Source organism: Lissotriton vulgaris, chromosome 4_1, assembly GCF_964263255.1.
Source record: "Lissotriton vulgaris chromosome 4_1, aLisVul1.2, whole genome shotgun sequence".
In the NCBI taxonomy this organism is placed as follows: Eukaryota; Metazoa; Chordata; class Amphibia; order Caudata; family Salamandridae; genus Lissotriton; species Lissotriton vulgaris.
Window position 1 is genome coordinate 16,139,598 of NC_141691.1, and position 144,179 is coordinate 16,283,776.

At 44.9% G+C, this 144,179-nt stretch overlaps 1 protein-coding gene across 1 annotated transcript; it reads left to right on the forward strand.

Annotated features, from left to right (window-relative positions):
• The first annotated feature begins 5,673 nt into the window (after positions 1–5,673).
• LOC147718229 (nicotinamide N-methyltransferase-like) lies at positions 5,674–83,525 on the forward strand. Its single transcript, XM_086966649.1, has 3 exons — positions 5,674–5,829; positions 34,115–34,322; positions 82,830–83,525. Exons 1-3 carry the CDS (start codon positions 5,682–5,684, stop codon positions 83,254–83,256), a joined length of 783 nt encoding a protein of 260 aa, XP_086822775.1. The 5' UTR covers positions 5,674–5,681; the 3' UTR covers positions 83,257–83,525.
• Positions 83,526–144,179: the final 60,654 nt, after the last annotated feature.

The window sequence follows — 144,179 nt, forward strand, 5'->3', positions numbered from 1 at the left end:
CTACAATTGGGGCCTCATCAATGGTCAGAGTACCAGTCAGGATGTCTCCACCACTTTAGATCCCACTGTGAATTCAAAATGCAAAAGACATTGATGGATAATCAGACTCTAATGTCCTGTTACAACAGCTCTTGGAGCTAAAAAAATATGGAAATATATCAAGAAGATGCATACAAGAAAACCGTGTCACAGCCATGCACAATCCAATCCTGTATTCAACAGCTCATGTCCCGCATCGTTGACGCAGAGCAGCAGATTTTATATCTTGAAGACCGCTTACCATATCAAATAGTCCAGGTGACTAAATTACAAAGTAAGCTGGCCAAGCTCCAAATTAAAGTTGACGATGAGGAAAATCGGTCCCAAAGATCACATTTCTTCTCTCTCTCTTCTCTTCTCTTCTTATCTCTTCTCTTTTCTTCTCTTCTTTTCTCTTCTCTTCTCTTCTCTTCTCTTCTCTTCTCCTCTCTTCTCTTCTCTCTTCTCTTCTCTTCTCTCTTCTCTTCTCTTCTCTTCTCTTCTCTTCTCTTCTCTTCTCTTCTCTTCTCTTCTCTTCTCTTCTCTTCTCTTCTCTCCTCTCCTCTCCTCTCCTCTCCTCTCCTCTCTTCTCTTCTCTTCTCTTCTCTTCTCTTCTCTTCTCTTCTCTTCTCTTCTCTTCTCTTCTCTTCTCTTCTCTTCTCTTCTCTTCTCTTCTCTTCTCTTCTCTTCTCTTCTTCTCTTCTCTTCTCTTCTCTTCTCTTCTCTTCTCTTCTTTTCCTTTTCTGTTCTCCTATTCTTTTCTTTTTTTGTTTTTTACCATGTGATGTGCAATGCTGAACATGTGAAGGTTGTTCTGTCGGATTTGCCTTTTGGTCGCCCTCTACCCACTTAGCTGCCTTGGGTGCCAAGTCACAGCACCCCTATTCCGGGTCCGGGTTAGAATTGGGGTGGGTTCTGAGTAGGAATAGAAGGGTGGGTACCTCACCAGGAACACCAGGCAGTAAGCATTACCTCCCTGGAGGAAGAGGGAGGGGGTTAGGGTGTTGTGTGGGCATGGGTAGGTGGTGAGTCATGGTGGGGGTATGAAAATGGGGTACTAAGAATCAGGATTTTTTAAATGTAAGCGGGATGATTAAAATCTTGGCAATTGATGGTATTTCCTATTTAGTTAATGTCAAGGAGCGCTGTGGAGCTCAGACCATCCATTTTAATATTTTGTAATGAATGAGATCAGGATAGTCTAAGGCAACACTAATGTCGGCTTAGCGCCAATGTCACTCCTTGTGAGTATCTGCAAGCTTTATAAACAAGTAATTTCATTTAATTCATTTCATCAATAATCACAATAAATTTAGATCTATCATAGCATGGCTGAAGCAATCAAAGGTGCAGGTTAACATACTTCTGAAGGCCAACTTGAAAGCTTCAGCCAAAGCTCTGTGGATGCCACGATGTATATCTCAGGCACTTTTACGTCAGCTAGTGCTGCTTTATGGGGGATTTCAATTCTTTTTACCAATACATTTGTGGGGGAAATTATATAGGTCATGCAATATCCCAAATCGAGATGGATTAGGGTCAGCTTGAAACTTTTTATCAGGTTAATAATTTGATCAGCTTTTATGGACCAATTGAAAACAAGGTAACACCACTAGACAACATTTACAGCATGTTGGCACCAATTACAGGACTTCATCTAATCTAAAGAGATTTCAATTTCATGTAAGAATTGAGATTCAAGTCAAGTCAAGTCAAAGAATTTATATAGCGTGCTACATACCCAGAGGGTCTCAAGGCGCTTGAGGAGGGGTGGGAAATTACTTGTCAAATATCCACGTTTTAAGTTGCTTTCTGAATGCTAGGTGGTTCTGGGTAAGGCGAAGGTAAGTGGGAAGTGAGTTCCAGGTTTTAGCTGCCAGGTAGGAGAAGGATCTACCTCCCATGGTGGTTTTGTTGATGCGGGGTACAGTGGCAAGGGCTTGGTTGGATGATCGTAGCTGGCGGGAGGGGGTGTAGAAGGACAGTCGTGTGTTGAGGCATTCTGGTCCGATTTCGTAGAGTGCTTTGTGTGCGTGGGTTAGGAGCCGGAAAGTGATCCTCTTATTGACGGGAAGCCAGTGGAGGTTTTTCAGGTGATCAGAGATATGTTCTTTTTTACGCGGGATGTCTAATATGAGCCTGGCTGAGGCGTTTTGGATTCGTTGGAGTTTTTTCTGGAGTTTAGCTGTAGTACCGGCGTAGAGGGTGTTTCCATAGTCCAGTCGGCTCGTGACCAGAGCGTGGGTGACCGTTTTCCTAGTTTCGGTGGGGATCCAACGAAATGTTTTTTTGAGCATGCGAAGAATGTTGAAGCAAGATGAAGAGACGGCGTTGACTTGTCTGTTCATCGAAAGTGAGGAATCCAGGATGACGCCCAGGTTCCGTGCATGGTCTGTCGGGATGGGTGCTTTTCCAAGGGCTTGTGGCCACCAAGAGTCGTCCCATGCAGAGGGGGAGGTACCTAAGATAAGGACTTCTGTTTTATCTGAGTTCAGTTTTAGACGGCTGTGTTTCATCCATTCGGCTACTTCTTTCATTCCTTCGTGTAGGTTAGTTTTGGCGGTGCTAGGGTCATTGGTGAGTGATAGGATCAGTTGAGTGTCATCCACGTAGGAGATGATGTTGAGGTTGTGTTGGCGTGCGATGGCCGCGAGGAGGCTCATGTATACGTTGAAAAGGGTGGGGCTGAGTGAAGATCCTTGTGGCACGCCGCAGATGACTTCAGTGGCCTCTGACTTGAATGGAGGAAGGCGGACTCTCTGGGTTCTTCCGGTGAGGAACGAGGTGATCCATTCCAGTGCTTTTCCTTGGATTCCGATGTTTCTGAGGCGTTGTAGAAGGGTGCTATGGCAGACTGTGTCGAAGGCTGCGGAGAGGTCGAGGAGGATGAGGGCGACTGTGTCTCCATTGTCCAGTAGAGTTCGAATGTCGTCTGTTAAAGCGATGAGGGCGGTCTCAGTGCTGTGTTTTGCTCGGAAGCCGGACTGTGAGGAGTCGAGGGATTTGTTGGCTTCGAGGAAGGCGGCGAGCTGGTTGTTGACTGCTTTCTCGATGACTTTGGCCGGGAATGGAAGGAGTGAGATGGGGCGGTAATTTTTGAGTTCGGTGGGGTCCGCTGTGGGTTTTTTCAGAAGGGCGCTGAGTTCTGCGTGTTTCCAGCTTTCTGGGAAGGTGGCGGATTTGAAGGAGCAGTTGATGACGTCTCAGAGGTGCGGTGCTATGATGGAGTCTGCTTTGTTGAAGATGTAGTGAGGACAAGGGTCTGTGGGGGATCCTGAGTGGATGGAATTCATCAGGCGGATGGTGTCCTCAGTGGAGATAGGGTTCCAGTCATTAAGGGTGTTCGAGGGGGGTGCAGGTCCGGTAGATGGTTGGGAGGGTTGGTCTCCGGGTTGGTTGTCGAAGCTGATGAGGATGTCTGCAATTTTGTTGTGGAAGAATGAGGCTAGGGAGTCGCAGAGTGCTTGAGAGGGGGTGATGTCGTTAGAGTTGGCCGAGGGATTGGTAAATTCCTTGACGATGTTGAAAAGTTCCTTGCTGTTGTGGGCGTTGTTATCTAGTCGTTCCTTGAAGGCGGTTTTCTTGGCCTTTCGGATCAGTTGGTGGTGTATGCGGGTGGCGTTTTTGAAGGCGTCCCTGGTGCTGGTGGTTGGGTCTTTTTTCCAGGCCTTCTCAAGGGAGCGGCAGAGTTTCTTGGATTTCTTAAGATCATCGTTGAACCATGAGGCCTTTTTGCTGCCTAGTTTGATTTGACGTTTTTTCAACGGTGCTAGGATGTCGGCGCTGTTGGATAGCCAAAGGGAGAGGTTGGAGGCGGCTTGGTCGGGGTTTGAGGAGTGGGCTGGGGGGTTTAGAAGAAGCGATGAGGAGATCTGGTCGATGGTGATTTTGTTCCAGTTTCTTTGCAGAGTTGGTTGGGGGTGGTTGTTGGGTTTGGGCTTGTTGTAGGTAAAGTGAACGCAGCTGTGGTCAGTCCAGAGGAGAGCCGTAGTGTGGCTGAAGGAGACATGATTGCTAGAGGTGAAGATAGGGTCGAGAGTGTGACCTGCGATGTGGGTGGGGGAAGTGACCAGTTGTCTAAGTCCGAGGTTGGCGAGGTTGTCCAGAAGGGTGGTGGAGTTGCGGTCGTTGTTCTTTTCAAGGTGAAAGTTGAGGTCTCCCAGGAGACCTCAACTTTCACAGAGCTTATTTTGTTTTATTCTGATGTTCTATCAAACATCAGAATAAAACAAAATAAGCTCTGGTCTTGGCTAGCCTTTTGCAAGATGTTACACTAGTTGATCCATGGATAGCAGACTACCCTACCAGTTGGGAATATACCTGTTTTTCCAAATGTTTTTACTTTGCATCACATATTGACTATAGTTTAATATTACATGATTCGCTTAAGGTAGACACTGGTATTATTGCTAGCCCCTTTTCAGACCATTCTGTCCCATTTGTAGATCCCAAATTATGTGAGTCCTCTAAGGGAAGTCCATACTGGTCCTTTAACGAATTATGGCCAATATTAGGTGCCCTTAGTCACAGTTTAATGTACGTATTGCATTAATTAGTCACTTGCCCTGGGGCCAGTATTAGGGGTCTTACTCCCCGATATGTTCCGGTAGTAGAGAACTCTGTTTGGAGGGGTAAGAATAGTCATGCAATGCCATCAAAAAGTGTTACCATCATCTTGTCTATAGTTGTAAATTGATGCATAGTATTGGGTGGTGTGTTTGGAATAAGTGCACTTTCCCTTTTCCAAAACATAAAGCACAGACTGGACAATCATTTATTGAGTGTTAATATTGTATAGCTGTGACTGGTGATTGCTAGCCCACACCACCTCCCTTGAGTAGGCCTTGGACTGCTTATCTTTGCTTCCTTGTGAGAGTGAAGATTACTGACCTCACAGCGTACACACAATAAATCCAGGTTAAAATAGGTGCCCTTATAATAAATTAGACAACATGGACAAATGAGCCTCCATGACTCGGATAAATGTATACTTGGACAGCAAATTACTGGCCTAGAAGACAGAGCTGATGTACTCTTCTTTTAGATACATCTGAACCATATAAGAGTTTCGCACTGGACTAGTTGTTAAAAACATCATGAGAATTTCTGGAACATGAAAAAAGAGAAGTGCAGTGGCATCCCACTGTGGAAGGAGGTGCAAGCGTAAAGCCCAGCTTAGCTTTACTTTGGTGTATGTTGAGTTAGCCCTTTTCCGTCCTTTGACTGCTCCATTTACTCTGGTCTCCTGCTCCCCAATGTCTCCATTTTTGTTAACAGTGGTTAATGGAAAGTGTTTGGTGATTTCATATCTTGACGCAAGGAACTACTTTTAGGAAATAGAGAAGGGGTCACACATTAATATCGCAGTGGGACCGTGAACATCACTGCTTTACTTGGTCACGCTAAGGTGATTGGATTTTTCTGTGTGCACTGTCTGTGTCCTGAAGCAAATAATTTTGTTTGGCAAACAGCATAAGCAGTTCACCTGCTTCCATCAGCTGATAAATGTAAACAAGTGAGGGATTGATTCTTTGTGACTTTAGGGGCACATGAATATTAATGGTGATTCATGTCTGCCCTCCGTTAATCTGCAATTTAAATTATTTAGTATAAATCTAGGTGCACAAGTCATAGAAGTAGTTTGTACCTTTCCATCATTCAGAATGGCGTCTTTTCATGCCCTGAAAGAGCTCCATGATAAATACCTGGATCCGAAGGAACTGATGGAGTGCTTCTTCCGACAGGAGTCAGACTTTCAGGAAGATTCTATTTATAGGATATTTGATCTTTTGAATAAAGCCTTCTCTTCGGGTAAGTGGCTCTTTGATCCATTACACCCTGATCTTTGATTCTCTTTCTCTGTGGTGCTAGTGGTGGGGGATCTAGGGGCTAAATAAAGTTTGACTAATCATAAAATGCATTCAGACGGTTTTTGAGAAACATTTCTGTTGTGAAAACATGTTATTAATTGAATCCTGTCCTAGACTGGGGGAAATCTCTGTGATTCAGATATCCTAATTTATTTCTCAGTTCTGATTGCTAGACGATACGTATAATAAGTATAACACATGTCAGGATTACAGCGCTCTTTCAGAATCAAAGAAAGGACAGTTGATGAGATCTGGGACTAGAATCAGAATCAGGAAGAGGAAGAGAATGGGTGGGTGTGATCAATGTTTCTTCTTTGTTCTGATAATGGAAATATTGAAAGGAGGAATCTGCACCTAAGCGATGTGTTGAATGTGGTATGATGAATCATCTCTTGCCATAGCTTATGTTAAAATAAAACATAACAAACCTTTTGTTGAATAAAAAACACAACTTAGCCTTATGTTAAAATAAAACACAGTACACCTTGTGTTACAATAAATCCGAACACAGCCTTTTGTTAAATGAAACACTGCACAACCTTGTGTTAAAAAACACAACACCTTATATTAAAATAAATCACAACACAACCTTATTTTAAAAGACAACTCAGCACAGCCTTATTTTAAAATAAAACACAACACATTATTTTGTTAAAGTTAAGAACAACACAGCCTTATGTTAACATAAAACAAACTGCAGTCTTATGTTAAAATAAAACACAACACAATCTTATGTGATAATGAAAAACAGCACAGCCTTGTATTAAATAAATGATAACAAAGCTGTATGTTCAAATAAAGCACAGGACAACCTTATGCTAAAATTAAACACAACACAGCCTTATGTTCAAATAAAACAATGCACAACCCTATGTTCAAATAAAACAGTTTATAAACACTAAATAGCTCCTGAAGGAATTTTGCTGGCATAGCACACAATACACTGACGACAAAGTGAGAAAAGTAAATGAGAATAAAATCCATTGCAGGGTACAGTGAAAGACCTGTGGGCAACACATTCACCATCAGCATCAAAAGACAAATAGACTACTGCTTTATTTGTCCTGGTGAAAACCTGTATTTTTTTGTCACTGATTCTAAGGAAATCCCACTAAGACCTCAACTCAAGGTCATGTAATAGTCACTGTGACACGGACAGTTAAACAGTAATGTCTCTCAGAGATGTTCAACAATCACAGATAGATAGTACCTTCTTCAAGTCTCATAGGCTTGTAAGTTTGCAACACTAAACTACTGGCTGATCTTTGATGGGTTTCATATGTGTTTCATCATTCAGTGCATACCATCAGCGTGGCATGCTTTGTCTCTGTCAATAGAGGTCATTTTTGCAGCTGCTGACGAGAAAACCCTAGGCACTGCAATGAAACCAAAGGTTCACTAGTGACACTGTAATATAACCAAAATGTTCACGAGTGACACTGAAATGAAACCAAAAGTTCACCAGAGACACTGACATAAAACCAATGGTTCACTAGTGACACTGAAATGAAACCAAAAGTTCACCAGAGACACTGACATAAAACCAATGGTTCACTAGTGACACTCAAATGAAACCGAAGGTTTACCAGTAATAAAGCCAAGCGTTCACTAGTAACAATGGAAGAAACCAATGTTTTAGCAGTGATATTTAAATAAAAAAAGGTTCACTAGTGGCATTGAAATATAACCAAACATTCACTGGTGACATTGAAATAAAATCAAGGGTTCACCAGAGACACAGACATAAAACCAAGGGTTTACTAGTAATACTGGAATCAAACAGATGAAATGAAAACGTTGGCTGTTCTTAATGTATCATACATGAGTGATTATTTAATGCCCCAAACATCCAACCACAGCTCATGCATGTTCCTTGGGAATTCAAGACGAACAAGAACACACCCTCATCAATTCCAATGCGTAAGCTTGTTTGTAAAGCACAGAAAGTGTGCTATAAAGGCCAAGAAAGAAATATTTACAAAGAAAATGCATGGAGTGCACAACAGGGAAAGGGCAGGTATGCAACATACTTAAAGGAAAATGGTGCCTTCCGGCCTTTTCCCCTGCACCAGTGTTGTCGTGGCTGAGTAGAGCCAAAACGGGCACTATTGCACGTGTGGCATTTTCCTCCTTTGTGTAGGCTACAGAATGCAGCACACACAGAATGAGGAAATACAGGGAGACATGAAGCCTCCCTTGGGAAGGAGTAGCATGTTTGCCCGTACCAAGGTTTACTAGTTCTGGTAACTTGGTAAATCTGGGAGTGCATGAAATCCATGGGATTTGCATGTGAACGCCCATGCTTCTCAGAGCAGAGTAAGGCAAAACAGTGATTTACACTGCATCGATGTATGGGGTCCCTCAGGGCCATGCAAAGTGAACATGATTGGCTTCATAAATCACATTTGAGGTCTGTGTTGCACATGTACCGCATTTCGTGATGCAAATATGAAACAAACAGGCTCATAAATATGACCCCTATTCTCTCTTGTCCCCCTATGTATATGGGCAAACTTTAAAGGGTTCCCCTCAAGGGGTGCTGCTAACAATACAGAAAGTGTCCTGGCACTGGTGGGTCTTTGTATTCCAGGTTCCAGCTGCAGATTATGAGTCCACACATTTTAAATGTTGAATTAGAAATGGTGCAATCTCCCACAAAGATATTGCTCCATCTGATTTAGTGTCAATCACCTCCACTTGTTTGCAACATTAATTAGGATTGCAAACCACAGATACATAGGTGTGAATCTCAAATACAGGAGGCCCATTGTTGCAGAGATTCTGCACATAAACAGAACTATGCGCAGGAAAGAAGGAACTCAGTAAATAGGGGTGTACCAACCTATGACATTAGTACCCAAAATCCCAAAGTGACGAGCTATAGTGTTGTCATGGGGATGAGCCTTGCATTTACACCGTGATATGTTGGCATGAGCTTATTAGAAGTTTAAACGCCATTTTTACTTTTTGCTGCCTTTGCACACGGCACACCTTATTATAAATGTTTAGAGTCTAGCAGAGTGTTTTGCACCACTCAAGAATAATATGTTTTTCTATACTAGCAGCATTGCTTGGTAAGCTTTGTCTGAACAGTGAGTGCCGAGGCCTTCAAGGTTATTTCAACACAGTGGTTGTTGTACTTTATTTATTTTTTATTTATTTATTGAAGTTTTGTATAGCGCTAGCTGGACCCGAGGGTATCAGAGCGCTTCACAGCAAATAGAGAGATGCAACCAGGGCAATAAGCATAGAAAACAAGAATCGGAAACGATAGGAGGGAAATATAGCCTGTACACCAACAGAACAACAACAATAATAACGCAATAAGAGACGGAGTTCGGGGGCGAATCAGTTAGTTCTGAGTTCCGCAAAGGCTATCAGATTTCTGCTGTTGGGAGATGGGCTTCTCGCTAAGCACCGGAGCGTTCAAGGAAGAGGGCTTTGAGTAGTGTTTTGAATTGTGGGAAGGAGGCGGTCGTTCTGATATGGTGGGGGATGGAGTTCCAAATCCTGGGAGCGTTCCCCGCAAAGGATTTGTTTGAGGTCTTGCGTTTCTGTGATTTCAGCGGGATGAGCAGGAGTGTGTTGGAGCTTCTGAGGTTCCTGGATTGTCCAGCCCTTTTGAGTTTAGAGGCCAGGTATTCTGGTTTGCCTGTATGCAAGGCTTTATGTGTGAGGCAAGCTCTGCGGAAGTTGGCTCATTGGTCAATCGGGAGCCATTTCAGTTCTTTGAGTGCCGGTGAGATGTGGTCAAATTTCTTTGTTCCTGTGATCATTCTTGCGGCAGCGTTGAGGGTGGAGTTGAGGGGTCCCAGGTGTGACTTGGCTGTTCCAGTCAGTACAGCAATGCCATAGTCAATTCTTGAGAGCACAAGTGCCTGGGTGGCATGTTTCAGATCTTTGGGGGGAGGAAGGGTTTAATTTTGTAGAGAAGTTTCAAGTTCAAGAACGCGCTTTTGGCGGTTTTGGAGATGCGCTTCTTCATGTCCAGTTTGGGGTCGAGAGTGATTCCTAGTGATTTTGCTGAGTCCGTTGGAGTAAGAGAGACATTGAGGGCATTTAAGGCTTTGATCCATTCCACTATTTCTGGGTTTTCATCTTTGTTCGAAATTAGGAGGACTTCAGTTTTCTGAGAAAAGAGACTGTGTAGCAAACCAATTATTGTTGTACCGCCCTAATAACACAAATAGTGTTATGCGACCTACATAATTATTGGCTAAGACAAAATGATGTATCAAATTTCGGAGACCATTTTATTTTTATTTTTTTCTCCCTTCTATCTATTTTTTTTATATATTATTTATCATTTTTACATATTTTTTATCTTTCAGTTATTTGCACCATTTACATTCAAATACATATATTACATATATTCACATAACCATACAACGAACAGAGAGACAAAGATGAAAAAAAGTGCTATAGGATATTTTCGGTCGATGGAAAAGTTGAAGAAGGCAATGCGGTGGAATAGAACTACGCGCGTTTCGGCCAGTGGCCTTCGTCAGGTGATGTCATTTGCAGGTTAAAGACATGACAATGTGTAACATAGGTAGGTATTGGATCTAATGAATCTTCACTTTAGTGTTTCTCACTAGTTATTGTTCCTGATGAGAACATTTAATTTTTACTTGTAAGAATCTTTTACCAGTAATTCGTAGACATCTGCGTACTGGACAGGATTTTTCCCTTCGAGAAGAGATATTTAAGGTGTTTTCTAATGTAGGTACTGTGTGTCAACCTTTCTAAATGCTTTAATTGATCTGCAGAGGACTCGCTCATTTATGGCAACATTGTTGTTTCGAATTCCTGAGTCAAAGACATCCGTCTATAGTTTCTCATTCTGCTGTGGGTCTGATAATGAAGTGATCTTTATCTATAATCTGCTGGTCGGATTAGCTTTCCTGTTATGTGCTTTTATAGAACGCGGGAGTTCTCGTCTGGCGTCTACTTCTCTTCACAGCCAGTGGTTGTTGTTCAGATTGATCAGAGCACGTTCTAGATATTCTAGACATAACATATATGCAGCTGTGGCCACCTCTGATTTTTGGCGTGTTTAATAATGCACTGCGTAGGCTTGCTGACACACACTTGGAGAACATACGCATGCGGAGAGATGGTACAGAAACTGATGTGATCCATTTCTGCTAGGACCAGAGGTATGGGGATGCCCTTGTAATCCCAAGAGACCTTCTGTAGATATAAAATAACCTATTAGCAAGGTAGGGTGAGATATAGGTGTAATCTAACCTGTTTTCCATTTAGCATTTTAACATGCTTTCTCCCTTTGTATTTTATGGAATAGTAACTATGCTGATAATACTGTTTTTTTTTTTTTTTTTTTTTTTTTTTTGGTGCAAGACGTTTATTTAGTGCCGTTAAGTATACACAGCATACTGCCACAACCCGGAGGCCGGCTGCTATAGCACATGTCATTAATCACAAATAAGCATCAGCAAGAAGGCAATAGTGCGTTGCGGAACTGTAGATATGGAAAATAACATCAGTAACAGCACAGGTGCATAGAGCATATAAATGCGTCTTACTTTTGTCGTTTTTGGTGAAAAAGAGAACAATAAAAACAAACAAAACAACATCGTCAGAAGCGTGCGCACCACAAACAGGCAGAGTTCGGAGGGGAGGGGGGGGGGGGTGGGAACAGCCTCCCGCAGCAACCAGGTGGACCACGAGCAGGTAAAGCATACAGGTGAGTGGAGCAGCAAGGACAGTTCAGGGACATAGCAAGGGGGGTAAAGTGCATAGTGCAGTCACAAGGCATACAACGTTGCAGGGCAGGTCCAAAGAGGTTCAGCACTCCATCCTCATAACACCTAGAGCAGTATTACATTTTACAACTCATCGTCACTCGGCGCTTCCGTTATCAGGTAGCACTGCAGCGGAGCCCAGACATCAGTCGGCCTGGATGAGAGTGGCAGCAACTCCGCATACGTGTGCAGCTGTTCCTGACAATACACCAGGTCCCGTATCCATTCCTTAAACTTGGGCGCCCTGCCTCTGCCCCATCTACAGGCCACCCTCCGCTTGGCTAGCAGCAGAGCTAACGCGACATATTTGCGGTGAGCCGCCTGCAGGGGTACGACCCAACCCAATAGTGCCATCTCAGGAGTTGGCGGCACCGTTGCATTGATCATGGTAGAGAGGGCCTGAAACACTAGATCCCAATACTGACGTACAGTGGCACACTCCCAGGCAAGATGCAAAAAGTCAGCTCCAGGGGCCCGCACCGATCACAATTATCAGTGTCTCGCAGCCCAAATCTGTGTAATCGAGCCGGGGTATAATACAAGCGGTGTACGAATTTGTAGTGGATAATTCTATACCTGCTGCTGGATGAGATACGTTCTGTTTGTAGTAAGCTAAATTCCCATTGTTGAGCGGGGCAGGCAGCTCCTGATCCCACTTCGCTTTGGCAGGAAGTGTGGTGAAGTCAGTGTGTGTTCTAACTAGTCTGTACAACGTGGACACAAGCTTATATGGATTTGCAAGTTGCAGGATGTGTTGCAGGGGTATGAGGATCGGTGGCTCGTGCGGAAAGTCAGGTGTAAGGGCTTGCAGTCCGTGGCGCAAGCGCATATAGTAAAACACATCTAGTGAGGAAGGGTGTATGGTCCCAAATAAATGATCCCTCGTACGGAATTCGCCATTATGATATAGATCCCCCCACGTGCGGACATGGATTTTAGACAGTAAACGCTGGAAGCCAGTTTCCTGCAGCAGCTGCAATTGTGGGTGATAAGCCAGGGGCATACATGGAGCGTAGAGAAACTTCAGCCCCAGGGAAGCACAAATGTGTAGCCATGCCGTGATAGTGCTAGACAAAGTGTTCGGGGTCTTATCCCTCCCCTCGATAACGGCATACAGAGCTCCCTCGATAGGCGTGGGGTGCGCCAGCCAGTGTTCCGCAGCCAGTTGTGGCATGTATCTCGGCTGCCTCACCCAGAAGTAAGCATAGTGCGCCTGGGCCGCCCTGAAGTATAGCTCAAAATCAGGTATACCGAACCCCCCCCGCACATAGGGCCGCGTCAGAATCTCCCATTGGAGCCTAGCCTGCTTCCCTCCCCATACCAATTTAAGCATTTCAGAACGTAGTCTCTTAAAAAAGTATGCACCAGGATGGAAAGGTATGTTAAGAAACAGGTAGAGCAGTTGCGGAAGTACAACCATTTTAATCAAGGAGGCCCTGCCCACCATCGACAGGGGAAGGGACACCCATCTCGTAACCTGGTCTTCAATCCTACTAAAGGCAGTGCCATAGTTCGCTCTCATAAGCGCTTCCCGGTCCCTCTCAATGTGGACCCCCAAGTACTTAAAATCACCTTCAGTCCAAGTGAGCGGATATTCCAATGGGAAGGCCTGAGTGGCCGCCGTGAGGGGAAATATGCACGATTTGGTCCAATTTATTTGCACTCCCGAGAGAGTCCCGAATCTAATGAACTCCCTAAGTATGGGATGTAGGTTGTCCCGAGGGTGCCGGACATACAGCGTGATATCGTCAGCGTACATGGATATAAGTATTTGTCGCTGGAAGCAACGCAGTGCGCTGTCCTTATAATGTTGCCGCAGTTTGGCTGCAAGGGGTTCCGTGGCGATTGCAAAGAGCAGAGGGGATAGGGGGCACCCCTGCCTCGTACCCCTAGAGATCTCAAAGTCAGGGGAGAGCTGCCCATTAATAAGGACTTTGGCCGTGGGCCGCGTGTAGAGCAGTTTTATCCAGGAAACGAAGATGGCCGGGAATCCCATGCGGTTTAGTACCCCAAAGACGTAATCCCACTCCAGGGAATCAAATGCCTTGGTGGCATCCAAAAAAATGGCCGCCATGGGCAGGTCCTCATGCACAGAATCGTACACAGAAAAAAAGGTGCGTAGGTTGTGGGATGTAGCCCTCCCTGGGACAAAGCCCGCCTGATCCGGGAAGATCAGGTTAGGCAGCAGTAAGCTAATTCGGGTGGCAATAAGCTTTGCAAGTATTTTCACATCACACGTCAATAAGGAGAGGGGCCTATATGAGTCGCAGTGTGACGCAGATTTCCCGGGCTTGAGTAAAGAGATAATCAGCGCAGTTCTCATTGATGCGGGGAGATGCCCCACCTCCAGAGCGTCCTCATAGACCTCCCGCAGTACCGGGGCCATGAATTCAATGTATGTTTTGTAGAATTCAATAGGGATGCCATCAAGGCCTGTGGCCTTGCCCGATTGCATACTCATAATCGCCTCTTTCACCTCGTCAAGCTCAAACGGGGCACTCAAAAACGCCCGTTGAGCGTCACTCAGCCAACCAAGCGCGACATCCGCGAGGTAGTCGTCCAAAGGAGGGCCCCCTAGTCCCTTAGAGGTGTACAGCTTATCGTAATGGCCCACGAACTCGTTAAGGATTTGTGTGGAGTCGCGGAGCAACAGCCCCTCGGCCGTCTCCAGCTCCAGTATAGTTGTAGGCGCCCTCGCAAGCCGGACCGTAGCCGCCAACACCTTCCCAGGCCTATCTCCTTCTCCGTATTTCCGCGCCACCCAGTATTTATGTCTAAATTTCCCCTCACGTGCAGCTTCCTCGGAATATTCAGTAACCAAATGTCGAATCTCTGCCAGAGTGTCGCTAGTGGGGCGCACACGGAGGGTCTCTTCCGCCTGGCTCAGTTTTACTTCTAGTGCCTTTAAGCGGTTCAGGATAGCTTTAAGCACACCCGAGCCCTTCGCAATGCAGAAACCTCGCAGTGTGACTTTGAAGGCATCCCAGACTGTCTCCACTGCACCCACAGACCCCTTATTCCTTGCAAAAAAGTCTAAGCATTCCTCGCGCAGCGTCTCCCTAAATTCCTCATCTAACAGCATTGCGGCTTGCATGCGCCACGCGGTAACAGGAGGGCCTAGCTCAGCTCCGCGCATGGCGACCAGAACCGGGGCATGGTCCGAATAGGTCCTAGGGAGGTGTCGTGCACCAGTGATAGTGGCATACATGTGTGTGGTCAGAAAAAAATAATCAAGCCTGGCCCATGACCTAGCCTGCGCCGTGAAATGCGTACCCTCCCCCCTCGGCCCGCAGTGTGCTCGCCAAGCATCCACTAGGTGATTCTCCTCCAAGATGGCGCGCAGCACCTCCCGCCCTTTCGTGTAGTGGTGTGGGGCCGGGTGTGAGCGGTCCAGGGTCGGGTCTATAGTAACATTAAAATCCCCCCCCATATTATGTGTTGCGACCCTGCTTCCAGTATAGCAGCCCAGAGTGTCTCGAAGTATTGCGGGTCGTCCACATTGGGGCCATAACAACACGCAAGGGTGACCGTCACACGGCCCAATCTGCCCCATAGCAGGCAATATCTCCCTTGTGCATCTGATTTCATGCCAGCCATGTGAAAGGGTGTCGACTTTTTAACCAGGATTGCAGTACCACGGGCATAGGAGGAATACGAGGAGAACGCAGTACTCGAGGCCCATCTACTACCAAAGGCTGGCAACTTGTGGGGTGCAAAGTGCGTCTCCTGCAGAAATGCTATGTGAACATTATGTCTGTCCAGATATCCCAGAACATGGCGTCTCTTCCGATGATCCCCCAAGCCCCGCACATTCCACGTAAGAACATTCAGACAAGTGTCCCCCATCTCAACATTCTTTCATATAACAGAACAATCCAACTGCACCAACAGTCCCACAGTTAAAATCACCAGCGGCCCACAGTAACCCCGGCCACCACAAGTAGCAGTCCCTGAGTCCCCCCCCCGTATCAAAGACAGTCGACCAGCCCATCCCAGGACGGGTGGAGGGTGGATGAGGTAAAGGTGCGCACGCTCGACTACAAAATGAAAACTGAAACCCAGTGCAAACCCAGGCATCCAACACTAGAAATCGTAACCGTTGCCATTCAGCAAACAGGCCTCCGTATGTGGCTAACCATGAGGCATCCCAGTTGTCCCCTCTCGAGCAGCGACACATAGAGAGAGGAGCCGGCAAGCACAGAGTTAGCACTCGGGGCCACAGGCCCAATTCAAGGGCAGTGAAAAACAAGGACCAGATCATCACGAACTGCCCCCTTGAAGAACTTCCCCCCACCCCCACCCACTGAAGCGCCCCCAACTCGCCAGTACCCTGTGCCCACCCCCCTCCCCGAGCAAACCCGCAACAACTCAACAGTAAAAGTGCAGTGAGCACGTCCAGTGGGGTACACCCATTCGGGGTTCTAGAGGTGCACCGTCGTCCACCCCCGCCTCTCCTCACCGCAGTTACCGCCATGCTTACCGTCCTTGTCCGGGCGAGTGAGTCAGCATGGGGGGGGTGGGGGCCTGGCATGCTACAGGGCCTGCAGCACCACCCAGCCCTACACTCCTGGGGGCAGTGTCAGGAGCAGTAATCCATAGTAAAGAAATAAAAAAGGCATATATCAATGAGTCATCAGAGACGAAAGCGAAGATCCCAGTTCAATCCGCATCAGAATCGTGTCCGCCATCCGCCTGTGCAGCTCTCCTGTCCCTTTTCGGCAGGGTCTTGATGTACTCCTCAACCTGTTGCGGGTTCAAGAAAAAGTGCTGCGTGCCTTGGTGGGTTACGCGGAGCTTGGCAGGATAAAGTAATGCATAGTCAATGTTCAAGCCTCTGAGCTTTCGTTTCACGGCGAGAAACTTCCTTCTCTGTTCCTGAACAAGCGGAGTAAAGTCCGGATAAATGGAGAAGGACACTCCTTCAAAATTTAGGTTCTGATTCGCCCTCGCTGCTTTCAGTGCCGCATCCCGATCACGGTAGTTTAGCAGGCGTGCTATGATGGGCCTCGGCGGGGTGCCTGGTTGAGGTTGAGGTCCAAGGGAACGATGGGCCCGCTCCACTATAAACTGTTTGGAGAGAGCCTCCTCTCCCACTGTGGCCATGAGCAAGCGTTCGACATATAACTCCATACGTCCCGTGTTCGTGGATTCCGGAATTCCCGTAATCCGGACGTTGTTCCGCCTGCCCCTCGCCTCCAATTCTTCGTTCTTGGCGGCGATCACCCGCAAAATGTTGTCTATGCGGGATAGTCGCGTGGCTTGCGATGTTGTGGCATCCTCCGTTTCGGATATGCGGCGTTCGGCTTCCGTTAGCCGTTCGTCGTGTACATCCATTCGTTGAACTATGCCGTCCATCCGGGCGGAGAGCCGGTCCACTTTGTCCACCACCGTGGCGAACCCCTGCCGCATCTCCTGAAGCATTGTTGCCATCTCCGGGACCAGGGGGGTCGCCTCTGCCGCCGGGCTCCTCGGCGGCGCACTGTCCCCCGTCTGCCTCGTCCCCTTTTTCTGCGTCGCTGGTTCAAATTGCAGCTTGGGCTGCCGAGTATCTGGTTTCCCCATGCCAGGCAAGCAACAATCTCACCTCCGTGTCAAGCCGCTCTATTAGGAAGTGCACGCGTGGGAAACCACGGCGGTGGATCGGTTTCGACGTCCAGTGTCCAATATAGTCCGGGCCGAAGCAGACGTTCAACAGAATGTCTCCGGCTCAGAAAGCGAGCCGCCGAGGCAGGGTCCCACTGCTAGGTTGATGGGCCAGGTCCGCCAGGCGGAGGTGCGCGAGGCGTAGCGCGGCCTACACGCCACGTGTCAGTCCTGGGCGTTGCGTGCGGCACCACGCCGTCAACAGCGAGGTCGTAGCTCTCGATCACTCCCGCTCCAGACTGATCTCGATCTAGCTCCGTCCCCAAAGGTCGTAGAATCTCCAAACTCGGACAGAGTGTGCAGTAGCTATATCTCAATCCCCCAGACCGTTTTCGGGCGGGTGGTCGCAGTTTTGAAGGATAAAAGGAAGGATAAGAATGCCAGGCAGCCGGAGCCACACTAGAGTGCGGCCATTCAGCTCGTGCGCCCTCTAGCGCCCCCCATGCTGATAATATTGTTGCTTATAATATATCTGCTTGTATTAGCTAAGATACTGCACCTCTGAACATGGCATTAAAAATAAATATTTCAAACTTGCACGTGTCTCTATTTACTCCCCGTTAAGGATTGTATAACAGAAGAGTGTTCCACATTTTTCGAGGTAATCTAAGTTACATGTTCTGGGTTGTCTAATCATTGGTGTTATGGAAGGAACCAATGAGACACTGATTGCTCGTCTGGTGGGGGATGTTGGGTACTAAGGTGAGTTTTGGCACACCCTTATTCACTGAGGTTCCAAGTCTCTATGCACAGTTCTGAGTAGGAGCAGAATCCCTGCTAGAGTGTCTCATTCGACTAATAGCAAAGCTACCAATGATTAGACAACACTGAACACAACACTTCTAACTCTCTCAGGAATCGAGGGAGCTAGACAGCTCTTTCACTCTCTCACTCATGCTTGTTCACAATAAGAGTATTCAGAGTCACTGTTTAGTTTAAGATGTTTATTTTAACTAATACACTCTATGGTACAGTACACGTCCCATTACTATCAGCAAAAGGCATAAACACAATAGAGTCAGCATTGTCACCATTCAATAGAATACAAACAGGGATATCACTTTATAAATGCAATGAAATAAGGCTACAATGCGTACCCACCCTCCCTGTGATTAGAAGTAGTTTATTATAAAAAAGAAGACATCTGGGTTTGGTCAGCAGACCCCATACGTCAAGGACTACATAACAGGTTTAGCTCTCAGGAACATCACCGCTCTACTCACTGTAAAGGTCTCTCTCCAAGTGCCTGAACAGTTTGCTTAGCTTGCAATATTAAAGCATGTGATTTTCAGTAATGCAGCTGTGTGTCATGTTTTGTCTAGGTCCGAGCGACTGACCAGAACAGAGTAACAAGGGGCATTATTTATCGAACTTGTACATTATGTGCTGACTAAACCTCAGAGCACAGCAGAGAACATGAAAATCAGACAGTTCACATGTGAAAAGGGCACAAACAATGTCTTGCAAAATAAGCGCATGTCGTGTTATGTGCAAAAGCAGCCTAAGGGCAGCAAAGCTCATTTTAACCTAGCAATGTCGACAATGAACCCACTATCCATAATACACCATGATTGAGCCACAACTGACATTTGGCAAATTAGAAAGGCTTTTCAGACTCACAAAATGGCATGTGTATATTGCAACCAGCGATTTTCATTCCAGCGAAGCCTCCCGTTTGTGGATCCCAAGTGTTGCAACCTCTAAACCACTGTGGACCTGATTTAGAGAATGATGACGGGGTAACCCCATCCCAAACTCTAACGCAGGCCCTCAATATTTAGGAGAACAGGCTCATAACCTAATTCTGCCTTGAATTACACCTGTGCATAGAGAAGAGGAAAACGAGAATTAAATATATATATATTACCACCAGATTTCAGCAGATATTCAGTAACTTGTTACCCATTGATTGGATTTGACCTCCGGTCTCCTACCGGCAGAGATTGTTTTAATTTCCTTATATTTTGCACTTGCTATGCAACCGGGAGGTGCCTGGCTCCTGAATATGGGTGTCATATTATTTCAGCATTTGCTTTCTCATTTTAGACTTATTTTTATTTCCGTGTAATTGTAATCTTTTGTCGCTACTTTTTCCGCAATAACCTTGCCAAGGTGTGAAGCCCTATCACTTACTGTTCAACTAAATACCCAACACAATTTTAAGGACCCGAGAGGTCCTTTTATAGATAATCTCCAAAACCTATAAGAAGATAAGCTAGCTGCCTCTAGCATCACAGTGTTAGGTGATTTAAATGTTCACTTTGAAGCAATTTTGGAGGTGGACTCAGCTAACCTCCTGGAAATAATGGAGATTTTTGGGCTCCCACAGTGGGAGAAGGGTACGCCCCATCGGGCAGAAGATACACTTCATGGGATTTTTTCAAACAATCTGTTTATTATAGTTAAATGCATCCTGTCACTTCTCTGGTTAGACCATTCAGCCATTACATTTAATGTTGGACCACTAGACTCCGAATCTCAAATTGGCCATATAGCCAGAAGCATAGTGGGGAGAGCTTGAGACAGTTGTTCAACAGGAATTTCAAGTGAAACTAGCCACTTCCCAACAAGAGTATGGGAGAATGCAGAGGTAATTGCCCGCCTTTACAACCTCTGGATGGAAAAAATAGCACACCATTAGCCCCCTTGATCTCTATTCATTCAGAACGTAACCACCCTTCAGCCCTTTGGTATTCTGATAAGTTGAATTAAGTTGTAAAAAAACCAAGGATGTATTTGGAGAGTAGCTTATGATTTTGCGGAAGGGATAAAATACAAAAAGAGTTTGAGTAAATATAAGGAAATGATTAGGACTGAAAAAACTGTATATTTTTTCACAAAAAATTATTGGTGTATTCTTCCAAATAACTATTTAGCACCGTGTTAATGCTTACCTTGCCTCCTATTCCTTCTGTGACAAGATTGCTAGGCACTTTGTCAATAAAGTCAAAAGTTTTTTTAATGAAGTAGGTAGCTGTAGAAGTAGGGCAGCCTCCATCAACTGATGGACCTTATTGTTAACTCAAAATCAGGTTTACCTATTGATCCTTGCACCATGATAGTGGTAAGGCGGACAATCTGGTAAAAGTGTTTAATGTAAATTTTTAGGACAAGCGTGTTTCTAAATCTATGGAAAAGGCCATCAATTTTGGACATCCTGAAAAACATAATTTAGATGCTTCAGATATTAACAACTATTGCCCTATATCAAATTTGCCATTTCCTGCTAAACTCCTAGAGAAGGCCATGAATACGCAACTGAGGGATTATATTAACCTACATGGCTGCTTAGATGAAACACAACATGGCTTTCGGACTGGGCACAGCACTGAGTTGGCTCTAATTAAACCCATAGAGGAAATTAAGAAGGCTCAAGACAATTGTGGAAGGGCCGCCCTTGTCTTATAAGACCTATTGGCGGCTTTCGGAACTGTGCACCACTCTATTCTGGTTGATAGGTTAGCAGGTATCCGTGTGCAGGGATCTGCACTTCATCTCCTGAAATATTTTTTAGAACATTGATCGCAATTTATGACTCCTGTGTGGAGTGCAACAGTGTTATTCTATAAGTCACATTCTTTTTAATTTCTATATTGTAGCCCTGGCCAAAATCATAGAATATTTTGGCTTTGCCGTAGCCTCCTCTGCCGATGATACTCAAATCGATGTAGCAGGCATGAAACAACCGTCTGCCATTAGCAAACAGTTTAGGGAATGCAGGTCAGTTGTAAGCTTATAGATGAGTTTTAATAGTTTAAAATTGGATTCCAATAATATGGAAGTGGTTCTCTTTGGCAATGACCCTTCTTTCTGGTCCCTGGAGTGGCAGCCAATGCATTTAGGTAATCTACCGAAATCTGTTAAAAAAGCCAAAAACCTTGGGGTCCTTGTTGATAATAGGCTTACCTTTGCTAAACAGATTAACACTCTTACCCCATACATGTTTTTAATTTTAGGAAAAATGAAAAGGTTTTGGCTTTTATTCGAGGAAATTATGAAAAACTTATCATATCAGCTTTAATATTGGCCAGATTAGACAATTGTAATTGCCTATATTTTATTTTGCAGGCAAAACATCCCAGTAAACTTCAGGTTTTGCAAAATACAGCTGCAAGAGTTCTTACTCATACACCAAAAAATGTCTTGTTCAGGAATACTATAAAACAGGGTAAGGATTCAATTCAAAGCCTTGCGTACAAGGTTTTGCATAAAATAGGCCCTCAGGGCCTAGCTCAGTCCTTTAGATGGTACTTGCCTAGTACGACACTTAGATCCTCTAATTCTGGAACATTGAGGGTACCTAGATTTAAAAAATCAAGTTGGGGTGGCCGAGGTTTCTAAGAAGGTACCATCACCATTTGGAACTCCAGTTGTCTATTCGGTCAGTCTCGTCTCTCCTGGAATTTAGACGAGAGTTGAAAAGTGGGTGTTTTAGCACATCAGCCTACTGGTAAGACACTCGGGATTGATGGTTAGCTCCAGGACACCTTTTGGTAACAGTGTGCTCTACAAGTCCCATTAACATTCACATTAATCAATAACATTAACCATGCACCTATCTCTCATAATTAAATGGATTTAGAGACATATTATAGGAACCCTAACTCTGAAAAATCACCTACACATTAAATAGAATTAATGAATGTATTATCATGTGGTAGGTCAGGAGACATGGCTTACCACTAGATGTTTTAACACGGTGTCAGCCGACTTCTGTGAAGCTTGGCAGAAAACCAATATCCTATATCATACTATTGTTCTACTACTGCTCAACATATTCCAACTGTTCATAATCAGTGGCGGAGACAATGAAGGACATAAGAGTACACCACTAACGTTTGATCCTGAATTCAAGGCTAGTGATCTCAGAAACCTATTGTGATACTCTTTACCTGACCAGAACATATTCATATTCCTTGCAACAACAGATAATTGTTTTGTCTGCTTTCAGCCGGAGCTATCCTTAGCTCCCTGAGTGGCAGTGGGGAAATACTTTACATTACCGAACATGGGCTTGTGCTGAGCATCAAACTCTCTTTATACCCAGTCCTGCTATATCTCCCCAGATAAATGGGAGGTGAGCAGTTAATTTTTTGTTGCACCCAATCTCCTGGGAGACATGAGGTGCGACTATGCTGCTGCCAAGATCTGCAGATACATATTGACACAATCATGAATACATCCTTTTTGTGGACTCTTTTTTAAATTAAATTGTTACCAGGCCATACATATATTATTTTTACAAACCAATGCATGAAGTAGGTAGCTTAGCAACTACACATACCACAAACAAAGATGCACGTTAAAGTATACAAACCAAACCAATGACGCATGAAATACTTGAACATTTTTCACCTGGTTAGGGTTGCTAAGAGCAAGATATCAATCCTGAAGTGTGTACTGTGCACTCCAGATAGGAACATGTAATCACTATATTCACGAAACAATAAGCTCCATAAAACTACGCTGGACTGGTCCATCATTATGTAGTGAAGTGACTTATAGACTTGTCCCAGCTTCAGTTCTAGAGCACCTGACCGACCAAGCAAGGGGTCTAACACCATGCTATGTTGTCTTAGGCTACGTCATATCATGTCATGCTATGTTATGTTATATTATGTTAGGTTAGGTTATATTGTCATGTTATGTCATGTCATGTTATGTCATGTCATGCTATGGTATGTCATGTTATGCCATGTTTTATCATGTCATGTTTGCTTATGCTATATTGTGTCATGTCAGGCCATGTTATCTTAAGTTGTCTGTTGCTGTGTTCAATCAATCAATCAATCAAAGGCATTTGTAGAGCGCACTACTTACCCGGAGGGTCTCAAGGCGCTTGGGGGGGGGGGGGAGTGCTGCTACTGCTGGAATAGCCAGGTCTTGAGCTTCTTCCTGAAGGAGAGGTGGTCTTGGGTCAGGCGCAGGTCGGGAGGGAGGGAGTTCCAGGTCTTGGCGGCCAGGTAGGAGAAGGACCTTCCTCCTGTTGTCGCTCTTCGGATGCGGGGGACAGCGGCGAGGGCGTGGTTGGTCGATCGGAGGTGGTGTTTGGGAGAGTAGAAGTTGAGGCGGTTGTTGAGGTAGCTCGGGCCTTGGTCGTGTATGGGCTTTGTGTGCGTGGGTGAGGAGACGGAAGGTGATTCTCTTGTTGACGGGGAGCCAGTGCAGGTCTCTCAGATGTCCGGAGATGTGGCTGCTTCGGGGGACGTCGAGGATGAGTCTGGCTGAGGCGTTCTGGATCTGCTGGAGTCTCTTCTGGAGCTTGGCGGTGGTTCCGGCGTAGAGGGTGTTGCCGTAGTCCAGTCGGCTGGTGACAAGGGCCTGGGTGACCGTCTTCCTGGTCTTGGTGGGGATCCACCGGAAGATCTTCCGTAGCATGCGCAGGATGTTAAAACAGGACGCGGAGACGGCGTTGACTTGTCTGGTCATGGAGAGGGAGGAGTCCAGGATGAAGCCCAGGTTGCGTGCGCGGTCTGTCGGTTAGGGTGCGGTGCCCAGGGCGGGGGGCCACCAGGACTCGTCCCAGGCGGAGGGCGAGGAGCCCAGGATGAGGACTCCCATCTTGTCTGAGTTCAGTTTCAGGCGGCTGGTTGTCATCCACTCGGCTACGTCTTTCATCCCTTCGTGAAGGTTGGCTCTGGCGGCGGCGGGGTCGTTGGTCAGGGAGAGGATCAGCTGGGTGTCGTCAGTGTAGGACATGATGTTGAGGTTGTGTTGGCGTGCGAAGGCCGCGAGGGGGCTCATGTAGACATTGAAGAGGGTGGGGCTCAGCGAGGATCCTTGAGGGACACCACAGATGACTTTGGTGGCCTCTGACTTGTACGGTGGTAGACGGACTCTCTGTGTTCTTCCGTCGAGGAAGGAGATGATGTTATACCATATCATGTCATGTTATGTGATGCTATGTTTGTTTTGTTAAACCATGTTTGTTTTGTTATGCTATGCTATTAATGTTATTTTATGGTATGCTATGTGTGCTATGCAATGGTATGTTATGTTATGTTAATTCAAGTCAAGTCAAAATAAACTGTATTCGCTCAAAGGCCAGAAATAAAATAATTAAACAGAAATTAATATCTCATCCTATACAAAAGTCATATAGAATATGTTATGTCATGGTATGCGTATTTGTAAAGCTCACTATCACCCAAGAGAGTTCCATATTCCAATCAATCTCAATTGGAACCTGTGTTTTTCCAAAAGAGGCAAGGAGTATGTAAACAGAGACTACAGTAATTCTGTGTTCTTCTCTGAAATATTTCTTCCACACTCATTTTTGCATGTGAGCACTACATGTACGGATAATAATGTACATATCGGGGCTACTTCCCCGTTTACAGTGTTTGAATGAATTTATCTGCACCTAGTGGTGGCCACCACAAACAAAGGGCAAAGGGTTGTTGGAGGTGCAGGTAGGGGGAGCGTGAGAGGGCAAGCACAGGGGGTGACTAGGGGGTCACACTGGGGTGTTATAATAATAATTAAAAAATAACTTAACTTAAGCCAGCTACTGCATCTCGTTGTGCCTCCTGTCCTCTTCCTGGTCCCAGAAGCCCCTGGGACAGATTCCCATCCAATCCCTGTGCTGCTCTCATGGCATGAGGGCAGTACAGGGATTGGCTTGAGCAGGCTGAAAAGACTCTCAGCTCAGATCAGGGAGTCTGTGGTGTTTGTCCAGCCCGGCAGTTCAATGCAGCCAGGCTGGAGAAACCTAAGTTTGCAGGTGTTTGGCAGACCAAACACATATCCATACTTAGGGAGTGAACTCCTCCTCCCCCACCCATGACTCGGCCCCACTCCTCTTTATAGTGCTGGCTCAGAGCTAGCAAATGAAAAATACATTGATGCTAGAACATAGGAGCTGTCGCAGACTGCACCTGCAGAGAGAGTAGTATCTTTACTTATCATGTCACATCTCAATCTTTCACTTTCTACTGGAGGTACGTATTGTTTCTTTTAACAGGGCTAGATCTGTGTGCTCTGAATTTAGAAACAACTCTGATTTTTCCACTTTTCAAAATGGCCTCTAGCCACAGTGGAGCCACTGTGGCTACAGACCTTGCAGATTGTTTTTGTATATCTGCATAAGCTGTGTGATTCAACTTACTATGTACGGCTGTGAGGATATTTCAAAGTGCAAGGGCAATTAAATCTGAATTCTGGTGCAGCTCTATAAAAGTAAAGATAATTATGGGATTGTATTGGGGTTTTTATGTTATTTTGAGTTGTAAAGTTCTGGCGCTGAACATATCATCCTCAAGTGTAAATATCTGTTCACCTTGAGTGTATTGGTGTTTTCTATTATCAATTCTCATATGTGAAGGGCCCTAGAGTGTGGACATTGGAACCACTTCTAATAAACAAAGAAGAAAACATGCAACATATGTCATGTAACTACGTAAAGTGTTGCATCCCATAACTTACATACATCTATCAACTTCTTATCCTGCCCTTTCCTTCCATGAGTTTTGGTGAGGTAGTCTGTCAGTCTTTCCCCATTTAATTAGGGTCCTTCATATAGTAGGACATTTCCTGAGTAGGGGCTCATCCCCTTCTCTATCTGTAAGATGGCTGTCTGATATATAAAAAGGACTTGTAATCTCACTTTGACAATTGACTCAGGACCCTGCAAACACAAGACGATGATGGGTGGAGAGCTGAATCTTTTCCGACACTCACCCCCAGTCATAGATCTGGGTTTAATCCATCATCATTCTTTAGCTCACTTTGCCACCTCAGTTCAGACTCAGCTATGTGCAAATCAGTCTTGACCCTGTGCCTCATGGGAACAGTTTAGCCTGAACTGCCGAGCCCTGTCTTCCCTGAACTGGAAACAAGCATCCTGGGATTGGATGCTCGGTAACATCCTTCATCAGCCAGGTTAGCTTGAATCCAGTGGCATAGTGAGCAACGGACACATGCCTGGGCATACCGTGCCAACTTAGGGCGAACAAAGCAAACTCAAGTAGAGGATGGACAGAGCGCTGAATCTATTAAGACACTAACCCCCAGTCACAGATCTGGGTTGAATCCATCATCATTCTTTATCTCACTTCGCCACCTCAGTTCAGACCCAACCATATGCAAATCAGTCTTGACCCTGAGCCTCATGGAAATAGTCCAGCTCGAACTGTCAAGCCAGGTCTCCCCTGAACTGGAAACAAGCATCCTGGGACTGGTTACAGTACCCTGCCCATTTAGTGGCTCTCAACTTCTTCCCACTACAAGTCAAGCGCCTTGAGACCCCCTGGGTGAGTAGTGCGCTATACAGATTTTAAACTTAAACTTGAAACTTGGGTTGCATATTAGACCTTCAATGGAGAACAGGCTTGTCCATGATGATGATGATGATGATGATGAAGAAAATTTATAATGCGCAGAAACAACCCGCAGGTATCAAGGCGCCTAACAATATGATCAAAAGTTGAAACAGACGTCCTTACATATAGGCTTGCCGAAAGAGGAGAGTTTTTAGGGCAGTGCGGAAGTTCTGTAAAGACGGAAGGGATCTCAGGTCCAGGGGAAGATCATTCCACCATTTAGGGGCTAGAGTGGAGAAGGCCCTGCCACCCCATCTAGCTATTCGTACGCGGGGGGCTGTCAGAAGCAATTTCCCGGAGGAACGCAAGTTCCTTCCAGGGATGTAGTGGGAAATGATGGACCCAATTCCTGTGTCGCTATTTTTGGCGATGGCTCTGTAGGTCATGCATAAGACTTTGAACCGGATTCGATGTTCTACCGGTAGCCAATGCAGCGTTTCCCTGGCCGCAGTGGCCGAGGAGCGTCTGGGAATATCCAGGACAAATCTGGCTATAGCGTTTTGGACTACCTGTAAGCGCTGCAGGTGGCTCCTGTTTAGCCCAGCATACAGTGCATTACAGTAGTCCAAACGAGAACCAATGAGTGCGACGGCTATTTGTTTTCTAGCCTGCAAGGAAAGATATTTCCTAATCCTTCGTAGGGTGTGAATCAAACCCCAGCAGGTGGAAACGGTTCTACTCACCTGCTGCCCAAGTCAAGGGCAGGGTCTATCAACACCCCGAGATTCTTGGCAGATGTTGTAGGGGAAGGGTATATTCCTAGTGAGTCAGGCCACCAGGTGGCTGACCAGATGTTTTCTTTCCCCCCAAACACCATCACCTCAGACTTCTCCCCATTCAGTTTAAGAGAGTTCTGAATCATCCAATGACCAACCGCCTCCATACAAGATCTAAACTTGGAGGCGATTAGTACATCTGAATGGGGGAGAGAGACGAGTATTTGGGTGTCATCTGCGTAAGAGACTACCTCCATCCCGAAAGATCTTATTAGTCTGGCTAGTGGGGTCACATAGATGTTGAAAAGGGTCGGGCTAAGTGCCGACCCTTGAGGGACCCCACACAGCACTGATCGGGATGGAGATAGGAACTCCCCCAGCTTGACTCTTTGTTCCCTCCCCGTAAGGAAAGAGGTCAAAAGATCCAAGGCTGTGTCCTTCACCCCCACCTCCCTCAGTCAAGATGAAAGTACTGAGGGGGAGAGGGTATCGAAAGCCGCAGTTAGATCTAGCAGGACCAGGAGGGTGGTCTGGCCCCCATCCACTGTCATGCGGATCTTATCGAGCACGATGGTGAGGGCTGACTCGGTGCTAAATTCCCTCCTAAATCCATGCTGGGAGGAGTCCAGGCATCCCGAGCTTTCCACAAAAGCAGCGAGATGCTTGTTAAGATGTGCCTCAAGCATCTTCGCTGGAGCAGGAAGCAGTGAGATAGGCCGGAAGTTTTTTAGGACCTCCGGATCCAGTGAGGCCTTTTTTAACAGGTGTTTTACTACTGCCTTCTTCCATTCCATAGGGAAAATACCGTCTCTAATGGCTAGATTCATTACCTCTAGCAGCGGTGGTAGGAGGGTCTCCCTACACTGCTTGATGACTTTCAGTGGGCAGGTATCCAGGGGAGAACAAGACTTGGTCTTGTTTAGCAGTAGCTCCAGATCTTGCAAGGCCAGCGGAGGAAAAGAGTCCAGGGTGCACAGTGAGGAGATGTCTGTAGTAGTCATGCTCATCTCAACCCCTGCAGTGGGCGCACTGATACAAGCTCTTTGTTCCTCGAGGGCCAGGTGAATTTCCTGAATTTTGGTGTGGAAGAAGGAGGCAATCTTATCACATAGGTCCTGTGAAGGAATGACAGGATCAGGGGCTTGCAGTTTGACTAAAGAGTCAACAGTTTTAAAAAGCTCCTTCGGCGAGGAACGCGAGGTAGTCATGGTAACAAATTAGTCTTGTTTAGCCTGCACAATCTCAGCTTTATATATTCTAACAAGGAGTTTATGGGCTTCCTTGTTCTTAAGGTCCCAACTAGCATGCCAGAGCCTCTCCTTTCTCCTCACTTCTTGCCTAAGAAGTCTGAGGGAATCAGAGAACCAGGGGGCAGATGGTCTCTTTCTGGTTCGGCGGCGGGACTGTACTGGGGCCAATTTATTCAAGGCCTCAGTGGTAACCTGTTCAAAATGGCCGACTGCGGTCTGTACGCTGTCTAAGCCAGTGATAGAAAGGCTTGCAGCCCAGGGCACGAAGGAATCGCTGTTGATATTCCTAAAATTTCTGGCAGTTTCCATTATGTGATTCCCTTTTTTGCGGAAGTCCACCCTATGGCGTTCCAAAAGAAAAGGAACCGCCAAATGGTCAAACCAAGATAGATAGATCGGATCCTTAATAGTCAGACGAGGGTCATTGGAAAAAATACCATCCAGTGTATGTCCTGCACGATGGGTGGCTCCGGTAACACGTTGCGTGAGCCCACATGATTCCAGAGCCTCAGTGAGACAGGAAGTATCAGAAAGGTCGTGCCGTTCTAAATGATAGTTAAAATCACTCAGAATAGAAAAATTTTCTCGGCCGAAATAGGGTTCAAGGGACTGGAGGAGGTTGTGCGTAAAATGAGTTCTCGAACCTGGAGGTCGATATACTAAGATTCCATTAAAAAAGGGACATTGCGCTTCCTTTATTGTAAAATAAAGTGCTTGAAAGCTGTCCGGGAAATCGGGTATAGGTACGATATGGCATTGCAGGTGATCTTTATGAAGAATCGCTATCCCCCCTCCCACTCGACCCTGTCTATCAAGTCTGACCAGACAGTACCCAACAGGGACCGCCTCGATTAGATCAGGGTCAGACGAATCCTTTGCCCATGTTTCCGTAACAAACACTATAGTGGGCGTTCTATCCAATACCATCTCTTTAAACATTATCTTGTTCTTGACAAGGGAGCGGGCATTAATCAGAATGCCCTCTACTCCTACTATCTTAGGACTAGATATGGCGGAATGGCCAGAGAAAAGGTGGTTAGGGGCGGAATTAGGAGGCCTACGCGTGGAATGACAGCCACATCGTAAGGGGAAAAGAAGGTCATCCGGCTCGTAGGAATGTGAGCAGCGTTGTTTGCGAGGTTTCAAGGCCAACATTTGATGATGGGAATAACTGTGGGGGGAGGACGGAATTTCACCAGAGTCCAGAGGCCAGCCGATGCTGAGTGTCACCTAGGTCTGTTTCTACCATTGCCCGTCCATTTTTGGGATGTATCTTCCAGTATCTTTCTTTTCTCCTTATCATGCTCGTCCATTGTTGTTATTGAGTACGCACTTGCTGAAGTATGGAATCAAAAGCTACTCTCTGTGCCTCATTTGCAAGGCCCCACCAGCACTTTAGTGCTCCGGCGGCACAATGTGCTGAAGTATACTTACAAGGAAAAGGAAAGGAATATGCTGTATGTCTTAGATACACATAGTGGAGTGGCGTGGCTCACTGGTTAGAGGCGGCAGACCCGGAAGCAGAGAATGGCTCGGGACCAGGGTTTAATTCCCGACGCGGCATGGTCGTGGACCAGGGTCAGCGGACTTGATAATTCTCGCCTCGGTGCCTACTCTAACCAGGGATCACACTCGGCAACTCTGGGCATTAGCTTGCCTCATCTCTACTATTTGCCGGGGAAGCCTGGTTTCACCTTGGAGATCAAGCCCTGATCTCTTGACTGGGTAGGAGTATTCTGCATCATTCAGAAACTCTGTCCATCACCTTTTCCAAAATTGATTTTATCCACACTAAGTGTGGGAGGGTATACTCAGACGTGAGTCCCTAGCTCATTGCACCATCAGGATTCAAGCAAGCCGGGCCGATGACGGCTGAAATGCCAGAAACCGGTCCCCGGTAGCTTGTCTCCTTTCTGGTGAAGAATTGGCTTGGTAGTTTGGTCTGCCCTGTTCCCATCATGCACTGGGACAGGAACAGACTAATTTGCATGTAGCCAGGTTCTGAGCTGGGATGGTGCAGTGAGCTAAAAAACGGTGATGGATCAAGCCCTGATCTCTTGACTGGGTAGGAGTATTCTGCATCATTCAGAAACTCTGTCCATCACCTTTTCCAAAATTGATTTTATCCACACTAAGTGTGGGAGGGTATACTCAGACGTGAGTCCCTAGCTCATTGCACCATCAGGATTCAAGCAAGCCGGGCCGATGGCGGCTGAAATTCCAGAAACCGGTCCCCGGTAGCTTGTCTCCTTTCTGGTGAAGAATTCGCTTGGTAGTTTGGTCTGCCCTGTTCCCATCATGCACTGGGACAGGAACAGACTAATTTGCATGTAGCCAGGTTCTGAGCTGGGATGGTGCAGTGAGCTAAAAAATGGTGATGGATCAAGCCCTGATCTCTTGACTGGGTAGGAGTATTAAAGTGTTTTTGACTCTGACTCTGACTCTGCATCATTCAGAAACTCTGTCCATCACCTTTTCCAAAATTCACCTTGGAGATACCCAGTAGGGACCATCTCACAGGGATAGCCAGGACGGGTTCCCCAGCGGTCTACAGTGCCACGACGCCTCAGGGCAGCAGTGCACTTTACAAGACCACATACATTACAAGACCACATACATTACATTCCTGCTCTTTTCTTTTGATGCTGGATTCCTCAAGATTCCTTGCGGCACTGCCCTGCACTAAAACCACATAAATTAGTCCATCTGTGTCCATTTTACTTGGGTTGAGGGTGATTAGTAAGTGTTCTGGATCATTGGGTTTTTCACATTCTCTAGTTCATCCCTCCACAGTTATCAGCATTTTGGACAGCTCTATCAGCTGATATCTGATGTCTCTTTTGTGCAATTGAGGTCTTATTCCCCAAAATCTGATTGAGATTTGTTTATTCAGAGAAATGTGCAGTCAGACATATTTAGTGATTTATGTATGAGCGGGATCTGTGTTTTAATGGCCTCTGAGATAACTTGACAGGCTTGTTGGTTCTGTGTTAAACACATAAAATTTGGTGAGGTGCATTTAGGTTTTTAGGGATCTGACAACTGCATTCCCTGTGTGTTTTTTGAACTCCAGTGTTGGTTCAAACGTGGTATTCATCCATGTGGAAAGAACGTTTTTCAAGAAAGTCAGCTTGACACCCTTTTCTTATTGCCCCATGATCATTGAAATCTTCATGTTGTCCAGTCTGAGACAGTTTTCCTAATCCACTACTCAATTCTGCAATTGCCACATTAATAGACCTCTTTTTGCTTGTAGAGTCCATAGATGCTATCTCCATTGTTAGAGGTCGCTATGTCTGCACATAGTAATTGTTCTGCGATTTCCATCTGTATGACTGCAGCGTCAACTGATTTAAAAGAGACTGCTACATCAGCCAGTTTCTTTATTAAAGTATCCAGCATGGACTGTGTGCCCCTGTTATTGTTAAAATCCATCATGGTTTTATTGCTATTTCCTCTGAGAGTAGGCATTGTTGAATAGACTTCTGTTTTGACATGAGGGTCCATATTGAACAGGGGGTGGGGGTATGGTTGTGATGAAAACTGGTTATAAAGAGCATGTTTTATCTTCCTGCTGCACCATTCTGTCTTCTGATCATGAGTTTTACCCATATTAGAGTTGGTTTTAGGTTCCCTCAACCAGTCATGATGGTGCACAAGATATTGTCAGCCTTTTTTTCAAACCCAACTGCTGTACTGATCTACCCATCAAGAGGAGCTGTTTCTCTGCAGATGTGTGTGCGTGCTGCAGGGATTCTGCTCTGGAACAGAACTATGCTTGGCGCCATGGACCATTACCATGTAGGGACTGAGCCATAATACCACTTCAGTATCCATGAGCCGAGTCTGACTAGCTATAGTGCCTCACTTGCCCTCCTAACCATACCAGTGAAACAAGTAAATTGGCACCACAGAACACAACACTCTCTATCTTCTTAGGGATAGCAGTAACAGGATACACCATTTCGCCCTCCCACTCAAACGTGTCCAGAATAATATAACCAAGAGGCACAAAGGAAGTTTCATATATTTATTTCAACTATTGTGCTTTGAACTGCAGTATACTTGCCACAATTAGACAGCAAATGCAAAACAAAAATACTGTGAGCATAGTTAATAATCCATATACTCTGAAAAGGGCTGTCTTTTTCTAAGGAAGAGTAACCTAACCACGCTCCCCTGTGAGTAGAGCTAAGTGATTATATGAAAGATCTCTGGGTTCATCAGTAGACCTGTTTTTTTAGCATACACTGATGAATGTTCTTCATCTCACCCAAAACAATCTTCTTGTCTCAGAACTCATGTTCCATGTGTGTGTATGTGACTCACGGACTCATCTATATTGTGTGACATTTGATCACATACACCACAGCTGCATTGTTGTGTTATGTCTACGTGCTAGGGCCTAGCAAGTAAGAATAACAATGGAAATAGTTTTTTGACCTTGTCAGTGGTTCTCAGACTAAATCACAGGAAAAGAACAGAAAACCAAATCATATGCAGGTTCCATGTGAAAGTACAATGTGGCACACAAGCAAGCATGTTTATATTGTAACTTGTGCAAAGGAAAACAAGGCCTACAACATACACAATTAGGTGAACATGGGAAAACTACAAGCAGTCATGCAGAAAGCATATGGCAGTACTTCAGTGTGATGTCACTCAAGCTTAGGTACCCGCCCCAGTCATGCTATGCCCCCTTTGTCTCTGCTGTAAACAAAGGTGGGCGTCCTGAGATTAGCGTTCTTCTAGAAAGTTACAACCTTCTCAGCAGAGTGAATAGAATTGAGGGACGCGTCATCATATGATGATCACTGATCGTTGTAGAATTGCAGCCGTATTTGATTGAAACATTCAGGGAGATGCCCACAATAAAGAATGCCATCATCAGCATTCAATCAGAGATCTCTTTCTAGGGCTGGACCAATCATTTATGTTGCTCCAAATTCCTATCATCAATACCATGGTTAGCTTGAAGGTATTACAAACCTTCTCTGTTCCTTGCCCCCGCATTTTGCAATACCCTTTTTCTGCCTCCTATTTCGAAGTGGTAGCAATGACTTTGTGCATCACAGTAGTTTTACTCTTCCCAGTGGTTGGCCACTGAGCCTGCTTACACTCATGGGTGAGTTAGGGGGGGGTGGAAAGCTGATTCTCAGCTGCAGCCCAGTTTCAATCAGTGGTTGCCACCTGAGGCAGGCGTTGCTGCATTCTAGTCTCTGGGGGAGGGCGATGAGGGGTCTCTTCTCTAGATCAGTGATTCCCCCAGGTATTCTGGCAAATCTCGCTAATATTGGCATTGAGATGATTTCACTTGGGAGCTTCAGCATCCTGCAGAGTTGCTTCAAGCTCTACCTCCCCTACACATTGGTTTGCTTTTTGAATGATTTAGGTGTTTCATGTTCAATTTTCCTTCTGTAACTTCTATGTTACTACTAATATGAAAAGCGCGGAGCTGTTTCATAGGGTGTTTAAATTGTCTGTTTTCCTAAGATTGATACTAATTCTAATTTTCATCATGTTTTTAACCAGGTGCTGTGAAAGGAAAGACTCTGATCCAGATGTCCATTGCTCCTCTATTCCAGTACCTCTTTCTAGCCAGTGCGTATTTCGAAGAGATCATTATTGGTTGCTCGACTGACAAATGCAACTTAGAGGTAGAAAAATGGAGGACAAATGACCCTGGGGCTATAGACTGTAGTCATGCTGCCAAGTTGACTTGTGAGCTTCAAGGCAACAGGTATGTATTCAATAGTGATCGGTGCATAATATAAAAAGTGTGCACATTGTATGTGTGAAAGTGTAAAAGTCTGGGCTGCTTTCTACACTTCCAACTGAAATTATCTATGCACTTTTCTGCAATTCAAAAGTTTGTTGTTGGATGCTTGGAAATCCATGCAAGGGGCAGATTTTCAGGCATTCCATTGCACCAGCAATACAGCGTTTTTAAACTTTCCATCTCTGCATATACAGAAATGAACATAAGGGCCTATTTATCAAATATTCATGCAACTCCTCAAGCCACCTTGCTGTACTGCATGAAAGGGAGCGCCATGTGTCTTATTTGGGGCCATGTAGAAGTGCTGCCATCTTTCACCATGTACACTTTTCTTTGGTTGCCTTCTCTTTCACACACTAATCTCTTATACACATTTGCGTGTGTGAGAATGCTTTATTAGTTTCTCGGAGTGTCCAGCTTGTGAATATGACATGGGCTTACAGCCTTTCCTTTCAGGTAACAGGGGTTGGATCATCCTGCATAGAGAAACAGAACACACACACTCTCCCTGCACACTTTGATTAGTGGTTGCATAGTAGGGGTACACCACAATTCAAGATTTCTTTATATGCTTGAATATATTCCATGTTTAGGCATGATGGTGGAATGTGTTATTTTGTTTGCTGTCCTGGTACTGCTAACAAATATAACTTGCTTTTATCTATTAATCATTACAGCACATACATTTTATACAAGAATCATGGTGGTTAAATAAACATTGAAAATGTCCCACTCTGCATTACTTGTACATTTCTCTGAGAGAAGTAGAGCACAAATGACTGAGCATAAGGGCTTTTACATCTGTTTAAAAGGATACTGAGTGATCGGGGTTGTCCTGTTTAGTGTTAAGCTCATGAGTACTTATGGAGGAATTGTGAGCTAGCTGGACTATAGCACAACATATCCTGAAGTCTAGCACCATCCCAACAGTTATGCTGTCCACAAACATGTACCGGCAGATTTGCAAGAAACTGAAACATCTCTGAGTTATAGCAGAGATGCGTCAGTTTCCTTGTGCTACCATGGGTTACCATAAGGTTTTGACACAGTGGCATTGTAGAAGTGGCGCATGAAACATTGTAGATTTCACTGCATCACTTTTCAGAGGCTTTCTTGCATTGGAAAGCCTACCCTGCATACATTATATCTGATGGAGGTATAATGTGATGCAGGGCATTACAATGTGACGCATCTCCCTAGCTGTTTTTCTTTACTCTGCCACTGCATCAAAATAGTGACGCAACTGTGGTGCAAAAGTGTTGCATAGGGCTTGTAAATCGGCCCTGCAGTTCTTAACGTTGGGTGGAAACTACACAACATGGTGCCACATGTTAATATGATGCCCCAAGCTGTATTTTTCCTTATGGGCCTTCTGGAGAAAAAGTGATTTTTTTTGTTTTGGTTTAAATCTTTTATTGAAAGTTTAACACAGTAGACATATGATACATCAACATCTCGGGCGAGCATGCGGTCGCCTTGCCATGAAACGCTACCCCTCTCCTCCCACCGGCAGGGTCCCCGGTGGCTACATGGTGCATGCCCTGCAGCGCCGAATAGGCCCTGCATACGGGAGCGAGTGATAATCCAGTCTTTCAAACATCCAACTCCCAACCCCCCCCCTTTTCCCTCCCCAGTCCCACCCGCAATTCCCCCTTTCCGGCGTGGTAAGTGCGATGGCATCAGTTCGTCGTGTTTGGCACGACCGCAGCGCCTAGGTAGGTGAGCAAGGTTCCCCCTGGAAATCCCTCGGAAGTCTAAGTACCCTAAGATATTTTGGGCAAGTGATTTCGTGGAACTCCGCCGACAGGAGGGAGACGAAGGGCTGCCAGATGTCCAGAAATGTGTCCCGTGTTTGGGTGAGGGAGGCCTGTATTTTCTCCATTCCCATAACATACCATAAGCGATGAAGCCATCCCGTGTGTGTAGGTTTCCTGGAGGTGCCCCAGAGTGACAGGATATGTTGGGTGGCCGCTCCCATCGCCAGCCCCATCTGCTTGCCTCAGACCGATTTCAGAGGGAACGTAATGGCGTTGGGGAGGCCGAGGAGTGTGTAGGCCGGGAATCGGGGAATTTCTGTGTCAAAGTGTTTGTCAAAGCTGTGGAGCACTTCCTCCCAGTACCCTTGAACCTCTGGACAATCCCATAAGATGTGAGTGAGTGTCCCTCTTTGCCCACAGCCCCTCCAGCACCCGGGGTCTCTGCATGGGTTACCCTGATGCAGCCGGGCCGGCAGGAGGTGCCAGTAGTACGCTATTTTCACCGCTGCTTCCTTACTGGCTACATTGCAAGCGGTGTGTTGGGCCCTGAAATAGATGTCCTGCCACTCTCTGTCTGTGAAGGTGCGCCCTAGTTCGTGTTCCCATCTGTTCTGTCCCGCCGACCGAGCAGCAGGGGGAGGTGGACCGAGCATCGCGTATAAATCTGTGATTGCATGTCTGTCGTTTCGTTTCGTGTGAAGCCAGCGTTCATAGACTCTCATGGGTCTGCCTACACGAGGTTGCACGTCTTTCTCTAAAAGCCAATGTCTAATCTGGAAGTATTGGAAGCGTTGTATCTGTGGGAGCGTATAATAGTCCTCCAGAGTGAAGATTGTCATCAAGCCCTTGGGGTTGAAGAGGTCGCCAGCCGCTTTGCATTCCGAGTCGCGCCACTGCGGGAATGACCGTGGGGCCATACCCGGAGGGAACGCTGGATTTTCAAAAAGGGGGGACATCGGGGACGGGAATGTGGTGAGGCCTTTTGGTACCGCTACTTTGTCCCAAACCTGCATCACCGTTCTCGTGATGGGGGACTTCTTGAGATATGAGGGCCTGTCCTTGCAGCTCACGAACGGGATCTTCCATAGGGACATCTGGCCCATGGTGTGATCCTGAAACAGCCACCGTTTTTCAGATTCGGGTCTGTTCCATTCTAAGAGGTAGCCAAGCTGCGTCGCCTGAAAATAGCGAAGGAGGTCAGGCACCCCGAGACCGCCTTCCGCCGTGGTTCGTGTATTGAGGTCTCTGCGGACGCGAGGACATTTACCCGCCCACACAAAGTGTGTAATGGAGTGCTGCAGTTGTTTAAGCACTCCGATAGGGGGCGTAACTGGGATGGTCTGAAAGAGGTATAGGATCTTGGGGAGCAGGGTCATTTTTACCGCTGCTACTCGTCCCAGCCAGGAGAGCGGCTGACGCCGCCATCTTGCAAGGTCTCCGTTGAGGGCTTGGATTAACGTCGTATAGTTCTCCTCAACCGGTAGTGCTCGGGGTAAGAGAGATGCCCAAGTAGGGTATTGACATCTGCACAGATAAGTCCCCGTATGTGCGGAATTCATGTTGCGCCGCTGTCGGGTTCCGACCTAAGGGGAGGACTAGGGATTTCTCTAAGTTCATCTTGAACCCCGACACCTCCCCAAAGCGCTCCACCTCCGAAAGCAAAGCCGGTACCAACGTCGAGGGGTTCTCAAGGGCCGCCAAGATGTCATCTTCATACAGGCTCACCGCCAAAATGAACGCCATTTATGGACCCATTGTCTCAGATCCGTTGGGCCAAGGGCTCGATGTACAGAGCGAAAAGCAGGGGTGAGAGAGGGCACCCCTGTCTGGTGCCCCTTCTGATGTCTAGGAGTTCCGAGCGTACTCCATTAACCAAGATCCTGGCCTGTGGGGTGGCATAACAGCTAGCAACCCATGTGCGGAACCTGTCTCCGAATCCATAGCGCATCAGGACCGCGTCTAAATAACCCCAGTCCACCCTGTCAAACGCCTTCTCGGCATCCACGGACAGGAGGACCGCGTCGGAGCCGTTGTAATGAGTTTTATCAATGACATGGAGCAGTCATTTAGGGTTGTCCACGCATTGCCTGTTGGGAACAAATCCCGCCTGATCTAGCTCAATAATCCCCGGTAGACATGGGCCCAATCTAGCAGCCAGCACGCTCGTGAACAATTTTAGATTGATGTTGAGAAGGGAGATGGGCCTGTATGCTTTGCATTGGGATGGGTCCTTACCCGGTTTAGGGATAACCACAATGTCCGCGTCCAGCATGTCCTGGGGGATGGAACCTCTACCCTGGAAGGAGTTGAACAACCTGGTTAACAGCGGAGTGATTTGGGGGCAGAAAGCTTTATAAAAGGTGGCCGAGAAGCCGTCCGGGCCTGGGGCTTTTAGAGGCTTGAGGTGCGCGATCGCGGAGATGACCTCTTCAGTTCTGATTGGAGCGTCAAGGGAGACCTTGGCGTGTTCGTTCAGGGGCGTTATGTATGCGTCACAGAGGTAAGTGTCGGTGAATGTCTGTTCGGGTGGCGGTTCCGCTGTGTACAATGAGGTATAGAACCCGCGAAAAGCTTCTGCGATTTGGACATCGTCTTGGGCGATCGTCCCGTCCTGAGCATGGACAGGGGGTACCCTTGCCTTCAGGGTCTTAGCCTCGAGGCAACTCGCCAGTAGGCGTCCCATTTTTTTCCCCCCCACGTAATACGTGTGGCGCAGCCATAGGGCCGCGTACTCTGCTCTGTCCAGGTCCAAGCTGGCCAGTTGAGCCCTAGCCGCCTTAAGCTGTCTCCATATCCTGGGTGCTCCGGTCCGGCTATGGGCTTGTTCGAGATCAAGCACCCGTGCCGACAGGGAGAGCCTCTTTTCCTTCCGAATCTTTGCCTCTGCCACGGCCACTGAGATCAGCTCGCCCCTCACCACCGCCTTAAGCGCCCCCCACACCGCAGTCAGGGAAACCTCCGGGGTGTCATTAGTTTGTAGATAGTCTATGATGCGGTCTTGGAGTTTCTGTGTCACCCCCTTGTGTTGCAGGAGGGCGTAATTGAGACGCCATCTGCCTCTGCGTGTGCTAAGCGCCGGGGTCTGCAAGTGCAGTAGGAGTGCGTCGTGATCCGAAAGCGCCGCTGGGAGCACCTCTACATCCTCCATCATGGAGGACACTTCTGCGCTGCCAAAAAAGTGATCAATGCGTGCGTAAGTGCGGTGTACGTGGGAATAAAAGGTGTACCCTGGGGAGGTGGGATGGTGCGCGCGCCACAGATCCGTGAACCCCTCCTCTGACAGCCAACGGCTCCCCTCTCGTGTGATCGCCCCAGCAAACCCATGTCGGTGGCCTGACCTGTCTATGTCGGGATTCATCACTAGGTTTGCATCTCCTCCCACCAGTACCACCTTAACATTGGGTTGCAGTGCCTCTGCTAATGCCCCTTTTAGAAATGGTTCCTGTTTGGAGTTTGGAGCGTATAAAGACCCAACTACCATGTCCAGCCCCCATAAGTGAAGTGTCTAAGACAGGAATCTCCCTTTAATGTCAGCTACTTTATCTCCTATGGTCCCCTTGAAGTGACGTGCTACCAGAAGAGCCACCCCTGCCTTCTTCTCAAGGGTCGAGAAATAGTGTTGAGTCGGGAATGCCCTGGAGCGAATCCTGTGCCAGTCTTTGGAGAGTAAGTGAGTTTCTTGGAGCAGACAGATGTCGGCTCCTGAGTTTTCTAGAAAGGACAGGACGGCTCTGCGCTTTATGGGATTGTTGAGCCCTATCACATTTAAGGTGAGGATTTTCAGCGGAGGATTAGCCATTTACAGGGGAAATGTGGACCTGGCAGTGCATGCGATGTGCCCTATGTGCGCCCGGCCTCCGTGCCAGTGTGTGTCGACTTAGATGAGCCATGCCGGGAGGGATCCAGAACCTTCCATCCCACCCCTCCCAGACCCTGACCTCCCCCTCCCCCAATTCCCCCTCGTCCCCCAGCCCAACTCCCTGTCCCCCCCCTGCCCGCTCTAACCATAACATGTAACTCCCGTCCCCAAGTCATAGTCCCAGGCCTATCCAAAGTCAAATCAGGCCTGTAGGTAAAGTAAGTGAAGAGGAATGTGGCAGCGCCAGCCATTGCGGCCCCCCTCCCCCCCATTACGGAGTAGCAATGCAAGTGTGGCCCCCATCAGTGCACAGTTCAGGGTTTAACAGTGGTGTCTTTAACGACCTCCTCGATGGCCACGGCTTTGTTCTTCGCAATCGTTCCTGGGTCCGGGCGGTGGGTGTGTCTGGGGCCTCGGCATCTCCTCACTTGCTGCCAGGTGCCCTTGGTCGAGCGGGGTGGGGTTGCTTGCGAGGCCCCGTCTGAGTTGTCGTCGGGGAGTTCAATACCCAGCAGGGCGCAGGTGTCCTGGAGCGAACGGAGTTGGAGCAGGGTACCTTCCCATTTGAAGATCAGACGGAATGGGTGACCCCATGAGTAGGGAACCCCCTTGTCTCTCAGGAACGTGGTGACCACTCTGAAATCCTTGCGCTTCTGCAGAGTAATCGCCGAGAGATCCTGATATAGTTCAATGGGATGGTCACGGAATCGAATGGGTTGTGCCTTATGCGCGTCTCGTAGGATCCTCTCTTTCATGGGGAAGTCCGGGACGAACGCCAGAATGTCCGGAGGGGGGGCAGGAGCTCGGAGAGGCAACCCCACCCGATGAGCGCAGTCAATGCGGATGGGGAAGTCGGCTGCTTCGTTGAGAACCTCTCAGAAGAGGTCTTGGAGATATTCCGTGACGCTGTTCACCTCCGCTTTCAATGGCACACCCCGGACCCGTATATTGTTCCTCTGAGAGCGGTTTTCAAGGCCCTCCGCGTGGGCCTGGAGGCCCACCTGCTGTTCCTGAAGAAGGATGACTTCCTGCTGGAGGAGCACCAGATCGTCCCCCCGGGTCTGATTCGATTCTTCTACCGCCATAACTCTTTCCCCCAGGCCCTCCAAGTCCCGGCGCAGTTCCCTCTGCTCACTCATCATGTCCTGCTTCAGAGTCTGGAAGTCCTCACGCAGCGTGTTGAAGAGGGACTCTAGGAACGATTTCGTGATGGGGCCTCCGCAGGCTCCTTGGTCGGGGTGACAGTCTGAGTTGCCGGCATTGTAGGTGATTGGGTTTTCCCCGATTTAGAGGAGGATTTCAGGAAGAGTTCGTTGATCGGACGGCCCCCTCTGCGCGTGGTGCTCGACATAGGTGGGTTAGGAACTGGACTGTTCACGTCCCAGAGCAGTGAAGGTGTCGTATCAGGGGGGCCCACCAGCTCCGGCACCCGTGCAGCATGGAACACCGGGGAGTAAGGAGTGCGGCCTACCGGTCTTGGTCCCCACCACGTGGGCCGGAATTGGCCGTGTAGAGAGAGGATAGCCGGTTCACCTGGCTCCTATTGGAAAATCAGGGTGCAGTGCAAGCCTCGGGTGCAGTCCAGGCACAAATCACAGCCCCCGCGCTTCCCCAGCAAGTGTCTCAAGGTCTCTCACAGGGTGGACCCCGGGCTCCCAACACCTGTCCCTCCACCGGGGGCGTGACCACTGGCCCCCCGAGTTCCCAGCTCCTCACCTCAGATAACGTCGGGCCGCCCGTGGCTCTCTCAGCTGCCTGCGGGGCCCGGTGGTTCAGCTCGGGTGGGCCTCAGCCGGCGCGCAGAGTCGGGGGGGGCCGGGCAGAACACCGGGTCTTGTGTGTGCACTGTTCCTCACCGCCTCAAGGCCCAAGCCGGGGCCCAGTGTGAAGCGTCCTTTAGGCCCAGCCCGCATCAGCTGTCGGTCGCTTCGCCGATCGTGATTCAGTATCGGCCCAGGGGCCCCTGGGGCGGCGTGCCGATGCCCCCCCCCCGGTCCGCTGTCAGCCTCTTTGTCGGGAAAGCCTGGGGCGCACACACCGCCGCCGGCAGGCCCGGGGTCCGCGCAGGCCCAAGCCGGGGACCAGAGTAGTGGCGCTCCCGGGCAGCGCCGCGGGACAGTCCCGGGGCCGCCCGAGCACCTCAGTGGCAGCAGTCGGGGCCTTTTCTTTCCAGAGGTGGTCGCGTCTCCAGGCAGCAGTCCTCGACCCCCCCACGTCGCTCTGCAGCAATGCCAAGCACCTCGGGATCGAGGGAGAGCCGCCAAGTGCGGGGCCCGGATCTCGGCGTCTTTCCGCCCTGTAGAGCGGCGGCGGCAAAGGTCTGCAGCGGTCGCCCTCCGCGGTGATCTCTGGGGTCTCAGGGTGCACCCCACAGCGTGTTGCGCAGGCAGCGACGTGTGGGGGGCCAGATGCACTAAGTATTAGGGCTTCAGCAGGGTTTTCAGGGGATCAGGGTGAGGAGCTCCGCGGCTACACGTCCGCTCCGGCCGCCATCTTAGCCACGCCCCCCAATGTTTGGACTATATTGAGTTTCAGGACTCATGTATGGACACTTCTGATGAGGAGGTTCCTGATAAGTTAATCTTAGACGTTCTTCTAAATTATGAAAATTCTGAGGAATACATTTATATTAAGAAATTATAAATTGTTTGAGATATTTTTTTTATTCTATTTGTAATTTATGAGATAGTAGCAACATGATTGTGGTATAAAGTGAGACTCATAGTATAGAGTGCAACATTTCTGTGTTACATAGTAAGTTTACTCACAGTTACTTCCCTTCTCCCACTATATTTTCTCCAATGCTGGTTCACATCTCTTCTTCATCTCATGCCTTCTTTCTCTCACTGTCTCTCTCTAATGTATACTATTGCCGCCATGTTGTGTACTTTCAGAAGACAGTTAAATATAATGCTCCAAAGGTGGAGTGCAAGATCTGCCATACTGTACTTTCCAGAGGAGACCCCACAAAGGGAATGAGGATAAGTGAAGACAATGTAGTAAAGGAACGGGGGTGGAGGAGTAAAAAAAGACCACTGATGTTTAGAATGCAGAATATTAAAATTGTCACCCAGACAAGAATATAAAATGCTGTGAGAGATGTTTAAAGCTTTTTTAAAATGGCTTAAATTGAGATAGAATATACAAAAAAGAGAGGCATATTTACAAGCCGCGTGTACAATCTTTGACATAGCTGTGTGTTTATAAGGTAGACTCCCACAATGTTAACATCCCTCACATTACATAAGGTAAGATCATGGGCTTGCCCATTTGAAAGGATGCATTGCTGGCAATTATTATTTTACTACATTTGTTTCACTGTTTTGCCCTGTGGTGTGTTTGAGGGCCTCATTTATGAGGCCATGCGTCACTTTTACGCCGCTGGTGCGTCACTTGTGGTGTAAAAATGTAAAAATTCCACCTTGTAGAGTCATTTTAACAAAGTGACGCATGTTGGTAGATGCTCACTTTGTAAACCCCTGTGTCACATTATACCTGCACCTAGAGGACAGAGGGAGTAAGAGAAGGAGGTAATGAAGTGTAGTAAGGAGAGTAAAGGAAGGGAAAAAAATAAAACAAAGAAGTACGAGAAGAGAGAGGAAAGAAAGTAAAAGAGAAGGCCTGAATGAAGGTGAGTGTAAGAGAACAGTGTGAAAAAAGAGAGTAAATGTGGGTTTTCTAAATAAGTGAGGCAAGCGCAATAAAGGAACAGAGGTGTGGGAGTATCAAAGAAGAGTAGTGAGTTTATGGAAAACAGTATAGAGAAAATATTTATTGTACATCAAACTTACCTTATAAGTAATGTAAATTTAATATTATATTTCCATTAAATTTAATATCTGTGAAAGACAAAAAAACTAGAATATTTATAGTATATTTTTTAAAATACAAGCAAATGACCTTGAGACAAAGGAAGTGAAAGAGTGAGAACATAGAGGTAGTGAAGGAAACACTGGCAGAAAGAAACTGAGTAAGACATTAAAGAAAGATAAGTAAGGGAGTGTGGGTGAGTGTTAGGGAGTAAGGATGATGAAAGAGGAGTGAGAGAATAACAGGATCGAAAGACTGAAACTAAGAGACAGGAAGTGAGAGAAAAGAAGTGAGGATGTGAGATGACAGAGGAAGTGAGAGAAGGAGTGAAGGAAGTGAAATAAGGTGAGTGAGAGAAAGGGAATTATTAAGGAAACAAAGAAAGAAAACAAGGGGAAGGGGAGTGAAGTAGACTGACTGACAGCTCGAAAATAATGAATGGGAGAGAGGGAAAAGGCAGTGAAGGAGTGGTTAATGAGAATAAGTGAAGAAAGTGGAATATGGGAAGAGAGGTGAAGGAGAGTGAAAAAAGGCCAGTGAGGGTGAGTTAAGAGGAGTGATAGAGGGTGGAAATAAGTGAGTGAGCATAAGAGAATGGGAAAATAATATATATTTAATAATAATTGATATTACAACATTATTTCAACATCATGTTAAATGGTTTATTTTTGCTGTTCTCAGAATATATTGAATTTCACCTAAAACAGTGACTTCAATAGTACTCATCATATAACAGCCGGCAAAAAAAACACAATCAAAATTATTGTGTTTAAAAAACCCATTGAATGAATAATTTCTTAAATAATGTATAATTTTTAAAGAGATATCTAAACTCACTTTTGATCCATCCGCCTTTCCACGAGGCCTAATAGCATATGGAAAGTCCTTTTCTATGTAAATTAGTCCACTGTTTTCTTAATGTCTCATTTACCCGACTTTCTGAAAGAAAAGCTCCAACACCTTTTACATTATGAAACAAGAATTTTACTTCCACCTCTACCTTACTTTTTATAAATAATTTGTCTAATACTCACAGCACACACTATATGATAAAAATATACTATCTGTATGAAAAATACATGTTTTTTATTATCTTCATCACTCTCATTCAGAAAGTAATTTTGAAGAGCAAATTAAGTTATATTAACTGCTGTAATCTTCATAGGCCTATTACCTTCCCTAAAACTTTGGTTGTAAGAACACTAGGTAAGAATTTAGTAAGTCTGAAGGCAAACGTTGTTTGAAAGTCAATTGAGTATCATTACATAGCTTTCACCCTGTTTGACATTTTAAGCAGCATGTATAATGTTCTGATGTTCTTGAAGGACCATCATGGTAAATAATTGCTGCAGTTGTAAAGGTTCTTCCTGAAATTGATAATTGAGAAGCCACAACATTTGTAATTAATGTTGTCAATTTAATTCCATCAGGTCTACATTGTTGGAACATTAAAATAACATACTGTCCATATCTTCTTAAAAATAAAGTTGATTTTGATTTGCTGCTCTAACTACATTATTAAAAGAGACTGATTTGTGGTCTGGTAAAGTTAAACATATAAATCTTTCAGTGTCTCCTGTAGTACTACTTGAAAAGAAGCAATTGTCACAGTCATTTTGCCATTTATAAGAAAGGTCAAAAAGATTTTCTACATCTACACCTTCATCTTGCAAAACAACAAGCATATATATTAGAAATTCCTGACAATCTTGCTGAATATTCTGTGTAAATTGATTTAGACCAGAACATATGTCTAAAACCTTTCGAATTTCAGAAACACTTTGTATTTTTGTTCCATCACTGCTACATTTCTCTAATATAGAATTTAATAAACAACAACGTGTTTGATCACGATTTTCAGCAATCTGTTCTTTTACAGTTTGGAGAAAAAAAAACAACATTAACCACTACATTAGCATAGCAGTTGACACCAGAACTATTTTCAAACGGAAATCCAACATCATCTTTAACTGAATCCATTTCGTTTCTGCTTACAATTACTGTTTCATCTACTTTTTCTTTTTGCTACAACTTCACTACAATTTCTCTCATTTATTCTTTTTTGGCCTACCACACGCTTTTCAAACAGAGGATATTGAGGTAAATTTGGAGCATACTCTCTTCTTAACCTATTATATTCTTTTACACAATTTAGATCTGCAGTAATCTTTGTCTCATCAAAATCAATCAAGAACAATCCAGATAAAGTTCTGACTCGAGATAAAGCAACATATGCCATGCCCTCCTTGAACACAGAATTTCCAATATTCACCAAAGCACTATCAACACTTAAACATTAAGATTTATGAATAGTTACAGCATATTCCAAACGAACAGGAAACTGTTTTCTGCGTACATATACATCTTTCACTAGCAAAAAACGAGCAGAAAAACATCAGATTTGGTACCCTTCTTCAATACCATCAAATTTAATTTTTAAATTTTTCATTCCATCTCTATTTTGGTAATTCACAAAATCAACAACATGACCCATTGCTCCATTTACTAAACCTCTTTCCACATGTCTCAAATTACATCACTGATGACATCATCCAGTGAATGTTGTTTGCTTTGTTATTTAAATATGTATTATATATATAGCAATTTGCATTGAAGAATGAGTAGATATATAAATATAAATATCTGGAAGATTTAGTAGCAGTGTGATTGGCTGTTTACTTGACTAATTTAAAGTGTCTCTCTAAATATATTGGATAGTGACTAAACTGTGTGAACATCTGTATCGCTTTGTCAGTTGTTGTAAAAACTACTTATCCAGTTGGTTACTAGCTATTTGAAAGTGTATATTAGTTATTGATTAGTTAACTAAGTATTTGTATGGGAGAGTGAATATGTGTGTGGTTCAGTGGGAGGTGTGGTACTGCCCAAAGATGTGTGAATTGTTGATTTAGTAGGTATATGACGTTAAGACTACATGTTATAACAGTGGTTTGGGTGAGTGAATATATTTATGGGTGTGGTGATGAGCAAATATCTCTCTTAATGGTACATGTCCAGCAAAGTAGAAAATTAAAGGGCAATGTATGTGTCAGTTGTTGTTTATAAATGAGTATACGTAAGACTCAGTGATTGTATGAATGAGTGTATAGATAACTGTATACTTGTAATAGTGATTTTATAGCACACTAAGTATAATTTACTATCTATATCAATAGATAAAGTGGTGTTTGTATAAGTGTATAGCTAAGTAAATGTAAGTATGATCCATTGTTTGAATAAGTGAATAGGATGACTTTATAAGTGAATAGGATGTGTGCTGGTGTGTAATGTCGATATAGGTGTATAAGTATATTGGATAGTCTTCTAATGATCATTCACTGCATGTATGAGTGAATCTGTAGGTAAGTGATTAGATGTGTGTATAGATTTAGGAATCACCTAGTGGGTTTTTTGAAACTTGTATCGGTGTGTCAATGGATTCAAATATGGTACTTTGACAGTGAGTGACGAAAGGTTATACTAGTGTATGATGAGATGTATAGTCACGTGGATTATGTGATCAGTGATGTCATTGGAGATGTCATCAGTGATGTCACTGACCATGGCATGAATGATGTAATATGTGACATCATCAGCATTGGATTGCGGGCGCACGAGATATAGTTAGTACAACTAACTATACCGGAGGAATTTCAATGGTTTTGTATGAGTGAAATGTCCAGCTAACTATAACACCCCTAAAGTCTACATTTTTTTCAGTGAATTTCTAAGGTTTTTTTAAATGCTATTTCCTAACTATATCAGGCCTGAAACCTATGGTTTCTTCGTTGAATTTCAAAGGTTTTTTAAATGCTAATTCCTAACTCTATCAGGCCTGAAACCTATGGTTTCTTCAGTGAATTTGTAAGGTTTTTTTCAATGCTAATTCCTAACTATAACGTGTGTGAAAACTATGTTTTTTTAAGTGAATTTCAAAGGTTTTTAAAATACTAATCAATTTTTATATTTTTTATATATTTATTTTTCAACAAACTGCCTTTGTATATTGTAATACATTGACTGTATCCTATATTATACAAAGGCACAGCTAGTTTTTATGATTTGTATATAGTTGAATAGTATTGTCTACTTGTTCAATCAAAATATAAACAGTCACATTTTTCAAAGATTATTATTTTTTTTAATTTCCTACGTGCGCGCACAAATTATTTTTTTGCCCTTGGGGGTCGTTTAGAGAACCCCTGAGAAGGCCTAGGGGTCAAGGAGTCTCTACCCTGACCCCTTTTCACGTTTTCCACTATTGTTTTTGACTGACTTCTGCCTCGAGGGTGCTTGGATCTTGCGCTTTTTTTATTAAAAAAAAGGTTTTTTGCTCTTCCGGGTCCTTTAGGGACCCCCAGAGAAGGCCTAGGGGGTCTGGAAGTCTTTACCCTGCTCCCTTTTCACGTTATCCACTTTTGTTTTTGAGTCACTTCTGCCTCTTCAGGCATGAGAAGGCCTAGGGGGTCAGAGAGTCTCTTCCCTGCCTCCTTTTCACGTTTTTAAAAGAATTTACGTAAATCAGGTAAAACGTCATATGCGACGGTCGCGCAATGTGCGCGCACGGGTGCGCGCACGGGTGCGCGCACGTAAAGTCATGTGACTTGAAAACAACACTTTTGATTGGTTTATAGTAGTTTCTTTTCCAGAATCTTCAAAAACCCCACCAACTTCCCTCACTATCTCTTTGACTTTCTTGGGAGAAGGTCCTTTGCTGTTTTGTTCCAGCTTTGGAGTTTACCTCCAGGATTTGGAGTGGAAATATGGCAGAACGACAGCAGCCACAGGATTCCTCCACTTCTGAATCAATGTGGACCCACGTGCCAAGAAGACGAAGACATCCTTCATATGGAAGTTCTTCACTTTTCCTGATGGGCAGAAACAAGTGAATGCTCCAAAGGTAACATGTACTATTTGTGGGATTGTGCTGTCAAAGGGAAACCCTCAGAAGAAATACTCCTTCAGCATTAACACCATGTTGCGGCATGTCAAAAATGTGCACCCTCACCATTATGCACAGGCACCTCGTCAGGAGCACCATCTGCATCTCCATCGACATCAGCTTTACTTATCCGCCCACTTTTGGGCAGTGTACATATTAAATGTAACTTTTGCGCTGAAATGCTATGATATGGAGAGCAGAGTGTCAACCTAATAGAAAATAAAATTAGGGAGCACCAATGCTCACGAAAATAATTGTATTTTTATTTTATTAAGTTTGTTCCTGTTGAACAGTTTTTCGTTTCCTGTTTATTTTTTTCATACAAAAAACACACAAAAATATAAAACTGTTTAAAAAAGAAAAAATATATAAAACAAAAAGACAAAAAAAAGTTCTTTTCAGAACTAACTTCACTTCTCCAAGAAGAACTGTATTTCTTATATACTGTGTCATTTTTATTTTGAATGAATGTGTAGTGGAGTGAAGAGGAGGAAGGGACGGAGAGAATGAGTGAGGAAAGGGGAGTATGATGACTGGGGAAAGGAGAGTCAAAGAGTGACTGAAACAAGGAGACTAAGGGTAGGGGAGTGAGGTAAGGGGAATTAAAAAGTAAGTGAATGGCAGTAAGGGAAGAAGAGTGAGGGAGAGTGAGGGAAACAGCATAAAAGAGAAGGGGGTGAGGTACAGACAGGAGGAAGTGTAATAGGGGAGTTAGTGAAGGGGTATGAGGGTGAGGGAAGGAGAATTAAGGAGAAGAAATACAATTAAGAGAGAAGTAAAGTGAGTGAGGGAGAGTGGGGGATGGTAGAAAGACAGAATAAAGAAGATTAAGGGTAAGGGAGAGAGAGGGAAAGAGCGACAGAGAGGGAGACCAAGCGACTGAGAGGGAGTGAGGCAGTTAGAGTGAATGAGACGGAGGGAGAATGGAAGTGAAACATAGAGGGAAAAAAAGAGAGGGAGGGAGTGAATGGACCTGTGTAAGTGAGATGGAGTGAGATGGAGTGAGATGGAGTGAGGGAGTGACGAAAGAGGAGTGAAGGAAAGGGAATGAGGGAAAAATACTGAGGAAGAGTGAAAGGCAGTAACAATGAGAAAAAGGATTTGAGGGTGACAAACGCAGAATGACAGAAAAGGAAGGAGATTGAAAGAGTGCAAAAGGGACTGAGAGATACAGTAGGAGTGAAGGAAACAGGAAGGGAAAGAGAGGAAGGGTGAGTAAGAGAGAGAGAGAAGAAGAGAGTCAGAGAGAAAGAGAGGGAGAATGAGTGACTGACAGGGAGTGAAGCGGTTAGACTGAGTGAGACAGAGGGACAGAGGGAGAGAGAAATGGAGTGAAGGCAAGTGAAGGACTAAAAAATGAGAGTTAGCAAAAGTGAATGAGGAAAGGGGAGTAAGGGAAGGGGACTGACGGATGGAGTGCGAGAAAGGGAGTGAGGAAGTGAGAGAAGTAGAGTGAGTGAAGGTAAGTGAGGGTTGGAAAGAGAGTAAGGGGGAGTGAGAAGAGACTGAGGGATACATCAAGACAAAGATAGTGATGGAGTAAGATAGGAAAGAAAAGTGAGGAACAGAGAGGGGAAAGAGGTAGTTGGATAACGTGAGTGAGGGTGAAGAAAGAGTATTGATAGTGAGAGAAGGACTGTAAAGATGAATGAAGTGGAGTAATGAAAATGAGGAAAGGTGAGTAAGATGAGTAAAGGAAGGGTAGTAAGACAAAGATTAAAGAATGAGAAAGAGAGAAAGAGAAGTAAGAGAGTGATAAAAAAGTATTTTTTGTTTGTTATTCTTACCTTATAAATAATAACAAGTTAATAGTATTTGTTTTTTAAATATGGTATCTGTGGAAGACAAGAACAAATTGAGTTATAATGTATATTTCATAATACAAAAGATAGTAGGAGTGAAGGAAACAGAAAGGGAAAGAAAGGAAGGGTCAGGAAGAGAGAGAGAGGGAGAACAAGTAACTGACAGGGAGTGAAGTGGTTAGACTGAGTGAGACAGAGGGAGACAAGGAAAGAGAAATGGAGTGAAGGGTAGTGAGAGACTAAAGGATTGGGAGTTAGCAAAAGGGAATGAGGAAAGGAGAATAAGGGAAAGGTATTGACGGATGGAGTGAGTGAAAGAGAGTGAGGGGGAGTGAGGGAATGGGAGCAGGAGAAAGGGAATGGGACTGATGTACAGAGAGGAGAACATGAAGTTGGGGAAGAGGAGTCAGATTGAGTGAAGGGCAGTGACAGTGAGAGAAGGGATACAAGGGTGAGGGAAGGGGAGTGATGGAAAAAGAAGCATAGTAAGAGAAACGAATAAGAAGTAAGTGAGAGAGAAAGATTAATGGAAAGAGAGAGGAAAGAAAAGGAAGAGTGGTGGAGAGAGAGGGAGACAGTGAGAGAGACAAACAGAGGGTGAGTGAGGAAGTGTGAAGGAGACTTAGAGACGGATGGAGGAAAGGGGAGTGAGGGAGAGAATAAATGAAGGAGAGTGAGTGAAAGGGACTGAGGGAGTTATAATATATATTTCACAATGCAAAATATTATGTACAATACGTTTTCTATTTTATTTTGCTATTCTCAGAATGAATTGATTTTCACTGAAAACAGTGAGATCAATAGTACGCATCATATAACAGCGGGCAAAAAAAAAGATTGTCTTTAAATAACTCATTCAACATTTTCATTAAGAATGTAACAATTAGAAAAAAAACATATCTTAAATGTCTTTTTCAAACAGCAATTTTTACGTAAGTAAGTAATGTCATCAACAATCACAAAGTAACAAAACATCATTACTTCTTTCTTATACACTCTAAATAAAGTAATGTACAAAACATATGCTAACAGCATTTTGTCGTTTTTTGTTTCACACATCATTCCTCATGGCCAAATAGTATGTGTGAAATCCTTAGTTTGGAAGTTACTTAATAGTAGTCTTAAGCGTCCGTTTCCCAACCTTATGAACCAAAAGCACCAACATCTTTTGCACCATCTAACAATAGTTATACCTCCACCCGATGCAATTTATCATGTACATAGAACGTTAAAGAACTAGCATGCTATCAGAACCTCAACATCATCTGGTATGCCGATGACAATCTGCTCATCCTTTACCTTACCAAGGAGCTGTATATCATTAAAAGAAACCTCTACAAAGGAATGAGAAATGGCACCCGCATCTCCAATAACTACAACAAATCTAAAACACCTCTGCCTCACTGATGATCAACATCTCCTGTGATAGCCACATCACACACTATCTGATACACTTACACTATCTCTACATCAACTACAAGAATTTTTTGAACCTCATCACCCTAACTCCCAATGTACTTTTAAACACCAGACTACCCTTTCTTAACAGCAGTAATTTTCTCCTTGCCAAATATTTTCCTAACATTTTGGTTGTAAAAACACTGGGTATGAATTTGCTAAGTCATAAGGCAAACGTTGTTTAAAAATCAATTGAGTATCATTACAATGAGTCCAGCCTTTCATACATTTTAAATAAGCTGTGTAATGTCCTGATGTTGTAGAAGGACCATCATGGAAAATAATTGCTACAGTTACGAAAGTTTTTCCTGATATTCATATTTGAGAAGCCACAACAATTTTTTATTAAAGTTGTGAGTTTTCTTCCATCAGGTCTGCATCGTTGCAGCATTAAAATTACATACTGTCCATATCTTTGTATAAATAATGTCATTTTCTGTAGAACCTATCCTTAGATTTGTACTTTCGACGACAGTATTTTCCACAACGATGGGTTTGAAACCGTAAGACTTGATGTCTTAAATTCTTTTCTACTGTACTTTTGGGTACAGCACATGTAGAATATTGTTCAATAAAACTCATCACTGTGTCATCTGAATCTGTTCCAAATTTAGGGGCATCTTTGATCCATAGCAGCATATGTATGTGAGGAGCACCTCTTGCTTGATACTCCTTTCTCCAAAAGAAAAACAGAACCTCATTTTTTTTGTGATAAAAGACATCATAGCTTCAAATCTATGATTGAAATACCTGCATACATTAACTGGATCCAAAGAGCACAGTTCTCCAGTTTTTTGTATTCTGTATTTTCTATGTTAGCAATTGCCTCTTGAAGAAATTGAAGTAAATCTTCCCAAGCATACTCTGCACAGCTTAGTGTAGGGAACCATGTAGGAGTTCCTAAGTTTCTTAGCATACATTTCAATTCCCCATGACGATGGTACCAATACTTATTAGTACCACGCTGACATGCCATGAGATTAATTACCTGAGATTTCAAAACAGTATCTTTCTGTTGGACTTTATCCATAAAGTCCTTTGCCGAAACATTTTGCAAATGTTCTTCACTTTTTAGTATATGGTTCACTGCATAAGAAAGTCCAGACAAGTCACTCTCAAACAGAAGATGAAACAAATATGGAATACATCGACAAAACCTTGGATCTTCTGCATTTAACCTTGATGCCCGGTATTCAGATGCAGGAATCTGCACAGGTCGTTCACCTTTTTTCTTTTGGGACTAACTGAGGGAAGCAAAGAGCTTCGAAGCTTTCTTCCCATACAATAATGGGACTTCCTTTCGCTTCTTTCATAACTCAATAGTAGTTCCTATCACTTATTTAGAGTGAAGTGGATGCACACTATAATGTTCATAAATTTCTTCAGTTCTGGACGCATCCACTTTTTCAATTTGTGCAGTTGGCAAATCACTCTCCTCTTCTACAGTTGTTTCCTCTTCTCCTACATACACATTTTTATAGTATTGATTATTTTTTACCAAATACAATGTTGCCTTTTTCACTTTCCTAACATCCACTAATTCTTGCCATATTTTCTTACTCTTCGTAAGAACACCATTAACTAGAATAACTAGAGGTTCCTCTTCCACATTTTCTACACCAATTGTTTCAATATTTTTCTTTAAACCTAGAGGCAAATAAACAACTCTTCCCTTTAATCCTCTCTGTAAATCAGAAGGAGGCAATTTCCCTGTGTTAGACTCCATGCAAACAATAGCCTGAAATGGATGCACACATTGAATGAGAATAGACTCACAAGTAGGAAGGAATATTTACCAACTCAAGATTATTATGAACAGCTCTAGCAGGCATCTTATTCTCATCTAATTTATTATAGCAATATTTACAAATACGTTAATCAGAACCCAATTCAAAACAATTCTCAACCAACAAATAAGTTGCAAATTCCTTCCACTCACTATTATTCTCCTTTTCACTGTTTAAATGTAGATCAACCTACCTGGTCTGATTTTTATAATGAATTTGTCTACAACAAATACAAGAAAAGTTTGGCCGTTTACCTGAAATGACCGTAAACCTTGTAATTTCTTGCTCAAAATTTTCTGTAATAAAATTCTGTACATTTTCTTCCACATTTCCTTCTATTATTGTATCTGTTTCTGCACTTTCTTCTTCAGGACCAAAGTAACTAACTTCAATTTCTTCACAAATGTTGATTACATCTAATACAGATCCATGCAAAATAGCACTGTTTAACTGTTTTAGCTTAAGTGCTGGACTTTTTGCATAATACAACCTTCTCACTAATTTCCTCACTTCAGTATGATGCACTGCTAACATCCTAAAATGGTGAAAAACACTCTGACATACTTTTTTAGAAAGACAAGCCTAAGAATGACCTTGCAAACCCATTTTTTCACTCACTCTGCAAGGGTCTAATTCTTGCAACATCTTAATCTTCTGTTTAACACTTTTCTTAGTATACTTATGTAAACAATTGCGAAAGAAATCAATTGAATCCTGTCATACACTACAAACACTACTACAATTCCAAGTGTACACTGGAGCATTTGGACGTCTTCCTAAAACTTCATCAGCTAACACCTCTTCTGCATTTATAGGGACAATTTTCTCTTTTTCAATCGGGCTACCATTCTTAACCTCATAAGCTCGACCACCGGTGTCAACTGCATGCAACTACTCATTACTCTGAAAGTAACTCTTTTCATTAAAAAAAGGCTCACAACTTGAACTATGTTTCCATTCTCCAGAAAAAGCATTACAAAAATTAGTTCTATTAATTAGTCCTTTCAACTCACTTTTGACCTTCATAACATTGATTGGCTTATCTAGTGTTTGAATCCTACTGAATACTAAAACAAACAGTTTTTTTTACTACAAAAGCTCTTTCCACAATTGACTGGATATGTGTTTTCTTCTTATAAAAAGCTGTTTTTCTTTTACAATTCTTTAAATTTATTCATAAATTTCCAACAACTCTGTTATGAAACATTCGCTTCCGAATCTCAACAAATTGATTTTTTCGTCTATTACTATAAAGAGTATCTTTCCCACATATTTTTCTATCATTTTTTTTCTGTTTTTTTTTGTAGTTACAGACATTTTTTTCTTTTTTTCCTGATTGTCCACAGTTTTTCTAAATTTAGGTATTTTCCTCATAAAATCCTTTGTTGACTTACCAGGAGCTTTCTCTGTTTTTTCCTGACATTACTCTTAAGATAAATCTTGTACTTCTTTTTTCTGGGAAATGTAAGCCTGTTTATATCTTTTTCTTCTCTCAATTTTAGATGGCATCTTTTTTTTTCTTTCTGTAGATAAATAAACTCTGTTCTGAAGAAAAACAACATATTTAATTATTTTGTTACAATTGTAGACCACTACTAGCATACTACATAGTAATTAAAAGCACTATATGTTGTTAAGTCTGGTTCACTCCATAAGTAATTTTAAGGCACAACAGCAGAGTTCGGGCACTGTAGGAGATCAAGCAGTGAGTGCTGTTTCAGGGTTTAGGACAGTGCAGTAGTGTTGAAAGACTTTTGCAGGTTTTGCTAGGGATGGTATTTCAGGATTTAGGACAGTGCAGTGGTGTTCAGGCACTGTAGAGGTTCAAGATGAGACTGATAATTCTGAGTTTAGAACAATACAGTTGTGCTTGGGCAATGCATGGTATCATGTAAGGGCTAGGAGAATAAAGCACTGTATGTCCTAAAGCCTGACTCACTCCATGAGTACATGTATTCTCATATCTGCAAACACATGCATTGAGCAAGTGATTCTATCACAATATTCCCAAAAACACACTAACTCACATTCTGATTCTAGAGAAATCAAAATATCCCTAGCAATTCACTGAAATGATTACTGCATGCTACAGAGAGAGTTGCAATGGCATTTCTACAGCACATACAGGATCTTTATTACACAGCATGGAGAATATTTGATAATTAAGAAACCTGACAAACATACTACATATGACTTTGTAGCAATACATGTTAAACATCCTGAGTGTATTGTAGAAATGCCATAGAAACTTTCTCTTTAGCATGTACTAATAATTTCAGTACATTTTCATTTCTACATTCTCAGTCCCACCTTGACCCCCTCCACTGCCTGAACTGCACTGCACTGTCTTAAACCCTGATACACCATCCCTAGCAAAACCTGCTAAACTCTTTCAGCACTACAGCACTGCTTTAAATCCAGAATCACCATCCTTAGCAAATGCCTCTATAATGTTTAAACACCACTGCACTGCCCTAAACCCTGAAACTGCACTACCTCCAAGAACCCCTTTCACTGTAGTAATAATTTTACTGAATTTTAAGGGATACTGTCATGTGTCTAAGGTCACACTGTGAGTTAGTGTTCATTTCATATAATTGCGGCAGAAAAATGTTCTCACTTGATGTGTTTAAAAATATGGAAATACATGTACTTATGCAGTGAGTCAGACTTTAGGACATGTGGAACTATAAAAATCTATGCAGCATGTGTATCAGGCCTCTTAATTCCCAAATAGTCTCCATGTTGTGTAATAGAGATACTGTGTGTGCTGTTGAAATGCCTCAGCAACTCTTCGGTAGCATGTAGTAATCGTTTCAGTGTATTTTCATTTCTATAGTCTTAGTCCCACCTTGACCCCTTATACTACCAGGACAGCACTGCACTGTCCTACACCCTGAAACACCATCCCTATCAAAAGCTGCTAAACTCTTTCAACACTAATGCACTGTCCTAAAATCTGAAACAGCACACCCAGCAAAACTCCTTTTCACTGTAGTAATCATTCTACTGAATTGCAAGGGATACTATCATGTGTCTAAGATCACAGTGTGAGTCAACAATCATTTAAAAAAAATGTGGCAGAATAATCTTACTTAGTTCATGTTTTTAAACATATGGGAATACATGTACTCATGGAGTGAGTCAGGCCTTAGGACAATTAGTGCTAGAAAGTCAAAAGCAGCATGTGTGCCAGGCCTCTGAATTCCAAAATAGTCTCCACGCTGTGTAATAAAAATCATGGATGTGATGTTGAAATTGCATAGCAACTGTCTCTGTTGCATGTAGTAATCATTTCAGTGAATTCTCATTGGTACATTCTCAGTCTCACCTTGATCCTCTACACTCCCTGAACACCACTGCACTGTCATAAACTCTGAAACAGCACTCCCAGCAAGACTCTCTTTCACTGTAGTACTCATTTTACTAAATTGCAAGGCATACTGTCATATGTCTAAGATCACAAATAGTCTCATTTTTAGCACAGTGCATACAAACACCCATTCTCTTGAATAGCTTTGTATAATAGGAAATCAACAATCACAGAGACTTTGCTAAAAGTCAAACAATATACACCTGGAAATAAAAACTATGCTGTAAGACTCAGTTTATACCACAATAAATTGGCTACTAGCTCAAAGCTTACAATTGTACAAGAAAACTCTCTGAAATTACTTTTAATGTTTAATCATAAATTTATTTTTGTGACATTTCATATTGCAAGAGAACATCTAGCATGATGTCATCAGAAATTTCTGTAATATCGTCATCTACTTCCGAACTTAACACATTAAACTCAATATCATCTAATGCATCTATAAATTCAATGTCCAAACTTTCATCCCAAAAATCACAGGTTATATCTCCTGCACCAATAAGTTGTTCTTCATTGCTGCTGTCCACAAAAGGTACATTTAAGTCCTCTATCAGAGTGTTTGAAATTTCAAAAGTGACTTCAAAGTTCTCCTGATTTTGATCCATAATACATTTTATAATCGTGCTGTACCCAGCATAAAAATATAAACACTTCAGTTTATTATTTTTACTAATTGATAATACAAAAATAGTTTTATCAATTTCATGAGTGCATGTATTCCCATACTTTTTAAAAACATCAACTAAGCAAATTATTCTGCCACATTTTTCAGAAATGAATGCTGACTCACACTGTGATCTTAGACACATGACAGTATGCCTTGCAATTCAGTAAAATTATTACTACAGTGCAAGAGAGTCTTGCTGAAAGTGATGTTTCACATTTTAGGACAGTGCAGTGGTGTACAGGCAATGCAAGGGCTCAAGGTGGGTCTAAGAATGTAGAAATGAGAATTAACTGAAATAATTTGTACATGCTACTGAAAAAGTTGGTATGCAATTTCTACAGCACACCCGGGATCTTTATCACACAGCATGGAGACTATTTGGGAATTCAGAGGCTTGAGACATATGCTGCTTTCAAATTTATAGCACTAACTGGCATAAGGAATGACTTACTCCATGACTACATCTTTTGCCATATTTTAAAAAACATTAACAAAGAAAATTATTCTGCCAAATGTTTCTGAAATGAACTCTGACTCACATAGTGATCCTAGACACATGACAGTATGCCTTGCAATTCAGCAAAATGATTACTACAGTGAAAAAGCAGTCTAGTTAGGAGTGGTGTTTCAAATTTTTGGACAGTGCAGTGGTGTACAGGCAATGCAAGGGCTCAAGGTGGGTCTAAGAATGTAGAAGTCAGTATTCACTAAAATATTTTGTACTTGCTACTGAAAAAGTTGGTATGCAATTTCTACAGCACATTCAGGATCTTTATTTTTATTATTTTATAATATATATTTTTATTTTCCAAGTTATACACACTTTTACTTTTTTTACAATTCAACATGAATATTTCAGTTATTATTTTCACAGTTCAAAACTTTTACCTGTATACAGTACATGCTCAAAGTATATTTAACCTTTTATCAGTTTTAACAAAAAAAAAAAAAGAAACCCAAATACTTTACCCCAGATGTTTAGTGATTACCCAATCTTTCTTTCCACTTGTTTACTGGGTCCCATATTTTTAAGGCCAAGGTCCTCTTCCTCTTACCCTTCCTAGATATTCTTTTCCAAATAATATACAGACAATAAGTTAGCCAGCCAGGTTTGCATTCCCGGAGGATATTTATCAAGCCATGCCCTGGCTATGGTTAACCTGTACACTGCCATAGCTGCAAACAAAAAATCCCTTGGTATTTCTTCCTCATCTGCACCAACCCCTAAAAGTATCCAAGATGGGGTGAGCACAATTTGTATTCCTAGTGACCTGTGAAAAAACATCTCTATATCCCTCACTAGTGTGTGCATTTGAGGGTAGGTGGCAAAAATATGAACACTGTCTGCCTCTAAGGAATTACATCTGGGACAACAAACCCCCGTATTACCACCTTACTTTTCAATCCTCGCTGGCATGAAGTATAAAGAGAAAAGGGTTTTATAGTGTTGTGATTGCAAAGGGGATGAACACAGAACTGTTCAACCTAATTCCAGGGATTCCTGAAACCAACCCTGGTCACCACCCAATTTCTCGGCCCACTTATTACTGTGTTTTTCCAAATCATCATTTTTTCCCTTTACCAGAATTGCGTAAACGGATCGTATTGTACAGTCCCCGTACATCTTTATTTTCTCAAGGATATCATTTCTACTAAACCCAGAAGCTCCACCCTGCTTGCTACCCAGAAAACTCCTAATTTGAAGATACTTAAAAAAACATCTATTGCCCAGACCGTACCTGTACCTCATATCGCTAAACTGCATCATTCCATCAGGATTAACAATGTCACCAATCTGTGTGATGCCCCTTGCAACCCAGCATGCCATTACCATATCTGAAAATACATCTGGGGGAAACGACTTGTTTTTATACATCATCACATATCTGTTGTATCTACCTAATTTAGACTTTTTCAAAAAAGCCCTCCAAATATTCACTGCAGCAGCTATTGTTTTATACCATGTCCTTTTAAAGTTTCTAAAATCGACGCTATTTAACAAGTAGTTTCCCGCTTCTGCCCCAAGTATTGTTGCATATACCTCCGTGGAGAAGCTGGATACTCTTCTATCAAGATTTGCCCCTCCGATTAATCCCGGCATATATTGTAAGGATGCGGCCATATATTACAATCTAAAATCTGGTGCTCCCTACCCACCTTTCTCTCTCAGGAGGGAGATGAACCTATAAACCCTCCGTGTCTTCCCCTGCGCCCATATACATCTATTCATAATCACCTCTAGTGTATTAAACCAGCTTATTCCAAATAATAATGGGATAGATCTAAAAAGAAAGAGAAACTTAGGGAAAATCAACATCTTAATTATATTCGTACATCCGACTAGTGACAAATGTAAATTGTTTAATCTATCCAGGTCAGCTTTTACTTGAGTCATTAAGGGATTCTTATTATTCTTTACTATGCTTTCTAAATTTGCAGAAATCACGATTCCCAAGTATACTGCAGATTCAACCACCATTTCATCGTTACAATCTACATACCTATTCCCTACAATTTGTGTTTTTGAGGAGTTTAAACTATAACCCGATACCCGGCCGAACTTGTTGGCTTCCAGTTCCACCTCACTAATAGCCCCTGCCGGGTTGGGTGTCATAATGGCCACGTCGTCTGTATACGCCAAAGATTTTATCGAGCAGCCATTCATCAGCATTGCCGATAACTTCGTATTTTTTTCTAGTCGATGGAGAAAAGGATTTCAATAAAGAGCAAATAATAAGGGAGAGGAAGGACAACCCTGCTGGGTCCCCCTACTAAATTTACCCGCAGGCAGAGTGCCCTCTGTTGACCCTGATCTTAGCTTTTGGGTCTTTATAAAGAGTTTGTATAGCCTTTATAAATCCATCCCCTATACTGCTCCATCTCATGACAGCCCATAGATAACTCCAGGAGACCCTATCAAATGCTTTTTCAGCATCTAAAAAGAGTGCTGCCATAGGGTCTCCTAGAGTACCTGCTGCATCGAACATAGTAATTACTTGCCTGACATGTTGCGTTGTACCCTTACCTGGGATGAACCCATGCTGAGAGGGGCTAACCAATCTCTCAATAACTTTTAGCCAGTATTTTAGAGAACACCTTCACTTCGGCGCTCATTAAAGTGATAGGTCTATACGAGCCTGGGGCCGTCGCTGGTGTACCCTTTTTGGCTATCACTATGATGTCCGCCGCCCCCCAGGAGTCCGGTATTGATTCCCCCTTCTGGGCAAGTACCATAACATTAAACATATCAGCTACTAATACCGTCTGAAAGACTTTAAAGAATTCCAATGGGATCTGGTCTGGACCCGCTGCCTTCCCAGAGGCTACCAAGGGCCATGAGAAATTCTTCAAGTTGGAGTGTGGCTTCTAACTCCTCCTTGTCCTCTGCCTCAATTTCAGGACACATTAAGAAAGCAAATTATTCTGCCACATGTTTCTGCAATGAAGTCTGATTCACACTGTGATCTTAGACACATGACAGTATTCCTTGCAATTCAGCAAAATGGTTACTACAGTGAAAAACAGTCTAGCTAGGAGTGCTGTTTCACATTTTTAGACAGTGCAGTGGTGTACAGGCAATGCAAGGGCTCAAGGTGTGTCTAAGAATGTAGAAATCAGAATTCACTGAAACAATTTGTACATGCTACTGAAAAAGTTGGTATACAATTTCTACAGCACACCCAGGATCTTTATTACACAGCATGGAGACTATTTGGGAATTCAGACACACATGCTGCTTTCAACTTTATCGCACTAACTGTCATAAGGAATGACTTACTCCATGATTACATATTTTGCCATATTTTAAAACACATTAAAAAAGCAAATTATTCTGCCACATGTTTCTGAAATGAACTCTGACTCACACTGTGATCTTAGACACATGACAGTATGCTTTGCAATTCAGCAAAATGATTACTACAGTGAAAAAACAGTCTAGCTAGGAGTGGTATTTCACATTTTTGGACAGAGCAGTGGTGTACAGGCAATGCAAGGGCTCAAGGTGGTTCTAAGAATGTAGATATGCCATATTTTAAAACACATCAACTAAGCAAATTATTATATAGTTTTTAACAACAGCACTGTACTGCAAAAAAAATATCTCCTCAAACACATCAACATACCAAATGCTCCTTTCACAATATTTTTTCCTAAGCAGACACATTCAAAATTCAAATAAACTCCTGCTTCCACATTAGAATACATTTTTCAATTTAACTTAAACTGCTCAACATAGATCCCCTTACAAATTAACAACTCACCTTTAGATATGCTTTTGTAGTTTTAGAACAGTGTCAATCACACAGCAGATTTTCTTAAGCAGAATCTCTGAACAGTGCACCAGTGACAGCAAGCACAAAATGGCATTGCTTCCCTCTCATTTTACACTCTAATCTTGAAGATAACCAATCAAATATCTTCCCACAGAAATTCAAAACCAAACTAATATTTTAATTGTTTCAACATTGAAACACTTTGAATCTCATAAAATCCAACCTTCCCCCACTCCTCGCTCCGACAATTGACAATTTATTTATTTATGATCTTGGAACTCCGAAGAGATCCACATAAAATTTAAAATTTACATTTTCAAAACATTCAACTATAATATACAAATGTTATAAATATAAAAACATCAGAGTAAAATCAATTTTAACTAAAATACCCAGCATATAAATGTTTCAATATAGATCTAAAAAACACTTAAAAAAGTAAAAAATTCTATGATAAAATATTGTATTTGGTGGTACATAAATGGAATCTGTCAGAGCCCGTGCAGAGATAATAGATAAAGATAAACAGATAGGCCTTATCCATTTACGACGACATACTAATAGAGCAGGACAAATAAACAGTACATGCATAATGTCCTGTACAGGATTATTGCACAAATTATTCATAAGACAAGGGTGGACGCCTTGTGACACGAGTTGCGCCAACAAAAAAGTTTAAAACATTCGGATAATCTTGTAAAAAATAGAGTGCACGGGGATAACACTTTTGTTGTTGTTCTATCTTCAGTCCCGCCCATCCCCGCCTGCACCACATCAGAACCATGCAACTAGATGACATTGCACTATTAACGACCAACAAAGCTGATACTTTAGCCTTCACTCCAGAAGCAGCACTTGAAATATATGATTTGATCCAGGAGACCAGCCAATTCACTCCACAAAAAACCACAACTGCACAATTAATAATTTGAATACATGAGCAAAAAAGAGATTAACCAGAGGATGCACGCCACCACGTTAATCCACTACCACAAGAACAAAAGAATACCCAGGGGCCTTAGGATAGCTCTTAAGCCAATGCTGTGCAAAAATAGCAAAAAATTCGTAGAACTTTTGTACCAAATCTTGAACAAATGTTCCTTAGACCTGATTCTGTTCATTATAGAGGAACTTTCCAATGTGCTGATGGAATTGGAAGAAGAAATCTAGATTTTACACACTGAAATTAATAAAGTTCCAGATCTACAAAAAGTGTTAGAAGACGTAAACAGTAAACTTGAAAAATATGGCAAGGAAGTTAATGATCGAAAAGTACGTAAGTATCGCAGAGATACTTTGGATTATAAACTTGAAGAAGTTTATACTTGGCTGACATTTACAACCAAAGGAAATGGCAACCACAACAACAACAACAATCAAAAAAGACCACAACAACTTCATCCCAAGAGAGCATTGTGTCAGATTCAGACATAGCCCCTTCGAGAGGACCTATAACCAAACTAAATATACCAGCAGAAAAATCCGACACACCAATAGATAAACCATCAACCAGCAGTTTGATCCCTCAAGTGGGTTTTTTAGACATCAGCCTGGCTGCAAACGCTCCACCGATAACAACAGAATCACAAGAAGGGGACGCAGAAACAGAGAAAAGCATCGCAGAAAGGAAGAGGAGCCAGAAGTTGAAAGTCAACTGATCGTGAAACATTTCATCTAAAAATCTTACCACAGCAGAAATAAAGCTTCTGAACAAAGGGATCACATTTGTACCCACATATCACTCCAATCCAGCAGAAACTGATATTGCTCTATTCAAATTTTTCAGATCTTTAAAATTGAAATATTTCTTTAAAGATAGCAAAGATATTCAGCCAGCCAGATAATGATTGGGAAAGAGATTTCAAACCAAAAAGTTCTTTTTGTGCACCTTTCACACATAAGACCCTTGAAGCCTTTGAACGGTCGGTCCTCACAGACATTCAACAAATAACGCTTGCCAAACCGAAAAAGAGTAACTTATCCCCCAGAGAATGGAACACTTTGAAAAATCTAAGCAATGACAAACAGTTAACATTTCAGAAGGCAGATAAAGGTGGTGCCTTAGTAGTCATGGACACTGATTTTTATATCAAGAATGTGAACAACCATGTCAACAATTTGGACACATATCTTCCTCTAGGATCAGATCCCACAAGCGAACACCAACTCATTCTTCAGAAAATCATCGATCACGCATACGACATGAATTGGATTAATGAAAAAAAAAAAAAAAATTTTTGACATGAAATATCCCAGACGGCCAAAACTATATATGATGCCAAAAATACATAAAGATCCCATTAATCCTCCATTCAGACCCATCGTCTTGGTGTGTGGGTCGATCTCTGAACCCATTGGGAAATTCATAGATAAGTTTCTACAACCCATTGTACAAATGAGCACAACATACATAAAGGACACCACTTCGTTTTTGAATCTATTGAAAACCATTGAACTTGAGAGAAATGAGTCATATTTATTATGTACCATTGACGTCACGGCCCTTTATACCTCCTTTCCACACAATTAAGGGATTGAAGCACTGGAATGAAGACTAGTCAACAGTGACTTAGAGGAGTCACAAAAATTGTTAATCATGGAATTGATGCAATTCGCATTGTATTGCAGTTATTTTGAGTGGGAAGGAAAATTCTATAACCAAAGCAGTGGAACTTCTATGGGGTTCGGGGGGGGGCTCCCTCGTACGCCAATATCTTCATGAGAAAATTTGAAACCGATTTCATTTTGGAAAATCCAGCATGGACGGAACATTTGATTATATACAAAAGGTACATAGATGACCTATTCATAATATGGAGAGGATGTTGTCAAAAGCTTGAAAACAACATTATGATGTTGAATGCACACAATGACCGTATCAAATTTACCCATACCATTGATGAACAGTCCATTGCATTTCTTGATGTGGAAGTGAGAATTCAACAGAATACCATCATCACCAATGTACACATCGGAAAGGCAGACAAAAATTCTTCATTACTATTTCAGAGTTTCCATCCTGAATCACTCAAAAAACACTTACCAACATCGCAATATATCAGAATGAAACGTATCACCTCCAATGAGGCAGACTTGACAACCACTTTACAAGAACAAACGATCAAATATCACCTAAGAGGCTATCCAGATGATGTCCTGGAAACGTCGTTAAAAAAAGTGGCTACACAATCTCGAGATATCTTGTTGAAAGAGAAGACAAAATCTCAAGAAACTAAAACGGTATGTGTAATCAAATATTCTACTGACTCATCCAAGATCAAAAAGATCATTAACAAACATTGGAGATTAATTCAGTTAGAACCTGATTTAAAAGATTTATATAATGACAAGATCACATTTGCCTTTCAACGATCGAAAAACATAAAAGAACTACTGAACATTCCAAAGAAAATCAGCACAACTCATCGAGGCATGCAAAAATTCCAAAACTGCATCCATTGCGGGAATGTTATTGTTGGAAACCAATTCACACATCCCACTAAAGGACACCAAATTGAACTCAATCATAAAAGTACTTGCGACACCATGAATTGTGTTTATGTCATCAAATGCTCGTGTGGCAAAGTATACGTGGAACAGACAGAAAGGAAGGTTAAAACACGTATAACTGAACATACAAGCAATATAAGATTAATGAACACTAAATCCACTATAGCATGTCATTGGATGGAAGCCAAATTGCTCAACTACGTTTCATGGTATTAGAGAAGATCACACAACGCCGAGACCAGGATCCAATTAAACAAAGACTGAGATCAGAATACTTTTGGATCAAAAGGTTGAACTCTGCCCTTCCTATTGGACCTAATGACCGCATAGGTTATTCATGTTTTTTCTAGAATGCAAGTTTTTCCAGCATTGACTTTAAACACATGCTGGGCCTGATTAAGTAGTGGTTATAATGTCATGTATTCTTATTAGATATTTTTCGTTTCTGTTACTTTTTTAAACGTATTACAGCGCATCCATGTTTCTTTCGTTATACTTAGGATTTTATTTATGTGCACTTTCATTCCAGTTTTTGCAACATGTAACATCTGTTGTCATTCAATACTGAACAGAGCGTTTTTACTTCCGTGAAGCCTTCACATACCTCACCACGTGATGTGTGTTACTTGCCAGGTCGCTGTTGATTGGCTCCTTTGCCGATCAGGTGACCGGACATTTGGTTCTTGTAAATCTGTAGCATTAGGCGCGTAACCTAACTATTGGAAACAGAGAGTTTGTATATCCGCAGTCTTGGACCCTCCGGTCTCTCGTAAGTAGACCCGTTAGTGCTGATGTGTGCCAGATAGCAATTTTGCGCGTAATGCATGTATTTAGTAGGACATCATGAATGCGAGTTACTGCAATTTGTTTATATCGTTGCGTCACAGGAAAAAGATGGTGTAATTGAATAAGTTGGGCATCACCTAAAACGTATATTAATGTCACTCATGTTATGTTAACTCTTCATTGTAATAGTCATCACTTTGAAGCTTTATTTTCACCGGTTCATTTTCCTTTCTTTTTCATTGTATATTACCAGCACTGTGATATTGAATAGTAGGACAATGAATTAATTGGTCCTGTTTCATTTTTTATAGACCCCTGACGAAGGGTCAGTTTCATTTGACCCGAAATGCATTGGGTGGATGTTATTTGTTGACCATTGGAGATTAATTGAGACAAAGAAGAAAATTTTGTTCACAAGAATCATGGAAGTTGAAAATATAGGAAGTTTCGATTTGTCTACATGATGAAATAAATTTGGAGAAAATGAATGGAAACTAGTGAAGAAACTAGCGTGTTCTAAGTTAGAGCATCCCTTTCATTCCTGAGGTTCCCTGGGGCCAACTATCCTACCAGGTACTTCCAGTACGCGCCAAACACCTGGATTGCTGAAAGTGGTCAGAAGCCACACCCCCTTTTTATACCACTCTGCAAATGCCGCACCTGGTGCAGTGCTGCTCAGAGGATGAAGTCTACTTGTGTCCTGAGATCCAAAGGACACGAGAGGATGAGCAGTTTGCCTTTTCTCCAAAGCGGTCCTTAGGGACATCAAGGGCTCCAGGAGGAGTCCTAACTTTACTACTACTAAATGCCTTTTGTGAATACCAAAAGTAGTACATTTAGGATTTTATCTCAGTTTAGAAGTTGTAAAGTTAAGAGTCCTAAATTTGCTACTACTAAATGCCTTCTGTAAATATCAAAAGTAGTAAGTTAGGGATTTTATCTCAGATTAGTTCTGTGAAATAGTTCCAGTGTTGGCCACTTTGACAGCTCAATATGTTAATTATCCAGCATATTGGCCTCTTCAATATTTGCCCCGTAAATTGAAAAAAGCATAAAGTGTCCTACTCCAATCTTACAATCTAATATTACCCACCTCCCCTTTCTATCTGATAATTTTTGGAGAACAGTACAGTGAGAACGCTCCCCTCGTATGGCTACCCCCGTAGAGGTAAGCCTTCCTGAGTACACCCTAAAGGATCGTAGCCAAGCTATGACAGCAGCTTTCTTTTACACCAGGGAATGTGGGTCTCCTGGAGGCAAATGAAATCATTCTTCCAAAAGTTCAGCACTGGTGACACTCTCTGCCTTTTGGCTCCGTCATTTAGCCCACAAACATTAAGTGTAACTATAGATACCCTATCATCCACCATTTGGTTATGCTATACTCCTGCTGAAATTAGTTTTACTTACCTCCTCCTTAGCCTCTGACCCACTCCCATCTGGGCTTGCCCTCAACCTTTCTCTTTTTGCCTGAACTCTTCCCCTTTTGGAGCTGATCACTGATAGCAGATTTGTAATCTGTGTAGTTCCCTGCCTCTTGTATTTTGGATGTCCACCCCCTTGTCTTCCCCCTTCCCCATGTCCACCCCACCCCTCCACCCTCACCCCACCACCTAAAAATGGTGTGGGCCTACCCCATTCCTCCACCCAATCTCCCAACACCCCCGTGAACAGTAATATCAGTGCCCACCCTTTAATTCCTAAAACACAAAAGAAAAACATTCAAGTGATATAATTCATGCAAACTATACCCCTGTAGTTTCCCAGGGAATTTTGCTTCCTAATATATTTTTTCCCCTTTTAGTATTGCATTCTTTTGTTTCGATTCTTCCTTTTTCAAGCTCCAATTGTGCCTCTACCCCTACTCTTGTTTTTCCCCCTTCCTTCCAAGGAGTCTACATATTCTTTGGCCAATATCTCTGACGTGAAAAAATAAGTTTTGTCTTCTATTGTCCCCTTCAGTATAGCCGTGCTCAGTAAGATGAATTGAGCCCCCTCTTTAGCAAGTGTTGAATAATCTGCCTCAGTCAATTTCAATTTAAAGATTCTTTATTTCGGCTTTGATGCCATAAAAGAAACAATTCATATGCATACAATAAAAGCAAGGTAAAACTGTACAGCATGGAACATAAAAAAACCATTGATTAAAAACAATTCATTTGTGTTAGAGACAATTATGCACAACAACAATAGAGTTCTGCAGTGGGCTCCCCAATAATTACTTAAATTTTTTTTTGACAATTCTATCTCTGGAGTTGATCCCATTTACAATTGATATCCCAGTTTTTTCCTTTGGAAAAAAATACAATGCAAAAATCTACTAACACTAAATATTATAGGTTGAGTTGTGTTAGTGGAGAGAATTCTCAGAGCCTGTGTACATGATCTCACACCTAGCGCTAGGCATATTGGTTTTATCCATCTTTTCCTGGCCTGTGCATATACTGGGCAGAAAAAGAGGATGTGTTGCTCATTTTCTTTTTGGTGGCTTCCACACATAGGGCAAAGTTGCCTCAGTCACCATCTTCATTCTACCATAGCTTGACAATAATCCTGAAGTACAAAGAATGTGCAATTATTAAATATTCGCTTCTGGTCAGGTCTTGCCTTCTCTAATATCAGTTGGCAGAGCAGAAATTTTCAAAACAAAACAAGCATCGCTCTGCATAATTATTATGGGCTCTTTGTGTTTCAGTTTCCCAAGACCATGCAGATAGTTCCGGAAAGGCCGCCTTGAATAGCTCAATGATGAATCTCTGTGGATCGCCACCCTCCGATCCCTCGGGTATACCCATTGCTCTGAGATTGTTCCTTTTAAGCCTGTTCTCTAAATCGTCCATCTTCAACTTCAACTTGGTATCCGTCACCTGAGCTTCCAATTTGGGCTGGGCTGTTTTTGCATTTGTCACCCCGAGTGGGACTGGTATACTCAGACGTGAGTCCCGTGCTCTCCATGCCACTGGAATCAAACTATACTGGATGATGTGGGCTGAAAACCCAAAACAGGTCCTAGGATGCTTGTTTCCAGTCTAGAGAGGACCTGGCTTGGCAGTTCGGCTGGACTGTTCACATGAGGCACAGGGTCAAGACTGATTTGCATATGGCTGGGTTCAAACTGGAATGGCATGGTGAGCAAAAAAACCAATGGATTTATGCACATATCTCTGTGCTGGGGTGAATGTATGATATTGTTCTGCATTCTGTTCATCAACTGCTGTTTTTGCATTTGTCACCCTGCATGGGACGGGTATGCTCAGACGTGAGTCCTGTGCTCTCTATGCCCCTGGAATCAAGATATCCTGGTTGATGAGGGCTGAAAGCCCAAACCTGGTCCTAGGATGCTTGCTTCCAGTCCAGGGAGGACCTGGTTTGGCAGTTCGGGCTGGACTGTTCCCATGGGGCACAGGGTCAAGACTGATTTGCATATGACTGAGTTCAAACTGGAATGGCATTGTGAGTAAAAAAACTATGGATTTATGCCCAGATGTCTGTACTGGGGTGAATGTATGACGTTGTTCTGTATTCTGTCCATCAACTGTTTTTTTATGCATTTGTCACCCCGAGTGGGACGGGTATACTCCGACGTGAGTCCCATGCTTTCCATGCCACTGGAATGAAGCTATCCTGGCTGATGAGGGCTGAACGCCCGAAACTAGTCCTAGGATGCTTGTCTCCAGTCCAGGGAAGACCTGGCTTGGCAGTTCGGGCTGGACTGTTCCCATGGGGCACAGGGTCAAGACTGGTTTGCATATGGCTGGGTTCAAACTGGAATGGCATGGTGAGCAAAAAAATGATGGATTTAGGGCCGGATCTTTGTATTGAGGTAATGGTATGATATTGTTCTGCATTCTGTTCATCGAACTATTGTTTTTGCATTTTTCACCCTGGGTGTGACAAGTATGCTCAGACGTGATTACCGTGCACTCCATGCCACAGGAATCAAGCTATCATTGCTGATGAGGGCTGAAAGCCCGAAACCAGTCCTAGGATGCTTGTTTCCAGTCCAGGGAGGACCTGGATTGGCAGTTCAGGTTGGACTGTTCCTATGAGGCACTGGGTTAGACTGATTTGCATATCAAATGGGTTCAAACTGGAATGGCGAGCAAAAAAACAATGGATTTAGGCCCAGATCTCTGTCCCACCTTTTTGTTGTCACTTAAAGGCCTATACAATCAAATATATATCTACTCTTGCACCCTGATTTGTATCTTATATAAGCACATCCAAAAAAGAGACCAACTAGTAAACCCCCTGAGACACAAGCACAGAACCAACTCTTATGTATGTAGCATTAACAGAGGCAGTGGTATACTCATTCAACTAACCAAATAGTAAGTAACACACCTAACAATAATTCCATGCTACTCCTTTACATATACAATTACACAGTCATGCAGTCACAAAAGGAGAAACGTACTTACATATAGAAACTCCCTAACCCCCACTTACTTACTGACACACATGTCTAAGAGCGTGCTACACTTGAGGCTGTGCATACAGTGCTACTGCTCATCCATCTTGATATTTAAAACATATTGACAAGCATGACTTTGTTATTTTACCACATGTTTCATAGCACAAAGGTAGCCTGTAGCTAAGCAATAGCATATGTTGTATTTATATAAAGGCTAGCACACGTTCTTAGAAGTCTGAGTGAGCTATATACGCACTTACAATCCCATTGGCTCAGTTATACATCTAATGTTTTATCTGATTGGAATGCGTTATAAGCACATATAAAAGAAGAAAGCCACAAATACACCTGCCAAGACAGTGTCCGAATCATCTAAACATTCATTCACATGCAACAGCAAATTTCTTATGTGTGTGGCACTAATGAAGAGAGTGGCACACTCAGTTAAATAACCTAATAGTAACTAAAACACCCAAGAGTCAATTTGCACCATCCCTGACATATAGATCAAGTGAACTAGACAGTCACAAACAAAGTCAGTAATATAGCAATAAACTTGCTTATATATGGAAACAAACCCTCACGTATGGGAATAAGACACTCATTCAGATGTCTAGTAAAAAACTTACAAAACCAAGTCAGTCAGGCAGGGAAGTCGGCCTTTAGATATAGCTTAGACACTAGAGGCTGTGCATACTGTTCTACTGCTAGGCTGATTTGGCATGTACACCCCGTTCAGATGATTTATCTACAATTAAAACTGACCTCTAAGGTACACTGTAGATATGCCAACATAGTAACATAATCATATATCTATGATTATTTATTAATGGTAAAATAAAGGGATGTAGAAGAAAAGAACAAAAAATAAAACATTACTGCTTTCAGAGAACTCAGAAAAAAAGAGGAAAATGGATAGAATATTATAGAAACAACATCCTACTGGTAAGAGAATAAAGTTATTTATTTAAAAAAGTAGTTAGAAAAAAAGGAAAATATCAAAGATTATGTCAAGTAAAGTTTAGTAAAGAACTTACAAAACTAAGTCAGCCATCCAGGGAAGTAGGCCTTTAGACATAGCTTAGACATGGCACACTTAAGGTTGTGCATCCTGTTCTACTGCTTGGCTGATTTGGCATTTAAACCCCCTTCAAATGATTTAACTACGCTGGAGAAAGTGAACTCTTTGATGGCCACCCAATACGGATACCAGCATCTGATTAACGGCCAACAAGATTATACTCAGATCCAAGTTTTTGGCAGCGTATTCCCAACATATTTCGTCTTCTGTTTGAAAGTGAGTTATTTGGACTTTCATAGGCTGTTAACTATATATTGAAGACATGACTTCATCTACATAATCTCTTTGCAAGGGAATTCATTGAGAGTTCATGAAATGGATGAAAACTAGGAATATAACTTAATTAATTTGATGACATGTTAACGTGGTACCAACGAGTATTGGTATTGTTGTTATGGTGAACTTAAATGCAAGTGAGAAACCTAGGAGCATTTACTTGGTGTCTTACACTCAGTTGAACTGAGTATATGTGGAATGACCTAGAAATCCTGAGTGAAGTAAATTCAAACAGGAAGAATAACTATTTGAAGACAGCTGGCAGAGTTTATTCCTTGGATCCCTTCAGGTATTTTAACAACAGGTTTGGAGCTATGATGTCTATCATCAGCAACAAAATAAATTCTCCTTCTTGAGAAGTAACCGAGTATCACTTCAGATGTGATTCTCATATACACATGCAATTACACAACGACATGTTTCTACTATATATCAATAAACTACTTCCCTCACAGTGATGACGTCAGTGTTTGCAAAAATGCTGGTATGCATGAAGATTATAGGACCTGGAAATGAAGAGATCTGATTGGAGGAATCACTTTTGATTAATGTTGAAAGGAAGTTCCCACCTGTTCTTCTTGAATGCTTCTCTGTGGTCTTGGAACACTTGTGGAGCTATATTGGGGATATTTAAAAGAAGGGAGAATTTGGGAATCTTTTTTGTCTCCTATCTTGCTCTTGCCAGGCCTCGGCAAAGTTGCTGAACGGTTGGTCAACAGGCAGCTGTCAGCCTTTTTGGAGTCGAATGGACTCCTTCGACCATCACAAATTGGATTCCGCCCAGGTCAGGGCACAGACACGGCCCTCTTGGTAGTTGTTGAGGAGGCAAGATGCATCCTGGACTCAGGAGGGTCAGTGGCGGTGATCCTCCTGGACCTCAGCGCGGCGTTTGACACTGTGAACCATCAGGTGTTGATCCGACGGCTGGCTGAGGTAGGGGTCTCCGGGGCGGCCCTGCAGTGGCTGAGATCTTTTCTCTCGGATCGTTCCTACCAGGTGTGGGAGGGCCCTGAGAGATCCAAATCCATTCCCCTCCAGTGTGGAGTGCCACAGGGCTCGTCATTGAGCCCCACATTATTTAATGTATATATGGCCCCCCTGGAGGACGTAGTATCCCCATATGACATCAAAATCGTCAGCTACACTGACGATACGCAGCTAGTGGTTTCCTTATCACATCTGGCCGACAATCCTGACATCTTGAACTCCTGCCTGGCAGATGTTCACACTTGGATGGGAGATTCCTCCCTTAAGTTAAACGGCTCTAAGACGGAAATACTGCTGCTGGGGAGTAAAACCACCCTTCTCCTGCCGCTTAGTTGGCCGGGATGTATGGGCGATCCCCCGGCCCCCAAAGATGTGATCAAAAGCCTTGTAGTCTGGCTAGAACCAGACTTGTCTTTCCGCACCCAAGCCAAGAAAACAGCAGGAGTATGTTATGCCCTGCTCAGGTCGGCTCGGAAAATCTTCCCTCTACTACCGGTAACATCGAGGAAGCTGCTGATTCAGGGTCTCATAACATCTAGACTCGATTATTGTAACACCATCTTTTTGGGCGCCCCTGAATCAACCTTTAAGACTCTTCAACAGGTCCAAAATGCAGCGGCAAGGCTGCTCATGGACATTCCGAGGACGCAATCTGCGAAACCGGCATTGAAGGCACTGCATTGGCTCCCCGTGCGGGAGAGAGTGACCTTTAAGGCACTTTGTACCGCTCATAAAATTCTCGCAGGCAAAGGTCCCCTTATTTTAAAAAATCTAGTGACTCCCTATAAAGCTGGCAGAACGCTGCGTCAGACACGAAACATCTCTTGATGGTGCCTAGAGTCAAAAAGGCCCGCACTGGTGGGAGAAGATTCTCATTTAACACAGCAAAGCTCTGGAACTTGCTCCCCCTAAAACTTCGAGCTGAGCCCTGCATACTGCGTTTCCGCAAAGGTCTTAAAACCTTCCTGTTTCCGGCATAACGCCTCAATGCTGTCCCCTTTAACATCCAATGTTGTCTGGAAGCGCCGGGATGCCCAAGGGTAGCTGCGCGCTATATAAGATTTTAAATAAATAAATTTTAAATAAATGTTGTGTTTTCTACAACAATTAAATGGCACCAGGGTCAACTGAAGAGCAAGAACATCTGCAAAGTCAAGCAGGAGGGAAAAGGCCACCACACAAGCAGCAAAGTGTGGCTTAGGATTTTTTTGCTATCTCTTCGGTAAAATGAGTAGAATATTCTTTGTGCAACAAAACACTTTTGTGTGGTATGGCAAAAAACTATGTTTGTGGTACTAGGCCAATGTTCCTCCACTTAAATACACAGGGCCCGATTATGATGGCAGACGGACCTGCGCCCGTCTGCCACCCCCGAGGTGGAGGGACCGTCCGCAGGGGTTCCGCCGTCCCCCCATGCAAATTAGGATGTGACCGCCACCCTGGCGGTCACATCCCGTATCTTTAACCTTGCGGCGGGTGCTGCTTGAAGCAGCGCCCACCGTAAGGTTAAAATTGCATGCTTTGCATATGCCTGCAAAAGCGGCAGGCACCGCGCGGTGCCTGCCGCTTTGTGCATGCATATGCAGGGGGATACCATAGGTACTCCCCATGTGCACCCCCCACCCCCCAAAACCCTGAGGGCCCGCAACAGGCCACCATAAGCAAAGGTACACATGCTTTTCCACGGCGGAAAATCTGCAGCGGAAAAGCATGTTTCCTCACCCTTCGTAATTTGGCTGGCAGTGTCTTGCAGACACGGCCACTAAATTGCAGACAACATCCCGCGGATCAGCGGCGGACGGACTTGCCATCCTTCGCTGATAACACCGCCATCCTAATGTGGCTGGTGGTGTTTTCGAGGTCCGCAGCGGTGAATCGGCATCCTCCGGGCCGGCGGTGGCTTCCGCCGAACTGGAGAATGCGTATTTCACCGCAATCCTAATAGGCCCCATATTACAGAAGACAATTGAAAATGGCACAAAATTAAAGAGAGAAAAACCAGCCAAGAGCATTTACAGCAGCAGCACCTACAACACTAACTACTGTGCCCTCAGAGGTGAAGAGGTGACAGCCAAATATCTCTCCTCAATTACATCTTGGGGTTTGGATTGCAATGCCACCCTAAATGTTGGAAAGCAGTCTGTTGGCATTATGTAGGACATTGATGAGGTGCACAGTGTTCATTTTTGGATATTACTTTGCTATTCTGTATGAACTTATATTTATTTTGATGCCATTTTATTTTTGAAAAAGTACAGAAAAATTACTAAATGTTTTCAAATTATAAACAGAGTTGAATAATAAGTAAGATTATTTTCAGAACCGTTTTTCAAAAAAAGATTCTGCACAGAAACAATCCTAAAATGCCATTCTGTCACTCTCATGTGTGCTGCTTCATGCAGCACACATGAAAGTTACAAAATGGCATATTTTTAAAAGGTTTGTTTATGTACAGGAATGAACACCTTCCTGTGCATAAACAAACTATGGAATTTTGCTTTTTCCATGTGTGCTGCAGAAGGCAGCACACAAGGAAAAAGCAAAAATGAGGAGAAATAATGCACTCTCCTTGTTTTTTGCCATTTTAATACCAGGAATTTCCTGGTCTTAAATTTGGCACTACCTCCTATGTACACTACCTTTGAACATAGGGAGCAGCATCAAATACAATGCGTTTTGCGGTGGAATGCCCACCACAACACCCACTCCACCCCACTTTCATGCTAAACATAGTGTGAAAGGGTGCCTTATGTACAAGGCTGCATTGTACATAAGGCAAGGCCCCTATCGCCATGGGAACATCACAAAAAGTGACGTTCCAATGGTAATAGCGACTGTGGCGATAGGAACTTGTACATATCCCCCTCTATTTTTACTGTAGTTTGGCTATTATGTTTTCTGAAGTTAATACGCTTTTTTTATTGTGTCTTACTAAACAACCATCCCATCCAATGACTACATATATGTGCAGTAGTGTGGCTCACTGGTTAGAGGCGGCAGACCCGAGAGCAGAGGACGGCCCGGGACCAGGGTTTGATTCCCGACGCGGCAGGTTTCTGGACCAGGGTCAGCGGACTCGATAATTCTCTCGCCTCGGTGCCCACTCTGATCAGCGATCACACTCGGCAACTCTGGGCATAAGCTTGCCTCATCTGCACTAACGGCCCCACCAGACCGCCGGGGATGCCTGGTCTCACCCTGGAGATACCCATTAAGGGACCATCTCTCAGGGAAGCCAGGAAGGGTTTCGCAGCGGTCGAAGCACGGAGATACTCCTCCGGGAGTCTATCCTAGCGCTATATAAACCCACAATTAATTAATTAATTATCTGTATAATGCTAAATAACTTTTTATAGACACCTGTTTTCAAGATGAGGACTCCTACTTGGGTGGTATGTATCCAGGATTTTAGTCTTCAGAATATCTCTACTCTTTGGTTCAAATTCTGCCAGGTATTGTATTTCTAAAAAATACTTTTATTCTCTATTATGACTACTTTCAAAGCCTAGGCTTACCTATAGAATGCCTCTTGACTTGGAGAATGAATTAGATAAGCTTGCCCTGTCTGAGCATTCACACAAACCTATTTCTCTGTGGGAAATCATTTTAATGCTGAAAATGTTTTTTTTTTTTTTGTAAGATTCTTTTGGGCAGAAATTTCCCCCACATGTCTTTCATTTGTCTTCTCTTATTTTGTGATTTATTAAGTCATGTGGTGAGCAACAGCAATGGAGTTGTCTGCAATGAATTGTAGATCCATATTTGCACTCCACACCTTCAGAATAACAGGATTGTAGTCATTGATATATTTTGAAACCTCTGTTCCTCCCAGGGTGTATGCATTTTTGGGTGATTTGCACAGTGTATCTGACTGCAGGCAAAAAAACTGTTCATTCTTACTTCTGTGATCGTAGGTCGTGGATATCCAAAGTGACATAGTGTTAAAAACGTTCCTTTGCATTCGTATTGATGATGATACCCTTGTCAATAGTATCTTTTGTGATGGCACATGTCACAAACTGCTTTATAATATATAATACAGACTTAACAATGTTTTTTCCAAACTCCAGGACATCTTTTACCCAGAGAGCAGTATGCGAACTTGTGAACCACCTCTAGCATATTTCTCTTTGCACTCAAATAAATCAATGACTTCACAGAGAGGAGGTTTAGTTTTGTTGCAGATTAAAGACATTGTTGCTTAAAGCCGATGCTAAAAAATATCTTCAAATGTTTGCAGGATCCAGCGAACAAAGTTATCCTGGTGTCTTTAGATAGAGGTCCTTTATGTTTGGGTTTTCTTCTTGCAATAATTCCTGTAGGTCATCCCATTCATACTCAGCACAAGTGAGAGATAGAAACTAAGTTGGTGCTATTAGTTTTCTCAACATTCATTTCAGCTCCCCATGATGACACCAAAATGAGTTAGTGCCATCAAATTATTCAAGTTGTATTCCAGGTTTTCAACTTTTCCGGGAAAATATTTAACGTATTCCCTTGCAGTTATATTTTGGAGATTCACTCCTGTCTTCAGAATATGGTTTACTGAATACGAAAAGCCTGACAATTAACTCTCAAATAAAAGAAGAAATATATAGGGGAATTCACTGTAGAAATATAGGATCCTCTCGGTATAATCTAGTTGATCTGTACTCGGCAGCTGGTATCGGTATAGACTTGTCATCTACCACCTAGTCCAGCAGGAAACAGATGTGAGAAACACTGAGCTGCTGAACTCTCCCACACACTCAAGTGAGCTCCTCTAGATTTCATTTGAAAAAGAGCAATAGCGTCACCAATGATTTCTTTGGATTGAAGAGGGTGAATACTGTAGTGTTCGTAAATTTCTTCAGATGGGGATCGATCCACTTTTTCAACCTGACCTGTTGAGGATTATTCATTACCCCCATATGTGCTATATTCTAAAGATCATCTATATTCTTATAATAAATATTATTCTATACCAGATCTAATATTTATTTATTTATTCAATGTTTTATAGAGTGCAAACGTGATCCCTTATGATGTTAGAACACTTTCAAGAGATAACAAGCTATTTACAATATTAGGAATAGGCAATCATGAGTACACTTGAGGGAGGTAATACAAACATTAGCAGGAGTAGTGGAAGACTGCACAACACCAGCCTCTGCCCATTAAAGAGACAGTGAAGTACAAATAATGCAAATAGTACACATTGTCAATGATATGACACAAGAGTTGCATAGGTTACATCTATGAGACATAGACAGGCTTACATGGGTAGACTTCAAGTAAAGAGCAAAATAATACTGCTAGGCCGCTGACCTGTATATGCACTGAGAGAGTTTTTGGAAGGAATTTGCCGATTGGGAAAGTCTTAGCTTCCTTTTTGAATCTTAACAAATATGTTATTCTTCTAGTGTTTGGCAGCAGTGCATTCCAGATTCTAGGTGCAGCCCCAGAGAAAGCGTTGTTGAATGTTTTCTTTTTCCTGAAGAGGGGCAGTTTAAACAACAACTCCCTGGAACATCGGGAGTGCCTGCCTGTATACATTGGATAAGCATAAATTAATACAATTCCAAATGTTGAATTACTTCTGGAACAGATATGACTTCAATTTTATCATGAACTGCTGTAGCAGGCATTTTGTTTTCCTCTGACTTCTTGTAGCAGTTTTTACAATATATCTTGCTGTGTTGACAAGTCACTCCACTTATCATTGTTACATTTTCAGTTTTTAAAAACAATTAAACAGTTACAATTTGACTTTTGTGTGGACAACAAATGCAAACACAGTTTGGAACATCTGAAGAAACATTATTAACCTTCCTAAACTCTTGTACAAAATTATCAACACTCATTCCGGTGTGCTGTTGCGGTCGACCTGCAGCTACTGAAATCTTCATTTTCCCTACACTCTTCTTTAAAACAAAAGAAACAAAACTGTACATCATCAAAACCCTTCTCTACCACAATACCATGCATAAGAATTTCATTATTTTATCTTAAACATAGAGCAGAAATGTTGTCATAGTGAAGTCTACTAATTCAAGTTTGAATTTTTAAGCGAGTTATACCTAACATTCGGAAATGAAGAAAAGTGCTTTGGGACACTTTCTTTGATAGAGAAGCTAGTAAGTATTCCTGCAAATAAGCATGCTTTATTACTTTGCATGGATCTAGTTTCCTTTTTTAAACTTCTGCAAGGAAACATATATAGGAAAGTTCTCCATACCTCAATTGAATGCTGCTAAATACTACAAATAATACTACAATTTAATTTGTATACAGTGGTATGTGCAGGGATTACGCCCAAGTAGCAACACTGCACATTTTCTTACATTGTCCACTCTTCAGCACAATAATGTTTTTACTATTACATTTCACATGAATTTGCATATGTAACATTGTTGAAATAATTTCTCTGAAACTACTTTTGTTTACTGGTTTTGCATAACATTGTCACAATGCCTTGAACACGGAGGACAAGGCCTTTTACACACAATGTAATGTAATGTAATGTAATGATGTCTTGTAAAGCGCACAAATCACCCCACATGGGGTATCTCCGCGCTGTAGACCGCTGGGGAACCCGTCCTGGCTTTCCCTGTGAGATGGTCCCTACTGGGTATCTCCAAGGTGAAACCAGGCATCCCCAGCGTATGTGGGGGGCCGTTGTGTAGATGAGGAAAGCTAATTCCCAGAGTTGCCGAGTGTGATCCCTGGTAAGAGTAGGCACTGAGGCGAGAATTATCGAGTCCGCTGACCCTGGTCCATAACCCTGCCATGTCGGGAATTGAACCCTGGTCCCGGGCCGTCCTCTGCTTCCGGGTCTGCCACCTCTAACCAGTGAGCCACGCCACTCCACAATGGTCATCCAAACTTCATCCATGGGGCGACAATGTTATCTACATATCCATAACATTAATAATCTATACATACATTGCATTCATCCTATATAAATATTAAGCATCTCAGAGGATGGGCAGAGGAGGTACTTCAGCTGAAACTGAGGGTCCCTGCATGCTGCAAAGTCCACTTCTCTGCATGGAACATTCAAGAGTGTCAGTTCTTCACAGATATCTGAATGAGCCAATAGAAGTAACATCAAAGAAATGCAGCCGTCTACAAACAAATTCACATACACATGTAATGACAGGGTTATCTTCTCATTTAAACCTTGTAGACTAGGCATAAACTGCTGTTCTACAACATATAACTCACAACTACGGTATGGTGTTGCTATGCCATATAAATAGAAGCAGTTGCCTACAATGTAAAAAAAAACACAGCAACGCACCCAGGATGCAATACATGCAGCCGTTTATAGACACATTTAGAGATATGTATATGTCACAAAGAGAGTCAGTCATTTACAAAGAAACCTACATACACGTGCAATGACAGTCCTAAATAGAAGCTGAAACACTCATTGTGATATCTACTAATACAATTGCCACTTTGAAGTGTAAAAAGGAGAGACATAACTCTTGCATCATGCCATGGCCTTCTACAGTTTTATGTGTATTTCATCCATCACATTTACAACTCCAACACAAGACATTAACTATTTTTGTACCATGTATAACTCATCGATAAAAAAGTACATGTAGGCCATAGGGCAACTTGGTATACGCTTAAAAGATTAAAGATGTACTCCAAAGATTCAGTGTGCTTTTTGCACTCATAGAAACACATATGCTCAATTATAGATGTACCATCCCACCCAGACTGTAACCTGACACACCTAATCAGAAATGCAGACAGAGTCTAAAACACCCACTTCAATAATGTCAGACGACATGTATATTCAGGTACTACTAATATGTATCCCCTGACCTCATGATTGTGCACTGTGGTGGCAATGATCTAGACACATTGACTGGGGTAGAACTGTAAATCCTAATGAATGACATATTTGCACATTAAATTACTATTTCCCTCACACTGTCTTGGTGTAGTCCAACATAAGCCAAAGACAGAAATGGAAGTGGTGTCATCTATTCTGTCCATAGATTGACAATGCCATGAAACATGTTATTAACACTGTTTCTGCTTTCCCCAGAGACTTTAACATGGGCTCTCTCTTCAATAACACACTTTGTTTTGACATGCATGGAATCTACAGCATTGATTCAGTTCACTTTACAATTGAAGGCAATAGGGTGTTTCTAAGCAACCTTAAACATTGCATACAGTTTTATGTGTAGCTGTCATATTGGCACAATAAACACAAATGCTCTTGAGAAAACCTTTGGAAAGATGATTACATTTCAACACCAGTAGTCATATTTTGTTTAGATAAAGTGCTTGATTAAGAAAGCTTCTAGTATAAGGTAAATGATTATTGAATTTTAAAAGGAATTTAGGCATGACAGTTGTTGTAACCAGGTAGCTAGGTACACATGGGTCACAGCTACAAACGCTAAACAACTGACCGAGTTGCAATAGAGTTCCCTTGGGTAGGGTTTACATATTGAACTGGCATATGATACTTTTCTTCTCTATGATAAATGTTCATGACAGTGATGGGGAAGGGCAAACATTTTACACTTTTGTAAACAGCCTTATGATATTATTAGATTGCATTGTACACAATTCTGTTCTGTTAATAATAATTGTAATAGTATGTATAGAGTTTGTGTTTACAGAATATGATGCACATATTTAATGAAATATTCATTGATTGGTATTTGTGTATGTTGCAACAACCCTGAAGAAGCACAGTGTGCATGAAATATGTGTTGTCCGTCGGCTGTGTAAAGAGTCTCACCAAACAATCAAATAGATAGATAGATAGATAAAAAGATAGAAAGATAGATCGATAGATAGATAGATAGATAGATAGATAGATAGATAGATAGATAGATAGATAGATAGATAGATAGATAGATAGATAGATAGATAGATAGATAGATAGATAGATAGATAGATAGATAGATAGATAGATAGATAGATAGATAGATAGATAGATAGATAGATAGATAGATAGATAGATAGATAGATAGATAGATAGATAAATAGATAGATTTAAAACTCATGAATACCCAACAACATTTTGTATACCTTCATCATTTTCTAGGCGACTAGGATCATGAGCCAATTTAGGGAGCTAGATCTTTTGCAATTTCTTTATTTAATATGTATTTCTTCATTTATTTTTGCACCAACAATGCAAATGATATGTCACAACATCTGGAAGTATGGTTTTCATTCATTGAAGCTAGAAAAACAATGTTTGGGTGGAACGTACACATTTGGCAAAACCAGCAAATCCATAATTATTTGACAAATGTGACTGCCTCTGAAATTGATCAATCCTCATTGTTCTTGCCACATTCCCATGTATTCTTGAATGCTAGCTTAACCTATACATTCTAATTGAAATTAAACTTCTCAAAATTGACAGGTGATATAAAAAATACGTAGTGGGTAATGTGTAATATGGCACATGATCTCTCTCTGTCTCTCTGTATATGTAAATGCATATATATATATGTATTTTTATCTACATTATATATTTATTAATTTTAGGTTTATATACTGTCATCAGAACCAATATGGCTATCCAATGGACAAGTGGGATACAACATTGTATTGAAAAGTATTGTTTTAGGGTAATAAAATAAATCTAAGGTGGTGGTGAGATCAACCAATGAACAAAAGTTGGTATTAATTGTACACATATTTACATTTTTAGGGACGCATGGGCTGAGAATCAAAATATGCTGCGAGGAAAAATTACACGAGTCGTCAAATATGATGTCAACGAATGCAACCCATTTTCTCCCTCTTCTGTGCCCCCAGCTGACTGCCTCTTTTTGAAGCATTGCTTGGAATGTCATACGACTAATAAGGATGAGTTCTGCAGTGCCCTAAAAAATGTTTCAATGCAGTTAAAAAAAGGAGGGCTTCTCATAATTATAGCATGCCTTGAGCAAACATATTGCATGGTTGGGAGTTTCAAGTTTCCACATCTATGCATCGATGAAGCTTTTGTGAGAAAAGCCATTGAGGAGTGTGGATATGTCATTCAGGAGTCAGAGATGCTGCCTAGGAAAGTGATTCGGTTATATGATGTGGTAGATTACAAAGGTGTTCTTTATGTTAAGGCACAAAAGAAATAGCTCCTCAGCCTACTAGCAAATCTAAATTGAAAAACATATATGATATTTAGTCATTTTCCATTTCCATTCTTTTAAAACTAATTATTGCTGATACCATCTGTACTTTACCTCTCCCTATTTTCTCACTGCTTAACTATTTACATTTTATTTGTGAATAAATTACCTTCTTGCTACCAGGTTCAATTTCATTTCACCTATTCTCCACCCGAAGGTCATATATAATGTCGCTTTGCTTACTTTAAATTCAATAAATTGTAAAGTTCTGTCTATTTACCGTTTCTTTTCCAGATTGAATATGTTGTATTTCTTTCTACAATGTCATTTTTAAAGCGTTAATTTTCAGGATGTACTCCTATGCTCATTTTTATAATTTTTTGTTCACCTAGCACTTGAGCCCTCTGTCAATAATTCTTACTTTACAGTGCAGGCTAAGGCAGATTTCTGCTCCTTCATAGCACAGGTGGTAGTAGGGGTGGCCACTTTTCCTCAAGATTACATATCATTTCAGAACAAGTGTAATTCGTCTTTTACTTCTATTTCTTAGAGCAAAAATGCTCCCCCCATCTTTAATGGTGAGAGTGGTTTTTGTGCCAAGAAATAGCTCTAAATACAACAGAACACAAATATTGATCACCCAGCCACTCATGCTCGGTAAATGTAGACTCTCTGTAGGAATTCCTCCACAAATTACTCCTGGTAATAAGAGCAGGAGTAATCACATAATTATCACTGATTCTCTGTCAAAGAGTAATGGGGAATTACCTGAATTCTTGGATGACTCTAGGATACCTGAAATTCTGCTTGCGCCTAGGTAGTACCCAAATACAGGTTAGATAGAGGGGTATCCCCGAGTAACGTATTGCTCCATCTAAAAGTAAGAGGCCTTGTGATCCTATTAAATTCAGGTCAGCACAATTACTCCCAGTTACTTACACCTTCTTTCTCTCTCACAACTCCTCAGGTTCGCCCTGCCAAAAATCAGACACAGAGTGTTTGCAAGTTGAGTTGGAAGTCAAAAAATCATTTGGATAATGTGCCCAAGTCAGTCCTACAGCAGAAATCCAACTTTGGCCCTAAACATCTAAAGTTATGCAACACCAGACTAATGCAGTCCCCTGATATATTAGGGACTGACTACCAATCAGCACCAAGAGAAACATACTCAGTGACTGATTATACCAATAAAAATCACTTGTGTTTCATGTTTTTTTTTTACTGTGACTGATGTTAATATACTACTCACTTTACTGATCAACAAAGCTCAAACGTCAAAGCACTCATTTATCTTCAAATGTATAAAAAAGTATAGAAAATAGAAAAAAATCAATGAATTAATCCAATGGCTTTGATGATTAAATATCTACATTGCTGAGTGTTCAATGAATCCAGACAGAAAGAAACTGTATGTGGGGCCAAAAGACAAACATCCATTTTGTGTGCTACCAATTTCAACTTGTTATGAAATCCAGAATTGTTAGCCTTTGAAAGCCTGACTTATAGGTCATGCTTCTGTCAGGATGATTGCAGGAGTGGACACAGCCTCACAGTGTGATTCCAGACAAGCATGACAATTCTCTGGCCTTTTGCAGTACTGTCGCAGTAGTCTGCAAGGGGTTAGGGGACTGCATACATTGTGCACATTTGATTGTACCACTGCTTATCTAAATGCCTGACTCATTCTCCATGTGTATAGACAGTGACTGCATTCTCAGACTGCTAGTAGTTGACAGCAGGATAACTGTATAAACGCTTATGTTTCAGCAGGGTGATTAAATAAGGGGGGTGTGGGAAATTGGGTTGCTGGCTGAGGTATTTAATTAGCCTATGCTTCACACTTTCATAGCTTGGAACAAAACTAGTCAGTGAATGTGTAAGCTATTTATGAAGCACAAATAAGTAATAAAGTAAAACACAAGAAAAATTCCACAATAATTTTGAAAAATATTGGTATGTTTAATCAATTATTTTGGTGCTTAAAATGCACAAGTAAAAAAATAGGGCTGGCCTCAATGGAGTGCGGGTCAGATTCCAAAAGTTGATTTGATCTGTTGGTGTTTACCTTTGACTTAAATAGAATTTTATGGAAGGTAAAGTTCACTAGAACAAGGCTCAGACAGCATCCCGGTAGGAAGGATTGTCATCAGGGAGCCTTTGGATACAATTGTCATGAAGATTTTCAAATTCTGACTTAGGGACTGATTACTTGTTTGGCAGACAAGGTTAATATGTCACAAACATGTCAGCAATCTAGTCGACCAAACTACAATTTCATTATATCCAATGGAACTTGTAATATAGCAGATGTGAAATCCATCATGTTTCTGAAAGAGTATTCCTTTCTGTCAAGATCGTAATTGGGCCCTTTTTCTCCATTTTGGGAGTCAAAAATCTCCAGTGTGACACAGTTGAAAGATGTGACCAGCGACAGCTCCACAAGTCCGGATATCCCATCAGGGAGGACTGTTAAACAAGAATTGTTGCTATTGAAAAGCACATAGAGGGAGCTACAGCGTAATCAGATGGACTGGTGATGAGCAGGTAGGTAACATTCTCCTCTCGGTTCCGGATAAAATTTTAGCCAAAAAAGGTCCACATTTTCGATTCCGGTTATCTAGACAAATGTGGCACCACTCCCAAGGGTCCAGGACAGAAGAGGTTCCACTTGGAGGGTTAGGATAGTTGGAGCCTTTTCTGTGCCTAAGGGTTTGATCGGGAGGCCAGTCAGCTAGCCATTGGAGTCACTCTGGTAGTCCTCGGTTCAAGGAGTGCAACATGGCTCAAGCAGCAGGGAAGGTTTCAGGCAAGAAAGCAGTCCTTCCAGTTGCAGTAAAGCAATCTTCAGAAGTACACATCAACCCACACCAGCAGGTGACCCTCTGGGAGTCCTTACTTAGGTCCAGAAAGTGAACTAAAGAGTGGGTTTGAGGGTTTTATCTTTATAGCTGGCGTCGTTTTTGAAGTAAGAAAAGTTTGCAGAGTTTTTCTTTGAAGTGGTTAACGTTTCCTGCCTCCCCTGTTCTGGCTCCAGCCTGACTGCATGAACAATGAAGTGGTGTGAAGTCCTTTGTGTCAAGACAGAGTACAATCTATTTGTTTGCAAGTGGGGCTGTGCCACATTCACCACCCCATTTTGCTAGTGATAGCCCACCCATATAAAACTATTTCCCTGTAAGTACAGCTGCCAACTACACTGAGTCTTTTGACCCAGAAACAGGCTACAGACACAAAACCGGGCAAGAAAATGTCAATGTTCTAAAAGTGAGAGTATTTTAAATCACAATTTTTCAGACACAAAATGCGAAAGTTCCAATTGCTATCAATCAAACGTTAGCACTTATTAAATGTAATAAGGCAAAAGAAGGCCTCAAAGTAGTGAAAAATTACTCTAAGAGTTTTTCACTGCCAGGACTAGGACCATGTAAAACCTTCTAATTACATTGCACCCATCCCTATAGGTGCCTATGTGTGACTTTAGGGGTGACATTTATAACAATAAAATGGTAGTTCAGGTCTTGGGAAGGAGGTTATTTTCCAAAGTCCAATTAACAGTAATCTAACTGTAAGCCCTGAATCTAACCTGACCCTTGCCTCAAACGTACTTAAACTTACTTAAAACTTACTGGATGATATCATTTTTGATGATAATTTTACTCCAGGTATCGTTTACATGACAGTATAATACACTTAATATAGTTATATTCGAAATATTTAGCCCTCAATACATTTGCTCAATTATATACACACATATACATTGGGAGTGTTCCATTTGAAAGGTGATTGGTATACATTAAATTGCTAAGCACTTTATAGAAGAACATGATCACTGAGCAAAATTATGAGGACAAAGTTTAAACCTTTTGGATTTCCTCTCAATGATCGAGGCAAATTCTCATATTTTTATTTGGGATTAAAAACCTCTAGTGAAGGACAATTGTAGGAAGGTGGACATCTGACTATGGTTACCCCCAAACCTTTTGCCTGGTGTTTAGCTGGTTTTTGACATAGTTGGCCTGGGATCCTGCTATTCAGGGCCCCAGGCTGATTGCTCTCTCCTTAAAATGGACTCCATGTACCTTAGGTGCATACACAATTGGAACTGGTTCACCTTGTTGGCCCCTGTAACAGTGTACCCTAGGTACCCAGGGCATATGTGTTTCCAAGGCCTGCCAGGGGCTGCAGCATGTATTGTGCCACCCATGGCCTGGCCTCCATATTTGACACAACTGGCTGATCACTCAGCTGGGGTAAGTTGATGTAATCACCTCTTACTTAGATATAGTATCCCTATATCTAACCTTAAACTGGACACATATGCTCCTATCAGCCACTCCTATGGAAGGCCTCTTCAATCCTGGAGGCAGAGTGCTTGGAAATATGTGAGATGGTGCTCTAGCATGAGCTGAGCCTGCCTGCAGCTGTCGGGAACCACTCCCCTAGCTTTTCCGGGATATTGCCATACCATATACTCTTAAGTGCATTATAATACTCGCGGTTATATGCTAACTTTGGTTTGGCTTTATCAAAACATGTCGAGTAAGGTGTCATACAATTTGGAATACTATCCCCTCGACACATCTGTCGACGGGGATAGCATTCCACCCTTCCAGAGGGACACGACATGTGTGTAGCCTTAACCCTGGTTAAAGTTAACCAGAGCCTCAGCATCACAAAATGGATGCTGCCACCACAGACACAAGTCTGACCTCCTGTTGCTGGGAGTCCTTCCAGCGAGGGAGGATTGGACAAAGGGATTCCTGCCTTGGGAGGTGCGAGCACCACCCCAGACAGGATTTTGTGTATTGGGTAGGACAGGGCTGAATAGATTGAGACATGCCCGGGGCATGCAAGGTGTCCCCGTGCATAAGCCAGTTCAAACCGGTCCTGGGACTTTCCAGACCCAGGCCTGGCGAGGAGCTGGACAAAGTAAAGGGGGTGTAACCACCCCCCTTCCTGGTCCCACCCAGAGGAGGGACCTAGCAGGTGATCCAACCCTCAGATCGGGAATAAGAGTGGGAGCAGTGCCAGAGCACCTCAGATCATCCTGAATCAACTTGACACTAAGAAGACGACTGGACTTCGACATTCTGCTGCACAGAAGACTGAAGAGCATCTCCCTTGTGGCCTAGGAGTTGCCACCCTGTGAACACAGGTACCAACCAGCGAATCGACATCTGCTTTGCCGCCACCTCCCGCTGGAGCCCGAGCCCAGAGCCTGACAAGACCCAGACTCCCAGACTTTTCACAGCCCGATCCACAGTCCCTGCAAAGAAGGGACCCATGGAGGCACCGAGAGACATGGGACCGGACATCTTGGAAGACACCCGAAGAGCTGACTGCGCATCATCAGAGGCATCCTCGATGTTGTGCTTTGGGGACTGAGAACCCCCACCACCACCATCAGTCCCCCAGAATCTCCACGATCTGCATGGGGCCCTTTTGCATTGTGCCACTCGATGCGCCATCCTGGCCACTAGCCACGTGGTCATTGGCCATCTTGGCAATGAAACAGAAGAACTACACTGTGGGTCTGGTTGCTACAGACTTGCCCTAGCTTCTGTAAAAAGGAGCACCCGCACTGACCTTGCAGGCCTGAGTAACAAGCCTTTTTTGACTCCTGCGTGGCTTGCATTAGCCAAGGCCTGTTTGCTTCAATCAAGTTGCCGACACCGCCAACAGCGAGAAGCCTGCGTGGGACAGCTCGTGACTGACTTCTGGAAGTCCTTGCCCCTCGGTGTCCACGTGGCTGCAGAGAGAAGCTAAACCTCAACGCCTGTTTGCACCCGACATCGCCTGATTCCAATCTGGTTCCACGGTAGTCACTGACTAGTGACTTTGAACATTGTCCCCTCTGCTTTCAGGTCTTCACATCTTCAGATCCACCCTTGGATCCACCGGAACTCTTCACATCGAGCCACCTGCAGCATCTTCAGCTCCAAGCACCATCGACCAGCGTGACGAAACCCGACACTACTTCGACCCTATGCACCCGCTTCCTGTGGGTGAGGTAAATCAGCAACGCCTGGTGTTCCTACACTGGTACATACCTCTAGGGCCTGTGTCTCAAGTTTCAGCTTTCTAGGTCACTCGGAAGGTTCCGAACTAACTAACTTTCTAACTTTTACGCACCATAGACTTTGTATTGGTGAGTGCGTGCACTTTAAACACTGCACCCGAGTACCGCTGGCCTTTCCCGACTTAGTCACTGCTAGTCCCGAACAGCTCCAGCGATTCCAAAGGCCCTAGGCCTGTTTCCTTTTAGATTGGTAGCTCTTATACCACTTTCTTAGTATATGGTTTAGGTGGCCCCTAGGGCTCATTCATATTGTGCAACTTTTGTGTATTTTAAACTGTGTTTTGTTTAACGCTTGTGCTTCTGTGCTCATAAAGAGTTCAGAGGATATTTGTAGTTAATAAATATATATATATATATTTTCAATATATATCTGTGTGGTGTCCTTTCATTTAGTATTCAAGGGGGTTGTGTATGGTAATACAGCTGGCTTCACATGCCTTTCAGAGTTTAGCCTAAGACTGCTTTGTCCACGTTACCACTAGGATAACTGGTCTATAAGGTTGACTTACAACCGATCATCATAAGGGTTGTTTGGACTGATACAAGGTGGTACCAGAGTTGGAAACATCATATATCAGGCCAACTTCTCACAACAATCATTTGTCACATGCACATCCTTTCATCTTTTTGTAATTCAGTTAAGGCTAAAGCAGTGTATATATGTATATATATATACCTATCTTGCTTCTTTCTGCACCCCTCTTGCCTCTTTTCCCACCCCTCTTCCCCCTTTCTGCATGTCTGTTGCTTCTCACTGCACTTCTATTGCCTCTTTCTATACCTCTCTTGCTTCTTTCAGTACCCCACTTGCCTCTCTCTGCAACCTTTCTTTCCTCTTTGTGCACCTTACTTGCCTCATTGTGCACCTCTCTTGTTTCTTTCTGCATCTCTGTTGCTTGTTTATGCACTTCTTTTGCCTGTTTCTGTACCCCTCATGCCTTCTTCTGTACCTTTGTTGTTTCTTACTGCACTGCTCTTGCTTCTTTCTGTACCTCTCTTGCAAATTTCTACACACCTTTTGCCTCTTTTGCCACCCCTCCTGCCTCCTGCACCTCTGTTGGTTCTTTCTGCACAGCTCTTTCTGCACCTCTTTTGCATGTTTCTGCAACTCTCTTGCCTATTTCTATACTCCCATTGCCTCCTTCTGCACCTATTTTGCTTCTTTTTTGCACTACTCTTCCTATTTCTGCATGCCTGTTGCCTCCTTCTGCACCTCTTTTGCTTCTTTCTGCACTTTTCTTGCTTCTTTCTGCACCCATCTTGACTCTTTCTGCACCCCTCTTTCCTCTTTGTATAACTCTCTTGCCTCTTTCTACACCTCTCTTCCCCTTTCTGCACCACTCTTGCTTCTTTCTGCACTTCTCTTGTCTCTTTCTCCACACGTCGTGCATCTTTCAGCACCGTAGTTGCTTCTTTCTGTACTTCTCTTCCTTCTTTCTGTACCCCTTGTACCTCCTTTTGCACCTCTGTTGCTTCTTTCTGCACTTTTCCTGGTTCTATCTGCATTTCTCTTGCCTCTTTCTGCATCTTTGAACACCTCGATTGCTTCTTTCTTTACTTTTCTCTCCTGTTTCTGTACCCCTCTTGCCTCTTTCAGCACCTCTGTTGCTTTTTTCTGCAGATACCTTGCCTCTTTCTACACTTCACTTGCCTCTTTCAGCACTCTGTTGTTTTTTTCTGCATATATCTTGCCTCTTTCTGCACCCCTCTCTTCTCTTTCTGGACCTCTCTTTCCCTCATTCTATACCCCTGTTCCCTTTTGTGCACATTTGCTGCCTGTTTCTGCACCTCAGTTGCCTCTTTCTGTAGATCTGTTGCTTCTTTCTGACCTTCTCTTGCATCTTTATGCACCCCTCCTGCCTCTTTCTGCACCTCTATTGCTCCTTTCTGCATTTCTATTGCCTCCTTTAGCACCTTTTGCTTTTTTTGTCTCCTGATCTCTAGCCCCTTTCGGTACCTTGCTTGCGTCTTTCAGTTGCTTTTTTCTGCACCTCTCTTGCCTCTTTCTGCACCCCTGTTCCCTCTTTTTGCACCATTCTGGCTTGTTTCTGTATCTCTCTTGCATCTTTCTGTACCTCAGTTGCCTCTTTCTGGACTACTCCTGCTTTTTCCATTCATGTAGCGCCTCTTTCAGTACCTCTGTTACTTCTTTCTGCACTTCTCTTCCTTCTTTCTTCAACCCTCCTTCCTCTTTCTATACCTCTCTTGCCTCTTTGTGCACCCCTACTACATTTGTCTTCACCCGTCTTGCCTCTTTTTACACCTCTGTTGGTTCTTTCTGCACTGTTCTTTCTATATTCTGCACCTCACTTGCCTCTTTCTGTACTTTTCTTGATTCTTTCTACACCTCTGTTGCTTCTTTCAGGAATTCTCTTGCCTCTTTCTACTATTCTCTTGCTTGTGTCTGCACTTCTTTCACTTATTCCTGCACCTCTGTTGCCTCTTTCTGCACTTCACTTGCTTATTTCTGTACCTCTCTTGACTCTTTTGGCACCTCAGTTACTTCTTACTGTATCCCTCCTACCTCTCTTTGCTTGTTTGTATAAGCTTTATTCGAGACAATTCTCATAAAAGCACATAAAATCAAAACAATTATACAATAATACATAATTACAGAGTAAAAATTCATTAAACATGAAAATACAGCTCATACAACGTTTGCGTATAAAAACCATATGTAGCAGATAATATTACGTGAATCATTATTAAAAGGAATACCAGATTACCTGATTCCCCCCAGGGACCGTCGTCTAATTGCCCAAGCCCAACCCAGGTATTTGGCTACCCCTATGACTATCGAATCCTGAGTTGTTGTACATAAGATTCTTAGAGCCACTGCGCTGTCGCGTGTCCCCAGGTTTTTACAAACCGGCGAGAGCCATTTTCTCCTAGGATTTGTGTAAGAGGGGGTTTGGTCACTTTCAACCCGGGGCCTAACAGTCATATCAACAACCCCATTCCACAGCTGGAGACTACACAATATGTAGTCAATTCGGCTCCTGTTGATACCATTGTCAAAAGTGTAGCTGCCCTCCTTGTCCCCAGGTGTCCTCCCATTCAGTGCTCTTAAACCATGTTCCATACAAATTCCATTCAGTAATACAATCTCTTTTGTCCATCTCTTTACAGGTTTTAGGCATAGAGATGGTACTCCCCAGAGATTATCCTCTTCACTCTCCAGGAGGTCATTTGTGCAGTCCAAAGGTTCAAAAGTCCTGTTGAGGTCCCCTACGATTATCATCACACTTTCCTGGGACTTGGCCTCTATGGCAGCAGACAACAGCTCAATAGTGGGTAAATTGGTTACATTGTTACCTCTCACATAGACATTATACAAATCTATTGGTGGGCCCTTGGCTACGGAGACTCTTAATACTTACAAGTCACTATTTCCCAGGTCCAGCATTTTGATGTTAATGTGCAGGTCCTGTCTAACCCAAACAGTTAGACCTCCCTTGGGCCGCCCTCTCCCCCCTTTTAACGCTGGTATACAATAATTCAAATAACAAAAACAAAAGAGGGGATCACAAGCCCAGGTTTCTTGAAAGCAGCAGATATCATACCCACTTATAAAGTTCACCCAGGATTGGGAATCCAGCTTACTGGCCAACCCAGCAACATTCCAAGATAAAAGCGTACCTATGCTAGCATCTGGCCCATCTCGATTGTTGGTGATTGGAAATACTTGGGCTAGCATTGGGCTTTCAGTAGAATTAGTCAGCCTTTCTAGGTCACCTATTGGATCTACAGTCGCTGGGTGTGGTGTTATAACATTAGTATTTAGGATTCCCAGTCTAAAACCACCTTCTTCAGCCAAACCCCCCGTCTCGGTATTATTGGCCGTTAGGTTAGTAACAATAGTATTACCAAAAACATCACATAACCCTTTTGGCTCGTTATTATTCCCACCTGTACTATCTATGCTGGTTTGTCAATATCCCCATCCCGGGTCCTGCCAACCTACTTGAGAGTTGTAATATGTATATGTGGTATGATTATGACCAACAGGAGGAGGTGGTAAGGGATTGACTGGCCATGATACAGTAGGGGGAATTAGGGGTTCATTGAACAAACTAGTCGTTACACTGGTGGGTCGGGGGTAAAAAAACGTAAGGTCTACAATTCCGATACCTCCCTTGTTTGTTCCCCATCCCTGCCTAGTTATCCATCCCAGATACAACAAGGAGGGGTGCCGGACTGTTCCTAGGCGTGATTAGGGAAAAAGTTAATTGGCGTGACCGAAGGTGTAAGTGTAACACCCAAGGGCATCCATTTTGTTGGATGGATTTGCCTCACACACCCCGAAGGATGTCATGCTTCATCATCGGCGGTTGCTCCTCGTCGGGGAGGCGGTGCAATCCCCGACGGGCTCACCTCAAAGAGGGGCTCTTTGGCGGAGATCTTTTTCCAACAGCCTTATGGTGAGGTGTGGGTGTGTGGGCAGGGAGGTATGTGACGGTGAAAAGGGATATTTAAAATGTAGCTCAGGGTACCGGAATCAACTTTATTCAGGGGGTCCCTAGCTGCAATTAAAACCAGGGGGCTAGCTCACTAGGACTCAACGAGTAAGGTCAGGTGAACCTAGATGGGGCTAGTGGTGAAGACGGTCGACATGTTTCTCGCTGTGGGCAAAAGTTGCCCGCGATTCATCAGGACCTTTAACAAGGTGATCTAAAACATGCTGGTGTCATGTGTGAGTTTTGTGTGTGTTTACCTCTGTGGGAGTTGTCCTATGCCAAACTGTCAAGAACTATCAGCCACATGAGGGGTCGGCGGGATCTAGCATCAAGGATGAGTCCTTAGGTTGAAACTCTAATCTCTCGTGCCTTCGCTGCGTGACCTACCCTTCTCCGCCGAGCTCGAGTAGTTATCCATCCCACCACCCTTGGATCTTGAAAATTGACCACTATACAATCCCCACCCAAGGTTTTCGGTGTGTATCCCATCCAATCTATTCTCCTTACCCCTATGATTAGCCCGTCGATATCGCCAGGCAGAGGACGCTTTTCCTTTAACCAGTGCATGATCTTGTTTTTGAGCATCTGGAAAGTTTCTCTCTGTCCTGGGGGTAGTGGTGGTACATTTATAAGAACTGCTACATAGGGGAAGGAATCTGGGGTGAGATTAATCGGGGGTTTTCTGTGAGGTGGCTTTGCCAAGGGCGGTGGGATAGATTTGGGAGCTTGGGGGATGTGTTGGGGGGCAGGCTTCAACGCCTGTTGTTTATTATTTAGTTGGGTCGGTACTGGAGTTTTATCTACCAGCGGGCATACGTTAGCCCTGTTCCCTCCCACCGGAATGTTTGAGGCTATCTGCATATTATTAATTACGTTTGCAGTTGTTGGCACTTTGCCCGCTTGGTGACGCGCTGTAGCCTCGGCACTCATAACGGTTGGTGGATTTTGTGTCAGGGGAATTGTGGACTGTGCAGGGTGCATTGTGGTCGACTGAGATAGATCAGAACCAACATTCGCTCTCACAGTTCTATCTGCGGATTTTACAATTGCTTTAGTTGTAGGTTTGCTTTGTTTGGGAGGTAAAGGAGAGCTATTTCGTTTTTTTTTTCCCTTATCCTGGGTAACAGGGTTATTAAGGACCTGAGAGTTTGTGCTTGCATCTGCCCTATTCGCTTTAATCAGTGATTTTGTAGAATAGAAATTGTCTAATGTTGTCTGTTCAAAATGGTTCAGCCTATCTGCAAGCTTGGCAATTCTATCCTCAATAGGGGTGAGCAATAATCTAAACAATTTTTCCAATTCAGGGAGCACATTTACAATTGATAGCACCTTTTCTATACATGGTACAGTGGAGTCGGTACAAGGATTGTCTACTTTGTCTTGGCTATCCAAGGAGACAAGATTAATGGGTGAGACACTTTCTGTACTTTGGGTTTCTTCGGTAACAACCTCTCCAATGTTCACGGGTTTGTGTAACTTCCTGAGTTTTTGTGGGGGTTTGACCACCTTTTTAAATTTTCTTACTGACGCTGGTCTTTTCCTTTTGGACCCGAGCTTGGATTGGGCCAATGTAACCTGAGCACCAGAGTCAGGGAGCGGTGTTGGTTGGATTTTACTACCACAGGGATTGTTTGATTCTGTCACAACGTCCTTATTTGATTTTTGGGCCTGAACCTCAAAATGTTCATTTGCAACTGGGAGGTTCACTGATGACAAAGGAGTTACCAGGGTGGGGTAAGCTAGATTTGGAAACTTATCCGTTGAATTCTTGAGTATTTCGATTGATAATCTACGCTCTGCGCGCTTTTCTGCCAAGGTTAACTCTTTATCTATTGCCAGTGAACGGTTAAAAAAGAATTTGTCTAGGGGTCCAATTGCCAGTGGACCAGACTCAACAGGAGGAGTTATCAGGTGGCTATTTACAGAACTTGTTGATGTGGACATTGCCATATTAATCACTAATCAAATCCTACGTGTCGATGCCACTTACTGGAGAAGATGCAATGGGTCACTGGTAAGGGGGGTGGCCCAGCCCGGCCTCTTCCGGCCCCTGACGGCCACAGACGGTCCCGCCCTTGTCCCGGGCTTCTCCCGGCGCCCTCCCGCGTGCTCCCGCGCAGCGGGTATGTCCACTCCTCTTTGTAGGTGGGCTTGAGTCACCAAGGGGGCGGGGCCGGCAGGGAGAGGAGCCCAGCTGGGAACGGGCGCGCGGGGACTCCTGGTCCGTGGAGTCCACCCGCTGTTCCCTCGCAGCCCTGCCGGTCACCAGGTGATTCCCCTTCCAAACAATCAGCTACCGCTGTAACCGCGAAGCGGGACCCGCGCAGCGGGTCCGGCGAGCAGCAGCGGCACAGCAGGCAGGATCACGATCTGTCAGAGAGTAAGTGGCGTGGCGTGGCTTCCAGCAAACAGGCAAATCCGCCGATGAAGGGGCAGGGAGCCTCTTAATGCTTGCAGTGATGGGGGCGGGCCGGCAGGGAGAGGAGCCCAGCTGGGAACGGGCGCGCGGGGACTCCTGGTCCGTGGAGTCCACCCGCTGTTCCCTCGCAGCCCTGCCGGTCACCAGGTGATTCCCCTTCCAAACAATCAGCTACCGCTGTAACCGTGAAGCGGGACCCGCGCAGCGGGTCCGGCGAGCAGCAGCGGCACAGCAGGCAGGATCACGAACTGTCAGAGAGTAAGTGGCGTGGCGTGGCTTCCAGCAAACAGGCAAATCCGCCGATGAAGGGGCAGGGAGCCTCTTAATGCTTGCAGTGATGGGGGCAGGGCCGGCAGGAAGAGGAGCCCAGCTGGGAACGGGCGCGCGGGGACTCCTGGTCCGTGGAGTCCACCCGCTGTTCCCTCGCAGCCCTGCCGGTCACCAGGTGATTCCCCTTCCAAACAATCAGCTACCGCTGTAACCGCGCAGCGGGTCCGGCGAGCAGCAGCGGCACAGCAGGCAGGATCACGAACTGTCAGAGAGTAAGTGGCGTGGCGTGGCTTCCAGCAAACAGGCAAATCCGCCGATGAAGGGGCAGGGAGCCTCTTAATGCTTGCAGTGATGGGGGCGGGGCCGGCAGGGAGAGGAGCCCAGCTGGGAACGGGCGCGCGGGGACTCCTGGTCCGTGGAGTCCACCCGCTGTTCCCTCGCAACCCTGCCGGTCACCAGGTGATTCCCCTTCCAAACAATCAGCTACCGCTGTAACCGCGAAGCGGGACCCGCGCAGCGGGTCCGGCGAGCAGCAGCGGCACAGCAGGCAGGATCACGAACTGTCAGAGAGTAAGTGGCGTGGCGTGGCTTCCAGCAAACAGGAAAATCCGCCGATGAAGGGGCAGGGAGCCTCTTAATGCTTGCAGTGATGGGGGCAGGGCCGGCAGGGAGAGGAGCCCAGCTGGGAACGGGCGCGGGGACTCCTGGTCCGTGGAGTCCACCCGCTGTTCCCTCGCAGCCCTGCCGGTCACCAGGTGATTCCCCTTCCAAACAATCAGCTACCGCTGTAACCGCGAAGCGGGACCCGCGCAGCGGGTCCGGCGAGCAACAGCGGCACAGCAGGCAGGATCACGAACTGTCAGAGAGTAAGTGGCGTGGCTTCCAGCAAACAGGCAAATCCTCTCTTTGCACCCTTCTTCCCTCTTTGCGCAACTCTCTTGCCCCTTGCTACACAACTCTTCCCTCTTTTTTTTCCCTCTCTGGCCCCGTCCTAAAAAAGGAAAGCTGTTGCCCTGGTTACTCGCAAAGAACGGCATTGGCCCCTGGGGGTACATGTTAGGGAAACCGAAGTAGGGGTTTTGCATGTGGCCTAGGTTAGGCCTAACCCCGGGGCCGCAGAAGAACAACCCAGCACAACAACGCACAGGTACACTGGGAAGACGAAAACCCGGTGAGTTCCAACACACGCCAGAAGGCGAGAGAGGCAACTCCGGGGACAAGCAAGTAGACAACCCTACTCGCCAGCCATCACTGGTATTCAACCTGTCCAGCACCCCACTATCCTACAAAGAGATTTCAGTCCTGGAGAAAGGCCTTTCCTTTGTACCGACCACACGACTGGACAAGTTTAAATTGCAAGCGGAACTAGCGCAATTCTTCAGAAAATTGAAACTGAAGTCCTTTTTTGAAAAAACAAACCAAGATGCCCCCCAAACTGATGAGAACCCCAACATCACAGGACTCAGAGTGAAATCCACCTTTGTCCCTCCACCATCCACCGTGCCAGCAGAAATTACAACCTTCGAGCAAGCGGTGTACAATGACATTGAGAAACTCAACCCCACCAATCACTACAACAACATGTCATGGGAAGATAGACAGACGATACAACGCCTGCAAAATAACCCCACCCTAGTAATTAAACCAGCAGACAAAGGGGGTGGCATCGTGCTACTGGACAAAACAGACTATGATGCGGAGTGTCGGAGACTACTCAGCGACAACCGGAATTACCGCAGACTGGAGCAGGACCCCACAGAACAACTACGCACTACAGTGCACAACCTTGTCAAAAGGGCAGCAAATGATGAACACATCTCTAAACAGGAGGCCGAATATCTCTGCCCGGAGAATACCAGAACCCCATACTTCTACAAAGTACCCAAGGTACACAAAGGGGTAATTCCACCACCGGGCAGACCAATTGTATCGGGCATTAACTCCATTCTAGAACCACTCTCAAGATACTGTGACTTCTACTTAAACCCCCTGGTACAAAAGACCCCCACCTACATCAGGGACACCAAACACCTATTACAGGTCATCGACAACATCACCTTTGACCCTGAGACACAGCTACTGGTAGGACTGGATGTGGAAAGCTTATACACCAGCCTCCCACAAGACGCCACCTTACAGGTCCTACATGATATCCTGGAAGAATCTCCCTGGCCATACCAGACACCCAGGAGCTTCGTTATGAATTGTGCAGCCCTTGCCCTCAAAGAAAACTACTTTGAATATGAGGGCACCTTTTATTTACAAACCAACGGAACCTCAATGGGCAGTGTTTTCGCGCCGAGTGTAGCTGGACTTTACGTCCACCACTTTGAGAGCACACACATCAATACGGAAGCCAACCCGTTCAGGAACAACATACAAAAATGGCATCGATACATCGATGACATATTAGTCATCTGGGACGGCCCACAACCTGAACTAGACAACTTCCTGCAATGGCTCAACAACAGAGACCCATACCTTAAGTTTACCTGCACAGCCAGCAACCGGCAACTCTCTTTCTTGGATTTGCAAATAACAGCAAAAGGCGGAAATTTGACAACAACAACCTATTACAAACCGACGGCTAGAAACTCACTGCTGCATTTCAACAGCTTCCACCCCCGGCCTCTAAAAGAAAACTTACCCTTTGGCCAGTTTCTCCGCATTAGAAGGAACTGCTCGGATGTAAACGACTACAAAACGCAATCAGCGGACCTAGCCCAAAAACTAGAAAACCGCGGTTACCCAAAGGCGATCATCAAGAAAACCCAGAAGAGGGCAAGGAACCAGAACCGTGACGCACTACTTGAAGACGTCACCAGAGAAATCGACACACAACCAACAACATGTGTGACCACTTTCAACACTGCCTCCAATGAAGTGGCAAAAATCATAAAAAAGCACTGGAGAATCATCAATTCAGGGCAAAGGAAATGGGAACCCCCCAGGTTCGCCTACAAAAGGTGTCACAATCTCCGTGACCAACTAGTCAGTACCAGACCCAGACCACCACCTAAACCAGACAACACCATCCTTAATGCGTGGGGAAAGCCCAAAGTAACCAGACACTACCCATGCAATGACTGTAGTGTCTGTCACCTGACATCCCACACCAAAACTCTCAACCTGGAACCTAATAAAGTATGGTCCCAGAGAAGCCACACAAACTGCAACTCACAGAATGTGATTTACTTACTAACCTGCAGATGTGGACTCAGATATGTGGGCATGACCACCCGCAAAGTGAGGACTAGGATCACGGAGCACCGCAGCACAATGAGATGCAAGAAAAACATAAGCAAATGGACAAACCACTTTATCACCCACGGCCACACCCCCAATGACTTCACCTGGACAGTCATTGAGCAAATACCAGTCAGCCCGATTAACAACGACAAAAAACTTTTAAACAAAGAACAAAGATGGATATACCGTCTGTCTACAGCCACGGATGGGCTGAATGATGCCATCCCCTGGAACTCCCTGACCCTATGATGTCTATCACATCACCTGGCGAGCCACCCACCAGAACTCTATTGAGTAACCCAGTCTGACCAACAGTGCCTCCCTTTATAAACTATGCCTCCTGGTCTCTATCACCTTCCAGTTTGGCTATTCTGTGCAGATTCATCCATTCCAACCCTTGAGATCTATCAGGGGTCTCAAGAGCCATCCATCCTGCCATGTAAACCCCCTGGTTACCTATCAGGGCCTTAGGTAACATATTCAGTGCTACCTCACCCACACTAGCACTTGAGAACAACCATGTGTCTCAAGCGCTATTCATTTAGCTTTGCAAACTGCCCCGTCACCTATTAGTAGCCAGGGCATCAGGCGAATGAACACTAGCGCAGGCTGTGACACCAGCCGATTCGCGCAACAAAACACTCACTACGGCGCATGCGCGGACCACATCTCGGCCGCGCATGCGCTCATCACTGTAACGCTGACTCCGGCGCATGCACGGACCACTTCCCGGTCGCGCATGCGCGATTCATGACCGCTCCAGCACCCGGCAGCATCACACGCCCACGCAGGCTCTTTAGATCAGCCTCTGCACACACCTGAGCGCTATCTAGACCCGCTTTGCGAGTCTCTCTACCATTGCTTTCCCCCAGGTGCCCTCAATTATGCAATCAATGACAGTATAAAAACCGGCAACTACAGCCATTCATTACCGGTTCTGCGAAGGAGGCACAACAGGTCCCACGCTGCTGCTGGCCAGAAATCCTGTGAGTATGCTGTACATCTCTACAATAGGTAAGCGCTTCCCAAATTTTCTCCCACAGGTCTCCTAACCCTAGTGGTCCTACCTCTCTCTCCCAACTAGGGCCACACCTTGCCACTTCAATAACCTTGGAGTAAAAAACAAGCCTTGAAAGCGTAAGACATGGTCCTTGCGCCAAAATTCTTCACCATTCACTGCAGTATTTTTACCGCTGTTTTAAATCACTACACCCTCGAAGTTCTAGTGCGATTACACAATAATGATACCACCAGTATCATTACACTTGAGCCGCTCATAGCCTGCACCAATTCGCTATTAAGTCGGCTGTCACATTTTTTGATCAATACTTTCTAGTGACTCTTTCTCCCCCATGTTTGTCTTGTACCTGTCCTCAATGTTAAATGTACAGGTGATCTTGAGAAGGGAATCCCCCCTCTCACAGTTAGATACACTTTAGGGCGTGTAGACACATAGACTACACTACACAACCCCTATTTTAACCCACACATATTTTACAGTCCTGATGAAAGCCAGATTAGTAATAAGGCACTGGCTGAAACATGTTGACACTCTAAGGACGTAGGAGGTCGTAACCCGCCTCTAACGTCCCACAGCCTTATTTTTAACCGCTGACGGAGGCCCTTTTAATAAAGTATCCTCACCTCAGGGACCATCCGCCAAGCCTTTTTAACTTCACTTACCTGAACACCCCACACCGCACACACAGTGACATACCTGCTCCGCTGTAATCAGGCGTCAAAGCACACCCGGGACACGCTAGGTGTCACTGGGTGGGCCCGATGATGAAGCATGCCACCAACTAGGTTGGTGGGTGAGGGCTTTCCAAAGACACCCAACTAAGCATGAGCGAATTTTGGGGATCTCGCGTTCGCGAATTTTGCGGATTTGCGGATTCGCAATCCGCAAAATCCGCGAATTCCCGCAAATTTGCGGATTTTTTTTTTTTTGTGTTCGCCCGTGTTTCTGCCAGTTCGCGAGGGTTTTGTACACTTTCGCAAATTGCGAACTTACCTGTCGGGTCGCAAGTTTTGCGAACTTGTTGTTTCTACGTGTCCAGCCTGTTTGGGACACTCTTCTTCATCACTGCCACTCTCTGTCACCACTGCCACTCTCTGACTACTCCTGCCACCCTCTGGCCCACCCATGCCACCCTCTGTTTCATCACCACACCCTCTGGTTGTCCAGTGTACATTATTTTCGGCAAAGCAAAGCACACCTTCCCTGCCTCAAGTGACCTGAATTAATTTGGGGCTGATTAATGTGTCACAGAATATTTTTTTAGCTGGCACCTGCTTCCTTAGTGCGCCCTGATTAGTGATCTTTTGCACTTGCTAAGTGCTTTCATTGTTGCAAAATTAGTTACAACACCTGCCCTGCCCAAACTGACAATAATGAATTAGGGGCTGATTAATGGATTTTAACTTCCAGCCTGGCTCCTGCTTGTCTCCCTTAGCTGTAATTCAGGACCTTTGTGGCATATGTGTAACTATTCTGAGGTTCAGAGCAGGGTCACATAATAGTTTCAACTGGCAACTGAACTCTGGAGGGGCCCCTCAGGAAGCACTACAGGAAATGGCTACTAATGATGAGCCTGAACTTTTGAACCTGGTAAGTAGTTACTTTCAGTTTTGCTAAGATCGTATTTCTGCAATTTTGCACTTATTCGCGGGGCGCGAACTCACGCGAACTCACGCGAACAGTGCGAGCAGTGCGAGCAAAATCCGCTGCTCGCGGATTTGCGGATTTTGCGGGAGATTCGCAAATCTCGCGGATTGCGGATTTCCCGAAAATCCGCAAAATCCGCGAGCGGAACCGATTTTCCGCCCATGCCTACACCCAACAGGTGCCACTGCCAATTGGCAAAACCATACTGAGTCGCTACGAAAACAATAATAATAATGTCAGATTAACCCCTGCTCTTGAGCTAGTCTCCTTTTGATAAACTAAGAGGAGGAGGGATAGCCATCATCTTTAAATACCCGCTCCGATGCTCACTTGAACCTTTCACTATAGCCAACAGTGAGGTGGGCTCATTCATGATCAGGGTCAGTCCTAACCTTACGGTGAAGGGGCTCCTGGTCTATAGACCACCTGGCTCACAAACACGGTTTGTGCCCAGTTTGCTGGAGGGGATTATGTACCCAGCCTTACGAAATAACAAACTCTTACTGCTGGGTGACCTCAATTTCCATCTGGAGGATCCCATCAATAGGGGGGCTGCGGACCTTTGCCAGGAACTTCAGACGCTATAGCTAAGTGTGAAATCTCATGTGCACACCCACTTATTGGATCCTGTGTTTGCCAACTTGGAGGGTGTAGAAGTTACCACCCCCTTCCTATTTCTGGTCCCCTTTATGGTGAAGGGCCTTGACCCTAGAGTCCATGATCAACCATCGTTGAATCAGCCGTGTCGTAAATTAGCGGGTTTCGCATGAAACAAGTTTGACAAAGCCCTGGCCCCAGTTGGGTCCCCGGGGGGCACTGACATTGAAAATGCTTACCTCAATTTAGAGAGGCGTATAATAGAGCATTAGATAATGTGGCCCGCTATTAACTAACAAAGACCCGGGCAGGGCACAGGAATCAGCACCTTGGTTTAACTCTGACTTGCGTCTGGCTAAAACAAAGTGCATGCGCCTTGAGAGGCAATAGAGAAAGGGTTTTTCAAATTGAGACAAATTGGAATATCTTGATAAATGTAAAAAGTATCATGGGCTTATTAGACAGGCCAAGGCTGCGCACTATGTGGACAGAATAGGAGCAGCAGGAAACTCCACCAAAGAATTATTTAAGATCTATAAGGAGATCTCTTTCTTGGCAGCGTCTGTCGCTCCAAAGGAGGGTTCGGTGGAATCATGTAACCGCATTGCAACCTTTTTCTCAGAAAAGGTAGAGAAAATGTATTCCTCCTTTCCTGGGACTGTAAAGACAGGTACAGAATTTGTGGAGAAGATTGGCGGAGCCGGGGAATGTAGGAGGCTGGACAGTTTAACTATCCCTTCACCCGAGCTACTTAGTAACATCTGCCTAAGCATTAAGTCTGGCTCGCCCAGAGACTCTGCCCTGAGTCCCATGCTATTTAATCTTTACATATCCCCCTTGGTGGAAATAGTGGAGGGCTTTGGAATAAGAGTCGGCGAATTGGTAGCCCGCATCATTGGGAGCATGCCCGGTACTTGCTGCCTTAGCTAAAAATCTGGGAGTCTTGATCGACCCTACCCTCAGTATGCGTCAGCAGGTGAATAGAACAGTCTCCACATGCTGGGGCTTAATCTACATCTTGAGGAAGATTAAGCACTATCTATCTCAGCAGGCGAGAAAGCAAGTCATGGTTGTACTTATAGGCTCCCGACTTGATTACTGTAACACGCTGTATGCAGGACTCAACAAGGGGCTGCTTCAGCGCTTACAAATGGTCCAGAATGCGGTGGCCAGGTTTGTGTTAGACCTACCCAAACGTGCGTCAGCCACCTCTGCAAGGAAATCTTTACACTGGCTCGCGATTGAGGATAGGATTTCCTTTAAAATAATATGTCTGACCTATGGGGCCTTAGCAAGAAATAGGTCAGGTAGGATAAGAGACCTTCTGGTTCCTTATACCCCCTCCAGAAATCTGCGTTCCACTAATAAGTCTCTGCTATCTGTACCCCGCGTCCGCAGACCCAAATGGGGTGGCAGAGCTTTCTCTAGCCTAGCCCCGAAAATGTGGAACGCTCTACCTGTGGAAATTAAGTCCCTTCCCACTTTGCAGTCCTTCAGAAAGGCCCTGAAGACTCGGCTATTTGCTAAAGCCTACCTGTAGTTTTGTTTTGCCTCTTTGGAACTTTTTTGATAGGCGCCTTGATGCCTTCGGGTTTTAGTTGCGCAAAATAAGTTACTTTTTCATTTCATTTCATTTCATTAAGAGTCGTGTCATACGCCGACGATACCCAGCTGGTGATCTCCCTATCGCTGGCACCGGATTCAGTAGCTTCCAATTTCAGGGTATGCATGCAGGAGCATGCCTCCTGGATGGCAAATAACACTTAATGGAGCTAAAACTGAGGTGCTTGTGGTAGGAGGTCGTCTGTCAGTGTGGTCGTCGGCGTGGTGGCCTTCAAGCCTGGGCTCTACTCCTATACCATGTGTAGGAAGGTGGATATCTGACTATGGTTACCCCCAAACTTTTTGCCTGGTGTTTAGCTGGTTTTTGACTTAGTTGGCCTGGGATCCTGCTAGTCAGGGCCCCAGGTTGATTGCTCTCTCCTTAAAATGGACTCCATGTACCTTAGGTGCATAACACAATTGGAATTGGTTCACCTTATAGGCCCCTGTAACAGTGTACCATAGGTACCCAGGGCATAGGTGTAGCCAAGGCCTACCAGGGGCTGCAGCATGTATTGTGCCACCCCTGGCCTCCATATTTGACACAACTGGCTAATCACTCAGCTGGGGTAAGTTGGTGTAATCACCTCTTACTGAGGTACAGTATGCCTGTGCCTAACCCTAAACTGGACACATATGTTCCTATCAGCCACTCCTATGGAAGGCCTCATCAATCCTGGAGGCAGAGTGCTTGGAAATATGTGAGATGGTGCTCTAGCATGAGCTGAGCCTGTCTGCAGCTGTCGGGAACCACTCCCTAAGCTGTTCCGGGATATTGCCATACCATATACTCTTAAGTGCATTATAATCCTCGCGGTTAAATGCTATCTTTGGTTTGGCTTTATCAAAACATGTCGAGTAAGGTGTCATACGAATTGGAATACTATCCCCTCGCCAGTTCTGGCGACGGGGATAGCATTCCACCCTTCTGGAGGGACACGACATGTGTGTAGCCTTAACCCCGGTTAAAGTTAAACAGAGCCTCAGCATCACAAAATGGATGCTGCCACCACAGACACGAGTCTGGCCTCCTGCTGCTGACCAAAACTCGGCAGATGGTGGCCTGGACAAAGGGTTTCCTGCCTTGGCAGGTGCGAGCACCACCCCAGACAGGGTTTTGTGTATTGGGTAGGACAGGGCTGAATACAATCAGACATGCCCGGGGCACACAAGGTGTCCCCGTGCATAGGCCAGTCCAAACCGGTCCTGGGACTTTCCAGACCCAGGCTTGGCGCGGAACTGGACAAAGGAAAGGGGGTGTAACCGCCCCCCTTCCTGGTTCCTCCCAGAGGAGGGACCTAGTAGGTGATCCACCCCTCAGATTGGGAATAAGAGTGGGAGCAGTGCCATTGCACGGCAGATCATCCTGAAATCAACTTTAAACAAAGAAGAAGACTGGACTTCGACATTCTGCTGCTCAGAAGACTGAAGAGAATCTCCCTTGTGGCCTAGGAGGGGCCACCCTGTGAACACAGGCATCACCCAGCACCTCGACGTCTGCTTTGCCACCGCCTCCCGCCAGAGCCCGAGCCCAGAGCCCGACAAGACCCAGACTCCCAGACCTCTCAGAGCCCGATCCACAGTCCCTGCAAAGAAGGGACCCGTGGAGGCACCGAGTGACGTGGGACCGGACCTCTTGGAAGACACTCGAAAAGCTGACTGCGCAGCTTCTGAGGCATCCTCGACGTTGTGCTTTGGGGACTAAGAACCCCCACCACGGAGCAGCCATTGCACCGAAGATCAGCCCTCCAGCATCACCACGATCTGCGTGGGGCCCTTTTGCATTGTGCCACTCGACGCGCCATCCCGGCCACTAGCCACGTGGTCAGCGGCCATCTTGGCAACGAAACCGACAATTTACACAGCAGGTCTGGTTGCTCCAGACCTACCCAAGCTCCTGTAAAAAGGAGCACCCGCTCTGACCTTGCTGGTCCGAGTGTTAAGCATCTTTCAACTTCTGCCTGGCTTGCCTTTGCCAAGGCCTGTTTGCTCTGATCAAGTTGCCGACACCGCCAACAGCGAGAAGCCTGCGTGGGACAGCTCGTGACCGACTCCTGGACGTCCTCAACCCTGGGTATCCACGTGGCTGCAGAAAGAAGCTATCTGACAACGCCTGTTTGCACCCGACATCGCCTGGTTCCCATCTGGTTCCACGGTAGTCACTGGCTAGTGACTTTGAACACTGTCCCCTCTGCTTTCAGGTCTTCACCTCTTCAGATCCACCCTTGGATCCACCGGAACTCTTCACATCGAGCCGCCTGCAGCATCTTCAGCTCCAAGCACCATCGACCAGCGTGACGAAACCCGACACTACTTCGACCCTGTGCACCCGCTTCCTGTGGGTGAGGTAACTCAGCTCCTCCGGTGCTCCTGCACTGGTACACATCCCAAGGGCCTGTGTCTTAAGTTTCAGCTCCGTAGGTCACTCGGAAGGTTCCTAACTTCCTAACTTTGTACTTTTTATGCACCATAGACTTTGCATTGGAAAGTGCGTGCACTTTGAACACTGCACCCGAGTCCCGTGGGCCTCTCCCGACTTAGTCACTGCTAGTCTCGAATAGCTCCAGCGATTCCCAAGGCCCTAGGCCTCTTCACTTTCCCATTGGTATCTCTTATACCACTTTCTTAGTATATGGTTTAGGTGGCCCCTAGGGCTCATCCATATTGTGCAACTTTTGTGTATTTTAAACTGTCTTGTGATTTAACGCTTGTGCTTCTGTGCTCATAAAGAGTCCAGGGGATTTTATAGTTAATAAATCAATATATATTTTCAATATATATCTGTGTGGTGTCCCTTTCATTTGGTATTCAAGGGGGTTGTGTATGGTATAACAGCTGGCTTCATATGCCTTTCAGAGTTTAGCCTAAGACTGCTTTGTCCACGTTACCACTAGGATAACTGGTCTACAAGGTTGAATTACAACCATCATCATAAGGGTTGCTTGGCATGGTACAAAGTGATCACTAAGAATTAGTGAGCATTATATACCAGGCCAACTTCTCACATTGGTGAGCAGCGGATTGGGATCTGAGCTTGCTGTTGTTTTACCATTACAATCTTTGAGATTATCATTTGAAAGATCATACAGGTACCTGCTAGGTACATATAAAACAAGACTAGTATACTTAAGTTCTACTGAACTTAGTTGTTGTAGAGCAAAGGGAGTAGCACACCCTAGCTACAACTACTAGATAGGTTTAGTAGGTAAACACCAGTGTAGGTAGATTGCAACACATCCACCCACACTAGAGCAATGTCTGGAGCAGAAGGGTCCAGTGGACTTACTCCTGTTGAGATTGACCCTTCAAGGGCACCATCCAAATTTGCTATTTTTTCCTTTAAGGAATTAAGACAGCTTTGTGTCTTAAGGGGTCTGAAGACAGGGCCTTCCCCTACTACAGACCACCTAAGAGAGCTCTTAGACCAGTCTGAGACTCTAAAGCCCTCTAAAGCAAACCCCACAGGGAATGCTGAAGGAGGCCATCCTTCAGAGGATGACACTGTAGACACCCCTGCCCCTATCATCCTGGTAGATGAGGAAGCCTCCACCACTGGAGCTCCTCAGGTAGATGAGGAAGAGGAAGAGGAAGAGGAGGAGGTGGAAAGCAGTGAGTCAGATGATGACAGAAATAGTCAGGTGCTGGTCAGTAGACTGAACCAGGCTAACTTAAGCTTACTTGGGAATGAATCAGGTAACAACCCATTCAGACCCCCAGGTGGACTTAACCAGAAGCCTAGGAGGAGAAGGACTCACTCAGGTGACTCTGACAACTGCCATGCTTCTAGAGGTTCTCATGGTCACTCCAGAAAGGTGATGACTAGCCCTCAGAGAAGGGAACATGAGACCAAAGTGAGAGAAACTCAAATTAGAGAGGCTGAATTGAGAGTCCAGAGACAAGAGTTAGAAATTGCCCTGGCCCAAGAGAAACTTGCTAGAGCAAGACAGCCTAGAGAGAGTGGATTAGGATCCACTGGTGGCAGCAATATCGAGAAGGATAAAGACAGGTCCTTTGATACAAGAAACCTGAGTAAGATTGTGCCCCCCTACAAAGCTGGGGATGATATCCACAAATGGATGACTGCACTTGAGAGAGCCTGCATGGTACAGTAGATCCCTCAGAGCAGTGGGCAGCAATCTTGTGACTCTCCTTTGAAGGCAGAGGCAGAGACAGACTCCTCACAGTTAGTGATGAGGATTCTAGAAACTACATGGTCCTGAAGAGTGCTCTGATTGATGGGTTGGGCTTAACCACTGAACAGTACAGGTTAATGTTCTGAGATACCCAGAAGACACAGACTCAGGACTGGTCTGAATTTGTTGAATGTGCCACTAAGGCTCTGGAGGGCTGGTTGCTTGGAAGTAAGGTTACTGACTATACAGGATTGTATAATTTAATTATGAGAGAGCAAATCTTAAGTAATTGTCAAAATCAGCTTCTACATCAGCACCTGGTTGACTCTGATCTGACCTCCCCACAAGAATTGGGTAGGAGGGCAGACAAATGGGTCAGAACCAGGATCAGGCCTAAGAACCAGGGTGGTGACCAAAAGAAAGAGACTACCAAGCCTCAAGAGAAGGGTGGGGATAAAAGTAAGGAAAAGACTTCCCCAGGGCCCCAAAACTCCAAGAATGGGGGTGGGTCTCAAGACACTTCTACAACCCAGAAAAAGCCTTATTGTCATACCTGTAAACAGGTGGGGCATTACAAAACAGATAACTGTTGTCCCAAGAATGGCAATAAGGAGAATATACCTCCAGGTAAGGCTCCAACACCTCCTGTCACTGTTAGCAGTGGTCCCCCAGGTGGTGGGAGCACCCCCAAGAATTTGGGTGGGTTTACTTTTGGAGGACAGGTTGACTCTGGCCTATCCAGGTCCCCTAACTCAGATACTCTTGTCTATGAGACTGGCATGGGGTTTGCCAATTTCACTGCTTGCCCAAACACTTTGAGCAAGTATAGAAAGGAGCCCCTCATCAATGGCTTGAAAGTTGAGGCCTTCAGAGACACAGGGGCTAGCATCACAATGGTGGCTGAATGTCTAGTCCCCTCAAGGCAACTTTTACCTGATGCCAAATATCAGGTGACAAACATTGATGGCATAGAATCCAATCATCCCATGGCAGTAGTCAATCTTAGCTGGGGAGGTGTCACTGGCCCAAATAGAGTGGCAGTGTCAGCAAACTTGCCTGTAGATTGCCTACTGGGTAATGATTTGGAAATCTCAGCCTGGGCTGAGGTTGAACAGCAAACCCATTCTAGAATGGTAAATCTCCATGGAAAGGTTAGTGGGGCTGTGATGGCCACAGCCCCAATCCAAGATGTCCTTCCTGAAAAGGTTGGGAGGGCTGAGCAAACCTCAGCCCCATCTTTAGATAACTTCCCTCCTGAAAAGAGTAGCAGGGCTGTACTGGTAACAGCCCATACCCAAACTGAGTCTCCTCCTGAAAAGGTTGGAGGGGCTGTGATGGCCACAGCCCAAACTCAAACAGATACATGGGTAGTGAAGCCTGAAATGATGGATCACTCCACCCAAACAGAGAGCATGGAGGAGGAAGAGAAATCTCCCCCTCACCAGACTTTAGGAAAGGATTTATTTATTTATTTATTTTTTGCACTTATAATGCGCGCAGATACCCACAAAGGGTTTCCCGGCGCAATGATCAGCCTCCTCAGGGAACTGATCTTACCCCTGATGAAGGAACTGTCCCAGAGGTTGTTAGGCCTGGCCTGACAGAGCCTCTGATGGCAGTGGACCCTTCTCAGGAGAGACCCAGTCTGGAGCAGGTAACCTGCCCCTCTCTACCTTACCTTACTCAGCCCAGGGCTGCAGAGGACAAGAAGGACAGTGAGACCCAAAGGGCCCCCTGTCAAATAAAGCACCCCCATCAACAGATTAGGGGCACCGAAACTAGTAGCCCTAGTGAGGTGAAAACTTTAAAAACTCCTGAGGGATCCCCCTTAAAAGTAGTTAGGGACCTCCCCCAGATGGATATTGTTGGGCACAACCAAACCTGGGACCAAAAGGCCCCAAACCTGACCTGTCCCTCCAGTAAGCCAAACAGAGGGACCCAGCCTCCAGCTTTAGGTAGCCAGAGGTTGACCCTGAGAGCACAGTGCAACTCAGTCAAAGAAAGAAAGGCACACATGGTGGAGAGTGATTGGAGGAAGCTGAGCCCTACAGAGGAGTCTCACTTCAGTACTCCACCTCAACACCAGCCTTTGACTTTGCAAAGACACACCACAGGTAGAGATTCCCTATGGTGGAGACCCTCAGATACCCTTAGGGCGAGGGATTGCTTAGTGGACCATGAGACAGGGGGTTACCAAGCCAGAGCTGGTACTTCCTTATATGGCCATTTAGGCAATATAGGCTTACCTGGTCAAGGATAGCCTTATCTCCTTTCGTTTGGGGGGGGGTTATGTAGGAAGGTGGATATCTGACTATGGTTACCCCCAAACTTTTTGCCTGGTGTTTAGCTGGTTTTTGACTTAGTTGGCCTGGGATCCTGCTATTCAGGGCCCCAGGCTGATTGCTCTCTCCTTAAAATGGACTCCATGTACCTTAGGTGCATAACACAATTGGAATTGGTTCACCTTATAGGCCCCTGTAACAGTGTACCATAGGTACCCAGGGCATAGGTGTAGCCAAGGCCTACCAGGGGCTGCAGCATGTATTGTGCCACCCCTGGCCTGGCCTCCATATTTGACACAACTGGCTGATCACTCAGCTGGGGTAAGTTGGTGTAATCAACTCTTACTGAGGTACAGTATGCCTGTGCCTAACCCTAAACTGGACACATATGTTCCTATCAGCCACTCCTATGGAAGGCCTCATCAATCCTGGAGGCAGAGTGCTTGGAAATATGTGAGATGGTGCTCTAGCATGAGCTGAGCCTGTCTGCAGCTGTCGGGAACCACTCCCTAAGCTGTTCCGGGATATTGCCATACCATATACTCTTAAGTGCATTATAATCCTCGCGGTTAAATGCTATCTTTGGTTTGGCTTTATCAAAACATGTTGAGTAAGGTGTCATACGAATTGGAATACTATCCCCTCGCCAGTTCTGGCGACGGGGATAGCATTCCACCCTTCTAGAGGGACACGACATGTGTGTAGCCTTAAACCCGGTTAAAGTTAAACAGAGCCTCAGCATCACAAAATGGATGCTGCCACCACAGACACGAGTCTGGCCTCCTGCTGCTGACCGAAACTCGGCAGAAGGTGGCCTGGACAAAGGGTTTCCTGCCTTGGCAGGTGCGAGCACCACCCCAGACAGGGTTTTGTGTAGTGGGTAGGACAGGGCTGAATAGAATCAGACATGCCCGGGGCACACAAGGTGTCCCCGTGCATAGGCCAGTCCAAACCGGTCCTGGGACTTTCCAGACCCAGGCTTGGCGCGGAACTGGACAAAGGAAAGCGGGTGTAACCGCCCCCCTTCCTGGTTCCTCCCAGAGGAGGGACCTAGTAGGTGATCCACCCCTCAGATTGGGAATAAGAGTGGGAGCAGTGCCATTGCACGGCAGATCATCCTGAAATCAACTTTAAACAAAGAAGAAGACTGGACTTCGACATTCTGCTGCTCAGAAGACTGAAGAGAATGTCCCTTGTGGCCTAGGAGGGGCCACCCTGTGAACACAGGCATCACCCAGCACCTCGACGTCTGCTTTGCCGCCGCCTCCCGCCGGAGCCCGAGCCCAGAGCACGACAAGAACCAGACTCCCAGACCTCTCAGAGCCCGATCCACAGTCCCTGCAAAGAAGGGACCCGTGGAGGCACCGAGTGACGTGGAATCAGACCTCTTGGAAGACACTCGAAAAGCTGACTGCGCAGCTTCTGAGGCATCCTCGACGTTGTGCTTTGGAGACTAAGAACCCCCACCACCGGGCAGCCCTTGCACCGAAGATCAGCCCTCCAGCATCTCCACGATTTGCGTGGGGCCCTTTTGCATTGTGCCACTCGACACGCCATCCCGGCCACTAGCCACGTGGTCAGCGGCCATCTTGGCGACGAAACCGACAATTTACACAGCAGGTCTGGTTGCTCCAGATCTACCCAAGCTCCTATAAAAAGGAGCACCCGCTCTGACCTTGCTGGTCCGAGTGTTGAGCGTCTTTCAACTTCTGCCTGGTTTGCCTTTGCCAAGGCCTGTTTGTTCCGATCAAGTTGCCGACACCGCTAACAGGGAGAAGCCTGCGTGGGACAGCTCGTGACTGACTCCTGGACGTCCTCGACCCCGGGTATCCACGTGGCTGCAGAAAGAAGCTACCCAACAACGCCGGTTTGCACCCGACATCGCCTGGTTCCAATCCGGTTCCACGGTAGTCACTGGCTAGTGACTTTGAACACTGTCCCCTCTGCTTTCAGGTCTTCACCTCTTCAGATCCACCCTTGGATCCACCGGAACTCTTCGCATCGAGCCGCCTGCAGCATCTTCAGCTCCAAGCACCATCGACCAGCGTGACGAAACCCGACACTACTTCGACCCTGTGCACCCGCTTTCTGTGGGTGAGGTAACTCAGCTCCGCTGGTGCTCCTGCACTGGTACACATCCCAAGGGCCTGTGTCTTAAGTTTCAGCTCCGTAGGTCACTCGGAAGGTTCCTAACTTCCTAACTTTGTACTTTTTACGCACAATAGACTTTGCATTGGAAAGTGCGTGCACTTTGAACACTGCACCCGAGTCCCGTGGGCCTCTCCCGACTTAGTCACTGCTAGTCTCGAATAGCTCCAGCGATTCCCAAGGCCCTAGGCCTCTTCACTTTCCCATTGGTATCTCTTATACCACTTTCTTAGTATATGGTTTAGGTGGCCCCTAGGGCTCATCCATATTGTGCAACTTTTGTGTATTTTAAACTGTCTTGTGATTTAACGCTTGTGCTTCTGTGCTCATAAAGAGTCCAGGGGATTTTATAGTTAATAAATCAATATATATTTTCAATATATATCTGTGTGGTGTCCCTTTCATTTGGTATTCAAGGGGGTTGTGTATGGTATAACAGCTGGCTTCACATGCCTTTCAGAGTTTAGCCTAAGACTGCTTTGTCCACGTTACCACTAGGATAACTGCTCTACAAGGTTGAATTACAACCATCATCATAAGGGTTGCTTGGCATGGTACAAAGTGATCACTAAGAATTAGTGAGCATTATATACCAGGCCAACTTCTCACACCATGCACCCAGGTGAAGAACCTGGGTGTATGGTTGGATTCTAACCTTATATTTGAACCGCATACTAGACGTGTAGTGGGGACGTGTTTTGGAGTCCTTAAGGGAATATGGAAAACCATGGATCTCCTCCCCACAGAGGCCAGGAAGACGCTGGTGCATGCACTTGTTATGTCTTGTTTGGATTATGGCAACATACTTTATCTTGGTGCCACTTCTAAATGTTTAAACAGACTTCAGGTGCTGCAGAATGCTGCAGCACAGCTGGTCCTCATGCAACCCAGGAGGGCTGCTTCCAAAAGTGCCTTAAACGTGCTCCACTGGCTTCCTGTTAGAAAGAGATTGCTGTTTAAGGCTCACTGCATTATCCAGGGCACTGGCCCTGTGTATCTGCGGAGTCTCCTCACCTCATATATGCCTGCACGGCCTCTTAGGTCTAGTGGCACTGGCCTGCTGTTAGTCCCGAAGGTTACGAATGCCCGGATGGGTTGTAAGTCCTTTCGGCTTCTGGAGTTGGAATAGACTCCATCTTAACCTCCGGCTGGAATCATCTGAGATGAAGTTTAGGAAGGATCTCAAAACGTACCTGTTTTCACATTAATATTTATGCTCTGACGTCGTCCTAGGTACTGTGGCTCTGCCTCTCCCACTTTCGTAGCGCGGGGACACGCCAACATGGCGTAAACAGGCGCTTTATAAAATTCCTTATTATTATTATGATTATTATTAATATTATCTTTCCGCACCTCTGCTGCCTCTTTATGCACTTCACTTGCTTATTTCTGCACCTCTGTTGCCTCTTTTGGCACCTCAGTAGCTTCTTTCTTCATCCCGCTTACCTGTTTTTGCACCCCTCTTCCCTCTTTGTGCAACTATATTGCCTCTTTCTACACATATCTTCTCTCTTTTTGCACTACTCTTGTCTCTTTCTGCACCTCAGTTGCTTCTTTCTGCACTTCTCTTCCTTCTTTCTACACCCCTTGTGCCTCCTTCTTCACCTCTTGTGCTTCCTTCGGCACTTCTCTTGGTTCTTTCTGCACTGCTGTCGCCTCTTTCTGTATCCCTAGTGGCTCTTTGAGCACTTTTTGTGCATGTTTCCATACTTCTCTTTCTTCTTACTGCACCTCTCTTGCCTCTTTCTGTACCTCTGTCTCCTCTATCACTCTCTTTCCTGCCTATTTATACACCTCTCTTGCCTCTTTCTGTAACTTTGTTGCCTCTTTCTGCACTTCCCTGCTCTTTCTGCACCCTTTTTGACTCTTTCAGCACCTCTGGTACTTCTTTCTGCACTTCTCTTCCTTCTTTCTCCACTTATCTTGCATCTTTCTGCACCTCACTTCCCTCTTTCAGCATCTCTGTTGCTTTTAATTGCAGATCTTGTGCCACTTTCTGCACCTCTTTTCTCTTTCTGCACCTCTATTCCTTCTTTCTATGTGAGTAAAGTAATGTAAAGGACACCTATATAGCGCTCCTATCACTCCAAGGAGTATCTTGGCACTCACCCAACCCAGATGGAGGGGTTGAAGGGAAAAAAGATGACTTACACTTTCCACTACACATTACATCAGCGTCCTACAGGCAACGTCAGTTAAAGAAAAGACCCAGGTTTTTAATGCTTTTCTAAATTGAGTTTCTTGGGACAATGATCGTAAAGAGGGCAGGAGCTTATTCCAGGCCTTGGCGCCCAGTACAAAAAGAGATTTGCCACCTTTGTTGCAAGCTTGAATCGAGGGATTGTGAGCAGATTCTGACTGGCAGACCTCAAACAGCGTGTTGGGTGATATCTTTTAAACCCATTACACAGGTATTTTGGTCCTTGCTGTTGAAATGCCCTGAAGGTGATTATAAGAATCTTAAAAAGAATCCTTTTACCAATTAGTAGCCAATGGAGCGCATTGAGTGCTGCTGAGGCTGGGGACCTACGGGGCCAACGTAATACAAGGCGGGCTGCTGCATGTTGGACCATTTGTAACCTGTGGAGTACGGCTTTATTAGCTCCAGCATATAAGCCATTCCAATAATCCAACCTGGAATTTATTAGGGCCACTGCGACCGTTTTTCTGGCCGCCAGCGGGAGAAGATTAAAGAACTTCCTCAAAGCCTTTATAATCTGGAAGCACGTCCCAGCTACGGCTACCGCTTGATGTTTGAAAGACAGTTGATCGTCGAACTTGATACCCAAGTTACGAGCAGATGTAATTGTGTTGGGGGGGGGGGGTTTCTGCATCAGCAGGCCAACACATTTTTGGGGAAAACAGATTATGATTCCCAAAAGGCAAGATTTCTGTCTTTCCAGCATTACATTTTAAATGATTGTCAGTCATCCATTTAAACGTTGCTGCTAGACACTCCTTAAGATCTTCCTCGGCACCAGGCCGTTCCCTGTCCAACACCAGGATGATCTGGGTGTCGTCAGCATATGATATTGTGCTGATCTGAAATGATGCAATCAGTTTCACTAGGGGAACCATTTACAGGTTAAAAAGTACAAGACTTAGACTCGAGCCCTGAGGGACCCTGGAGCTGACGACCTTTGCTTCAGACTGGTATTGACCGAACACTGTGACTTGGCGTCTATTGCTGAGGAAATTCCTGAGCCATGCCAAGACCTGCCCTCCTACTCCTGCGGCAGCCAACCAGTCCACTAAGATGTTATGTGAGACCGTGTCAAAGGCTGCCGACAGGTCAAGTAGGATTAGGACAGCCTTCTTTCCCTGGTCCATGGTCGTTCGTAGGGTCTCTGCTGTAAACAGCAGGGCCAACTCGGTAGAGTGTTTTGACCGAAACCCTGGCTGGTTGGGGTGGAGAATGTTGTTCTTCTCCAAAAAGCTCGTCAGTTGACTATTGATAAACTTTTCCATCAGTTTGAACAGCACTGGAAGCAGGGAGATAGGACGCAGGTTGGAAAGGGTGGTAGGGTCAGCTAGTGCCTTTTTCTGGAGAGGCTTGACAGCTGCAAGCTTCCAGTCATTAGGAATGTCTGCCGTAGCTAATGATAAATTAATAATCCTATTGATAATAGGATTAACCACCTCTACTAAGGTCTGTAGGACTAAAGGGGGACAAGTATCAACAGGGGATCCAGATTTACTGGCCAGAATAGCCTTGGAGGTCTCTACAAGGGAGACCGGGCAAATTCCTCCAAGCGGGCAGGGGTCCTCACCTCCTCTGTCTGTTCAGGAACTACTGACATAGCGGGTCCTGGAGGGAAAGTCTTCATGATGTCAAGGATTTTATTGTCAAAATAATCAGATATCGCATTGTAGAGATTTTGAGACGGAGGAATCTCCTGCGAAAGGGCTGATGGGTTAATAAAATTCTTTACTGTCTTGAAGATTTCTTTTTGTCCCTGGCCCGCCCTGGGGATGGCCTGTAGGTAATGGGCTTTCTTGGCTAACTTTATTTCAGCATGATACTTCCGTCTCGCTGATCTATAGGCGTTACGGGCGGTAGCATCGTTGTTCCTACGCCACCTCCGTTCCAAGACTCTTACTTCTCCCAGTTCCAATTTCAAGGCCAATGAGAACCATGGGGCACTCTTTTTAGTCTTAATGGCCCTTGAATTATTATTGCTGGTTGATCTCAGTGAGGCACCCGCTCTGGCAATCCAGTTGCAAAAGTTCTGATTGTCAACAGAGGTATGACCTGATAGAACCGGTATACTGACTTTTAACTTTTCTACAACATCAGGTCTGCTGGGTAGTTCTTTCCAGTTAGGAGTGTATTTTTCCTCAGGACTTTTAGTACTTTTTATAGAGGTGACTATAGGTTTAGGATTTAGTGCAATATGAAAAGGGTCAAAGAAGTGATCGGTCCAAGTCTGAGGGCTGGGGGGCTTAACTCTCAGGCTAGTGGAGTTAGAGCAGATGCAATCCAATAAATGTCCTGCTAGATGAGTGGGTTCGCGGTTCAGAAGAGTAAGTCCAAGCACGTCAATGATATCCATAAAGCAACTAACTCCTGGTTCCTTAAGGGAGTCTAAGTGCAGGTTTAAGTCGCCCAGTACTGTAAAATGGGAGAATCTAAGCGCTAGCTCGCTCAGTACATCGCCCACAGTTTCCAGGAACTTTGTTGGAGGTCCCGGAGGGCGATAGATGACGGCACCAGAAAAGGTAAAAAAGTCATGGATACCCAAAGAGAAGGCTAGCGCCTCTGCCCCTTTAATATCTGCCAATTCTTAAGTAGAACATTTGAGGGAGTTACGGTAGATAATATCCAGACCCCCTCCCCGTAGTTCAGGTCTATCTAAGCGTTGGATGAGAAAATTCTGTGGGAGGGCTATGGCTAAGTTGGGATTACACCAGGGTTTTAGCCACGTTTCTGTAACCAGGAGCCAGTCGAGGTTGGTCTCCACAATAAGATCATGAATGTTCTGGGCATTCTTGGAGAGTGACCGAGCGTTAATTAATCCTCCCCGTAGGACAGAGGAATGCAAGGATGTTTTCAGAATAGGCTCAGGGGTCAGCGTAAGCTTACAAAGACCACAGCAAACAGGGCCAAACCATTTGCCAGGATTTACAACGTCCTGACAATGTACATAGGGCACATTGCGGGAAAGCAAGAACTACCTAGACATACCTGAATGTGAGTTGCGAAAGACCAGAGTCCGCACAGAGTCTCCCGCCTCAAGCGCCTCCTTGACGCTGACGGGCGCAGACGGGCAGGACTCTGGCTCGACTCCGGCGCGAGTTGGGCGCGCCCGCTGCACGTCACCGCGGCGCAAGCTCGTGGGAGGTTTAAGTAGAGGCTCACCTCGCCGTCCGCCTGAGCACTGAAGCGCTCAGCCCGATGGCACCACGAGACCCCCCCGGCTATCCCCAAGATGGCCAAGATACACAGCAAGCACTGTAGACCACAAATCTGACTGCTAAAACAGCAGTGGGGGCACGATTATAGTGCAAGTGTGTGGGCAGAGGGTTAAATTAAAAACAGGGGCAAATAAACAATTTTTTGAAATAAAATACAAAAAACGGGAATTATTTAAAATGCGCTAATGGTTCCTACTGCAAGCTCGCTTAAGCGCTGGTGAAGTGTAGAAGCGCCGCGAGTCACTAAATACAGCCTTTCCCTAGGACAGACTCACCAAAGTGGTCGTCTTAAGTAGAGGCTCACCTCACCGTCCGCCTGAGCACTGGAGCGCTCAGCCCGATGGCACCACAAGACCTCCCCGGCTACCCCCAAGATGGCGGCGATACACAGCAAGCACTGTAGACCACAAATCTGACAGCTAAAACACGATTATAGTGCAAGTGTGTCTGCACTTTTACTCCCTGTGTCTGCACTTCTCTTCCTTCTTTCTGTACCTCTCTTTTCTCTTTCTGCACCTCTCTTGCCTCTTTCTGCACACCTAGTTAGCAGCTCCCCTTGCCCAAACGCAATGCCGGTTCCAGTAGGAGGTGGGGAGCTTGTGAGACTCTGGGGGCTTTGGGGCTCCCCCCTTGGTCCGCAGTGAAGAGGCCAGGCCCAGGGGGATGGGGTCCCTGGGGCCAGAAATGGACAAGGGAAGGGGACCACGCGGACCTCCTTCCTAATGATTAATACAAATATTCAAGAATTGGGCATGTTCCGGGGGATGGGTCCTCATAGCAAATATAAATTAATAGAAGTAGACAATTAATTTAGAAAACTTTGGAGTGGTGATCCTAATGTGGCGCTCAGCACAGCCCCCTAGTGTGAATGGGCTGGGTGCGTGGCTCTCAGGGTGACCCTCTAGTATGAACGCACTGAATGAACTACTATCAGCGCGGCCCCCTAGTGTGAACACATGGGGTGTGCGGTTCTCAGCGCAGCACCCGAGTTTTTACAGGTCTTTTAAAGACCATTTACCTGCTAATGAGGCTTCATTGTGTTTTCACCCCTTCTTAGAGCCCCTGCATCTCCACTCTGCCTATGACTGCAAGAATTATACCCCCCTGAAATTTATATCAGCCTCCCCCAAAATTTGGCTCTAGTTGCGCCCCTGACTGGCTTGCGCCGGCTCTGCCGACTCCACTTACACTTATAGAATTCCGAAGATTCTAACCGCCGTATGTCAATGATTCAGCTGTGGGGCTGGGAATATCTTGCAGACAGGATTCTTGGCCTTTTATTACCAGTCAGAATTTCTTGATCCAGAGATCAACAACCTGGGAGGGTATCCACTGAATGAGAATGGAGTATAACTCAATGAGAAATCCAAGCTCCTGGACTTGGTTTTCCAGGCATCTGTGTGGTATTCCCACTAGACAGTGGACCAGATTTTAGTGGGTGCGAACCCAGGGACCTAGAGAAAAGACTGTAGGGGTCCCGTAGCAAAGAAGGCGGGTGCATCAGGAACCGGCGCGGTGCCTACTCACGCTCTGTGAGTATATTCAGCTCTCCTGAGGCTTGGTTTGCAAACATGATGCTCTGCTGGGGTTGCTACTAGTTCGCAGCCAATTGGGGACAGGATTGTGCTCGGCGGTTAGGCTCAGCCAACATATGTATTTATCCAATCACTCTGCCAATCCCCAAGCACATTATAAATTCACTGTACACTCTCCTTGCAGTAGACTAATCATCAACGCTCTACCCATGTATACATAGAAAGGCCCAGACAAAGTTACATAACCAAGGTCTTCCCCACTGCCTGAGGTAACATGGTTGTTTGCGCCATCAACAACACAATGTAATGTGGTAGGGCCCTGGGCCATCATGCATACATAATGAACACACGGACACAGTTAGATAGATAGTAGAACTGGCAACAGGCTTAGCCACTTTTTATTACCAGGGTCACATGTCCAGTGACGTCTGTGCTGGATGTGTATGGGGTGAGTGTAAGCCAGCCCTCAGGGAATGGTTGGTGCTGGCAACAACTGCAACAGTGACCCTTGGACCACACACAGAGATTCAATCATAAAGGGTCCACGACTTGCGGTGCACTAAGGTAGGGGCACCAGATCTTAAATCACACACAAAATATTGTTTCGTAAGGGGTCCATGACTTGTGGTGCACTGAGGTAGCGGCACCAGAGATGTGAAGACATTGTTAATGTCCCTTGTGGATGTTCCTGCTGCCTGAGGTGACATTGTTGCGTCTGGTGTCTACAGCATGAAAGTCAATCATAAAAGGTCCATGACTTGTGATGCACAGAGTTGGTGGCACCTGAATAGCTCAGCGTGTGCGCAGCCAGTGATGATGGCATGTCCTTGACAGGACAGGATTGGATTGGATATTTGTGAGACCTGCTGACCACAGTATAGGCCAGAGGCAGCAGTCATCAAGGCCCCTACATGTGGTGTTGACATGTGGTGCACTGAGTTAGTGGCAACAGTGGCGCTCAGCCACTTGAAAAAATCTGAGGACATAGAGTGCTATTCTCTCTGCAGTTAATAAATCCAGACTGAATTCAAATGGTGAGCCCTGCTGACCGCAGTGTAGGTGTATGGAACAAAAGATAATATGTAGGTTTCATGGACGTTATAGTTAGTTGCTTACTGGACAGTGAAATTAATTAATCAATACTGAATTTGAATTTTGAGCCCTGCTGAGCATAGTGTAGGCCGGAGGCAGCGGTCAGTAAGGGCCCACAGGCATGTGGCATTGAGTTGGCCTTCTCAGAAGTGAACTACTCCCAGAGCCCCAGCCTATCTATTCACACTCCTACGCTGGAGTGGAATATGATATACCAGCCAACTCCACTTCTGCTTCCACTTACGGGGGGGGACGACACAGCTACTCGACCAACATCTTCCCCACTGCCTGAAGCAACATGGGCGGCAGGAGAACATAATTTTCGATGTGGCGCCGGACTACCCGATAATGAAGCCATTGGACACACTTTCAATATGACCTAGGGGATAAGAATTGCAGTATGGCAGTGAATTACTGTGGCTATCATACCACACAAGTCACAATCTTGGCTACAAAATTAATAAGTGATTTCAAGAAAACAGAAGAATATCTATCCTTTTAGTACTTGTCACTTTGATTCGACTACACACTGGCTCAGACGGATGAGCGGAACGCAAAGGTCGGAATTCCACCCCAGTCGCAATACAACATTTTACTAGGGTTATTACGCCAACATAACATAATTCCTACATTACCATGAAGAAGTCCTGTGTTTTTTTTAGGACAAAACACGTTGGCTGTATGTCTTTTAAAGAGAGAACTAAATAAAGGAAGAGAAAAAACCTTGACCAGTATACAACAACTTTATGGATCCTTAGAGAATTATTTTTCATAGGACTATTTTGAATATTGCTATAAAGTGGTGCAAATTTTGTTTTCATTTTGGTTTCATCCACTGTCTACAACACTACAAGCACCAGCAGTATATGTACACATGGAGAGGTCTGTGCTCTGCATAGTGAGGTCTGTCCAGCACATCACCACAACACTTGGCATTGTGTGTATTGTTATTGATGGCTGACTTGCCTCCTTCACACATACTTTGTTGCCACATCTCCAAACATTCAGCTATTGTGTGGCTGAGGGGTCATGCCATTTTGGGAAAGTCCACTGTCCTGTTCTGCGCTGCCTCAGTGGTAGTAGTGGGGTGTTCTGAAGGGAGGTCCTGGGGGTGGTGGCAGTAGGTGTTGTGGCCTTCTTGGGTGTAGGAGCTGAATGATCAGTAGCTCTATGACATGTGTGGGCTTCAGATGTGGCTCTGGGCTGGGCTTCATTTCATAATGTAGGTAGTCGTACTTCTTTACACCAGTAAAAGACAGATGTTAAACTCTTACTGCTGATGCGGCTTATCGCCTGTTTTTGGATTGCATCACAGATTTGGCTGGTCGTTGAAAATATCAGGAAGTGGTGTTTTTGAGGTTTTTTCGACTAGGAACACCTATTCTCCATATCATTAGCGTTAGTTGTCACTCTCATTCATGGCAATGTGTTTTACAGAAACTATCGCTGGAAAACTGGCAATAGTGTTAGTTTTCAACAGGTTGAGAATGGGAGGATAATTCCTTTGATGAGCTAAAGTGCTGATAACTCTGCGATAAGTCCTTGAGAATACCTCCCATTGTTTTTAAAAAAAAGAAAAATTCTGCATTTGTGCGGATTAGTAATCATTGTTTTTTCATCTTTTTTCTTGTGATTCGCATGTAGCTACAACAAAGTCCTAATAAACACACAGGCTCCTTTTAGGGTTACCCTTTCACCAACAGTGGGGACTTATCACCGAGTTATCGACACTTTAGTGCAGCAAAAGTGGTGACAGAATTATCGCCCCATTCTCAAGTTGGTGCATACTGCCACATCGCCCACAGACTGACGGTACCAAAACAGTAGACAATCAACATCCTTACGCAGACAAAGCTACTGGTTGTGCTGCATCTGTTGGCCTCTGGTACCTTCCAACTAACATCTGCAAGAGTTGGAGGAGTCTCACAGCCAGCCCTATTAAACTTCCTCACACGTCTTGGATGCATGTCTACAAAAGCAACATCGGGCTCCAGTATCCGCACCAACCGCTCATCCCAATTCATAGTATTCCTGCACAACTAACCCCAGCTGTTGCTTGATGCCTCTGTGCTCCAGATCCTAGATTGTAGTCATTGAAATGGGGGTACGCCATGTCATGAAGTCTTGTAGTCAACAGTAGTGGAAAAACTGTACTTTATTAGAAAAACCTAAATTAACAACATAAAAACATCAAACAACGAGTGACATTGCCAATGGGGAACAATAACTTGTGGATCAAAATAACTGTAGATTGTCCTGGAAATCCGCAAACTCTGTATTCATAAATGGGTTGGATAAATGAAGACAATGGTCAAGCGTCAGTATGGTTACAAACGTAATATGGTATAATGTATTGCACTTGGACAAACTGGAATGCTTACAGTTATGATCAATGCTGCACAAAATGACCATAAGAGAAGTTTGTGTGGTCGTAACCTTTGTAGGAAAGAAAAGGATGGTTATAACCACACAAACTTCTGTTAGGGTCTCATTATGCAGGATTTATCACACCTGTAAGCATAACGGTTTGTTTCAGCTTCATACACCTGCATGTTCACTTCACCCACACTGAGCAGGAAGAGCTAGAGACCAAGCAAAGAAACCACGCCATAGCAGCCTTCCTGCAAGTGTTGGGGGCAGCTGACTGCACACATGTACTACTTGTACTCCCTACCGACACTTCACACAATCACCGCAAAAGAAACCACACTCATTCCAACAATGTGAAGGCAAAACTGGATCATCAGGCAGTGTGCATGATTCCTATCTTTTTTGCAAGCATCCCAGCCCTGGTCCCCAGACCATTACGCCACCCAGCGATGACTGCCTGACCCTGCACACCCAGACCTCAATGCTCACCTGCTGCCACCAGCGTGTCTCCGAGAGGGCCCACCATGTGCCGAAGCAACCTCCTCAACCGTCACTTGGCAGTTCGGGCTGGACTGTTCCCATGAGGCACAGGGTAGGACTGATCGCTTTGTTCACCCTGAGTTGGCAGGGTATGCCCAGACGTGGGTTCCTTGCTGACTCTACCTCTGGATTCAAGATAGCCTGGCTCATGAGGATTATGAATCCGAAACCGGTCCCGGGATGCTTGTTTACGGTCCAGGGAAGACATGGCTTAGCTGTTCGGGGTGGACTGTTCCCATAAGGCACAGGGTCAGACTGATTTCCATATGGCTATATCTGAGCTGGGGTGGTGGAGTGAGATAAAGAATGGTGATGGATTAAACCCAGATCAGTTGACTGGGGGTAAGTGTTTGATTTGCTCAAACGCTCCATGCATCCTCTCCTTTGGTATCGGTTTGTTCGCCCTGAGTTGGCAGGATGTGCCGAGAAGTGGGTCCCTAGCTCACTCTACAACTGGATTCTAGATAGCCTGACTGATGAGGATTATGAATCCGAAACCGGTCCCAGGATGCTTGTTTCCGGTCCAGGAAAGACATGGCTTTGCAGTATGTTTGGGAGAAATTTGCGTTCCGCTAATTCGTGCGAAAGCGCAATCCGCTGTCCGCATAATTCGCGAATTCGTGCAAATTTGCGGCTTTTTTTGGTTGTGTTCACGGGGCGCTTTGTGTGTTCGTGGACCTCTTGCAGGGCACTGACTGTGAAGTTACCCATGCAGTCGTACATGGGCGCGGCCATCTTGTCCAGATTGCGTATTTCCATTTCCGGGAGCAGTTGCTTGCTCGTGTTGTGCGCGGGGCGCGATTGCGTAGTTGCGTGCGTTTTTGCATGCTCGCGAAAGGAAATATCGCACAAACTTACCCATGCGGTCCTCTATGGGTGCGGCAATCTAGTTTTTCATTCATTGCTATGGTTCTGGGCATGGTGTTTGAATCCTCCCTAATCTTTGTAATCCTTAGTTTCTTTAACTTTTTTTAATCTTTTCTGCTTATTATCTATCTCTCTATTTTTCTACCTCTATATTTTGAGGGTTTTTCTACTTTTGCTTACTTTAAAGCTACTTTTTTAACTCTTTTCTTTTCTTTATTTTTTCCCTATTCTTTCCTATTTTTTTTTCAGCTGTCCAGGACCATGGCAAAGGGAGCCGGGAAGAGGAAGGGGAAGGGTCATGCACCCCGTACCCGGCTCCCATGAAGGCGATTGAGGGGGGAGGATGTAGTGGCCAGTGAGATTTTCACCACGGTGGAGGTGGCCACTCTTATAGTTTTTGTTCTGCGCCAACTCCCTAAGACCGTGAAAGCAGGGGGCAGGCCCGGTCAAGGGTATGGCCTCTGGGAGCGTCACCAGTGGTGGGATTTGGTGTGCCAGGCCATGCGTAGCGAGTCGGGGGTCTGCGCACCTATGACCAATCGACGCACCGGTGGGCCGACATCCTTGACCGGGATCAGGACCTGCACCACCTCCTAGGCATGGAGATCCCTGGCCTTGGTGAGCAGCTATTTAATAACTACTTTGTTTTCTTCTGCTCTGTGTTATATTGCAATTATATGTTTTTCCTGAAGATCAAGAATGCTGCCGATTTGATTACTTTGCAGGTAAATTAATGTTTAAATAGCTTCTGTGGGTGCTCGCCTGCTCAGTGGCATTGCTACTATGATTACTTGTTTGCAACTTTGTGCTCATTTGGCCTAAATATGTATGAGTGTAGTACTTTACAGAACTGCGTAATGCTAGAAAAACTAGAGACTCAAGTCTAGTGCTTCCTTTGTACTCCTGCTGCCACTAAGAAGAAGAGATAGTGGTGGATTGATAGGTTGAGTATAGTATGACTTGTTATTAGTAGTAGGATATTTTTTAGTGGCCTGCAATCATGATGATGGACTGTGTCTGTCACGTAGCGTGCTGCTGAGTGCTGGCAGTCGTAGTATAACCTTTTTGTTGTTGGTTTAGTTAGTGATTTATATAACTTTCCAAGTAGACGGTCTGCGAATTCAGCAATACTGTACTAGTATCCTCCTAGTTGACCAGATCAGATAGGTCAATACATGTAGTGCAATTGTTGCTAATTGGTTTCCCCTAGATAATTTTAGATTGTGGTCAAAGAAATCAAACATTTAAAAAAACAATCATCCATGTTTGTGTTTATTTCATGATCATCAGCACCTCCCAGGGGCAAGAAGACAGCAACACCCCAGACTCCGCCGGAACAGAGCGGGCAGGAACAGTCCTCTGCAGGCTCTTCTGCTGGCCCCAGTAAGTTGTTCTGTTCTTAATATAATTATACTTCCCTAACTTTTACAGCTCCAATTCATTCTAAACTGTTTCCTAATTCTATTGTTTACAAAATAGTCTTTGATCTTCTTGTAGACTGTTTCTACATTCTTATCCTGCCTCTCTACCATCACTCTCTGTGCTACTACTATTTACTATTATTTATGAGTCGGTCTGTGTAGGTAGCTAAGCTTGCCCAGTCGGCAAACGGTGTTAAACAAAACTCCGATTCAGCAGAAGCTCTAGAGGCACTCAGTGCAGTCCTCTGGGTTGCCCTTGCTTTCTATTCCAGTCTTCTTAATGTTAGTGCTTTGACAATTTCCAACAACAAAATGTCAATGTCCACCAAGAATAAGCTAGTAGTTGTCTTTTTGATTTGATAGTTGCACATACCACGCTAGTGTTTCAGGGACTATTCTGCACATACAGAAGTATGGACAAGAGAAATACCACTTTGTTGATGATAGGTGCAGTTCGACTTTCCACATACCTCAGTCAGAAGTAACTGTGCGGGACTCGGGAGCCCTCACCTTGTTGGAACTTCAAGTCCTCCTGGTGGTGATGAGGAGTAGTTGGTTCTGTCTATAACTATAAAAATGTTGCACGTTAAAGAGCAAGCATTCATCAGTTGTGCCAAAAGGAGTTGCATGTTATGGCTAAGCATATAGGTTAACACCCTTCCCAAAACCGTGACTTCTTTTCACGCCCAATAATTGCAAATTGTTTCACATTTTCTTTTCCATTACGAGACGAAATAGGGGGTGGTGTATGGTATCTAAAAATATGACTTGTATTTTCTAGGCGTCACAACATCGGATGCGGCACTTCCCACCACCAGTGCCGGGGCTAGCAGCGTGCAGGGGTCCACTCCAGAAGCAGATGCGGCAGCGCCACAAGTGCCACCAGGAGGAGCTGAGGGGGATGGCTCAGCAGCGGCGGACGGTGGTAAGTTATTATTATACTCCTTACTTATTGACATTTTAGAGTAGGCTCGCAAAGGAGTACTACATTTTAGCCAATCATGGAGAAGACAGTCACCCTTGACTTAGCAATAGCATAATCGGCTGTAGTTCTCGAGTAAGCAATGGCCCCCTCTATTTGACTTTAAATCAGCTGGTAAACTTTTATTGTGAAGCCAAGTCATATCAGATGAACTTGAGGGATGTGAAGAACGAAAAGGGAAAGAACTTAGGGTCAATGGAAGGACAAGCGAGTCGTAACAGGGGGCAGTACGAAATATAAATTACATTGAGCAGTAGCCCTTGATGTAACCGAGTATGGCCAGTGCCACCCCTATACAAAAGTAAGAGCTTCCCTATCTCCACCTGCATGTACTGCTTAAAGTAATGCATGCAAGTATGCCTCATCATGGCCTGTGTCTCTTTTTCTTGGGTGCAAGCTGACTGAGTTGGCATTATGCCGGCTACCACAAGTTCACGTACAAGTAATTTCTTTCGCAAAACTAGAGAATAAAAGAAGAATACTGGTGTACTCTCTGACTCTCTGACTATCTATTGAGTCCATAGCGCTGCCTGGTAGTAGAATTCCTGAAACTCCCACTGTTACCGGCCTACAAAGACAGCGGAAAGATACATGCCAAAATGTTATACTGTGCTTGCAAATTGCTAGTGTTACTGTGAGACAACTTTCTGTTGAATTATTTTGTGTTATTGTTAAAGAGTATTGGTTACATTATTTTCTTTCTTTCTTCATATAGATGCTCCCAAAAAGCTCACCAGAAGGGAGATGGCTGTCCGGGCCAGGGCCCGGAAGCTGGAGGCCAATCGGGTAGAATATTGCCGGCTGTGGGCTCGGGAACAGGAAGTGGGGGCGTCAACAACCTCCTCCAGTGCCCCCGTGTCCACCAGCCAGCAGCCTTCAGCACGGCGCCGTGCTCAGACAGCCTCCCTCTGCCGCTCAGCTGCAACAACACCAGCAGCTGCCCCCCCCCCCCCGGAGCCTGGATGGCACGCCTGTGCCACCTACGCCTTGGAGTGGACTACCTGGAGCGCAAGGTGGACAATCTTGAGCAACATCTCCGGGACCTCCCCAATGAGCGGCAGGACCGCCTGTCCACACACTGCCGGAAGTGACTGTGTCCCTTGCCCCTTTTTTAAAGACTGTTGGGGGGGTGGGAATCAGGAGTTGGGGATTATTTGGGACTTTTCAGAGGACTATTTGAAATGGACAATTGTTTGGGTTAGGGAGGGGTGGGACTAGTTTATTTTTCTTAGGGTAAATATATAACTATTTATTTTACATACTTCAACATAGTGTATGTGTTGATGTTATTTTGTGGGGTGGTGGGCGGGGGTTACGGCACGTTTGGTTTCCTCAAACTTACCAGCATGAATTATCTAAAACATCCACAAATGTTCAAAAGTGCCACTAACACAGTTAGTGAATTCAATTGGCCTACTATTACTTTACTAGTACTACTGTCAGTCTCTCCTCCGAGTCCTAGCCCATTATTCTACCTCCCCAAAATGCTTATCTTACCTGTGATTCGTGTTTGAGAATAGAGCTAGGCACAGCGCTGGCTGCATGGCAAATGGTGATCACGCCATCCAGAATCGAAATTCCGTTGTTGTGGTGTTAGTAGGAGTGGTACCACACTAGCAGTAGCAGGATATGAAAAACAAAGTAAATACATGAGACATTGAGTGGCCTGAGAGGAGTATTAGAAGGAACAGTAGCCTAAGCAATGCTGAAGATAAGTATGGGGAAAAAAGAATTGCATGGATGATTATGGCTACAACAAGAACAGTGACACAGCAGCGTAACTAGTCTTCTTGACATGTAGGAGGATGATGTTGACGATGGATCCAATCAATGGTAGGCCTGAAATTCAGAATTTATTTTAAAATACTCATTGTTGTTTTTTAACCAGAAATACAATATACAAGGATTCATCTAGCTGCCTTAAATTGATTGGAGGAGGTTGCTTGCACCTTATCCTCCCCAGCAAGTGTGTGGAATTATTGTTGTCATTTATTCACACCTCAATGAAAACCACACAGCCCGGGGGAAGAGGGTTAGGGTTTGAAACTTGTGGAGAAAGTTTTGTGGAGAGAGGAAAAAAAAACACAGCATGGACAAACAACAAATGAAGATAAACAAATCTTTGTACACAAAGCTATCCATAAATCTTTTAAGGGACATAAAGGAAGTGCAGGCACTACTGCATGTATGACGTTGTTTGCTAAATGGATAGGTTACTGAAAAGTAAGTATTATTTTCTACAATGTACTAACTATGAAGAAACAATGTGACAGTACAGGGCTGCAGTAATTACGTAATTTCACTTGCCTAGCTGCCCTACGAGAGAAGAGAACCACTTAATACATTAAATTAGTTTAAAAAATATCAAAGAAAAAAGTATACAATGGCTGTAGGGATGAATTGAAGCAGAGAGCAAACAAATGCAGAGTCACACTCATAGAAGTTCACAGAAATAACATAGATAAGTAGAAATAAAGATGGATACTGTAACTGTATGTTGTTGTAGTTGTCCTGTTGAATTTGGGAAGTTGCATGCATCCAGCCATTCTTCTTTTTCGCGGTACTCCTCCATTCCATCCGATGCTCTGTCCCTCAATGTTGGGGCCCAGAAGACACCTTGTCCACTGCCTGCCTGGCGGATGAGGAATTTACGGCTCACTAATGGTAAGCCTGAGTTCATCCTTTTTCCCATTGCACAGGGGAAAAGCTGGCCTGTAATTGTTGATGGAAAAACACCACAGAGAAAAATATATAAGGTACGCTGTGTAGTGCAAAAATAACACTTTCAGTTTCAGAGTTGACAGTATTACAATCATACAAGCATCATTTCGAACTACTCCGAGTTTCCTTTTTTAAAGGATGAATAAGTGTGGGCGAATTTTGCGGATCTTTCCCCTCAAGCTAGGTGTAAACTGCAATTTTAGAACAAAATTAGACCTTCCCAGCAGTGCTCCCAGACCTCTCAACCCACCCCCAAAAATCTAGAACACCTCCAAGTAGCCCCCTAAAAACATGCGGTACTGCGGCCTGGTTGAGGCCTACTTGAAAATCGTGCTAAAACGTACTCTGAAAGTAGGCCCAAAACACCCCTTTTCCACCATGGATTTTCTTCAAACCACTTGCAATCAATATTTGACATTCCCAGGAGTGCTGCCAGACCCCTCAACCCACCCCCACAAATATAGAACACCCCCAAACAGCCCCTCAAAAACATGCAATAATGCGGAAAAATATAACTTTTCCACCATGGATTTTTTCCAAACCACTAGCAATCAAAATTAGACCTTCCCAGCAGTGCTCCCAGACCCTTAAACCCAGTTGCAAAACTCTAGAACTCCCCCAAGTAGCCCCCCAAAAACATGCAAAACTGCTACTTGGCACAAGCCCTAACTTAAAATTGTGCCCAAATGCTCTCTGCAACTAGGCCCAAACCCCCCTTTTCCACCATGGATTTTCTCCAAACCACTTGCAATCAAAATTAGACCTTCCCAGCAGTACTCCCAGACCCATCAACCCACCCCCAAGAATCTAGAACACCTCCAAGTAGCCCCCCAAAAACATGCAGTACTGCGACCTGGCAGAGGCCTACTTGAAAATCGTGCTAAAACGCACTCTGAAAGTATGCCCAAAACACCCCTTTTCCACCATGAATTTTATTCAAACCACTTGCAATCAAATATAGACATTCCCAGGAGTGCTGCAAGACCCCTCAACCCACCCCCAAAAATATAGAACATCCCCAAAAAGCCCCCCAAAAACATGCAATGATGCAGAAAAAAAACTTTTCCACCATGGATTTTCTCCAAACCACTTCAAAATTAGAACATCCCAGCAGTACTCCCGGACCCTTAAACCCAGTCACAAAACTCTAGAACACCCCCAAAAACATGCAATACTGCTAAGCCTAAGTTTAAACATGCCAAAACGCTCTCTGCAACAAGGCCCAAACCCCCCTTTTCCACCATGGATTTTCTCCAAACCACTTGCAATAAAAATTAGACCTTCCCACCAGTGCTCCCAGACCCTTAAACCCAGTCGCAGAACTCTAGAACACCCCCAAGTAGCCCCCAAAAACAGACCCCTCAACCCACCCCCAAAAATCTAGAACACCTCCAAGTAGCCCCCCAAAAACATGGGGTACTGCGACCTGGCTGAGGCCTACTTGAAAATCGTGCTAAAACACACTCTGAAAGTAAGCCCAAAACACCCTTTTTCCACCATGGATTTTCTTCAAACCACTTGCAATCCAATCCAATCTAATCCAATCCAAAAATTCTTTATTTCGGTCTATAAGACCATAAAAGATACATGTTATATACAAGCTGACAACATTTTAAAAAAAAAAGAAAAAAAAGGGTTACATTTATAAAAACACATTTACATTAAAAAGGAATAACGCGTCATTCTAGGAACGATGAGGGAAAAAGTCTTTCATAATCAGGAATAAAATAGACATAAATTGATAAAAGCACAGTCCATGAATATAACGACAAGTTCACACTTGGGGGTTTTGTGCAATTAACAGTTTTTTCCTGATGAGCCACATAGCCATAATAAATTTCGCCACAGCAAAAATTACATGAGGCAGAGTACTGGTTTTTAAAACTCTATAGGCATCTATGTAGCTCCTGAAACCCAAATTCCTGCAAAGAGGGACCAACCAGTACTTCCTGGATCTATAATATGCAGGACAGAAGTAAAAAAGATGGGTTTCTTCCTCATCGTGAGAATTACAGCCAGGACAGGATTTATCATCCCTCTGAAGCCATTTGGAGGTAAAAGTTTTGATCGGTAGAGTACCAACCCTCCACTGTATAAACAGCTTCCTAGCAAGGATTGGGAAAATAATGTCCATAAAATCCTCAAACTCATAAGAATTTTTGGATTGCAGGAAACGTTCAGTTAGGTTGCCGTTGTTGGTCGATGTCATAAGTAAATCAAGGCTTTTTTGCTTGTATATTTGGACAAGTCGTTTCCGGGATAACCTTTGGCAGCCTGCTTCAGGGGCTTCCCAGAGTTCAGACAGGTTTAGCCGATACAATTCCTTCTTAACAAAGGCCAGCCAGGGAATTCTATCTCGTTGATTCAGGGCCAATACATGGGTGAGGTCACTCCTGTAATGTTCAAGCTCGCTGGTGGACCAGAGCCTGTGCCAGAATCTTACTGGTTTAGACTCCAGCTCAGCAGCGATAGAGGGTAGACCCACTTCCAGTCTCAAGGGAATCAGGGGTGTGCCACGGGGGAGAGCCAGTAGGCGTCTGAGAAAGATATTTTCTACTCTTGCGAGATCCCGACCTGCTCTGTACCCCCAAAGCTCACTGCCGTACATTGCAGCCGCCTTGGCTTGCGTTTTATACAGTTCTAGAGCCGAACTTATGGGTTTATAGGTTGATGAATTTACAACCTTCAGGATTGCACCAGATAATTGGGTCAGCTTTAGCCGAGATTTCACTATCTGGGGTTCCCAGGACAAATTCTCGTGCAGAGTCACCCCCAGATACTGAAACGTTGTGACCCTTTCTAAGCTGGCCGTGCCCAGAGTGGGATTTGGTCTGCTCTTAGGTGAGGGATTAAAAATCATGAATTTGGTGTTCTCTGTATTGATCTCTAGACCATGTTGTCTACAGAAAAGACCAAATCCATCCAAAATCCTCTGGATCCCCATTGGACTTTTGGAAAGCAGGATGGTGTCGTCAGCAAACATGATAGCTGGCACCCTCCTGCCTGCCAGGGAAGGGGCGTTGTTGTCTTTTACTCCATCTAGGTGGGATATAACACTGTTCACAAAGAGGCAGAACAGGGTCGGCGCCAAGACGCAACCCTGCCTAACCCCCCTGAGAACAGGAAACCTTGCGGAGAGCGCTCCATCCCTCCCACACCTAACCTGCGCATAATTACCATCGTGCAGCCTGATTATGGCATGCAGCAGCTCGGTTGGTACGCCCAGCACCTGAAGGACCTCCCATAGTTTTTTTCGTGGTACCAGGTCAAAGGCTGACCTCAGATCTATGAACACCATGTATAGTCTTCCGCCCTCAATCCTCACCTTTTTCCAGTACAGGAGGATGAGGCGGAAGATCTGGTCCATGGTGGACGTATTTTTTCTGAAGCCATCCTGCAGGGGACTAAGAATCTCATTTGCCTCTATCCAATCCAGGAGCTGGTCCAAAAGGAGACGAGAGAAGAGTTTTTGGGGAACATCTATGAGGCTAATCGGCCTGTAGTTGGCTGGGAGGAGAGGAGAGCCCTTTTTATAAATTGGCACTATCTCTGCTCCCAGCCAAGTACAGGGGATTTCCATACCTCCCAAGATGGCATTGAATAGGATGAGGAGGTAGGGGCCCCAAAATCCAGGATATTGTCTGAAGAAATTAGACATTCCCAGGAGTACTTCCAGACCCCTCAACCCATCCGCAAAAATATAGAACAACCCCAAATAGCCCCCCAAAAACATACATTAATGTGGAAGAAAAAAAAACTTTTCCACCATGGATTTTCTCCAAACCACTTGCAATCAAAATTATACCTTTCCAGCAGTGCTCCCAGACCCTTAAACCCAGTCGCAAAACTCTAAAACACCCCGAAGTAGCCCCCTAAAAAAATGCAATACTACAAGGCCTACGTTTAACAATACCAAAAGGCTCTCTGCAACTAGGCCCAAACCCCCCTTTTTCACCATGGATTTTCTCCAAACCACTTGCGATCAAAATTAGACCTTCCCAGCAGTGCTCCCAGACCCTTAAACCCAGTCGCTAAACTCTAGAACACCCCCAAGTAGCCCCCAAAAACATGCAATACTGCTACCTGGCACGAGCCCAAACTTAAAATCATGCCCAATCGCTCTCTGCAACTACGCCTTAACCCCCCTTTTCCACCATGGATTTTCTCCAAACCACTTGCATCAAAATTATACCTTCCCAGCAGTGCTCCCAGACACCTCAACCCACCCCCAAAAATCTAGAACACCCCCAAGTAGCCTCCCAAAAACATGCAGTGCTGCAGCCTGGCTGAGGCTCACTTGAAAATCATGCTAAAACACACTCTGAAAGTAGGCCCAAAACACCGCTTTTTCATCATGGATTTTCTTCAAACCACTTGCAATCAAAATTAGACATTCCCAGCAGTGCTTCCAGACCCCTCAAACCACCCCCAAAAATATAGAACACCCCCAAAAATATGCAATACTGCCATTCCCAAAACATGGGAAATCGCACCTGACAAAAAAGTGCTGATTTCAGCACTTCCACTACTTCGATCCTCTTTAAACGTACCAGAACACTTGTTCCAGTGATTCCCAAGAATCTCAGCAAGGCAGAACAAAATCGTCCCACTGGAAGGTGTACAAATAGTTTACCCAAACACACGTGCCTGGAAAACACCAAGAAAGGCGAAAATTCAGCCAATTCTGAAAAAACGCCAAACCCCCCTTAAACCTTGACAACATCATTATGAACGAGCCTGCATCGTGCCCTGAGCCCTAGACTCCGGGAACCCTACCAAATTATTAATTAAACCCAAAAACCCTAGTAAACCGCACTGAAACCGAAACCATGAATATGCTGTGTCTGTCTGTGTCAAAGAGCCTAGGTATGCTACAGGTTGCTTCACTCAGTGGTACCTGCCTTGACCATCTGCATAGCCCTGCTGCAAACTTGGGCCAAAAATCTGTTCTGCTCGCAAAATTTGCTGTTTTTGGGCGGCAAATTCACAATCCGCGAATTTCTCAAAATTGCCGAAAATTTGCAAACTCTTGAGCGTAACAGATTTTTGGCCCATGCTTGCGGCAGCGCCATGCAGAAGGTCAAGGCAGGCACCTCTGAGTGAAGCAACCTGATGTAGCATACCTAGGATCTTTGACATAGACAGACAAAGCATATCTAATTGTATGCAGCAAGCCACATATCCCCAATTGTACATGAACTGCTGTACACTGTACTCTGCCTGGAATAACAACACTACACTGCCTCGACCACTCCATACCATGACTTGACAGACATGTAGTTCTGCTTTAGTAGTTGTTGTAGACTGGTTTACCTGTTTGCCACTCACGAATTGGCCATTTTTATTCCCTAAACCGACGCTGATGATCCATCCATTGCAGTGAGTGACTGTAAAGAAAAAAGATATAATATTTATTCAATCATCATGGTATAATGCAACGTAGTGGCCCCTGCAGTTGAAGTACAATTTGAATTAAACAAGGTAAAAAAAAAGCAGAGCAGACTAGAGTTACATTTAGTGTGTAAAACATTAAATAATAACAGAAGACATATGATGCATTTCATGTACAACAAACAAACAGCAATTGCTTTCATCAGAGCCAGACAGCCATTCCTGTCTACTGCATGCCATTTTCTAATCATTACCTGTTCCACTTTTTGTCCGCATCTTTTTCTGAAAGTGCGGGACCACAGAGCAGCCTCTCCTGTCAATTTCAGAAGTAACTGTCAGCGATCAGCAAGTATGTAGTCAGTGTTTCCAGTCCCACGTTTCTTTATTCTGCGTAATCCAGCCATCTGCCTTGAGGGAAATGGATAGGGGGAGTCTGGAGGAGGAGGATAGAAGAGCATAATTGAGTTGTGAACTTGATAACCTCAGGAATGCAGACTGCGGCACCTTCAATTCAATAGGGAAAGAAGATGAAGACAGTGCTGCTGATAGACTTGTTGTGATTATTTGATTAGAGTTTTGTTGTGGTAAAAGTTGCAAAACAAAGAAAGACACACAGGAATAAAAGTGAATAAGGACAAAAAAAGGAAGTCATTTTCAGGCCTCGGTGTCTGGGAAGTATAGGTCGTCCTCAAACTCTATGAATTGAGACAGGAGTATGTCAGGTAACATAGAAGAACTTCCGTCACCTAAGTCGGTGTCCTCTTCTTCCTGCGTGCATTCACGTATTTTGTAATCTGGTGGTATGAAGTGCTGATTCATCTTGATCAATGATAACTTCCCCACATTTTTGGGCGAGAGGCGGGTCTTTTTTGAAGTTACAATGGCACCAACAGCACTGAAAACACGTTCAGAAGACGCACTTGCGAGTGGGCAAGACAAATAATTTAGAGTCAGGTTGGTGACCAGTGGCCATAAAACCCTTTTCCTATACCAATACAGCAATGGGTTCTGATTAACGAAGACCTCTGTCGTGTCATCCAGATAGGCCTGCACCATCGACTGAAGGTTCTCCAGGGTTGCTCCACTTTGCATACCATCTGTGGCCTTTGCATCACTAGAACGAGCAAACCCTTGATGAGTTAGCCAATCCGCTTCCGACAATATTATGGCTGGGCCTGCTGCAGGTGGGGATGATGATACGGTTGCTGGTGTCGTTAACGGCTGTGAGAGAAAGTGACTACCTTCGGCCACAGATTCAGAAGTGGAACTTGTCGCCGGATGGCCTGCTGATTCAGTTGTACTTCTGCCGACTCCTTCAATTTTCTGCCGCTCTTTTTCGAACCGAGTGGGTGACACAGCTAGCCAATGTTCGTACTTTGAAACATCTGCTTCATCAAAAGGTATGAATGCTTTGCTGACCAGTGCCTTTTTCTACCGTGGATCCAGAATAGTGGCACAAATAAAATGTTGTTCTGTATGTATTTTTTTATGCCTTTCATTGTTAACTAGGAGGCTTAAAAACCCTCCGACAACTGATATGTGTCTTGCATTTCAGCATCATCTCGGAACGTTGAAGACACCACCTTCAGTTGGTGCTCTAGCATGCGCAACAATGGGATAGCTTTGCCCACAGAACAGTCCTCCATGCTGACTTCACGCATGAAGACCTCAAAAGGACAAAGCATGTTTGTCAGGCTTGCAACTAGCTTCCATTCCTCCAACTCTAGCCTCATGTATTTCATAGTAGAAACCAGTTTATAGACATACTCATTGATTACCCCCCACTGCTCAGACAGACGCTCATTCATGTAAAAGGTTGAGTTCCAACATGTTGCCACCTCCTGGATGAGTCCTTTTACTGGCAGTCTACGTTCATGTTGAATGCTCCTCAGCTCCTTCCGGGCCTTAAAAGAATGGCTGAACTGAGTGCAGATTCTTCAGCAGGTGGTCAGTAACTTGTTGACTGTGGATTCTTTTTTCAAGAGATCTTACACAACAATGTTGATACTGTGCGACAAACGCGGCACTCTGAAATAGTCACCTACATGCATGGACTTAACTATATTACTGCCATTATCCGTGGAAACATAATCAATCATGCGATTTATTGGATGCAGCTATTCATAGATCTTCCTATCAAACTCCTCCAAAAATTTAGTGGCAGTATGAGATTTATCAATGACAAACATGGCTACGGTTGCATGTTTCCGAGTAGCTTGAAAAACTGTGTCCGTATCAACACCTGCTTTTAACTTGTCTTTAACCCCCGCAAAAGAGACCCAGTGTGCAGTGATGCACATGTAATCAAGGGCTTGGCAACTGGTCCACATGTCTGTTGTCAGGTGGATAGTGTGAACATCACTCTTATGAATAGCTGCGCCAATCACCTCCTGCACATCTTGATGTAGTGCTGGAACAGCAACTTTGGCAAAATAGGACCGGCTAGGAACCTTCCATTTAGGGCAGACTGTTGCCACAAATTCTAGAAAACCCACCCCTTCCATGAAAGAAAAAGGGAGAAGGTCCAGCGCTAGCATTTTAGCCAGATTTGCATTATACAGACGTGCCGTTGGGTGGTTGCGCTCAAATGGCGCATCCAACCAAAACATTCTGCTAATGGTGGTCTGGACCGTTTTACGTGATCAGGATGATGCAGACTTCTTCAACCCAGTTAGGCTCATTGATGTACTTTTTCGTATTGGTGTCTCTCCCAGACTCTTAGTGTGCCTCATACATGTTGCAGGGGTAGAGGGTGTGGGCGATACCACTGCAGTGCTGCTGCCAGGGGTACTGGGTGTACCAGAAAAAAATGTCTGTCACTTTTTCACTTCCCCCCCCGCACAATAAGTACCTCATCATCATCATTAGATGGATACATTTGGATTCGTTGTACTTTTGGCTCCCTGGATCTTCCTTTGGTGTGCATCCCAAACGATAGTGTGTAGTTTTTTCAGATGACCTCTCTGGTCTCCGGTGCCATAGTTGGCACCAAGCTTACCCTGACTAACTACTTGTCTACAAATCGAACAAATGACCATGTTTTCCACCTTTTGGCTAAAAGTATAGATGTCACAAAGTGGGAACTGGTGATGTCTGCTGGTGGTGGAGGTGCTACTTTCAGTTTCAATGCCGGATGAAGTGGAGGATGGGCGTGGCTGAATTCGACTCTGTCGTTCACTTACAGCACCACTACTTAAGGTAATAGAGGTCAAGCTGGATGGAGGTCCCTGCCAGCCCTTCTGACAAGAAAATATGGAAGCTGTAGGTCGTGTTGGTGTTGTAGTTAACTGCGTTGGTGGTGGTACCAGTGCCACACCGCCCACATCCCGCTCAGCAACCATTCGGGATAGGGTCAAAATGGCTGTCTTCTGCATGCCCGCTGGGGCTGGAGTGACGACTGTGATGACTGGATCGTCGTAAGAATAATCATCAGCAGCAGAAGACACCACTTCTCATTCGTCGTCATCACCCACAAGTGGAAGCCTTGCGGGAACCTTCCTGTTAGGCTTAGCTACCTTTGTCGGCTCATGGCGTGCCTCCCCCTCAGACTGCATTTGTGGGTTCCAATCAAGATCAAGATCATCAGAAGGAAGGGTACTTGAAGAAGAGTTTATAGTAGCCCTCCTTGACCATTTTTTGTGCTGGGGATCTGGAAGACAATGGATCATCCTCAGGAGGAGTGGTTTCCTCGGATGATACCTCCGCTTTAATCTCGATTTCCTGATGTGCCCCTACTTCTGGAGGAACAAGCATTGTGGGCAGTTGTGCCGCTCCATGCGCCTCTAGTTGCGCATATCCATGCGCCTCTCCTTGCGCCTCTCCTTTCGCCTCTCCTTGTGCCTCTCCTTGGCCTTTCCTTCTGCCTCTCCTTGCGCATGTATTTGCGCCTCTCATTGCACATGTACTTGCGCCTCTCCTTGCCCATGTACTTGTGCTTGTACTAGTTGCACCTGTGGTTGTCGTTGCAGCTGTGGTTGTTGAACACTAGTCAGCTGAGTTATACCCTGCGTTGATTGTATGCTACTTTCTTGCGATGAGCCAACATCACTGGTCGATGGTGATTGAACAACCAAAGTGGCTGCCTCTGCAGCACTCATGGACTTGGACCTAACTTAGGGGTCGATAAGGATGGTGGAAGGAAACGTCTTCCGTCCGCCATGGTCGACGGATAACATGAAAGACCGCCACAGGCGGATGGTACTACATAAATTGCCACCGCCGCGGACGCAAACAACGCGGAAACAGGCCAACCGCCTCACGACCTGCAGAGGGTCCGGCCGCATGATTAGGATAACCCTGCAACCCCAATGGAACTCACTAGCTCCCACGACCGCCGCGGAATGATCGGAAACGGCGCATGACTGCGGAAGGACCGAATGAACATCACCCCTGCCGTCAAACCAATTCCAAAATGGTGGATGGAATTAAATACAATACACACAAAACAGGACACCCACCCACCTGAAACACCCACCACCAACAACTACATGCCTCAAGCCCCCCCAACACAAACAAGAGCACCCAAGTCACCACACCCACAGAACACTGCCAAAAACCATTGGGACACAACAACCACACAGAGTATAAAAGGAACCCCTCCCACCACCACAATCCATCGCATCATAGCACACCTGTAAGAAAGACGCAAGATCCAGAGGTGGTGGCACGACCTCAAGGCAAGGGTGAAAGGCATCAGGGCCAATAACCACCGGCGGGCACACCACACTGGCGGTGACACTCCCCCAGAGCCCATACCATTTACAGAATGGGAGGAGAAGGTGCTGGGCATACTGCACCTAGAGAGCCTTGATGGAATAGAAGAGGGACAGGAGGCTGGTAAGTACAAACCAATGACCACTACCACACAGCACTACAACTCCCAACAGCCCCCCCATGTTCACAGGGTGTGGGTCCAGCACTACAACTCCCAACAGGCCCTCATGTTCACAGGGAGTGTGGGGCAGGGTGGGGGTCCAGCACTACAACTCCCAACAGGCCCCCATGTTCAGAGGGAGGGTGGTGGAGTGTGGGGGAGGGTGGGGGGGGTTGGTCCAGCACTACGACTCCCAACAGGCCACAATGTTCACAGGGAGGGTGGGGCAGGGTGTGGGTCCAGCACTACAACTCCCAACAGGCCCCCATGTTCACAGGAAGGGTGGTGGAGTGTGGGGGAGGGTGGGGGAGTTGGTCCAGCACTACGACTCCCAACAGGCCCCCATGTTCACAGGGAGGGTGGGGCAGGGTGTGGGTCCAGCACTACAACTCCCAACAGGCCCCCATGTTCACAGGAAGGGTGGTGGAGTGTGGGGGAGGGTGGAGGAGTTGGTCCAGCACTACGACTCCCAACAGGCCCCCATGTTCACAGGGAGGGTGGGGCAGGGTGTTTATCCAGCAGGACAACTCCCAACAGGCCCCCATGTTCACAGGGAGGGTGGTGAGGTGTGGGGGAGGGTGGGGGGCTTGGTCCAGCACTATGACTCCCAACAGGCCCCCATGTTCACAGGGAGGGTGGGGCAGGGTGTGGGTCCAGCACTAGGACTCCCAACAGGCCCACATGTTCACAGGGAGGGTGGGGCAGGGTGGGGGTCCAGCACTGCGACCCCCAAAAGGCCACCATGTCCCGGCCCACAGCAAGATGTAGTCCGCCTACCATGTGCAGACCACTGCATCTCCCTCTGGAAACTCATATGTTAGTAGCCTTCTTCACAGGGGCACCATCCAATAGTAGGAAAGGCCCACACATATCCAAGTATTGTCTCCCCACCTCCCCACCACCATAATCCCCAGTAGTGTGGAACACACCAATTTGATGACATCAACAACCATGTCCTCATGCCCTACAAAGTAGAAATGTCACAACAACAAACCTGTCATGTCCACAGCATGGATTTCCATAATCTTGCCCCTCAGGTGACCGTGAACTGACAGGAGAAACCAGCAGCCGCCAGCACCAGTCTCCCACCTCACAGCATGGACTCTCAGGTGATGATCCGGTGGACACCTCGGGTGCGGAGGACGATACCGGCCCAACTACACTCTAAGGGCCATCAGGATCACAGGACAACCCTGCCTCCACCGCCATCAACACTGGACCAACAGCACCTACTGCCTCTGTGACCTGTGCAGCTACCACCAACACCACCACCACCACTCCTGCAACGGATATCCTACCTGAGCCATCAGACGATGATGGACCATCTACATCACAGGCCAGCAGGCAGAGTGGACGGGTGAGGACACAGGTGACCGCCCACGTCACTAACAGAAGTGCAGCTGCAAGGCGAGGCCTTGAACAACACCCAGCCCATCCTGGGACAGAGACACTGGAAGCCATTTCCAGAGTGGAAGCCTCCTACGTGCGGTCGCAGGCACAGTCCGATCGTGCCCACCAAGACTCCATAGACACGTGCCAGCTGTTGCGGTCAGTGGACACCCGTTTGGGACAAATAGTTGAGATCATGGGGCAGCAAACAGATCTTTGGAGGGAGTGGTTATCCCGCACCACACCACCTCCTCCTCCCCCAAGTGGCCAGCGGGATAGGGCACCAAGCCCACCTCCCCCTCCCCCAAGTGGCCAGCGGGATAGGGCACCAACACCACCCCCCTCTCTCCTAAGAGGACAGCAGGACAGACCACCAACACCACCACCACCATCACCTGAGGCCACTGACAGGGAGGTCGGCCCACAAAAACCTGCCCCCACAGCTGGCACCGCTCTAGCTCCAAGACGGAGGGGTCGTCCGAGGCTGCATACAGCTCACAGCAGTGGCAATGCACCAACCACCCGCTCAAAGAGGGGCCGCCACTGACTTCACCCTTCCTTGAGCTTGGCATTGACTCTGCAAACTATCCTGGACCACAATGCCAAGCATTGGCACACGTCTGTTGGACTAGGTATACATCACACAATGTGGTGTTCCCATGGTGTTTTCATCCGACCAGACCTTCAACTCTCACTTCCCCACCAACACCTATGTGTAAATATGCATTAACAGTAATCCACACCCTCTAAATAAACACCTCGTAAACACTCAATGATGTGTGACCTCCTTGTTTCATTCAAAGGTTTGTCTTAGTAATTGTCATTACCAGGTGCAGGTATCAATGTACTTGACAATCATGTCTCTGTGGGAGTGACCTAGGGAAAATGAGACAACAACAAGCACAGATCAGGAAACTGATTCACAACCATCACACCACAACATACAGCAAACCACAAACCACACTCATCTCAAATTAAGCGGATCACAGGACACACATCAGGGTGCATTTGACGTACACCATGTCCCACACCCATTTGCAAACAGAACATACCAGAACAGCAACCATCCACACACCTCATCCACACATCACCAGCTAACATACATCACGCTTCGAACACCAGCAAAAGAGGTAGTTACTCACATTTAACTAAAGTAGCGAGCAATGAGCTGATGCCTCTGGTCCACACCTTCTTGCTCCCCACTATCCTCATCACTGGACATGGGTGGTATTGGAGGCGGAGCAACCTGTTGGTCTGTAGGGTCCATGATCAGTTCAATGTTGTTGCGTAAGGCCAGGTTGTGTAGCATGCAGCAGGCAACCACAATTTTGCATACTTTTCGGGGGTGAGTATGGCAGGGCCCCTCCGGTTTTATCAAGGCAGCGAAACCTAGACTTCAGCAGTCCAAACATACGTTTCACCACCCTACGTGTCCTCCCATGGGCAACATTGTAGTTCATTTCTCCTGGGGTGGTTGGATTCCGTAGGGGGCTCAGCAGCCATGGTCGGTTTGGGTACGCAGAGTCGCCTAGGTGGGGGGATGACAGACACATTCATAATTACCAGGATTGGTGTTAATAGCATGTCACACATACAACGCAGTAGTCATCACAGCACACTCACCTACAAGCCACGCACGTTCTTGATGCAAATTAGCCATCAGTTGGGGGACAATGCTGCTCCACAGGATGTGGGAGTCATGTGCGGACCCTGGAAACCTTGCGCACATATGTGAGATGATATTGTCAGCCAGGCACACCACTTGCACATTAGTAGAGCGGTAGTGCTTCCTATTACGATTGACGGCTTCACGTGCCTGGGGAGGAATCAGACCAGTATGTGTCCCATCAATGGCACCCACTACGTGTGGGATCTGGGCCAGGGCATAGAAGTCACCCTTTACTGCAGGCAGCTCTGCCGGACGTGGGAAATGGATGTAATCATCTTTGTAAGACATCATGGCATCTAGCACATCCCACAGTACCATGATGAACATGGATTGGGACAACCCCCGGCATGTCCAACTGTGTACTGGAAAGTGCTAGTTGCAAACAAGTGAAGTGCCGCCATCACCTTTGCTGTGGGTGTAATTGATCCTGGATATGTCCTGCGTGGCTGAAGATGAGGTGAAAATTGGCCGACAAGGTCCTGCAACCTCCGTCTGTCCAGCCAGAATTTGCGAATCACCTCCTCGTCAACCATGGCCTCCAGCACAGTGTATGGTTAATGCACATTTGGAGCCCTCCTGTGTGGGAGTAGATGGGAGCAGATGTCAATTCACCAACAACGCACATCTGGGCCACACCATCAAATCTTGACCAACACAATACAAATTATACATGTACCAAACACTGATTCTATGTGTAACGTGACCAAAATATAAGGCACTACAGCTGACTACACACACATTGTACATCCTGAAACAACAT

Coding starts and splice junctions, on each gene's coding strand:
- LOC147718229 (XM_086966649.1), top strand. CDS start 5,682: ATGGCGTCTTTTCATGCCCTGAAAGAGCTCCATGATAAATACCTGGAT. Junction 5,830..34,114: donor GAATAAAGCCTTCTCTTCGG/GTAAGTGGCTCT, acceptor GTTTTTAACCAG/GTGCTGTGAAAGGAAAGACT. Junction 34,323..82,829: donor TGTGAGCTTCAAGGCAACAG/GTATGTATTCAA, acceptor TTACATTTTTAG/GGACGCATGGGCTGAGAATC.